The sequence below is a fragment of the Pleurodeles waltl genome, chromosome 7, assembly GCF_031143425.1.
Source record: "Pleurodeles waltl isolate 20211129_DDA chromosome 7, aPleWal1.hap1.20221129, whole genome shotgun sequence".
Taxonomy (NCBI): domain Eukaryota; kingdom Metazoa; phylum Chordata; class Amphibia; order Caudata; family Salamandridae; genus Pleurodeles; species Pleurodeles waltl.
Window position 1 is genome coordinate 175089802 of NC_090446.1, and position 144179 is coordinate 175233980.

A 144179-nucleotide genomic window follows, 5' to 3' on the forward strand; every position below is an offset into this window, starting at 1 on the left:
ATGATTTACAAAGATGGTGAATCCAATCAGTCAGGAGGTATGACTTAGGATTTTCATAAGCATTTTGGTTGACACAGGGGTTTATTTCTGCATGGACTGAAGGGTTCTTTTTGGTCAGCACATGCTATTAGTTGTCTGTCCTTCCAACATGGAGATTGGTTTTCTGTGTGGCTTAATGGATTGCTTTGGTGTCTATGGGATACATTAGTTTAACAACTTTACACAATTCATTTCTGTCCTATTCCACGTTTGGGTGACTCAAGTATTTGTAGGGACACTGCTTGAATAGTGCTGGAGTTATTTGCACTTTAGATTTAGGCCTTTGGCTCTCTACTTATTTTTTATTTCACCAAAAACTTAAACGACTTAGTTTAAGTATTTTGGTTTCTAACTCAATGAATACATTTATAATTTTTTAGCCCTGAAGAAGTCGTTCGGGATTTGAACAAGAATTTCCCATGACGAAACACGTGTTGGCTTAAGTTGTACTTTCATGGAGGTGTTTTGAAACAATTGAAGAAATTATTTGGATCTGTGAATTGGACTGGACGTTTCAAACGTGTATTAAAAATTGACATTTTGATTTCCTCAAAATTACTTATGTAGTTCTTATATGTACAATATTTGTGTTGTTAGGTGTGCCGCACATTGTATCAATGTATGTGTGGTTTTACTTAAACCTGTAAGGGATGGGTGTGTTCCCTTGTGCTGGCACCCTTTTCTTCTTTTTCTCTTTTTGTATCCCTTTTTTTTTTATGTTTGAATCAATTTTGTGCCATTTATGATCCTGAGCGCCTGCACAACCCTAACTTCTCACCCCATTAGTATATTCTAAGTGTACACTACTGTTTGAGTTCAGACCACTATGTGACCACATACTACTTGTTTGGTGATCTTCGATTTTTCCTCTTTGGGACTCTTTTTATTCTACTTCCATGATTTTGCTGATCCCTTGACTGATTCTTTTTACTTCATTGGGAACTTATTTTCTGCCTTTGGAACTTTGCACTTGTGACCATCATGTCTCAGTCTGGAGATGCAACAGCTGGAGCTGTGTTTGAAATAGAGAAACTGAAGGAGTACTCAGTTGCTCAATTGAAACAGTTCCTTAAAGATCTTGACTGTCCCACTGAGAGCTCCACCAGGGAGGGGGAGCTGCAAAAGGCACAGAGGGCCTGGGAGACAATCAAGGAGGCTGAGGTCACACAGAGGAGGAGAATGTGGCTGGGGAAGTGCAGAGGATACACAGTGGTGTAGTGGAGGTACCTGTTACGCCTGGGGGGAGGGTCCCCAGGAGGAGTAGCAGGGTGCCACCCAAGTGTCTGACTCCTGAAGAGTTACAGGACAGACAGGCAGAGAGGGCTCGCCGGTTGAAGTTCAAGGAGTTGAGGATGCAAAGGGAGAAGGAGTTGGAAGAAAGGACGAGGGACTTAGAGATCAAAAAGAGGATTTGGGCTTATGAGCTCGAAATGAAGGAGCTGGAAGTCATAAGGGCTGAGTCCAGCTGGAATGGTGGCAGCAACAATTTTATATCTAGTGCTGCTGAAGAAGTGCACATGCCCAGAGATGTGGTGCCCTACTTGAAGGAGGGAGTTAACACACACCAGGAGGTTCAGGGGTATGAGGTAGCTCCAGTGATGCACAGGGTCCCTGAGGTGGATTCGGGAACTGGCATGGGGAGTCATATTCCTACTGGTGGGAGGGACACTCTACTGACTCTAGGTGAGAGTGACAGGGAGAGGGGTTCCCCCCAGGTAGAAGTCCTGGTTATGGAGTGTGAAGACATCCCAGAAGAGTGTGGGTTGAGTGTCAGGGACAGTCAGGTACTGTCTCACCAGTCTCAGGAGGGTGATGTGGGGTGCTTTTTCAAAGCAGAGTCACTGGATGGTTGGGTGAAGGGTACTTTGGTTAATTCATGTGAGGGGCTGAGTGATGTAATTGCTGGAGAGCATATGTCTAGTCCTTATTTTCCAGAGCTACGCCAACACCAGATGGAGTGTGAGTTCTCTGACCCCATGGAGCTTACAATGGAGGCAGACTTCTGGGTGAGTACCAGAGAGTCTGAAGAGGCATTTGGGGGTGCTCCTGAGAGGAGTGCTCTAGGTAGTTCCCAACCAGGTGAGGTAGGGTAGGGTTGTAGTGTCCCAGGTAGGTCCCAGTGTAGTGGGATGGGTGAGGGACCCCATGTCCAGTCTCAGAGGAGAGGGAATGGGGATGGGTTGAGGCCCAAGGTGAACGAGATCCGGTCCCAGATCCTGGAGGGTTCCATGAGGGAACACCAGGAGGGGAGCCTAGCCTGTACCATAGGGCCATCTGTTGAGGGAGACCCCACAGGGTCAGGAGAACTTGGGGGGGCGGCTGTTGCCAGCGTCCCACCAGTTCTGGTGTCTGGCAGTACCACTCCTAGTGAGGGGGTGAAGAAGTCCAGACAGAGGGTTGAGAGGGGGTTGCGGACCCCAGTGGAGAACCTGGAGGGTCAGGGGTCAGCTCTGAGAGCAGAGCCCCCCAAGAATGACCTTGGTGAGACCATTTCTGGGTTGGGGGGAATCCAGACTCTGTTAGATGGGCACAGGTCAGGAGACCTGCGCCAGCCAGACTCTTGTGTGGCCCTTTGGGACAGTGTGTCCCTTGAGGGGGGTAAGTGTGCCCCCCTGGAAGTCCTGGTGTGCCAGGCAATGGTTCAGCCGCAGGGTGGTGACTCTGGGTTGAATGATCAGGTTCAGGGGGTAAACTCTGACCTGATAGGGGGTAAGTGTGCTGCCAAGGAAGTCCTGGTGCGCCAGGCAGTGAATCAACCGCAGGGTGGTGACTCTGGGTTGGATGACCAGGTTCAGAGGGTAAACTCTGACCTGGTGGGGGGTAGGTATGCCCCCCAGGAAGTCCTGGGTTGCCAGGCAGTGGTCCAGTCTGTGGGTACAGACCCTGGACTGGAGGATCAGGTGCAGGGGGTAAACCCTGACCTGAAGGGGTGGGCGGTTTGCCCAATCACCCCCCCGGTGTGATTTCAAGGGGTACTCTCCCTGAGGGGGGGGGGGGTTGCAGAACCCTTAGAGTAGGGGCAGGGGAGAAAGAGCCTCACCCCTGGCCCCAGTGCAATCTAAGGGTACAGACCCTGGATTGGATGGCCAGGTTCAGGGTGTCCCCCCTGACCTGGAGGAAGGGGCTACTGCTAACAGTGCCCCTCCCATGTTGTCTTCTGAGGGGGCCATACCTAGTTGGGGGGTGCAGGACCCCAGAAGGGAGGGCAGGGGGAGGGAAGCCTCACCCCTGGCCCTGGTCCAACCTGAAGGTACAGACCCCAGGTTGGCGGACCAGTTGCAGGTTAACAGCCCTGCACTGGTGGAAGAATTGTGCAGGACTGCTTCTACAAGCACACTGACAGTTTTTGACTCTGGGGGTGCCGCTTCTGCAGGGAGGGTACAGAGCCCCAGAGGGGAGGACCAGGGTCAGGTTGTCATCCCTGATCTGGTGGAAGAGAGAGTGGTCAAAGGGTGCCAGACATCTGGGGCTACTGCCCCCCACTCTCCACAGTCACAGTGGTTAGAGAGGCCTGAGGTCGGGCTCTCATCCCTGACAGTTGTCAGGGGTCACTGTGGCTTGCTGTCCTAGTGGACAGAGTTGCCCCGGGAGGGGGGGGGACGAGAGTCACACCCCGGGGGTGGAGTGGGCAACACCACTGTGTTGGCCCTGGTGGTGCTATCTGCCCATTGGGATACATCTGTGAGCAAAGTAAAGTTAGGTGCTGCACAGATGGTGTCTAGAGAAGGGTTCCCCATGGGTTAGCTTAGTGGGCCCTGAGAGTATGGACAGAGGGATCCAACTGGAGTCAGGAAGGCGTAGAACTGGAACATGCCCCTGCTGTTGTGGGCCTCGGTCCTTGTTCTATCGCCCCAATCAGGGAAGTACATCAAGGTATTGATTGTTCTCCCCTGGCTTTAGGCTGGTAGGGGGTCGTGTTGGACTTTTTTGCTTATGCAATTCGTTTTTCACTGTTGCAAGGCCTGTCCCTCTCATAGGTTAACATGGGGGCTACCTTTAAATCTGATTAAAGTGTAGATTCCCTTTGGGATCGGATGGACATGTGGAGTTTGGGGTCTCTGAGATCACAATTTAAAAATACATCTTTTAGTAAAGTTGATTTTGAGATTGTGTGTTTGAAAATGCCACTTTTAGAAAGTGAGCATTTTCTTGCTTATACCATTTCTGTGACTCTGCCTGTTTGTGGATTCCCTGTCTGGGTCAGTTGGACAGTTGGGCTGGTTGCATCTCACACTAGACAGTGACACAAAGGGAGCTGGGGTGTAGCCTGCATATCCTGATGAGCCATCTGTGCTAGGAGGGAGGGGAGGAGTGGTCATTCACACCTGAAAGGGCTGTGCCTGCCCTCACACAATGCAGTCTCCAACCCCCTGGTGAGTGTCTGGGGCCTGGCCTGGGCAAGGCAGGATTTCACATTCCAAAGAGACTTTACTTTGAAGTAGGCCTACTTCAAAGGAGAAATTGGGTATAAGAAGGGCACCCAAAACCACAGACTTTAGAAACACTTCTGGAACCAAGAGGAACCTCTGCCTGGAGAAGAGCTGATAGCTGAGGAAGAAGTGCTGCCCTGCCTGTGACTGTGCTTTGTGGAGCTTTCCTGCAATGCTGCTTCTGCCAGAGTAAGAGGGCAAAGACTGGACTTTGTGTGCCTTCCATCTTGTGAAGAAATCTCCAAGGGCTTGATTTAGAGCTTGCCTCCTGTTGTTTGAAGTCTCAGGGACAGCAAAGACTTCTCTCTGCCAGCACCTGGAGTCTCTGGAGAGACTCCTGCTCTGACAAGTGGTGCCCTATCCAGTCCCTGGGCCCTTGAAAGGAAAGCTGGTGGAAATCCAAGGAATTTGACTTCGGACGACTCTGGACCGACGCCGCTGCTGAATCCGGTGACGCCGCCTGCACCTGAAGCCGTAACCTTCGCTGGAACGTGACGCTCTTCGCAGGCCCGACGCCGCTGCAGCCCTGCTGAAGTCCGCGACTCCGTGGAAATCGCCGCACCACGTCGTGACCGACGCCGCTCGAAGTGCACGGATTCAACGTTTCGCAAAGACGCCGCGATTCCCGACTTCACGCATCGGCTTGTTTGCACTCTTCACCAAAGGTACTGTACTTGGGGGTCTACACGACTCCGTGTCCAGCGCCGCTGGTGTTGGCTTGTTGGGAACGACTCCGTCACGACGCCGTGTTAACATCTCATCAAAGCATTTTTGTTTCTAAGCGCTATTTTTGAGTTTAATCTTTAAAAATTCATAACTTGACTTGTGTATGTCGGATTTTTGTCGTTTTGGTCTTGTTTTGTTTAGATAAATATTTCCTATTTTTCTAAACTGGTGTTGTGTCATTTTGTGGTGTTTTCCTTAAGTTACTGTGTGTGTGGGTACAAATACTTTACACCTAGCACTCTGAAGTTAAGCCTACTGCTCTGCCAAGCTACCAAGGGGGTAAGCAGGGGTTAGCTGAGGGTGATTCTCTTTTACCCTGACTAGAGTGAGGGTCCTTGCTTGAACAGGGGGTAACCTGACTGTCAACCAAAGACCCCATTTCTAACAGTCAGTATTAGGAAAGGGTGTATCATGGATGTCCTTTCCTAATAGCGAGTCACAGTGGGATGTATGAATATTTTGCGACTGGAATGTGGTTTCAAAACATTTGCAGTTTACCACCAGCTTCAAGTTGGTGGTAAGCCATGCGCAAATGGGAAAAGGTCCCCAAGGGACCCTTTCCCTTTCGTGAATGTAGGACCACTGCCTACTCTTCAAAAATGAAATGAAAACTTTTCATTTTTGTTTTTGTGATGCATCCCGTTTTCCTTTAAGTCAAAGGGCTTCATTACAAAAATATAGCTTTATTGAAAAAGCAATCACACGCATGGTGGTCTGCTGACCTGAGAAGGCCACCATACCTGTGATTGTAGCCATTCACAATAAGATACAAATTGCGACCGGTCTCATGAATATTGATTAGGCAGGTCCATTTGTGACCCACTGTGAATCATTAAATATGTCTGAGACACATTACATCGCAGTTTGCGATTTCCTAATTGTGAATCATAAAGATTTGCAATTAAGAAATGGCAAACCGGAATCTTTGTCTATCTAGTCCATAGAGTTGCTTATGCATTCTATGACCTGCAGCATCTCCCTCTTGAGTGGAGAGAGGCCCATGATAAACCACCTGCATTTAATAAGACTGTCTTTCTATAAAAGTTAGACCTTTATTTAGAATTTGGCAGATGGGTAGTCTGTCACAAACGTAAAAGGTATCCTGTTTGCATTATTGCAAGTGACATAGAATGTAATGACCTTGTAATTAGGACGATGAGCTTTTCATCATGTTTGTGATGGAGTAACTCTGACCCCCAACAAGCTCTATTATATAATATTTTCACAGTCTGAAAAAAGACTTTCTGTGGTAAACAATATGTTTCAACATCTACTCTCAAATGACGAAATATTCTTTAGTACAAAGATTACTCATATTTTCACAGACAGGCTCAGATTATTTTATTTGCACATATTTGTAAAGATCGAGAATAGAGCACTTCGCACAATATTTCGTGTTGTGGCGTTTCTAATAATTGAATGTAAGAGTGTCATATCCAAGTCTTCATGTAAAGACATCATTTATGCTCTGGAAGAGATGCTGTGGCTTCGCAGACAGTGACAAGCAACAGAGAAGATTCAACTGGTTTAATCGATCCCTGGATCCTGTTGGTCTGTGCACAAGCAGACTGGCTGTCATTGTGAGTTCCCCGCTTGTTAGTTCCACCTACCTGAGATAAAAAAAAAAGCAGCACGACATATATTCAATATTATTTAACAAAATCAAATGTTGTATGAAGTATATAAAATATAATAATTTTTTGCATTAACATTTACCAAATCCTCAAACAAAGGTAACTGGTAAGTCACATTTCCTGACTTAAAAGGACATCCAATTAACGTTTTCAAAATTCATCTCAAAACTCCAGTTGAAATCAACAGACAAAGTAACATTTGGGAATATCTATTATTGGTGATTGTTAGAGATGCGTGATCAGGAGAAGATGATATTTCTTTCTGTATATTGTATGGCCCCCTTCAACCCAGTCATTTACCATACTTGATACACCTTTTTATTCAAACGTTAAGGTAATTCTTATACTTTCGCTTGTACTTGAAGCTTTGTCTGCTCTTTCCTGGAGATTTCGACTCAACCTGATGCATCTGCTTAAAAGATTCACAAGAAGGGTGAGGAGAGTTTCTCACACTCATTTAAAATTTGACTGGAGGCAAGGCTCTGCCATCGGGAATTTTTGACTGACCGTCTACCACAAGGTCATCGGTCAATGTACGTCAGAAAGACAGCCCTATGCTGGTGGTCCTTCTGACTTGCAAAACGAAAAGCATGAAGGTCCAGAACAAGCAACAATGCAGATGAACTCTCACCACACCGGGGCCATTTGTTATTTATTTTTGTTTTTCAGAAAAAACAGTCACTTTAGGATTTTCCGTGAAGAATAACGAAGTTTGCAGACCTTGCCCAACACTACCTGGTGCTCCTGCTTGGCCTACTTCCAGGACTCTGTGCAACTGGCAGATTGGCTGGGATTCTTATTTTTTTGACACACGAATGCTATGATTCCTCATGTTTCCTATAGGACGGCTTCAACATCACAAAGTTCTCGCCTCCCCTCAAAGCAAAATGTAAGCTATATGGGCCTGTTGCCAGTTGCCTTCCTACCAGGTATGCCCAGGATCCCAGTAGAGAGCACCTCCTCTGGTAACAGCAACTGTTTCTGTTGCTAGATTCTTCAATGCATTCTCCTTAAAACATGGGAAGGTTGCATCCATTTTTGGGAGGAGTCAAGAGTATGGCAGCAAGTAATGAAAACGTGGTTTTAAAGCACATTTTTGTGTTTTTGATTATTGGTGTCAGTCAACGTCAGGGAATAGGTTGGACATTTGCGAAATAAGGTACATTGTAAAGCATCCCCAACTAATAATGATCATAATATAATGGGATTTAAAGATACATTTGTGGGGGATTTCGAAAATATCCTCAAAGAGCTTTGGTGGATTGTTGATAGCAAACAGTGTATTTCAAGCACATTTGATTTGTAATGATGAAAACTGTGGGCAAGATTTATCAACAATTTGCTCCGGTGCCAAGCCACCAATAGTGAAGCAGTGTCTGCACCTTCCATCTTTTTCTATCTTTTTCTAGAACCATCTCTTTTTTCATTGCTCTACTTCTTACTTTCTCCTCCTGTCTCTCTCTCTCGTTGTTTTGCTCTCCCTGTTCCCAGTATTTCCCACGCACTTGCCAATGTATCCTCACTGCTTTGTACCAGTAATTCTGCCTTCATATTTAGTCTACCTAAACAGTAATTTAGCTGTACCAGGCTCAAATGATTGATCTAGAATAGAATAAAAGAGAAATGTTGCAAAAGGGCATGGCAGGTAGAAACACCATCAGACATGGCCGTATCATGAAACTATTGGCTGCAGTCCATTTCACAGCAGATTAGGCTGTGCCCTTCTCATAAACTCTTCTGCCCACTGGTTTGCAGTGTGGTAGTCTTATGAAAATCCAAGTTGGAGGTAGTGGACCTCTTCATTACTAATACTTCAATGTTTAAAATGTACTTTAAAATGCTAGCTGAAGAAAACTATATTGCACTATTTATCCTGTGATTTAGGAGAACCTTGGCCCATATTTATATTTTTTGACGCAAACCAGCGCCGGCACTGGTTTGCGTCAAAAAATGTACCGCCGGCTAACACCATTCCTACGCACCAGGCGGGCGCCTTATTTAAGGATTGACATTAGCCGGAGCTGCGGGCTGCCAGAGTAAAAAAAAAAATGACTCCAACCAGGCAGCGCCGGTGTAGGGAAAAATGGGGCTTGACTGTCAAAAAATGGTGCAGGTCAGGTTAGAGTACAAAATCATGGCTCTAACCGAACTTGCACCATTTTTTGATGCACAACCCCCATTGAAATGACTCCTGTCTTAGCAAAGACAGGAGTCATGTCCCCTTGCCCAATGGCCATGCCCAGGGGACTTCTGCCCCTCGACATGGCCATTGGGCACAGTGGCATGTAGGTGGGCCCAAGATAGCCCCCCTATGCCACTTTAAAAAAATAAAAAAATTATACTTACCTCTACTTTCCTGGGATGCATCCCCCAATCCATGGGTGTCCTCCAGGGGTGGGCGAGGGTGGCAGGGGGTGTCCCTGGGGGGCACCTCTGGACTGCTTCCAAGGTCAGAGACTAAGGAAGTGAGCCCACAGGCCTCTTAATGCCTACCCTCACCCAGGCGTTAAAAAACGGCACACATCGGGCTGTGTGCCGTTTTTTAAGGCCTGCCCCCTCCTGTGTGTCAAAATGACGCGGGAGTATAAATAAGGCACACATTTTTTAGACAGGAACGCCTACCTTGCATGTCATTACCGCAAGGCAGTTTCCCGCATCCAGAAAATGACGCACAAGGAGGAATTTTGACGTTTGCAGGGTTGGGCGTCATAGTATAAATATGGTGTTAGGTTTGCACTCAATTTGCATAAAAAAAAATTAAGCAAATCCGGCGCAAACAGAGTATAAATATGCCCCGAGTGTCTTTTCCTGTTTGAGGGCAGCTAGATAAAGCCACAAAGAAGTTGCTGGAATGGACACATCTAACTATGAAACCCTCGTAAATGCAGAAGAGATGTTTGACACAGCAGTAGCTGGCTAGGTGTAGGAAAGTCCTCCTTTTTGCCCTGGTCACCCCCAAACGTTTTGGACAGGTACGGTGGTTACTGACTCTTGGCTGTGCCCTGGGTACTGCTTACCAGTTCCAGGGCCAGTGCTCTGTGTAAAGTGGATATGCAAATTAGGCTAATTATAATTGGCAAAATTAACCTACCTATAAGCCCATAGTATATGGCAGGGCATGGAGGTTTAGGGACCCCAGCATAGGTAGTGCCCCCATAGGTGCACTGCTGAGGTGCCCAGTGTCATTTTAAAGGCAGGCTTGTCTTGCTAGCTGCTTTTAAATTAAAGTTACATGCAAATTCGACTTTGGAATTAAAAGTAGTTACAAAGTCGTAAACTATCTTATTGTTACATATAAGTCACCCCTAAGGTGTGCCCTATGTGCCCCTAGGGCTGGGTGCCATGTAACTATAAGCAGGGACCTTATAAAAATAGTTTTATAAGCCCTGGTGAGGTAAAACAGCCAAATTCGTTTTTCCCTCATTGTAGTGACTGGCCTCCATAGGCTAGAATGGGGAGACTTTATTTCAATTTTAAAAGTCCCCTTAATTAACAGATACCAGAAGTTTGGTATCAAATGAATTGTTATAATAAATCACACAAGTTCCAGTTGTTGGATTTAATGTAACTTGTTCAGGTAAAGAGTTTTAAACTGATTGGAGAACCAGGACCCCCCTGTTTTTCACCCAGGAGCAGGGATAAAACTGTCAGACCTGCACCCACACCTCAGATCCCCATCAGATTCCAAAAAGGAAGAACTACAGGAGAAGAAGGACTGCCCTGCTGGACCCCTGGCCTGCACCTGGACCCTGCATTCTGAAGGACTGCAACAGCTGCACACTTGGGCTTTACCACAAACAGGAGTTTGCCTGGCTTTAACTGGTTCAAGGAGGGACTCCCTGTTTGCTACAGGTGAAAACTTGCTAACCAGAGTCCCCTGCACCAACTCCTGAAGAAACCAACCAGCTGACTACTGTCCAGTGGCCAAAAAGGAGTTTGGGCCGGGTGCATTCTGGGAGTTGTAGTCCATACCCCCAAGGAGCATCTCAGAGCTTCTGGAACCTTGGGGTGAGCTTTGGACCCCAAAAGAACCTTACAAGAACATCTGGAAGAAGATCCAGAAGTTTGGAGAACTTTTGGAAAAAAGCTCCATAGAGGGACCGACCTGCTGCGGCAACTCTAGGCGGCTTGCCTCAACCGTGACCCGGCCTGTCTTGCAGGTTCGTCCCGGTGAAGAAAATCTCCAAAAAAGAGACTATGGTGGTCATTACAACCCTGGCGGACGGTGATAAAGCGGCGGTAAGACTGCCAACAGGCCGGCGGAAAAAAATGTGCTACTATGACAGCCACTTTAACAATCCGACCGCCACGGCGATACAAACAAACAGCTTGGCGGTCACCGCCAACAGACAGGCGGAGGACAATGTACCGCCCACAGTATCACAACAGGCCAATCCGCCACCTTTTCCGGGGCGGATTCACCGCGGATAAAAACACAGCGGAAACAGGAATACCGAAGGAAAAACGCTCACCTCTACACACCCCACGAGGAACGAGGACGCCATGGATCCGGAACTCCAAATTCTACCTGCAATAGTCTTCCTGCTCCTCTACCAGGAGCACGAACGCCGGCGGCGAAGACCACGGTGAGTACTGCACCTACAACACAGGGGAGGGGGGAGGGAAAAAACAGGGACATACACACACAACACCCCCACCCTCACCCACTACAACACACACACTAATGCATATCAATACATCACAGTTACACCCCCGAAACCCTCTGGAAGAATGCAAAGACAATAGTAAATGAGTGTAACCATTGTAATATATTAAAAGCAAGTAGGCAGAAATATATATATATATACCATGTACAAAATATATACCAAGCATAGTAGTCCAGGTAGTGCTCTAATAAAGTCCATGGGACACTGGGACCACACAGTATGGGCGAGGCCCACACAAGATCCCCGAACATGACGGAGAGAACACTGCAGGGGCATCAGAGAGCAACTAAACAGGCACCTCAGGGGGAGGGAAAGGGGGGGCACCTCAGCCGGTTGAGTGCACAACGCCAAATCCACGAGGGGGCCACATGCCCACTGTTCCATCCTGGGGAGTGCAAAGCCACAGTCTCTCAAGTCTCTACAGTGGGTGGTTTGCCCACTGTTCAATCCTGGGGAGTGCAAAGCCACAGTCTCTCAAGTCTCTACAGTGGTGGTTTGCCCACTGTTCAATCCTGGGGAGTGCAAATCCACAGTCTCTCAAATCTCTACAGTGGGTGGGTTGCCCACTGTTCAATCCTGGGGAGTGCAAAGCCACAGTCTCTCAAGTGGATGACAGTCTCCACTGGTTCTGGAGGGGGCTCTGTGCCCAGAGTGCTTCATCCTGCTAAGGACAGAGGTAGTGGATGGCAATATCCACTGGTTCTGGAGGGGGCTCTGTGCCCAGAGTGCTTCATCCTGCTAAGGACAGAGGTAGTGGATGACAGTGTCCACTGGTTCTGGAGGGGGCTTTGTGCCCAGAGTGCTTCATCCTGCTAAGGACAGAGGTAGTGGATGCCTTTCTCCACTGGTTCTGGAGGGGGCTTTGTGCCCAGAGTGCTTCATCCTGCTAAGGACAGAGGTAGTGGATGCCTTTCTCCACTGGTTCTGGAGGGGGCTTTGTGCCCAGAGTGCATCATTCACCCCGTGACGGACTCAGTTGTGTCAGTGCCCTTGCCGCTCATGGGCCAGCGGTGCTTGAGACAGCGGTGCCCTGTTCTGCGGTGCTTGAGATGGCGGTGCCCTGTTCAGCGGTTCTTGAGACGGCGGTGCCCTGTTCAGCTGTGCTTGAGACAACGGTGCCCTGTGCAGCGGTGCTTGAGACGGCGGTGCCCTGTTCAGCGGTGCTTGAGACGGGCACTGCTTGAGACGGCGGTGCCCTGTTCAGCGGTGCTTGAGACGGCGGTGCCCTGTGCAGCGGTGCTTGAGACGGCGGTGCCCTGTTCAGCGGTGCTTGAGGCGGCGGTGCCCTGTGCAGTGGTGCTTGAGGCGGCGGTCTCCATTGCAGGGACTCAGCTGCTGCCGGTCCTTCATGGCCCAGAGGGGCTTGTGCTGGCAGTCCTTCATGGCCCAGCGGGGCTTGTGCTGGCGGTGGCCTCCTGGGCAGGTGGGCTGGTGCTGGTGGTCCTGTCCTGGGCAGGTGGGCTGGTGCTGGCGGTCCTGTCCTGGGCAGGTGTGCTGGTGCTGGCGATCCTCTCCTGGGCAGCTGGGCTGGTGCTGGTGGTCCTGTCCTGGGCAGCTGGGCTGGTGCTGGCGGTCCTGTCCTGGGCAGGTGGGCTGGTGCTGGCGGTCCTGTCCTGGGCAGGTGTGCTGGTGCTGGCGGTCCTGTCCTGGGCAGCTGGGCTGGTGCTGGAGGTAGCCTCCTGGGCAGCGGGGATGATGGCAGTCTTCTCCGCCGAGCTGCTCTTCCCAGACTTGCCGGGTTTCTTGAAGCCCTTCCCCACCTTGGAAGGTGTCACAGCTGACTCCACACTCCCACCGGGACCCCTGGGAGCGGCTTTGGTGGCTGGAGTCTTCCCCCTCTCCTGCCGGGCACTGGCCAACTTCTGATGCTTCACAGGTGGGGGACTGTTTGTGCTGTGGCTCCGTGCCACACTGGCTGCCCTGTTGGACGGTGCACTCCAGATTCCGGTAACTACAGGCACCACTGGTCCCGGAGATGTTGTGGCTGAGGTGCTAGTTCGGGACCTATGAGACGGACGAGGTGTGGGAGGTGTGGGAAAGAGGTCAAGGTTTGACAGGAAAAGTTTTTTTGACACACTGGGACGGGTAGCTGGTTTCGGAGTGGAGGAAGAGGTTGTGGTTGTAGGAGGTGTTCGTTTGCTGACTTTGGGTGAAGGTGCATGCGCTGGAGGCTGTCGTGAGGTGGATGGCTGTTGTGTTGGTGTGTGCCTGCGTTTGTGTATCTTCGGAGGGGGCGTCACAGACACACTGGGAGAGGACACAAGGGACGTGTGAATGGTAGTGGGGTGGTGACTGCACGTGAGCGGGGTGTGGTGGTGGGTGTGATGGAGAGGGACGTAGTGGCTGTAGAGGTAGTGCATGCAGGTGTGAGTGTAGACGAGACAGGGAGGGCGGAGGGAGACGAGGAGGAGGGGGACACAGTGGAGGCAGTGGATGTTGGTGTGTCTGCATGTGTGTGATGCTTGCGTGAGTGCCTGTGGGATGTGTGGTGCTTATGTTTGCCTGAGTTTCCCTTGTGTGTTGACGTGTGTGCATGCTGGTCTGTAGGTGTGCTTGGGATAGGCTGAGGTATAGGGGATCGGGTCGGGGTGGAGGAAGTTGGAGGGGGGAGGCTAGACACAGGGACAATGGCTGCCATCAGTGCTGAGGCCAGAGTCTAAAAAGCTCCCTGAAGGGCCGCCTGACCAGAATGAATGCCCTCCAGGAATGCATTTGTTTGTTGCACCATGGATGGCATTCAGAATGGTAGACTGCCCAACAGTGAGGGACCTGAGGAGGTCAATGGCCTCCTCACTGAGGGCAGCAGGGGTGACTGGGGCAGGGACTGAGGTGCCTGGGGCGAAGGTGATGCCCACCCTCCCGGGTGAGCGGGCACGGGGCGAAGGCTGAGGGGCTGCTGGGAGGGCGGTGCTGGAAGGGGTGGTGGCGGCTGTACCTGTAGATGGGGGTGGCACAGATGTTGCCGCCACCACAAGGGAGCTCCCATCAGAGTCCGAGTCCGTGTCACTGGTCTCAGCTCCTGTCCCCGCCGTGGAGCTCCCCTCGCACTCCGTCCCACTGGTGAAGTCCGATTCCGTAGTGTGGCCCTCCATGGCCATGTGGGATGCAGCTCCCTGGTGCTCCGGTGCCACTGCTCCTCCGCCTGATGATGCTAATGCACACAAGAACAGGGAGACCACAAAAAGGGGGGGGACGACAGAAGAAAGACATGTTGAGTGCATGCATTACCGCTACCGTTGGCAGACACGACAGACACACAAGCCCCCTGCACTATGCCGCGCTCTTGGGCTCCACTGTTCAATTCCTGGGAAATGGCCTACAAGGCTATGGACGACATCTGCACACATAGATGACACAGGGGCATGACTAGGTGTACTTGGCACTCTACAGAGGTGGGGTGGGGTTCCACATGGCCTGCCTTACGGAGGGACCTTGCCTACGGAACTCTCCCTGGCCTAGGGAAACCCACAGCCCACCTCCCCCACCCAGACCCCTCCACTGCGCGCAAAGTCAGCAGAATGAGAGTGTACTCACCCCCTTGTTGCTGCTGTGATGCCCTCAAGCGTCCATCAAACTCCGGGTAGGCCACCGCCAGGATCCTGAACATCAGGGGGTCATGGTGCGACGGGCACCCCTCCCGCTTTGGGAGGCCATCCCCAGCTGAGCCTCCGCCGTCTTCTTGCTCCAGGGGCAAATGTCCTCCCATCTTTTCCGGCAGTGGGTGCTCCGTCTGTGGTAGACCCCCAGGGTCCGGACGTCCTTGGTGATGGCACGCCGAATATGTTTTTTCTGGTGGGTGCTGACCTACATGAAATGTCAGGGGGAAGAGTAAGTTATTACCAACTGCACCATCAAAGTGATTGGCTCCCATCCCTACCCTTGCCATGTGGCACATGCATTCACCGTCGTTTCATGCACGCCGCACTCTCTCCCCTTCCTTCTTACATCCAGCCCTCTCCACACAGGCATAGCCCATACATCATGCTCCCTGTGTACTTACCAGTTTGTCTAGAGGACCGTAGAGTAGCGTGTACTGGGGGAGGACCCCATCCACGAGTTTCTCCAACTCCTCTGATGTGAAGGCAGGGGCCCTTAGCCCCAGACACTCGAGCCATTGTCTCTTCCAGACCGAGGTCACAGCAGCACTTGCAGTGTAGGTCCTCCCCTGTCGAAGATCAGGTATTGAGTGATTGAACAGATAGAAAATGGCGGTCACGTCCGCAGCAGTGCGTACCGTCACCGCCGGTGTACATCGTCATTGGCTCCTGGGACCCATAGGGTCCAATGTTGACCAATGCAGCATTGCACCGCGGTCTTCGACCGCCTACCGCGACGGTGTACAACGCCAGCGCAGTTACCTCACATCCCATTGTCCCACTTTAGAGGTCAGGCAGCTGCCATTTCAGAGGCCCACATGGCTTTATTTCCAACTGCGTCACACATACCTAGACCTAGACTCATCACACATACAGGCCACTTTTTGTGTATGAATGGTGTTCTGTGTAAACTGTGGGTACGTACCTCTGAGTAGTTTGACTCTGTGCTCGCTGTTGTCCTTCATAGGCACCGTCCGCTGGGACATGTGAGGAGATGGCGGCATCCTCCGGTGTACCGACTGTTGGTGGACCTGTCGACAATGGAGGAAAGACGTGATTATCACATACAGGCTTGACCGTGCCACAATCCAGGAACTGTGTACCCAGTTGGAGCCAGACCTGATGTCAGCAATCCGCCATCCCACAGGAATCCCCCCTCAAGTGCAGGTGCTGTCAGTGCTCCATTTCCTTGCAAGTGGGTCATTTCAAACAACAGTGGCCATAGCATCAGGGATGTCCCAGCCTATGTTTTCCAACGTGTTGTCCAGAGTGTTGTCTGTCCTTCTGAAACACATGCGAAGCTACATCGTTTTCCCTCAGGTGGAGGATTTGCCTACAGTGAAAGGCGATTTCTATGCCCTGGGACATATCCCCAACATCATAGGTGCCATTGATGGGACCCATGTGGCTTTGGTACCCCCCACAGGAGTGAACAGGTGTACAGAAACCGAAAGAGTTATCATTCAATGAATGTACAGATGGTATGTTTGGCAGACCAGTACATCTCCCATGTGAATGCCATGTTCCCTGGCTCAGTGCATGATGCCTACATCCTGCGGAATAGCAGCATCCCTTATGTGATGGGTCAACTCCAGAGGCACTGTGTGTGGCTATTAGGTGAGCACCTGGAAGCAAGACAGTGGGAATGGTTGTCTGGGTCTGGGGATATCCCTACAGGTTAGTGCGTGTCTAACAGTTGTCCCTCGCCATTTGCAGGTGACTCTGGTTACCCCAACCTGTCATGGCTACTGACCCCAGTGAGGAATACCAGGACAAGGGCAGAGGAACACTACAATGAGGCCCATGGACGAACTAGGAGGGTGATCGAGCGGACCTTCAGCCTCCTGAAGGCCAGGTTCCGGTGCCTCCATATGACAGGTGGATGCCTATTCTACTCACCAAAGAAGGTGTGCCAGATCATCGTGGTCTGCTGTATGCTTCACAACTTGGCTTTGCGATGACAGGTGCCTTTTCTGCAGGAGGATGGTCCAGATGGTGGTGTTGTGGCAGCTGTGGAGCCTGTGGACAGTGAAGACGAGGAAGCAGAGGAAGAAGACATGAACAACAGGGACTCAGTGATCCAGCAATATTTCCAGTGAGACACAGGTAAGAGTACAGACCTGCCTACTACATGTACTTATACACTACTGCCTCTCTACAGTCTGTCGTTTTCACCCAGTGTATGGTCACTGAGTTGTCACTTTCCCTTATGATTTCACAGATGTGGGTCCCACTGTGTGACATCTGCTTAGATTCCTCATGGACTGGAGCTGTGTGACATAGGTATGTTGACATTACAATTGAAAGAGCATTTTGTCACTGTAATTGTTAAATCACTATTAAATCACAGACAGACTCCAGATTTTTGTGTGCTTTAAGTGTGTTTATTTAAGTGCTCAATATTGGAGGGGGTAGTAAAATGGTGAGGGGTGATGGCGGAGGAATGTCCATGGCAGAGTCCAGTCTATTAGTCTCACAGGTGCATTGCCCATATGGGCATAGGAAGTGGAGCTGGGGCAGTTTAAGTATGGACAGGGTGACAAAGTGGGACAGTAGGATGACAATCTTGGTGGTCTCATTTCTTGGCGGGGGTCTTGGCATCGTGCTCTGTCTTGTTCTTGGATCTCAGGGACCGTTTGCGGGGTGGTTCTCCTCTTGCAGGGGGTGGGGTGCTGGTGTGGTGGTCCTGTGGCGGGGCGTCCTGTCCACTAGCGCCGGCGGAGGTGGTGGGCAGTTCATCATCCATGCTAGTGTCAGGGGCCCCTTGTAGTGCCACAGTGTCCCTCCTGGTGTTGAGTACATCCTTCAGCACCCCTACGATGGTGCCCAGGGTGGAGCTGATGGTTCAGAGTTCCTCCCTGAAGCCCATATACTGTTCCTCCTGCAGGCGCTGGGTCTCCTGAGACTTGGCCAGTACCGTTGCCATCGTCTCCTGGGAGTGGTGGTAGGCTCCCATGATGGAGGAGAGGGCCTCGTGGAGAGTGGGTTCCCTTGGCCTGTCCGCCCCCTGTCACACAGCAGCCCTCCCAGTTCCCCTGTGTTCCTGGGATTCCGTCCCCTGGACCGTATGCCCACTGCCACTGCCCCTGGGTTCCTGTTGTTGTTGGGGTGGTGGGTTAGCCTGGGTTCCCTGTAGTGGTGGACACACAGCTGATTGACGTGTCCTGGGGACGGAGGTATGGGCCCGCTGGGTGGGTGCTGTGCTGGTGTTTCCAGAGGGGGGAAGCTCTGTAGTGGCCTGTGACTGTGTGATGGGAACCGACTGTCCCGAGGTCCCTGATGGGCCGGGCTGGTCATCTAGATCCAGTTGGACAGAGGTGCTGTCATCACTGTGGGCCTCTTCTGTTGGTGGTGTGGACATGTGTGGACCCTCCTGTCCGGTGACGTTGGGTAGGGGTCCTGCAGGGGTATAAAAGGATGTTCATTACATCTGTGTGTGGCATGGTGTGCAATGGGTGGGTGACCGTGGACCCCAGTGCTAGCATTCCTGTGTGGGACCTTGTGTGATGATGGTTTAGGGGGGTGTGTGGGTATGTGCAGTGGGCATGCTTTAGTGATGGGTGTCCATGCTTTGTTGTTGCATGCAGGGCTTGGTGTTGGGATGGGTGGTTTGTGATGTTGGGACATATGTGAGGAGTTGGAGTGCTGGGGGTGAGGGTGAGGGTGAGGGTGGCGGTATGTGCTGGCATGCAGGTAGGGTGGGGGATGTAATAGTTAAGATTTGTCTTACCAGAGACCATTCCTCCACCTACTCCTGCAAGGCCCTCAGGATGCAGAATCGCCAGGACTTGCTCCTCCCATGTTGTTCGTTGTGGGGGAGGAGGTGGGGGTCCGCCACCAGTCCGCTGAACCGACAGGTGGTGTCTTGAGACCACAGAACGCACCTTCCCCCATAGGTCATTCCACCTCTTCCTGATGTCCTCCCGATTTCTTGGGTGCTGTCCCACTGCATTGACCCTGTCCACTATTCTTCGCCATAGCTCCATCTTCCTTGCAATTGAGGTGTGCTGCACCTGTGCTCCGAATAGCTGCGGCTCTACCCGGACAATTTCCTCCACCATGACCCTGAGCTCCTCCTCAGAGAACCTGGGGTGTCTTTGCCGTGCCATGGGGTGGTGTAGGTGATGTGTGGGGTGATAAGTGTGCTGATATGTAGTGTGGTGTTGTGTGAGGTGCGTGGAAGTTATGTGGGTGATGGTGTGTGCCTGTGGATGCTGTTATTCTTGCTGGTGCTGTCTCTCTCTGGCTTTCATTCGTGATTTGTTGTTGTAAGGGTTTGTGGGTGATGTGGGTGTGTGTTTTATATTGTATTGGGTGTGTGTGAGTGGTGTGTGTATGTTTATCAGGTGTGTGTATTTCGATTTGTCCAATGTGGCTGTGTTTTGTAAATGTGTATGTATTTTGAGCTCGGCGGTGTGTACTGCCAATGGAATACCGCGGTTGAAAGACCGCCGCGTGGATTCGTGGGTCGTGATAGTGTGGGCGTATTTCTGTTGGCGTGACGGTGGAGGTTTTGTTTTCGCCAGTTTATCGCTGACGTTTGGTGTGGCGGACTTGTCTGGGTGTCTAGATTTTGGCGGATTCAGAACTGTGGGTCATAATAGCTGTGGCGGAATTCCGCGGCCGCGGCGGTGTGTTGGCAGTCTTATGCACGGTGGTAAGCGGCTTTTACCGCCAATGTTGTAATGAGGGCCTAAGTCCGAACGTAGGAAGTTGACCGGGACCTCCCAGCCAGCGTATCCGAGGAGGGCTCCAAGGACGTCGGATCAAGATCCAGGTTTGCCCCGGTCGCAGGATTTTCACCTAAAAAAACCAACCAAGTCCAAAGGTAAAAATCTCCACCGAGGGCTCCCGCAACGCGTATCCGAGGCAGAGTTCCGGGAGGTCGGATTGGACTGGCAGGTTCGTCCCGCTGAAGAAAATCTTCGGAAAAACGACTAAGTCCTAAGGTAAACTTTTGACCGAGGCCTCCCGCGGGCTGTAGCCGAGCCGGGCTCCATCGGGGCTGGCCTTAAACTTTGACTTTGCCCCGGTCGAGGTGCGACCAGATGACCAGATTGGCGCTTTTTGATTCTATGCTTTAGAAAGAAATAATTCTTTAAAAATTCATATCTCCGGTTCCCCTTGTCCGATTATATTCATTGTGGTTTCATTTTAAAGCTAAAAATATTTCCTATTTTTATAAATTGATTTTAGATTTTTAAACTGTTTCCTGTGTTTTATTTGATTACTGTTTTGTGATATTTGAATGCTTTACACTCTGTCTCCTAAGTTAATCCTTGTTGCTCGTTGCCAAGCTACCAAGGGTTGAGCTGGGTTTAATTTACTGAGACCTAACTGGACCTAAGTGGAAGTAAGTGGCCTATTGTTAAGTGTAGGTACTTACCTGCCCTTACCAATAACCCATTTTCCAACACTAGGTAAGAGCCTACGGTGCAGCACAGCTTTTATCTGGTGAAGGTGCATCAGGTGAAGTTGCTGTCAGAAGGTGCTGTTGTAGACCTATTTAACCTTGCAGCCATTTTGAATTGCCGGGAAGAGCACACTGCAGAGCTATATCTAACTCTAAAGAATCTCTTCATCATGAAGAGGTGTTCTGTGCAAACGTCAATCCTCCCATAAAATACCTATTACTTCAGGAGAGTACTCTGTATAACAAGATACATAAACATAGCAGTTTTAAGAGGTGATGTTACTGCCCTATTCAAATTATTAAAACCCTGTTGAAAGGTGTGTACTTTTACACTATGATATTAGCTGCCCGTTAGTAGAGTCAGAACTCTTCCATTACAAACATAAGGCTTCTCTACTGAGAAATGCTGGTAAAGTGCCTTTAAAGGCACTACAAGTAAGGTACAAGGAAAGGTTCTCTGCTTTTAAAGTTATAGAAAGACTCATCTAGAGAAATCAATTTCAATTTTTCAATTTCAAAGAAGCTTTATTGCGGCTACAAGAGCCAAAAAAGCGCGAGCAGTAATAAATACAAATAAATGCACATAATAAAATAAAATTGCAGGTAAATATGGTGATAAAAGGGAGTAAAACATAAATAAAAATTAAAATGGAATAAAAATGAGATAGAATAAAATGGAATGAAATTAGATGAAATGAAATGAAATGAAATGCACTGTGCAGGATGTTGGGACAGTCTTATTTGGAGTCTTTGTCCAGGAGAGTTTTCCCTCTAATAAGCCAACTAGCTCCGAGGAATTTGGCGATAGCGATCACTAGCGTTGGCCTGGTGTCTGATCTAAGGATTCGCAGAGCTAGCGCAGAGCAGCGTGCTCCCAGTAGTCTGCATGTCGGGGCCAGCCATTTCCTATGGGGGCAGTATACGCGGGGCATGCAAAAAGGAGGTGAGGGAGATTCTCGACGGGGGCTTTGCAAGCAGGGCATGCGGTGGATTCGTTGTGTGACCAGCTGCTGGTGAAAAGTCTTAATGGGAGTGTTCCAATGCGGAGCTGGAAGTACAGTTTCCTTTCCCTTGGGGCCGTGATTAGGTCCCAAAAAGTTTCGTACTTGCATGACTCTTTTAGGTTGGCAAAGTCACAAGATAATGTAGTGTGGAGTGCAGCCCGAGTGTCTTCGTTGTTGGCCCTTTGCCAGTAAAGTTTCTTTAGTTCGCTTTTCGAGGGAAAGACTGACGTGGCTGGTGAGTTCCAGAGATCATCGAGCCCGATAGAGTGAAGTAAATCCTTGATGGATTGTAGCCAGGGGATTCTGTGCAGGTGGTCGGCTTTTAGGATGACCTGTAGAGCTTCGGTGAAGATGTCAAGTTCCGGAGTGGTCCAGAGATGCCGCCAGTACAGCAGAGGTCGCAGGCGGGCTTTGTGACCAATGCGTTTGATGCCGAGGTCCTTGAAAAGAGGGAACAGTGGGGTGCTTAGCGGAAGGGACACAAGGTTTCTTAAGAAGTTGTTTTCAGCGGTGGTTAGGTCTTGGGTTTTGGTATAACCCCAAAGTTCAGCCCCGTAGAGCGCTGAGGAAACTGCCTGGGCTTCGTATAACTGTAATGCTGGGCGAATTGGTTTTGTGTGTGAGAGGTGGAAATTTTTTAGTAGAGCCCCAGTTGTTTGTCTTAATTTAAGGGCTTGTTTTCCTATGTGTGGCTTCCAGGACATGTTGTCAGTGAGTGTTATGCCCAGGTAGCTGAAAATGCCCACCTTCTCGAGTGAGGAGCCCTCTAAAGTAAATTTCCCTTTGAAAGATCTGTGGGGATTAAGGGTCATTAGTTTGGTTTTCGTTGCGTTGATTTCGAGTCCCTGGGATGAACAGAAATGCTCGAAGCACGCAAGGAGTTTCCTTAGACCACTAGGGGTCTTAGATATCAAAAGAGTGTCATCGGCAAAGAGTAAGACTGGGATTTTTTGTGTGCCAAGTAAAGGTGCGTCAGCCTGCAGTCTGAGGAGGGAGGGGACAATTTCGTTGATGTACAGGGAAAAGAGGGTCGGGGCAAGTACGCAACCTTGCCGCACACCCCTAGAGACGTGGATTCTATCGGTAAGTTGGCCCTTGTTGCCCCACCTGACTTGTGCGTAGTTGTCCTCGTGGAGTCGTATCAAAATGGCAAGGATGGGTTCCGGGATTCCCATCCGAGAGAGAGTGACCCACAGTTTGTTGCGAGGTACTAGGTCAAAAGCAGATTTGAGGTCCACGAAAGCTACATAAAGGCTGCCTTTACCAATGAACACTGTTTTCCAATATAATAATAGGAATCTGAGGGCTTGATCAGTGGTGGAAATCTTCTTTCGGAAACCGGCTTGGAGGGGGCTAAGGATATCGTGGTCAATTATCCATTCTTCTATCTTCCCTAGGAGGCAGTGGCAGAAGACTTTTTGGACACAGTCAATTAGACTAATGGGTCTATAGTTACAGGGAAGAGATCTGTCGCCCTTTTTAAAGATTGGAATAACAATGGCCGCTTTCCAAGAGTCGGGAATTGGCGCCCCAGATGCTATTGCGTTAGCTAGAATGGTGAGATATCTTGACCAGGATGCTAGGTCTGTTGAGAATAGGTCTGCTGGGACGCAGTCTGAACCAGGGGCCCTGCCGCGTTTTAGAGTGCTTAGAGAATAAGTTATATCACTTTGGGAGAACAACAGGGGTGCTGCGGTGGTTGGTGCTAATGAGTGAAGTAGGAGGGGGCCCGTACAAACAGAGGTGGGGCTATCATGATCAGGGGAGTACAGACTACTAAAGTGGGCTATCCAGTCTCTTGGGGCAATATTGGTTGTGATGTCCAAACCACTGGTTTCTGGGCCTCGCGCTGCCAGGGACCAGAACAGACTATAATTTCTCTCGCGCACAGCGTCGCTGAGTGATGTCCACCATTTGCTATCTTGATCACGCTTGGCTATGCATATTGCAGATTTATAGGACTTCCTAGCTACGCGGATGGCGATGGGGTCCTTGGATTTAATGGCTTGAACTAGGCGCTTTTTTAGGGACCGGCACGTTTTGTTGAACCAGCGGTGCCTGGCTTTGGGTCGTTTGTCGTCGTGGGCTGGGGGTGCTGAGAAGTGGGTTGCGATATCCCTAAAGCAGGAGGTGTGGATTGAGCTAATTTCCTGGTGGGGTGTTGCAGAACCTGCCTCTAGGTCCCTTAGTGTGGATTTTAGGGTGTTGTTGGCAGCATTGATGAGTGCGGGCCGGGCCACAATATTGTCCCATTTTAGGTGTCTTTTGTTGTTGGCCAGGTTAATACCCTCGGGTGCTACTGCTGCGGGGTTAGACGTGGCTGGGAGGTTACCTAGGGCTAATGTGTGGACAGAGAGAGGGTTGTGATCACTTTCGGTCCTTTCGATGATTGTCATATCGATGACTAGAGGCCATAATCTTATATCGAATAGGCAATAATCGATTCTGCTGGTGTGGTTCGTTTTGTTGTATGTGTGACTACCATTGGTGTCTGAATTAGTTCTGCCATTTAGCGCCCTGAGTCCAAACTCCATGGTCAATGATTTTACCTGAATGGCAACCGACGTCCACCTTTTGATGGGTGGAATGGACAGGGCGGGGATAGACCAGGCTTGATCTTCCTCGCGGGTGGACCTGAGATCGTCCCAGTCAAGGGGTTCGAATGTGACGTTGAAGTCCCCAGCCACAATGGTTTTATGATGGCGGGGATAATTTTGTAAGAGGGCTACGAGGGCGCAGAGGGTTTTGGAGACTTGACCCCCCCTGACCCCTCGAGTGTAGATATTAAAGATGTTCACCACAGAGTCAGGCCCAAAGGATAGATGAAGGCCTAACAGGTCGGGAGAGGCGGTAGGTAGCTGTGATATATGGCAGCTAAGCGATGTTTTGATCCAGATGGTCAGACCCCCTGAGGGCCTGCCTCTCGTGCTGGCCACAGCGGGGATGTGGAAATTTGAGTAGCCTGTTCGGAAGAGTGGGTCGAGTGACCATGTTTCCTGTAGTAGACATATGTCATGTTCGTCAATAAATGAGGAGAAGGATGGAAGGGGAAGAATAGATTTCAGACCTGCCACGTTCCATGAGACAAGTCGTACCCCAGATTGTGACTGAGTTGTCCTGCCTAAATGCCCGGGGTTTGTGAAGTTGGCTGTCGGGGGTTGGTTTGGCAGATGTGGCTGGGGGAGCAGGGATGGGTTGATGCCAATGTTTGCCCGTGAGGCTTGTGGTGGTTGGTGATGTTCCTCTGTTGGAACAGGCCTGGTCCTGATCAAGGAGATGCTTGCGGGCCTAGACAGCAGCTCTAGGTTTGGTGGGCAATGTGCCTGCAAGATGGGTGGAGCATCGTTGTCATGATTGCTCGGTGAGCCGGAAATGGTCGCGGTGTCATGGGTAGGGGGGTGAATACATGGACAGACAGTGGTGGGGTAAAAGGAGGATCTGGGGGTGATAGATGTTGGAAGGTTGCAAGGTTTGCCTGCATAGATTTTAGGTGGGGCTGTGAGTCAATCATGTTTACCAACAGGGGATAGGTTTTCTGCCGGGTGGTAACTCGGGCGTTCCTCGTGGAGCGTAGGTGACCTGGGCTGTTTAAACTGGACGCGTGAGTGTGCAGGTGGGCTTGTTCTTGCATCTAGGGCCACCAGATTGTTCACCATGGTCCTGTTCTTGAGTGTCAGTTTTAGGATATCAAAGTGAGTTCCCGGGTCTGGCCGTCGTACTACGGTAATTAGGTCCTCACGTATTATGGATCGGCAGCCTCTAACCTGGCGAATCCAGTGGATTGCCTTGTTTTTGATAGAGTCTACCCCTTCCTTGCGCGCCAATGTGGTTAACTTGGGAACGTTAACCATTAGAACTATATTACCTAAATGGGACTGGTCAGTGGCAGGTTGCGTAGAGTATTTTGAGGCGGTGTTGCTCATGGGTTTGAGGGTATTATGATAGATGTCTAGTGAATTTCCTATGCCTAAATTGTGGAAGAGGGGAGTCTGGTGGGAGTTCATGGTCTTTTCTTTGGTAGGGTGAGGGCCAGCGTGGCTAGAAGCAGAGGAGTTGGGCGAGTTTGTTGTGATGCCTGATAGGATTGGATTTTGGGCAAGGTTACTGGTGGTCGTGTTATTTGCGTGGGTTAGCTGTTTTACTATTGCAAGTAATGAGTTAACCATATGCTTGAGTTCTGTGACTTCCTTCCTTAGAGCTTGTATGTATTCGATATGCTGTGGGGTTACATGAGGAGAGTGTGTGTTGGTTGCTGCTGGCCCATCTGCCAGGGTGTCTGGGTTGATGTCGTCGCGTGATTCAGGGAGGTTGGTTAGGGGATTGAAGCGGTTACTGAGCTGGATGGAATCGTTGGTGGCAAGTGGTAGGTCTTCTGCTAGGGAGGGGGCCGCATGGGTGATAACGTTCCTACTTTCACCCACCCCTGTAGTGTCAGTAACTTGTTGCCCACGTTTCACGAAAATCTCAGCGATTTTCATGGAACCTTCCTTCCTGCTAGTTGAAGTGGGCCCCTCCCCAGTTGCAATAGAAATGTTTCCCTGGGGGCTAGTTAGTATTCCGTTGCATTCGCCCAGGAGAGAGTCGATTCTATCCATAACGCAGTTGCTAGCTGCATGCTTATGCCTTTTTCGCTTGGCTTTTAGTACTGCCGCGGCCCTTGCCTCTATTGCTTTCCTTTTGCCCATCTGGTGTTAGTGTAGGTGCAAGGTTAAATGATAAGGTGTCAGATTAAATGGAGCAGCTGACTGGGGAGACAGAGTAGGAAATAACAAAAGGGACTGAGTACAATATGGCCTTCTTGGGAGATAGATGTTAGGGGGGTGGCCCAGCCCAGCCTCTGTCAGCCGCTGACGGGCGCAGGACGGGCCCGCCCTTGGCCCGGGCTTTGCCCGGGCGCCGCCCGCGCGCGTCCCGCGCTGCGGGAGCGCGAACGAGTTTTAAAGGGCTCCGGCCCCGCCTCCAAAGAACACACAGCGCTTCCCGCGACGGCGGGAGCGCGAATGAGTTTTAAAGGGCTCCGGCCCCGCCTCCAAAGAACACACAGCGCTTCCCGCGACGGCGGGAGCGCGAACGAGTTTTAAAGGGCTCCGGCCCCGCCTCCAAAGAACACACAGCGCTTTCTAGAGAAATCATGATACTGCCCCTGGGGGAAGTGCTGATATTGTCCCACAAAAAGTGCAGACACTGCACATTTAAAATGATAACAGTGTAAATTAGAGGAAGTGGTAATGATGTATGTTGAAATCTTTGCACCAATCATTCTCACCAGTTGTGTTAGTTTCCCTAACATCCTTCAGTGTGCTTCATACCCATACCAGGGCAATGGAAGGGTATGAGGGTGAGAGGCATCCCACATACGTGCAATTTTACAGATGCAGAAGTGTATTAATGACAATGGAAAATTTGCCTTCAGACTAGATTTTCCATATGCATAAACGGTAAAAAGGGATACTATGTGGACTCTGAGCCTGATTCACAAAGGTAAACTTACATTTTTATGCAAGTTTACTGCTTTCTTGGATTAAGAAACTAAGTGTAGAGTTTCATGGCTCTGTACTACCTATACATAAGGGATGCGGAGTTCCCTGCCCAGATTCCGGAGTCTCTTGGTGTAGAGAACACTGCACACATAAGTATAGGGAGCCTGAAGTCATAAAACTCTGCACTTAGTTTGTGACTACTGAAAGGTAGTTTTTGAGTGGAGTGTCATTATGTGGAGTGTTGTACTGTACAGTGGAGGAGAGTGCTGTAAAGTCTGTTGTTATAGAGTGGATTGTTGCATAGTGGAATAGAATGTGGTGGGGAGAGTGGAGTGGAGTGGCGTAGCGTACAGTGTAGTAAAGTGTTATAGAGTGCATTGGCATGGTGCCTCACATAGTGCAGTCAAGTATGTATAATGGAGGAGCCAGTTGTACAGTGAACTGGCATTTCGTGCAGTAGATTAGAGTGTCATATACTTTCATAGAGTGAAAAGGAGTGTTTTAGAGTGCAGTAGAGTGAAGTAGAGAGTTGTAGAGTGCAGTATCAATGAGTGGGGTGTCATGGAGTACAGTGGAGGAGAGTCATGGAAAAGAGCGCCTTGCCATATAGTGGACTGGCATGTTGTTGAGTGTCAGACAGTCTAGTACAGTGGTGTAGAAAGGATGGGCATAGAGTGGGGTAGAGTGTCATAATGGGGCAGAGAGTATAGAGTTATAGAGTGGAACCGTATACAAAGGAGTAGAATGTCAGCCAGTTGAGTGTCATAGTGTAGGATAAAGTGGAGTGGAGTGGAGTATAGTGGAATGGAGTACACTGCAGTGGGATAGTGTAGAGTGAAGTAAAGTGTCATAGAGTGGATAGCATGTTGTAGACTATAGTGGCATGGAGTGCAGTAAAGTGGAGCGGCATTGCAGTCAGTTAAGTAAAGTGTCATAAACTGGAGTTCTGTGTTGCACATTAGAGTGTAGTGGTGTGTTGTACAGTATTGGAATGTGTTGTAGATGACAGTAGGTTAGAGCGCAATACAGTGTAGTAGAGTTTTGGAAGGTGGAGTTGTGTACAGTATTGTAGATATTGGTAGATCAGTAGGTATGCAATGTTATAGAGTACAATGGAATGGTGTGGCATAGAGTGGAGCAGTGGAACAGTCTGGAGTACTGTGTCATTGATTTGTGGAGTAAAGTGGTGTGCAGTGGCATAAAAGAGTTGCATACTGTGTCGTACAGTGGACTAGAGTATTGCAGCATAGAGTGAAGCAGAGTGTTGTATAGTGGCACAAAATATAGTACAGTGTTGTTCTGTGGAGTGTAGCTGTACAGACTTAGCAAAGCATTGGAAAGTAACATATAGGGGGTCATTCTGACCCCGGCGGTCTCAGACCGCCGGGGCCAGGGTCGGTGGGAGCACCGCCGACAGACCGGCGGTGCCCCGCAGGGCATTCTGACCGCGGCGGTTCGGCCGCGGTCAGACTAGGAAAACCGGCGGTCTCCCGCCGGTTTTCCGCTGCCCTACAGAATCCTCCATGGCGGCGGAGCGCGCTCCGCCGCCATGGGGATTCTGACACCCCCTACCGCCATCCTGTTCCTGGCGGGTCTCCCGCCAGGAACAGGATGGCGGTAGGGGGTGCCGCGGGGCCCCTGGGGGCCCCTGCAGTGCCCATGACAATGGCATGGGCACTGCAGGGGCCCCTGTAAGAGGGCCCCAAAAAGAATTTCAGTGTCTGCCTAGCAGACACTGAAATTCGCGACGGGTGCTACTGCACCCGTCGCACTCCAGCAACTCCGCCGGCTCCATTCAGAGCCGGCCTCATCATTGCTGGGTCTTTCCCGCTGTGCTGGCGGGCGGCCTTTTGGTGGTCACCCGCCAGCACAGCGGGAAAGCCAGAATGGCCGCCGCGGTCTTGTGACCGCGGTGCGGTCATTTGGCGGTAACCGCATGGCGGGCGGCGACCGCCGCCCGCCGCGGTTTGAATCACCGCCATAGTGTTGTTGAGTGGAGTTGCATAATGTACAGTAGTGTTGAGTGGATTGTTGTACAGACAATTAGAGTGAGGTAAAGTCTCGCAGAATGGAGTAAAGTTAAGAGGAGTGGTGTAATGTAGTATGGAGTAAAGTATAGGAGAGTGTATTGGTGTGTCATAGAGTAGAGTGGTGTGGCGTAGGCTGTAAACTGTCATACAGTAGAGGGGAGTGCTACGTTGTGCAGTATAGAAAAGAGTTGAATAGTGGAATAGAGTTTTGTACCGTAGAGTGTACGGGCATAGAGTACAGAGAAGAGCTGGACAGTGGCGTGTTTGGAGTTAGAGTGGAGTAGAGTATCATAGAGTGCTATAAAGTGCAGCAGACTTTATAGACTGGAGGAGAGTGTCCTACAGTGTGGCGGCATAGATTGGAGTGGCATGCACTGTAGTTGCTTAGGGCCTGATGTAGCAAGAAATGCTTTTGCGACACAGAAATTGTGAATCGGTGCGACTCGCAATTTCCGAGTCGCAAAAGCATATGCAGAATGGTGTCTCAGACACCTTCTGCGAGTCGCTATGGGGTAGCAAAGACCCACCTCATTAATATTAATGAGGTGGGTCGCATTTTGCGACCCCATAGAGAGTCCCTGCACTCACAGGGATGGTGGCCTGCTGAAGACAGCAGACCTCCATGTCTGTGACTGCTTTTTAAATAAAGCTGTTTTTATTTTTATTTTGCAGCCTGTTTTCTCTAAAGGAAAACGAGTTGCAAAATGAAAAAACTTCCGAAACCATTTGATTTCGTTTTTTCAGAGTAGGCATTGGTCCATAGGACCACTGCCTGTTCTGAAAAAATATTTTTGGTGACATTCACAAAGGGGAAGGTGTCCCATGGGGACCCCTTCCCTTTTGCGAATGAGTTACCACCAGTGTGACACTGGTGGTAACTGCGAGTTGCTTTGCGACCGCATTCGCGGTCACAAAGCAATTCTGAATTGCGATGCGAGTCGCAAATAGGAAGGGAACACCCCTTCCTATTTGCGAGTCGCATTCATAAATTGCGAGTCGGTACTGACTCACAATTTGTGAATGAGCATCACGTTAGGCCGTTTGAATGGCGCAAACTGCGATTTTCGCAGTTTGCACCATGCAAACGGCTACCTACATCTGGCCCTAAGAGTGGATTACTATATAGTGTTGTAGCATACAATGGAATAGCATACAGTGGAATACCGTAAAGTGGGGTATAGAAGAATAATGTGGCATAGAGTGAAATAGCATAAAGTGACGTACAGTGGAGTAGGGTTTTGTGGATTAGCGTACGTGGAGTAGGGCAGTTTGCAGTGGCATGGTGTAGAGTTGAGTATACTGGAATGATGTGTCGTACAGTGATAGAAACATTTGTAGAGTGGAGTAGAGTGTTGTACAGTAGAGTGTACGGGCATAGTGTTCAGTACATATTTGAACAGTGGAATGTGTGACGATAGAGTGGAGTAAATTATAGTAAAGGAACATAGAGTGTGCAGAGTGCAGTAGCATACAATGGAGTAGAAAACAGTGGACTAGCATACACTGGAGTGTTGTAGCATGGAGTGGCATAAAGTGGAATAACACAGAGGGGAGTAGCATAGAGTGGAATAGCACATTGTGGTATAGTGTACAGTGGAGTGGCGTACAGTGGAGTAGCATACTCTGGAGTGGTGTTCAGTGGAGTGGCAAAGAGTGGAGTGTTGTACAGTGGATTGGCATAGAGTGTAATACTGTATAGTGTAGTAGTGTAGAGTGGAGTGGTGTACTGGGGAGTAGTGTAGAGTGGAGTGGCATACAGTGGAGTGGATGTAGAGTGAAGTACTCTATAGTTGAGGGGCATACAGTGGAGTAATGTCAAATGGAATAGCGTAGAATGGAGTGGCGTACATTGAAGTGGGGTAGAGTAGAATACTATTGAGTAGAGTGGTAAAGATTGAAGATGCGTACAGTGTAATAAAGTAGAGTGGAGTGACATACAGTGGAATAGTGTGAAGTGGAGTACAGTAGAGTTGCATAGGATGGAATTGCATAGAGTGGAGTGATGTACACTGGAGACACATAGGGGGGTCATTCTGACCGCGGCGGTCGCCGCCCGCCAAGCGGTTCCCGCCGAAAGACCGCTCCGCGGTCAAAAGACCGCGGCGGCCAATCCGGCTTTCCCGCTGGGCCTGCGGGCGACCGCCAGAAGACCGCCGGCCGGCCCAGCGGGACAGCCCCTTCAACAATGAAGCCGGCTTGGAATGGAGCCGGCGGAGTTGAAGGGGTGCGATGGGTGCAGTGGCACCCGTCGCGATTTTCACTGTCTGCACAGCAGACAGTGAAAATCTTTGTTGGGCCCTGGTATGGGGCCTTTGCACTGCCCATGCCAGTGGCATGGGCAGTGCAGGGGCCCCCAGGGGCCCCACGGCACCCGTTCCCGCCATCCTGGTTCTGGCGGTAGACACCGCCAGAAACAGGCTGGCGGGAAGGCGGTCGGAATCCCCATGGCGGATTCCCTGGGCCAGCGGGAAACCGGCGGGAAACCGGCGGGAAACCGCCGGCTCCCCTTTTCTGACCGCGGCTTTAGCGCCGCGGTCAGAATCGCCCAGGAAGCACCGCCAGCCTGTTGGCGGTGCTTCCGCCGCCCTCCGCCATGGCGGTCATGGACGGCCAAGGTCAGAATGACCCCCATAGTTTGGAGTGGAGTACAGTGGAGTGAGGTAAAGTATAGTAGCATACAGTGGCATGGCATCCAATAGAATGGCTTCCAATGGACTACTGTAGAATGAAGTAGCCTAGGGTGGAGTGGCATACAGTAGAGTGGGTGTAGATTGAAGCAGTATATAGTGGAGTAGCAAAAGCATTTAGTGTTATACAGTGGAGTGGCATTGACTGGAATAGCGTGTAGTGGAGTAGCGTACAGTACAGAGGAGTACAGTGGAGTGGTGTAGACTGGAGTGGCATACACTGGAGTGGGGAGAGAGATATAGCATACTGTGAAGAGGAATACAGTGGAGTGGCGTACAATGGAATAGCTAGAATGCAGTGGCGTACAGTAGAGTAGCACACAGTGTAGTAGCATACAGTGAAATAGCATACAGTAGAGTGTTCTAGATTGGATTGGCATACAATAGCATACAGTAGAGTGACGTAGAGTGGAGGGGCATAGAGAGGAGTGGGTTAGAGTGTGATAACATACAGTGGAGCGACTAAAATGGAATAGTATAGAATGGATTGCATAGAGTGAAGTAGCATAAAGTGGACTGATATACAGTGGGGTAACTTACAGTGTAGAGGCATATAGTGGAATAGCATACAGAGGAGTGTTGAACAGTGGAGTGCCCTCCACTGGAGCGGTGTAGAGTTGAGAAGCGTACAGTGGAGTGGTATACAGCGGCATAGTTTACAGTGGAGTGTTGTAGAATGGAGTGGCATATAGAGGAATAGCGTAGAGTGGAGTGGTATAGAGAGGAATGACGTAGAGTAGAGTAGCGTATAATGGAGTAGCGTCCAGTGGAGTGGCAAACAGTGAAGTGGCACAGACTGGAGTGACATAGAGTAGATGTGAGTGCTGTGCAAGAGTGCAGGGTGAATTGGCATACAGTGTAATAGCATAAATTAGAGTATTGTACAGTGGAGTGGTGTACAGTGGAGTGACGTTGAATGGAGTGGTGTACACAGGAGTGGCCTACACTGGAATGCCATAGAGTGGAGTGGTGTATACTGTAGTGGCATACAGTGGAGTGGCATAAGTGAAATTTAGCAGCAAGAATTATTATGGTGTGCAGAGTAACACAAAACAGCGAATTGCACTGCCTTGCATTTTTCCAGATTTTCCAGTCATTGCAGGGCCATGCATGGTGGCCTTGGGTTGCTTTGTAAATATGACAAAACTATTGCTTTGCTCGGGGGCGTGGCAACAAGATGGCCAAAAGGTAGTATTAAATGCATGCTCCGGCCTAACAGAGAGATCTTGACACATCCTGCCGCCCCCTCCCCAATGGCACCGAGAAGTGTGAGGAGATGCTTGGGTGAGTGTGGAAAGTTGGAGACCGGGGCTCCCAGTATTAATAAGGAACACACTGACAACCACGACCGTGAAGCCTGCCTCAGGCTGGTTGTGGACCAGAAGGATTGAGTGAGCCTGCAGTGTGTCTCCGGAGCATTAGAGATGCCAGTTCCCAAGGCGGGGGCAGTGAGTGGAGTGGCTAGTGTGGGCCCCTCGCCGAGTGTGAGAGGAGACAGCGAGAAGCAAGACTGGGGGTCCCCCGCATGGTGCCTCACCTCAGGAGGCTGACTATGATGGTTCCTAGAGCCCACCCATCTGCTGACAGAAGTTGCTAGTGCTGACCGGGGTACATGACGTGGATGCTGCAAGGGGCATGGTAGCAGGTTGAACCCCCGGACCGCTCTTCTCCCTCCTGCAGCCGACCAGTGGTGAGGCCGGAGCAGTGCCTACACTCCCCTTGGGTAAAGCAAAGCATGCCTCCTGCAGACAGAGCCTGAGAGGGAGGTGGTATATAGGCATACGCCCGGAGTACCTGTGGGGAGATCGGCCTCCTCCTGCATCAATGGCAGGTGGGGGTCGGTGGATGGACACTGCAAGGGGTTACCCCTTCATTGCTGAAGAGGTCTACAGAGAACGCTGACCCTCGTGTTTGAATAAGGTAATGGACCTGAGTAGCCTATAGGGAACGGTGGCCTAGAAGTATTGGAGATCCGGACTGGCATGCAGGCCACGCAGAGGGGCTGAGATGCCGCTCACCCCACAGGAGCGCAATGCAGGAGGTTGGTGCTAAGCTACCTGACAATGGTCATTTGCTGTGGACACTGAGACTAACTGCTCCCTAGTGGCAGGTGAAGCACATGGTATAGAAGGGGCTACATGAGGGGCCTAAGATAATGACTAGATTAAGCGTACCCCTATGCTGCTGTCCATGTTGCTAGTAAGCTGGGGGTGGACTACTTGCCCCACCGGCCCAAGCTGGATTATTTAGTATACACACTTTAACACCTGGGGACCCACCTGCGTTGAGAGTTGCTCTGGATGACCATTGAGAGACTGATGAAAGGGATGCAGACGGCTTGTCACAACCTGTAGCGGAGTCTGTGTTGCAATTGGAGGTGACATACTCCCTCCAGGTAGTGCGGTGGGCTGGACTGTGCTCCTATGACTGCCTGCACACTGTTGCATGGGCGAACCCCTGGCAGCAAGAGCAGAGAGGACTCAGGGATAGATAGGGGTCCCTGGTGGTAGGTGTCTGTACCGAAGATCATTATCACCTTTCATTGAACCCAACAGCCTGGTTGTTCCACGAAACTGGTAAAACAGTTGACATGGACTAAGGGGCCGGACGGGCCTAGGATAACAGAGGCGGTGACAAGAGGAGCAGGGAGTTGAAAAATGTGGAGCAAGGTACCTTGCAGTACCTGCTGTAGTAGACCAGGGCTGTGGTATCCATTATTGATGCATCCCCAACCACATCATGGCCAAGGACAAATTGGCCAGAGGCTCCCAAGAAACAAAAATGGACTGCCTCATTGCACTGGGCACAAGCGGAAGGCTGCAGTCCACGGAGACTGATGCCAGGCAGATCCCCAGCGAGCCGACGGGAACTCAGACCCTAGTGGCTACTGTTGCTTCGGGCTAAAGGTGCAAGCAAAAATTGACACCATAGCACTGGATGTGAACCCACTCAGAGCAGACTTGCACACGGTGGCAGAAAGGGCTGTAGAAACAGAGGACCAAATAGCTGAAATGCATGAAGAGATCTCCCGGTTAGGGGGCCACAGTGACAGCGCTCGAAGCACGCTCAAGAAAAATGGAGGCCCAAATCAAGGATGCGGAAGGGTGCTCCTGAAGGTGTAACCTCAGATTCATGGGTTTCTCAGAAGATGGGGAGGGCACTCAGCCACAAGTCTTCCAGGAGGAATGGATCAGAATGGCAATTATATCCAGGTACTTGGCAGTAGAATACGCTCATAGATCCTTGGCCCCTCCGCAACAGCCGGGGGGCTCCTCCCAGAACTGTCATAGGTAAGATACTCAATTATAGGGACATAGATTAAGGGGGTCATTATGAACACAGCGGTTTTCACAGCCGTGTTCATGCTGGCGGTCTTTCCAATGACCGCCAGCCCCCCTGGAACCCTGCCGGCCATATAATGGACATTCTGCTGGGCCGGCGGGTGGGAACATTGTTTCCACCTGCCGCAGAGCAGAATGCCTGGCCGGGACATTGCTGGTGGAGGTGCAGCTGCACCCGTTGTGCAGATCACTGCCCGTAGATCGGGCAGTGACCTGCGCGATGGGGCACTGCACAGAGGCCCCTGCACTGCCCATGCCAAGTGCATGGGCAGTGCAGGCGCCCCCAGGGGGGCACTGGAGAACCTCTTGCCAGCCTTTCCCTGGCAGGGAAACCTGTCAGGGAAAGGCTGGTGGAAATGGGATCATTATCCGAGGGGCACTGGGCTCTGTCTGATAATGATGCCGTCCACTGCCAGGCTGCCTGTCGGAGGGTGAGGGCTGCCTATGGCGGCCCTCTCTGTCATCATTATGAGGCGGTGTGGGCTGCTATGCCAGATGGCTGGATTTCCCACCACCCCCGGTATGGCGGCCCACACCGCCAACTACATAATGAGAGCCTAAGTCCTACAATTGGTCAGAAGGCAATGAGATCCGAAGTATGAGAACCACACCGGATGCATCTTCTCCAATTACACCAGGGCAGTCCAATTACAAAGACAGTCCAATAGCAGCGTGAAACAGAAACTGAAGGTGGTGGCATTGAAGTACATGTTATTATAGCCCACCAAACTGAAAATGATCCACAATGGCCTCTCTCATTTCTTTACGTCACCAGAGGAAACCTGGGACTTGTTAGAGATCAGAAGCAGTGACTGAATTCCAGCTCAGAACCTTGTCAATATTGTGCTGTGATGTGCTGTAGGAATATACCTGGATCTGTGTCCTGCAAGGGAAGTAGACGCAGGAAACATTTGCCTTCTGGTGACGGAGTAGTGGTGAGGCCAAATGGCACCCTGAATCTGGAGTCACGGCGGCAGGAATGGGAGGTGGCCAGACCACAGGTTGAATCTGTCACTTCTTCTGCGTCATCCAGCGTGGGCTCAGATCAGCAGGATATCCCCAGCCGACTCAGAGGAGACACAGCGGGGACCTGAGATGCATGCCAGCAGGGTTCTAGGAGCCCACGGAGGGAGGTTTTTGGCCACAGCCTGTCAGAGGTGACACGAAGACTTCGGCCATGGGGGCAGAGGCTTGACAAGGAACTGTGTAAGGACAGGGGCACTTGCCACTCCGGCACAAGTCTACTAGTTGAAATATATTCCAGAAGACATTGGGGTCACTGATGTATTGCTGGGCCCTGCTGATGGAGGCCAATGTAGCACTGTGCATTGGGCCCAGAGGCATAACCTTCTCCCTTGTACTCTCTTTCTTGGTCTTTTTTTCTTTGTTTCTAACTCTAGTGTTCTCCCTCTCCTGTACTTTCTCATTTTTCCCTGCTTCCCCATAGTGTGTGCATCCCTTATCAGAGGGTTATAGTGGCCAATGGGCACTCAGGAGACGAGGGCTACCGGGGCACCAGGTAAGAGGCCCTTATTTGGCTTTCCCCCACTCCGTAGTGTTAACACGAGTTATACACCCAGCACTAACAGCAAACTCACACTGAAGTGTTACCAAGGCTTTTAATTCAGGTGGCTGGGGGAGTCACAATGAATGGGAAGACACTAGTTATGTTCAGGGGTGTTTACCCGGGGTGGGTGAGTAGAAGTTACTTAGGGGTTATGATTAAAGTTTGTGCAGAGGTAGCAACATGTTGTGATGGGCGGAAGACAGGAGGAGTGGGGATGGACGGAAGAGGTTGCACATGAGTGATTTCTCATAGATATGGCTGATCCGGTGCACATGCTCACATGGAATGTGAGGGGACTGAATACATTTGTTAAAAGATACAGGACCCACACATATCTCAGATGGTCAAGGGCACATGTTGTGTTCCTTCAGGAAGCACACCTCTTAAAGGCTGAGGGTCAGAAACTCCATAAGAAATGGTGGGGGCAACTACACCCCTCCACTTATTCATCCTTCGCTCAAGGTGAATAAGTGGAGGAGGGGAGGGGACCCCGTTCGAATTGCTGGGGCAAGTGGATGATGTGGCTGGAAGATACGTGCTACTGCATGGAATGCAGGATGGACGGGAACTGTGCATGCTCACTGTGTGTGCCCCTAATACTGATGACAAAGAGTGCTGGAGCTGTAGAAACTGTGTTACTACTATATGCAGGAATGCCTACTATCTGGGCAGGGGACTTTACTTGTATCTTAGAAGGTCAATTGGATCATCACCTGGACCGATTGGGCATGAAAAATCACATGGTGGCTTGGTTATGTGAAACCATGAATAGACTACAGTTGGTTGATGTTTGGAGGGAGCTCCATCCCGCAGTCAAGGAATATTCCTGCTATACTTCCACCTACAGGGCACATAGCAGGCCCAATCATTGCTTACTTGCTAATAAAGGCATCCTTAATATTGTGAAGGTGAGCTACCAGGTACGATTTCTCTCCAATCATGCCCTCTTGATGATGGAGTGTGGAGTGAGAGGTCAGAGGCCCTGTGTCCCTAAAGCAATAGGCGACCCAGATTGTAACACTGATATGAGAGAAACCCTCCAAGGCATCTTTACTACAAATTGGAACATTGCTCAAACATGCAGTGTAGCGTGGGGACGATAAACTTTTCATTAGAGGTATCAGCCTGGGTAAGACATATGGCATTAGTAGGAATCTGGAGTGTGCTTTGGGAAAGAAGGAGTGGAGGCTTGCAGAGGTGCAGAGACGACGTGTGGTTCGGGAGGGGGCAATGAGTCATTGGCAGAGGCACACAGGAAGGTGGCAACCATCTGGGACACACTGGACTGCCATGTACAGAAGGACTATAGACAGCGCCTCCACAGGGAAGGCAAAAGGTCAGGTTGCATGTTAGCCTGGCTGCTCAAGAGCAAATGTCCTCTACCACTTTTGCCCTCCACAGGCCTGATAGCATGACCGATGTGGGTCAGGCGGCTATAACTCAGCTGTTGCGAGACCACCTAGCTAAAGAGTATACGGCTCCAGTACATGAAGAGGCCCCAGGAATAGTGGAGTTCCTGACCCAGCCGACCTTTCCCCAGCTGACGGAGGCTCAGACAGAAGGACTTGGAGATGCCATCACAATGGAGGAAGTGGGAGAAGCCCTCTGTGACATGGCCTAGGGGAAATGTCCTGGTACACATGCTCTCCAGTCGAATATTATCAGGTAAACTCTGCTAGTATGCTTCCTGTGCTGCTTGAAACGTTTCTTGAGGCAACCAAAGCAGGCAAACTCCTGTTACATATGAGGGAAACCATTATAATGATGCTTCCTAAACAGGGTAGGGACCCTGCGGATCCGGGATCGAATAGGCCGCTATCCATGATAAATGTGGATGTTAACCTGCTTGCAAAAGTTCTGGCACTTCAACTGCGCAGGGTTATTATGTACTTAGGGGTATATTTACAAGCCCCAAGCGCCATCTTGTGCCATTCTAGTGTCAATTTTTTTATGCTAAGGCGGCATTAAAGAGACCTTTCTCAGATGCAATATTTACAAAGTGATGCAATGCTTGCAAACCCTTGCGCCACTCATACCTGCGCCAGGCATTATGTATACAAGGAGGGCGTTCCAACGCAGGGAGGTCAGAAAAAATGGCGTAGTGAAATTTACAACATTTCACTACGCCATTTTGTTCGTCAATTTTAACTCCTGCTCAGGGCTGGTGTTAAAATGACGCACCCATTTTAATCAATGAGCCTCCCTGTGCTTTGCGGCACTAGCCTCAAAAAGTTTGATGCCAGTGCAGCAAAGCTCCACAATAGCATCAAACATTTTGACGCCATTGTTCTAATGACCATAATGGTGCACCGTACTGTAATTATGGTGCAACCATGGTGTCGTTAGAAGGGGCGACACAAGAAAAGTGGCGTATTGCGACCGATGAGCCATGTTCTTGTAAATATGGCCCTTAGTTCAAAATGATCAAAATGGTTTCATGCCGGGGAGAGATACACATATGAATTTGCAACGCCTATCCCACATGATGCATAAAACACCGAACACCAAGCAGCACTGATAGCCTTGGATATAGAGAAGGCATTTGATATCCTGTCCTGGAAGTACTAATGGGAGGCTCTCTGATAGATCGGGCTTAGGGTCGGGTTCCTAAAGTGGGAGCAACTACTATACACGGCACCTACAATGAGAGTATGCATTGGTGCAGAGATATCTGAAGCCTTTAACATTGAGAGGGCACATGGCAGGGCTGCCCACTGTCCCCACTTGAGTTTGCCTTGGCAATGGAGCCACTAGGGGCGTATCTTAGGGAACAGATGTGGGAGTGGGGCATGCAGGTGGGGGATAAGACCCATATTGTGTCCATGTATGTGGGTGATATGTTGACTACGTGAAAGATTCAGAGTGCTCTGTATCCCTCCTCCTGCAGATGATGACAAATTTTGGCAAGGTGTCAAGACTCAATGTTAACCACCACAAGACAGTTTTGTACCCACTGGCAGTGCTGGCTGGCAGAGCTGCCTCTAATCTCCAATAGGATGGATAACTGTGAGAAACAAGGAACTTTCATTATTTAGGCCTACAGATACCACATGACCACTGCCTCTAGTACAAGCTGAACATGGCAAAATGCTAGAGGGCTTAAGCACTCAGTGCGCTTTTGGATCACATTGCCACTATCTGCTATCTGTAAGGTAGCATGGGACAAAATGATCTGCATATTACCGCCCTCAAAGTTTCGGCAAATTGATGTGCTACTGGTGAACCTGGTCTAGGTGGGTAGGAGAAGCAGAGGCCACCTAGAGATACTGAAACTGGACCTCGATCGAGGTGGTCTTTGTTTCCCAGATCTCCACCTTTATTACATTGCAGGTCTATTATAAAATGCCGCAATGTGGTGTAATGAGGGACCCATGAGAAAAGGAACTGCTTGCTGGGTCCACTGACACACTAGAGCTCCCACAGCTCCCGATGTGCAGAAGTAACCTCTGGCGGAGGATCCTGAAATCGTTCGCAAGGTGGCCCAAGCGTGGGAGAAGATTGTCCGGTGGGTCCTGAGATGGGATCTTTATGCTAGGCTCCTCCCAATCTGGTAACTACGCCCCTTCCTGCATATTCATTAATTCATGGATGTTACCAAATGGTAAGAGGGTGTCTGCTGCACTGCGGGAGACCTATTCCTAAACTGCACCTTTATGCCAATGGGTGAGATTGAAGTTCATTATGGAGTGCACCCGCAATGGCAATTTAAACAGTATACATGCGTGAGATCTGGAGCACCTTCCCTGAGGAGCTGGAACTGTTTCGGGTCCTTCAATTAATTTGGACCCCAGCTCCTTTAAAAGAATCATATTCCAGTTAAACACGGTTGAAAAGCGACAGGCAGATAAACATTGCGTTGAAACGTGCCACCTGAGATGACATATTGGAGACCCCACTTACAGATGGGGAATGGAACAGAGCTCTCGCACAGGTGCGGGAAGTAGCCAGCAATGCCTGATTTAAATTGGTACAGTTTTACTTTCTTGACAGGGCATATCTGACCCCACAATGTCTGCGTAGGGCCTATCCGATGCACCTGGCGGGCTGCACTCAGTACGGAATGATCTCAGCAGATTTTGGGCATGCTCATGGGACTGTCCGCAGCTCCAGACCTTCTGGGATAAGGTGCGACTGGAAGTGCGCAGAGTAACATAGATGCCAGTGGAACCTACTATCCAGCATTGTTTATTGGGATTGTTGCCCCTCCACAAAAGGGGACAAAATGGGATTTAGATTTGCCCAGTTGGGCTTTGTACTAGCAAAATGGCACAGAGCCATACACTGGGCTAGCTCCATGTCCCTGAAGTGAAATAAGTGGGGGGTCGACTTTCTTGAGTGAGCAGCAGTCGAGGAATGTCATCTGCAAAAGGTTTGCAATGATGATCATGTGGAGGGAGACGCTGAAGTTTAGGGTAATACACTAGACAGATGGAGTAGTCATGATGAAGCCTCAGAAAATTAATCAGACCTGGCCACATCGGGAGGAAGCAACATAGTCACTGATGTGACACCCGAATCTGCCCTTGACCCTACAGAGCGGGACTCTTTGTTATATACAGGTTTGCCTACTCCCTCTATGAAGTAAGGGTCCACACCAGATGAATAGATAGCTTAGGCACTTATACACCTCCACAAGAAACCAAGTTCTGCGTGAGGGTGCCTGTTTCTGATTGTGTCTACGCAGCGACAGGAGAAAGAGGAGCGGCATAGCGGTGGATCAGTTTTTTCGGAGTCGCATTGCTGAGAGGAGGAGAACGCTGATCTGCCGATGCTCCGCTGACGCCGGTGCCGGGTGGCTCACGTCTTGGTTCCTGGTCGTGGAGGTGTGCCACGGAGGTGTGCCGCTGCGGCGCTTTGGGGGTGTTTTGCTGGTCGGGTGGGCTGCTCTTGATACGGGTTTTTGTTTTACCGGGCTGAGGCAGTCCCCTACAACTGCAGCTGCGCCACTTTGATGAGCCCTGCTGGCCGGAGTGAGCCGCTCCTGCTGCCAGCTATTGTTGTGCCCTGAGGCAGTCCCCGGTTCCTGCGCTGGTTCCTGCCGTGTTGGTCCTGCTGTGCAGCACTGTGCTGTGCTGCTTTGAGGCACTTGGCTGCTCCCTGCTCCCTGCTCTGCTCATGCTCCAGACCTGGTTGGTCTCCAGCTACTGGTGTGTGGCCGCCCTTGCCTCGCCCTAGCCCCAGTCCTCAGCCCCCAGCTACAGCTTCAGTCCTGGTTGTGGCTGGTGGTCCGGTTGTTGCTTGGTCCATGCGTTCCCTGAGCTTTGGGAGGTGCAAGGCGCTGTGAGGCACATCCTGAGGCAACGAGAGACAGGAGAAGTAAAGAAGTGGAGAGGGGTGGTGACGCCAGACCCCGGTGGACGCGAGTGGATGCACAAAACATATTACTAATATCCCCCTACAATGTGCCCGAGCAGAACTTATAGTATTCCAAAATACAAAGGGGCCTGAAACAGAACAATTACTAATAAAGCAGACCCGTAAGCTTTCAGTGTCACAGCTTCATCGCGAAAGCCAAACAGGAAAAACTAATTCAATACTGTGTAGACACGAAAGTAGTTCATTTAGTCTGGAGCTTTCCTCGCTTGACAACTCCATAATTGGCAATATAGAGCCCCAATTAAACAGTATAACATTGGAAGATTTAAATTTCCTGGAAGGCAGTCCAATACAAGGCCATAGGGGAGAGGACGATAAGATCTTAGAAGGCCAAACAATTAATGAGCAAAATGGACAAGCTTGGGGAAATAGAGATGATTTCTCAAAAGACCAACCAATTCTTAGTATTATGAAAGTTATATATACAACATTGGACTCAATTGCAACAACGATCATGGCCCAGTCTAAAAAATGTGATGATCAACTTGAGCTGACTAAACAATTTACAACTTCAATACAGACCATAGATTACAGGATGGCCCTAGTAGAGGGCGTAATAAGGGAAAATCTGTTGCACTAGGCAGTGGCCGACAAGATGGATAGGCAAGCTTGTGGCCCACTGCTGGAAGAACTACCGGAAGTCCCGAAAGTAATCAAAGACATAATCGAAGATTGTAAATACAGCCTCAAAAGCCCACAGGTGTGCAACCATGAGTCAACAGAAACAGAGTCCAGATTAATGGGAAAGCCAATAGACAGAGAAGATAGAGAAGGGCCCTTTGGGCCAGGACGAGAGGATTGCCCAGATGTGAACATCTGCATAGATAAGACAGAGGGAAAGAACGGAAGTCCTGTACCTGGAATCAAAGCTTTAAGTATAGCAGAAAAGAAGGTCGCAAGCAAAAGGCCTCAATCAATAGGTAAATGGAAAAATAAGTGGAAAAAAGCTAGAGGAAATAAAAAAGTACAAGGTAAAAAAGGCACTAAATTTGTCACGACAGGCAAGCCCAGCAGGACAAATTAGGAACATAGGTGATCAGTCTGCCCAACAGCAGTATAGAGATCAAAACATTAAGCCAGAGACTCTCGAGAAGTCAACTGACAAAGACAGTAATTTTACAAATAAAAACCCCGGATTATTGTGCGACAAAAGCTGCACTCACCATTCCCACATAAATCGTATACCCACTGGCCTCAGGGGAAACCAAGCGTCTGGGCATGACACAGATAATGGAAGGAGGTCAGAAAAAGATCCAGGTGCAAATCTAGGGACAAGCGAGGCAAGCAACGCCCTAGTCAATGGAATATCCAAATGGAGCCTAGAGACATCAAAATTAAGCACTGGCATGAACAAGTACCTCCCAGTCACAAAAATAGAATACCTAGCTCTGGTACATTACTCAAATGCAGTGAGAAACCACAACGGAAAATGTCAGCAGCTTCCGAACTCTATTACTGAGGGGGCACCACAAGAAAACACTAAAAGTGAAAGCAGGAGGGCAAAGAGCCCCGAGCTCACAGGAAGTGAACAAAGTATAAGAACACCTATGTGTGTGGACAATTTAATAGCTCCGGTTCCTTCACCTCGGACAAAAGCAAAATACTGCTCTCAGGCTAGCCCAGGAAATCATAATTTCAGTAGCCAGTCCGGGTGGGTTACTGATTCGACTGCCCTTTCGCGCCCAGTGCTTGACCTGGAAACTAAAGAAAAAACAGAAAATCGGCCTCCAAAAAGACAACCACATGAAGGATATAGGAACAAAGAGTCGCAACCTGCAGGGATAAAAGGCCAGGAAGAACTAGCATCGACCGGATGGGCAGTTACCACTTACAGTAAAGAAAAGGAAGATAATCAAATTCAAGAAAGATGGTCGCAGGGAGTTGGCGGGCATACCGAGATCCGCACTGAAATAAGCAAAGAGCTTGAAGACACAATTATGTTTACCCCTGAGTACTCATCAAGAGGAAGCCAAGACATCCTAAATAGGTCCAATATTTTACATCTGGTCAACTCTCTGCCAGCCCTGCAGAACGTAACAACTACAGACCTGCTCTCAATAAGATTTATACAAAGAAAAGGATTAGAGACCGGGGAATCAACAGAAACAGTCTGGGCTTCACCTTGGATAGTAAAACAGATCCTAAAATGTTCTAATTCGTTGAAGATCTGGGTAATATCTACTGCTATTCCGCAAAAGGAACCGTATCCAACAATATTTCTTGAAAAAGCTCAAAAGCAAAATGTGTCAGGTAGGCATGAGGTAAAAGGCAATTCTGGCTCGATACTGCAGGGAGCAATTAGCTCCAAACAACAACTACCTGAACGAACAAATCTGAGCAACATGAGGTTCAGCCTGTTGGTTAATCCCCCAAGAAACAGCATGGGTAACCCCCCACAGTCGCAGATATATGAAGATCAGCCATTTAGAAGCCTGTAGCAAAAAATTGACTGTTTGAAAACAAAAGATAGAACCAGTCCAACATTAAAAATCTTAAGCTGGAACATTGCAGGCTTAAAAAGCAAAATGGAGGATAAGGATTGGGTAGAATTCATTAAACAACAAGATATCAGCTGCTTCCAGGAAACTTGGTCTACTAATGCCATCGATCTAGATGGGTTTTCTACTTTCCATCTACCTGAAACCAAACAAAAAAAAGGAAGACCATCAGGAGGCTTGATCATTTGGATCAGAACTTCACTGCTGGGAAACTCAGCAGTAACTCATGTTGTATTAAGCAAGGAAATCCATACGCTTGTAGTAAAATACGAGGAGTGGTCACTCAAAATAGTAAATGTGTATTTCCCTCCTATTAGCTGGGTCCAAGTCAAGCCAGGTGTGCGGCTCCACAAGGAACCTATCTTAAACAAAAGATCCAAAGGTTGAAGGAACCCAGCACTTGGTCACACGAACGACCGTTCCCCCCAGCTTTGTAAAACCTTTTTACTGATATGCGGTGATTTCAATATTAAACCCCATTCTATTCTCGGGGATGAACAAGTAGTAGAGGAAGATTACGTTTGGAACATTCCGACACCCCTCATCCAACGTTGTCAAGACTCCAAGAAAGGAGAATTAATTTTTGAAGCTCTAATAGGAGGAGGAATTCGTACATTAAATGGAGGAACACATTCAGATAGAACCTTCAAACCCACCTTTCGAACTGGAAAAATGCAAAGCATAATTGATTACATGGCAATAAACATCGAAGCCTGGCACTATGTCATTGACATGGAAATAAGGGACAGGATTGAGAGTGACCATGACCCTTTGCTAATGGAGATGGCCCATCCGGACATGAGTTCAGGGAAAACTGAGTCTCCATATAACGGAAATAGCTTAACAATAACTATGAGACCAAATAGGAAAAACATACTATGGTCAAATGTGGACAAATCCTTTATGAGTGTACCTAGTCAAACCTGGTTGTTATAATGAGGCCTTACCCCTCCTGCATAATTTTAACAATCTGCTATTACAAACAACAAAGGAAAGAACCAAGCATCTCCAAACTAATCCAAAAATGATGGAGGGCTGGTTTGAGGATGAGTGTTTAAAATTAAAAAGGGCGCTATCACAAGCATTAAAGAACCGACATCTGAATGACTTTAATGAGCAACATTTTTACGAGTGCAGGCAACAGTACAAGAAATTACTGAGATACAAGAGGAAGACTTTCCCACGCAAGCTCTGGAAAATTCTCCTGCATGCAATTTCGGCAGGAAACTGTAAAAAGTTCTGGGAGGTAATTAGGTGGGGATGCGAAGGCCCTCTGAAAAATCTAGAGCTGAATATCAACCTGCAACTCTGGGTAAAGCACTTCACCGCCCTGTATCAGAAAGAGGTCAAGATGGTATCCGGGAGTACCAATAACTCAAATAGTCTCAGTAAAGGGTTGGAAGGCAGTAACCAAAGATCAAGTAAGGCATTTTTATTTCAAGAGACTTATTTGGCATCATTAAAATGGCCCGTTGTGTCGAAATATGTAACACAGGACGAATTAGTCCCTAACAAATTCCCTAGCACAAATTCTATGCAAGCAATCCATGCCATTCCATGTGCAACGGAGTTAACACTGGAATTTAGTGAAAAAGAGATTAAACATGCTATTCTCCTCCAAAAGCCGCACAAGGCTGCAGGCCCAGATGGCATTCCTTCAGACGTTAATCGTAACCAACTAACGTTATGGCTACCTGCCTTAGCTCGTCTATTCAATAGTGTTTGGCACCACGAGGTAATCCCCACTTCTTGGAAGAAATCAATAATTGTTCCAGTACACAAAAAAGGGCCACGGGATATGGTGTGTAATTACAGGCCAATCTCATTGCTTGATAGTGTTGGAAAACTTTTCACCAAATTGATTCAGTCGCGCTTAGATCAATGGATGGAGGATGGAGATTTATTATCGACACATCAAGCAGGTTTTAGGAGAGGCCAAAGTACAACAGATCAACTTTTTAAGTTGAACATGATTTGCGCTAAATACGTCACCCTAAAAGATTGTCCTTTATATCTGGTCTTTGTGGATCTTCAAACAGCTTTTGACAGCGTGAATCGCCAAACATTATGGCAGTTATTGTCGGAAATGGGAATACAGGGAAAAATCCTAAGGCTGTTAATCCTACTGCATACAGGAAACACCGCCAGGGTCAGATACAGCATGAGAAATGATTACACGGCAGAGATCCCAATACAGCGAGGTGTAAAACAGGGCTGTGTTTTGGCTCCAACCTTATTTAATTGCTACATAAACGAAGTAAGTCAAGACCTGAGGAAATTAAATCTGGATGTGCCAAAACTAACCAATGAAAGTATACCCATCCTGCTTTTTGCAGATGACGCTGTATTACTGGCAAGAACGGAGATAGCAATGCATCGACTACTTGGGGGTTTTGAATCATTTTGTACCTCGAGGAGTATGGTAATTAATGAGGGGAAAACCAAGTTTATGATTCTTAACCAAAAACAGAAGATGCGATCGACTTTTAGGGTAAATAATAAGCCTTTGGCCCAAGTGGCTACTTATGACTACCTGGGCTGTAGGCTGGACGAAAAACTGACATGGAAACCGCAAATTTATAAAAGCAACATCTCCTTGGCCCAACAAGCTGGAGCTGTACTCAGATGTGCAAAAGCTACAGGCAATCACTCTGTGAGTTCTGCACTGCTTGCATATAAAACAAAAGCAAGGGCTGCAGCACTATATGGCGCAGAGATCTGGGGATTTAGAAAGACTCCATCAATACAAGTAACCGAGAATACATTTTTACGTCGATTACTTTGCTTAGGCAATGCTACACCAATGAACGCAATAAGAATAGATCTACAAATGAGGAAGATTGAGGACTACATTGCACTGGCTCCAATAAGATACTGGATCCGTATTTGGGCAAAAGAGGAACTCAAACCATATAGAGATGCATTGATGGACATTATGGAGCTACAAAGTCATCAGAAATTGCCCTGGTTTAAACACATCTCAACCATCCTGGCTGCTGTAGGCCAGGAAGGTCTCTGGCTCCATCCATAAAAAATCAAAAGGCCTAGTCCATCTGTTATAAAAAAGGCATACTGGGACCAAAAGACACAGAGCATGTGTGAGACACTTAGGGGGTCATTACGACCCTGGCGGCCGGCGGTAAGGTGGCAGTAACACCGGCAACAGGCTGGCGGTGTTCCGCCAGCAATTATGACCGTGGCGGAATTGCCATGGCCATACCGCCGGCCCCTCCAATATCCCGCCAGGATTCCGCCTGGCAGTCATAATCCCCAGGGCAGCGGTGCAAGCACCGCTGCCCTGGGGATTATGAGTCCCCGACCGCCAGCCTGTCCGTGGCGGTAAACACCACCATTGAAAGGCTGGCGGTAAGGGGACTTGGGGTGCCCCTGGGGCCCCTGCACTGCCCATGCACTTGGCATGGGCAGTGCAGGAGCCCCCAGGCATAGCCCCGTAGCGCATTTCACTGCCCGAATTTCGGGCAGTGAAATGCGCGACGGGTGCTACTGCACCCGCTGCACATCAACATTGCCGCCGGCTCTATTACGAGCCGGCAGCAATGTTGATGTGACATTTCCGCTGGGCCAGCGGACGGTAACACTGTTACCATCCGCTGGCCCAGCGGAAATGTCATAATAGGGAGCCAGGAATACCGCCGGCAATGGCGGTATTCTGTCTCCCACAGCCTCAGCGGTCTTTTTGCAAGACCGCCGAGGTCGTAATGACCCCCAAAGTCCTTTATTTAAGCGTTACATTTTGTTTAATCAAGAGCTCAAACCAGCTTTTTTTATAGATAGTATTTATCCGGAAGAAAAAAGCGCTCTCTATTTTAAATTTCGTATGGGCACACTACCAGTGATAGCGGTGACCAATAGATGGCAACCCATCCCTTCGGGTAGACTAGAATGCTGTCCATGTCTTCATGGTGGCCAAGAAACATTATCCCACTTCCTTTTATTATGTCACTTTACGCTTAAACTCCGCAAATTTTACTTACGCCCACTCTTTAGATCATATGGAGTTAGGAAGTGCAAAGAAGCGGAAGTGTTATGTATGCGATCAGATGAAAAGCATATTGTGACAAAGGTCTCAACTTACATACTGGAAGCTTGGAAGTTACGTTTATCAATGCACCTGCAGCTGGCACAAGTATAACTGTTCGCGTCGTCCCATAGCTGCTACTAGCTTGGGAAGCTGGTGCAGGTTGCTGTAAAATGGGGCTAGGTCCTGGGTTGCTATCAAATTGGTGGTTGGCACCGTAAGGCCCCAAATGACTAGTGCCAGAATAAGTTATCTAAATTTTAGATTTATAACGTCTTTTTAGAATAAGTTAAGAGTGCTATGTAAATCATTGTTATAGTTCACGTTTTATGACAATGCAGGGTAAATTGGGTGCACTTTGGCACACGTCAAACCAAAGACTCCAAGTGTAGTTTTTATTGAGATGTTTTATCTAATGTGATTTTTACAGTGTTATGATGCATTGGTATTTATTGTGCGTAATTGTTATGGCTGGATTGGCTGACAACAACAAATAAATGGAATGGAATGGATTGTGTCTACGCCACGTGAGTGCCTCTCCTTGAGGAAACCCCCTGCCCTTCGTTTCCCACACAAATACAATGTGAATGATTTGACATACCTAGGCTTCACAATTGTTATTTGGTATATACCATAGTGAAAGTTCACTCATGTGACACCATTTGTGACGCAAAGGTACTTCAATATAATAATATAGATAGGCCTTAATTATAGTTTGTGGTATGCCGTGGTACATGGCAATGATAAGCTAGTATATTATTGGGTAATGGCTTTTTTTAGAATATGAAAACACAGCTACATTGTTTTTCTATAGTTTTGGTGTGTTTTGTGTTGGGGCCTTAAATATAGATACGAAGTAGGTTTTATTGTAGTTCCCTACCAATTTCAACTTTATGAATGAGGTAATACGTAGGGAAATTAATTTATATTTTTACATATTTCTCAATAAGTTTACACAATACTGTGCTAATACCTTGCGAGAACAGTGGTTTTTCGGGATATGCTTCATTTGTTTTTCAGTTGTGTGGTATTTGGACAGTATTTTTTAGGTATTTCTGCTGTACTATGTACACTTTTGTTTTACAGAATTAAATACATTAAAAATTGTAAATACACTGTACTACACTATATTTGTGAAATATAGTGACCGACGGTGCTTTTTCAAATTTTGGAGATATTTATTTATTTATGGGCGCTGATGTCCTTGGGGGTTGACCGGACCTTGGTCTTGTTTCTGGGAGATTTACACTGGGACATGTCGGGATCTGTCAGGTTTGGCACTGACGGCCTCTGACAAAGTCCTTTCCTATTACCAGGGGTGTTAAGCAGGTACTTTAGATTTATAACGTCTTTTTAGAATAAGTTAAGAGTGCTATGTAAATTATTGTTATAGATCACGTTTTATGACAATGCAGGGTAAAATGGGTGCACTTTGGCACACGTCAAACCAAAGGCTTCAAGTGTAGTTTTTATTGAGATGTTTTATCTAATGTGATTTTTACAGTGTTATGATGCATTGGTATTTATTGTGTGTAATTGTTATGGCCGGATAGGCTGACAACAACAAATAAATGGAATGGAATGGATTGTGTCTACGCCACCACGTGAGTGCCTCTCCTTGAGGAAACCCCCTGCCCTTCGTTTCCCACACAAATACAATGTGAATGATTTGACATACCTAGGCTTCACAATTGTTATTTGTTATATACCGTAGTGAAAGTTCAATACAAATAATATATTTTTTTTTTAGTGTTGCATCACTCATGTGACACCATTCGTGACGCAAAGGTAATTCAATATAATAATACAGATAGGCCTTAATTATAGTTCGTGGTATGCCGTGGTACATGGCAATGATAAGACAGTATATTATTGGGTAATGGCTTTTTTTAGAATATGAAAACACAGCTACATTGTTTTTCTATAGTTTTGGTGTGTTTTGTGTTGGGGCCTTAAATATAGATACAAAGTAGGTTTTATTGTAGTTCCCTACCAATTTCAACTTTATGAATGAGGTAATACGTAGGGAAATTAATTTATATTTTTACATATTTCTCAATAAGTTTACACAGTACTGTGCTAATACCTTGCGAGAACAGTGGTTTTTCGGGATATGCTTCATTTTTTTTTTCAGTTGTGTGGTATTTGGACAGTATTTTTAGGTATTTCTGCTGTACTATGTACACTTTTGTTTTACAGAATTAAATACATTAAAAATTGTAAATACACTATACTACACTATATTTGTGAAATATAGTGACCGGCGGTGCTTTTTCAAATTTTGGAGATATTTATTTATTTATGGGCGCTGATGTCCTTGGGGGTTGACCGGACCTTGGTCTTGTTTCTGGTAGATTTGCACTGGGACATGTCGGGATCTGTCAGGTTTGCCACTGACGGCCTCTGACAAAGTCCTTTCCTATTACCAGGGGTGTTAAGCAGGTATGTATATTGGCCCCTTTTTTGTTTACCATGTATATCAACCGCCTTGAGGAGGTGATAACAAGGAAGTGTTGCGATGCCCTCCGGGCAGTTCAGAGAGAGACCCCAGGCCTGCTTTTCGCACACAACGGCATCCTCAAGTTGAGGACAGCGGTAGGGTTACAAATATTTCTGGGAGTTTACGACTAATCTTGACCTTTTCATAAATCATACAAAATCTTACATCATGGTCACTGGTTGCAAACCCTCCAAACACAAAAACTTTTATTGTAATGAGCGCAAAATTATCCAGGTATCTACTTTTAATTATCCAAGTATCTTGTTGACAGTAAAACCACCCGGGGTCCTCTTCTCACATCTAAAAGATCTGTGTTAGCTCCTACGTGGGGAGCGGAACTCTACTTTGGTGTTAGAGTAGGGGGAAGCTGATTAAACCCCTTCTTAACATTTACAGAGCCAAGTGTTGTAGGCCTATAAGGATTGTCAATTGATCCAGGTTTCAAAACTTATACACAAAGCAAATGAATCATTTCTATGATTTGGTGGGGGGAGGGATCGGAGCACGGCAGAGTCAGTCATGGAGAGGGATATAACGCAGTGGGGTACCAGGGGGGCTGCGTGTATTGAGTGCTGCTGGTTAGTCAGAGTAACTTTCGACGATTTCCGGTGGTAGTTATCAAGCAGTGTTTGGTGGATGGTCAGGAGATTCTTGTGTCGAAGTGTTAGGGGGCAATGTCTATCCCATCTAAGGAGGACAGATGCAGTTTAAGTGATAGTTTCATAGGATATGTGTCCCATAGCATCACTATTCTGCCTTGCCCATGCAGGTTGCGGTCATAGGTGAGGCATCGGCTTACCCTAAGGCATGGGTACTCGCAAACATTATCTCAGGGGCCACAAAGTTAGGTCTGTGGTGCGACCGAGGGCCGCATTGATGCTAGCAGAGTGCTGATCAAAGGGAGGAGGGGGCTCTGGGTGGGGAGGGTTGTGGTGTTATGGTGGCGATAGGGGGCAGCAAAGCATATAGATCTAGTGGCTGAATCGCACAAAGTGAAACCAGAAAACCTTGCATTAATCCCTGCTTCCCAACTTTACCAAACTGTGTGATCCTAGGCAATTGTTTTATTTCACGTTCCCTTCTTTTTCTTCATTATTTTATGTAGGAGGACCTCACAATGCATGACTTTGGTATGTGCGCTGTGCAAACCCTTCTCCTGTGTTTGATTTAATAAACTATAAAGTTGTTCATGTACAATAGCAAATCAGGCCAATCAAAGAATGCAGATAACAACTGAATTGCCTCTTAGTTCACTATTGGCATTGTTATCAAGGTGGGGGTAAGAATGAATGTTGGGGGTGGGGGAAGAATGAAAGTTTCTGAATTTATGTTTGTAACCTTCATTTAAAAAAAATACTTCTCCATGGACTGTTAGATTAAATGGTTCTGTGTGTAAATGAAATACACTTTTTGAATTTTTAAGAACACTCATAGTTATAGACATTTGCTGTAAGATTTCTTAAAGAATGAAAGTGTTCCTGCAGGTAAAGCGGTGCAGGACAAATTCCTTAATTCCTTTCCTTATCTTCTATCATGTTTAAATGAAGTGTCCCTCGTTAAATGGAGTAAACAGCTGGAGTAAACAGCAGCCTAGTGCTACTGCTGCTCTGGGGGCCCCATGTAAAGGTCAGAAGGGCCGCATACGGCCCCCGGGCCGTACTTTGAGTATCACTGCCCTAAGGCGATAGTTTGTCCGCAGCCAGCAATCAATCGGAGGAGGTGTAAGGGCTTTCCATGACATGGCAATTAATTGTTTAAACAACGTCTGTGCCAAATCTACAAATTTAAGATAATGCTTGGTCTGTCTGTTTTATTCATTTTAGGCAAAACAGTGGCTTTTGAGACAATGGGGTATCTGTGATATCTGAGACTCGGTGTCCCACTGTGCCTGCATTTTCTGTAAAGTATGTAAAGATATGGGTGCCTATTGTTTCCCTGTATGCTATGTCCTGTAGGGCCTCCGCTCATGGTCTCCACGTAGGTATCGGCGCCTTCTCACCACCCCAGTAAAATAGGAGTTTAAGAGGATTATGATCAGACAAGGTCCTACCTAAATATTCTGAACTCCGAATGCGGGGCCAGCAGTCTGTAGTGCAGAAGAAGTAATCAAGTTGTGTGTGGACTTGGTGTCCCGGTGCTTAATAGGAGTATTCCCTTTCCCCAAGATGGCCCAGGCGCCAGACATCGTGGAGATCTAACGCTTCAGCCCAATTCTGGAACTGTTTGGTAATGTGAATGCCAGGTGTGTTTGGGAGAGGCGGCACCCATCTGTCAAGGTCTGTATACTGTATGCAGTTAAAATCTCCTCTCCAAAGTCCCAAGGCTTGCAGATTATGGAGCAGAGTGGGGGAAAGAGAGTTCAGCAACATGCCTTGCGCGATGTTGGGGGCATATAATGATATTATCTTAAAGGGGTGGCCATCTAGCGTGTCCTCTTGCAGGACAGAGTGACCCTCTTTGTCAATCTGGAATTGTAGTTTAGTGAAGGGAACCTCTGGGGCAACCACAATCAAGACTCCTCTAGCATAGGCTGAAAACCCTATTCCATAGATATGCCCACGCCATTGTTTGTTCGATTTACAGAGTTCCCCTGATGTAAGATGGGTTTCCTGTAGGCAAGCAATATGCACATTATGGGGGTCATTATGACATCGGCGGTATTCTTTGAATACCACCGATGCCATGGGTGCCAACATACCGCCGCAGAGGCGACCATCCGTCTGCCAGATTATGGACACTGCCCAACTTCCGCCACACTCAGGGTGAAAATCCAGCAGTAGCCATGCTGGCGGACGGTGGTGCCTGGCGGTGCTACCACCTGCACCCCCCTACCAATAGGACGTCGTCAGCCATATTAAGACCTTTAATATTGCCTGGTGGTGTCCTGCTTGTGGGACGCTGCTGGCGGGAGTAGCGCCCCTTCCCTTTCCCTGCTGGACGACCTTCTCCCTGGAACAGGTAAGGTGATCGTCTGACAGGGGAGGGGGTGGAATGGTGGGTGGTGTGGTGTGTGAGTGTGTGGTGTCTGCATTTGTATGAATGTGTGTGTTCATATCTGAATGTGAGTGTTGTGGTGTATGCATGGTTGTATGCGAGTGAGTCAATGCATGTATGAATGTTGAAGTGAGTGCGTGTCTGCCTGTCAGTGTGTATGTGTGTGAGTATGCATGTTTGGAAGTCTGTGTATATGCATGCCTGAATGCGTGTGAGTATGTATGAGTGAATGCGTGTATGGATGAGTGTGAGTGTATGAGTGCATACATGAAAGGGGTGCAGGGTTGTGTGTGAATGGTTCAGAGGGGGTGGGGGGCGTGAATAGATCGGATGGGGGTGTGTTTGCATTGGGGGATGGGGAGTTTGGATGTAGGATGGTGGGGGGTTAGGTGCTTGCTGGGGGGGAGCCATTTACCAGTGACAGGGAAGGAATTCCCTGTCACCAGTAGGCCGTACCGTCATGGTTTTCATGGCATTGCTACTGCCACTGAAACAATGGCTGTAGGCCGGCTCATAATGCCGCCGGCGGTACTCTGTGGGCCACTGGGTCAGAAATGAACATCTCCGGCCGGCGGTTCATACCGCCATGGAGGTATGAGTGGTGATGTGGTGTGTTGGCAGTTGCCAACCCGCCACTCTCATAATGTGGTGGTATACACTGCCAGTCCGTTGGCATTGATACCCCCACATTAACCTCAGTGGTCAAAAGACCGCCAGGGTCAAAATGAGGGCCTACATCTTCTGAGATATGCATATACACTATGCCTCTTGACTGGGGTTGCCATACTCTTAATGTTCCAGGTTAAAGCAGTATATAAGGATGCCACAGTGGAAATTAGAAAACTGTCTGGGACTGCCGTCTCCCCCTTTCCTCCTATCAATCCCTCCCACCCCCATGATCACGGTTAGGTCATGTCTGCCAGCCATGTAAACTAAAACAACAAGGTAAACACATATAACAACTCCCTGAACCCAGGCATGGTGACCATTCAGCATCATACCACTACCCTCTCAACCATTCAAAGGGTGTGAATAAGGCGCTTAACAATTAGTAGTGTCCTTGCAGTGGAGAAGGAGCCCAGAGGCATTCTATGTTGTGGGGAGATCAACAAGGTAAGCCCTTCAAGGAGAAATAAAAAGTACCTTCTGGAGCATTACTGGCAAACGTTTAGGTCTTTGGAGTGTTCTGGTAGAGATAAATGTATCAGCCTCGACTAGGGCGGCAATGATGACACACTCATTCAGATTGGATGCCCAAGGGTTCATAAATCATCTGCCAGGCGTGGAGTGAGAGTTGGACCAGTGGGAAGTGAGACCCTGGAGGATTCAGAGACGTCAGTGTCCGAGTCGAAATCTGAAAGATGGAACCTTATTGTCTGAGAAGAGGACTGCAGAATCAACTGTGATGTCTTGGCCACTGCCTTAGCCTGTTCAGCAGCAGCCTGGCCCCGCAAAGGCCGGGTTCCGGGGGTTCTGGACCAGCACCGATTTTAACAGGCGGTCAACCATGTGTCCTCCGGTGATAGTTTGGCAGAGACTGTACTGCGCCCTTTGTTTATAGCTGTGTCCACACATCTTCTGGACCAGGAAATGCATGGACCTGTTTACCATCAATTACACTAAGTTTAGCCGGAAATAAGAGCACATATTTATAGTTTAAGTCTCTGAGGCACATTTTAACTATGCCGTAGGAACTTTGTAACTTCTGTACTTCTGCTGTGAAGTCCAGGTAGGCAGTAATCACGGTGTCCTCCTAATGCCACGGACCTTTCTTGCAAAATAACTGAAGTACCAGATCTCGGTCCCTAAAATTGAGCAGCCGAGCATTGATGGGCCACAGCGGAGTGCCTGGAATGGGTTGTTTCCCAGGGATCCTGGGAGCAAGCTCCACAGAAAATAATTTGGTGGGTTTGCAGTATTCATCAGTCAGTTTTCAATAAAAAGTTCCATTCTAGGGCCCTTCACTCGCTCAGGGAAGCCAGGGAGTCTGATGTTGTTGTGTCTGGATCTTCCTTTGGCATCTTCCGCTCTCTTGTGCAGGAAGTCTACATCTGTTTGAAGCTGTAGCATCTGCAATTGAAGTTCCTGTACCTTTGGGCAGAGGAAGGTTAGGGAGAATTCTGTTGCATCCACCTGCTCTGTGAGGTTATGATGATCTGTGCACAATTAATTGACTGCTATTGAAATGGAGTCTATCCTGGATTCCAAAGATGATTTAGTTTCTGAAATCGCTTGAAGGTTCTTGTCTAACTGAGCAGAGTGCGTTAGAAGGGTATATTGGAGATGGATTAAACCTTCGGCAGTTCGATCTGGTTTTTCATACTGTGTAAAGTCCTGCGGTGAAGCCTTAAGTGATTTGGGTTTTCCATCATGGTGGAGAGGAAGGAGATATATGCCACTGGCTATGAGCATCAGTATTTGAGTTGTCTCCATAGGGGAGTACAGAGGAAACAGGCAGACATACCCTGTATTATTCCTAATGGCATCATTAACAAACAGAGGGAGTTTGCGGTCTCACTTACACTATCTAGTAGAGGAAGGAGGGTGGACTGACACTGTAATCAATAATCCAAAGGTCTCAGGGGGTATGGCCCCATACCCCAACAGCGAGGCATCTGTCGGAGCATGCGGGCATTTGGTGTCGTCCAAATACATATGAGTTTTCTTGAGAAGGCAGGAAGTTCTCACCCGAATCGGGTGGGATATAGAATGCTGGGGGCCCATGTGTCCTTTAATGGCACATCCTAACGCTGACTCTGTACAGTGAGAGAGCTAGACGTCACTGCAAGCCAAGGAAGCAACTGTTGGGTTATGTGGGTTCCTCACCGGGGGGGGGGTAAAAGTACCAAAATGGTATTTTGAGTTATTAGTGGCTCATCAGTAAGCATCAGGGGTAGGTGACTCCCTTAAGTACCGCCACCTATCTGGTAGATCTCTCCACTGTAGGCTATGGATGCCACACAAACCACCTGTAGAGGCTTTCATGCTAAGAGTCCTTTGTGTGTCCCAACCCTTCCTCGTGTAGACCTTGTTCTGCCAGAGGTGTGCCACAGGAGGGCTCTTACCTCCTGCTTCGCCACGCTGTAGGCACCAACGTGGTGCGGTGTCACCTCTCCAATACAACCTCAGGCCTCACACAGGGCCACAGTCTCAGGGAATGACCCGCAGCCCAGTCTCTTGCGCTGTCACTCCTCGCCTTCACTGCCGCTGTTACTCTGGGCAGGAAGCCCACTCCCTCATGGCAAAGCCACTGATGACCACCGCCGCAGTCACGGGCCAGTCTCGCCTCCATCTCCAATCCACTGAGGGCGTTCCACTGTGCTGCCTCCCCTCTGTGGTTTGGGCCCCGCTGAAGGACGCAGCCCCAGGAGGCGGTCCACAACCCATTCTACTGTGCAGGCACTGCCTCCACCTCTGCTGACATGGGTGAGGAGCCCACTTCCCCAGCGCCATGGCCACTGGGTGCTCCTGCCGTAGCCACAGGCCGATCCTGCCTCCGTCGTAGGCCCTGCCGTGCACTTCTTCAGATTGGAGGCACCCCAGTCTCACCCGGAGCAGTCCCACGGCCCAGCCTTTCAGGGCGCAAAAGCTTTCGGTTGGTGGGTGCGTCACTGGAGGTCAAGGTCCCCTCTACTGGGTTGGATGTAGGTCGAGGTGTTGTTGCTAGGGCCCCTGATGAGTGTGTCACGCTGGTAAAGTCACCCAGTGCTCGCAGGGCCCCTCACCGTCTGCGAAATGCCTCAAAAGCAGCAGTTGCATCTCAAATCATGCAGTCTATGGGCAGGGGGTGCATCGCAGAGCTCATACAACTCCTCAAGGATCCGGGGTGTGTAATTTTCAAAGATAATTTGTGGGCCTACACAGAGCTCTCCCCTAAGCGTCAGCTCTGGTCCCCATCTTGGCTCCACCCTCTCCACCTTTGTTGTTCATGAAGAACTAGGCCTCAGATATATTTTGGATGTTATTCTTCAAGGCCTTTGCTAAGGTGGATTTTAGTGTGGCACAAGAGTGGGCCACCTTTGAACCACATGATTATTAGGGATTGTCTTTCCTTAGACAATGCAGAGACAATACCATGGTTTGGGTATTTAAAGGAGAAATTAACCAGTAGAGCCCACCGACTTGTTTTCCACCCCAGACAATATCTCAAAAGCTGATTACGTATGGTTTAAATGACCTTTTAGTGCCTAAATTGAATCCTTTAATGAGAGTGATGCTCTGCTTAAACCAGCTGCCTGTGCACACTGTATAATAAAAACATAACTCATTACAGAACATTGTTTGACCTGGGTGCCTAATGTCTTCCACCGGCAGCAGTTGACAAGGTTTAGATTTAACTGTTTTGTACACATGGTCTGTTTTCCAAAGGGTTGGTTCCCCTCGGGTACACGAGGTCTCTGTACATGTGATAATCTGTGGGATCAAATTATCGAGCATTTTGTCTTGTTTTACTTTTTTTTTATTTTACCTAGAATTGATTTTTAATAGCTCCTTTTTTTAAATTAAAGTTTTACATCCATTAGACCTGCCATGTTACACCTTGCAAAACGTAGGGATGTTTATACTTCCAAGGTTGTCTCTAATTTCCTAAAATGTGTAATAAAGCTATGAGAGTCATGGCAGTAATCTGGATTGTCCCGCTTTACAAAAGCGTCCCCATTTTTATTTCCAAGGTATGCCTTTTTATGGTTGATGTTTTGATACCTAGCAGTGAGGGTTGACTGTTTTGGAGTCTACCAAAATATTGCATGGTATTGGTCTTTGGCCCACCTAATATTTAAGCCATATGTATTAGATTAAAATGATGGTTTGATCTTGGCTGATTTACTGTAATTTTATATAACACATTTCTTATTATGTAGGGTTTTATGATACATTTTGAATGCTTTTTGGTCTTTGTGTACTATTTATGGTTATATTTCTTAACCATATAAAGGAAAATGTACTTACTATTTTAAGCACTACAGTACTTCATAGGTAGTGCTGAGGTACTCTGTAATTTTTAAAAAATATATGAAAACTTTGGGGCTGCTTATGAGTTTGCTGGTCTGAGGACCGCCATGTTAGTGGTGGCAGGGCAGACTGCCGTATTATGGGTTTGGTGGTCGAGCAAACAGAAGACCGTCAGTGGTCTGCCACCACCACCAGGCAGCACAGACCGCCATGGTCTCCTGAAAGCACAAACAGGCCGGTGGAGACCATGTTTTCACCGAACCTATTAGGAAGTTGCACACCGCCAATGTGACAGTGGTGGTTCAACCACCACGCATCAGGAGGTGGATACAGATAGTACTAAGGCAGACACTCACCTGCAGACAGCCATACATGTCCAGAGCCACCATGGAGCCACTCCTAAACGTTATGCCGCTGCTCGCCGAAAGACAACTAAATCAACGCCAAAATAGACAACAGCAACCATAAGTACACACGCACCTACCTATATTATTGATATTACAAAAATACTTGTACTGCTGGCACACACATCATGGGGGTTGGGAACGCTACGGGCAGCAGGTACAACTAATATTCGACACACACACACTCACATATGGCAACACGCTCACCCACACATTTACAACACACACACTTCAGCCAGCACACACACACTGCGCGGAAGTACTACACATTTACGCACGGCTACACAGCACAGGCTCAGGGACACAGAAAGTCATACAACATTCACACACACAGCAACAACAACACAACTACTGCACATACAGATACAGTCCACACACTCACACCCAACACTGGCCAGGAACTGGCCACACATACAACACACCTATATATTTAAGTGCCATGGCGCACACACACCGCCACCATCAAACAACACTGCAATCGGCACACACATCACACACACACAATCAATCAATCAATCAATTTATAAAGCGCGCTATGTACCCGTCAGGGTTTCGAGGCGCTAGGGGGGGGGGGGTAGCTGCTATCGTTCGAAGAGCCATGTCTTGAGGAGTCTCCTGAAGGTGAGGAGGTCCTGGGTCTGGCGTAGTGAGGTCGGGAGTGAGTTCCAGGTCTTGGCGGCGAGGTAGGAGAAGGATCTGCCGCCAGAGGTCTTGTGCTGGATTCGGGGGATGATGGCGAGGGCAAGGTTGGCAGAGCGTAGTTGACGTGAGGGAACGTAGAAGTTGAGTCTGGAGTTCAGGTAGGTGGGTCCGGTGTTGTGTAGTGCCTTGTGTGCGTGGGTGAGGAGTTTAAAGGTGATCCTCTTGTCCACGGGGAGCCAGTGGAGGTCCTTCAGGTGGGGGGAGATATGACATCAGCGGGGTATGTCGAGGATCAGGCGGGCGGATGCGTTCTGGATGCGCTGGAGTCGTTTGATGTCTTTTGTTGGGATGCCTGTGTAGAGTGCGTTGCCGTAGTTGAGTTTGCTACTGACGAGGGCCTGGGTCACCGTCTTTCTGGTTCCTGTTGGAATCCACTTGAAGATCCTGCGGAGCATGCGGAGGGTGTTAAAACAGGAAGAGGAGACAGCGTTGACCTGTTTGGACATGGTGAGAGCGGAGTCGAGGATGAAGCCGAGGTTTCGTGCATGGCTGGCTGGGGTGGGTGGGGGGCCCAGGGCGGTGGGCCACCAAGAGTCGTTCCAGGCCGAGGGGGTGCGCCCGAGGATGAGGACTTCCGTCTTGTCGGAGTTAAGTTTCAGGCGGCTGTTGCTCATCCACTCGGTGATGGATTTCAGTCCCTCGTGGAGGTTGGCTTTGGCAGTGAGAGGGTCTTTGGTCAGGGAGAGGACGAGCTGGGTGTCGTCGGCGTAGGAGATGATGCTGAGGTTGTGCTGGCGGGCCAGTTGTGCGAGGGGGGCCATGTAGACGTTGAACAGCGTGGGCTAAGTGAGGAGCCTTGGGGGACGCCGCAGATGAGGTTGGTGGCTTTGGAGCGGAAGGGTGCGAGTCGGACTCTCTGGGTTCTGCCGGAGAGAAAGGAGGAGATCCAGCTGAGGGCTTTGTCTTGGATGCCGGCTTCGTGGTGACGGGTTAGTAGGGTGTGGTGGCAGACGGTATCGAAAGCGGCTGATAGGTCTAGGAGGATCAGGGCTGAGGTTTCGCCGTTGTCCATTTGTTGTCTGATGTCATCTGTGGCGGCGAGGAGTGCAGTCTCAGTGCTGTGGTTTCGTCTGAAACCAGATTGAGAGGGGTCTAGGATGGAGTTGTCTTCTAGGTAGTGGGCGAGTACAATGGAAGCACAATGCAATGCACAATACACACAGGCACAAAGCACACCACAACAACAATACCTGCACAGCTGGGATGGGCGCATCAGGACCATATATGGAAAGAGGCAGCACTGGGACACATATTACACTGAACAGGGCCACAATTGGATTTCAGGCAGGGACAAGTAATACCTATACCAAATGTCATGCACAGTCACACAGTGGGGAAAGGAAAGTCAACAAAGCACACACAACTCACAATCTATGGGACATACCCTTACACCAACCAACTGCAAGGGACACACACCTAAATGGACACATGCACACACAAATGCAAAACAAACTAGCGCAACTCAACACACTCCATGTTTGCAGTGACAAAACTCAAGAACACACACACCACATGTAGACAGTAGTGATATCAGAGGGACAAGTCCTACACCATAGATGCCACATCCCACAACACAAAAAGAAACATATACCACAACACAACACAATGCCATGACACCAACATTCAATCTACATACACATTCCCATCACACAACACACACCCTACCCTTGGGGGGCAACAGCACTGCACATGAACTCACATACTACAAAAAAAACCACACAGAACAGAAAGCAGCACAAACACACAAACTACAGACACATAACCAGTGTCACTCAGGAACAACAGAAAGCTAGGGAAGTAAATGCAGGACAAACGTATATCCAACAAACTAACAACTGGTTGGCTTTATTATAATTTCATGTTTTGTAACTTAAGTCCAAGGCCATAGGCCAGTTCAAATTTTTTTGGTCAAAAGCCACATTGTTGGGCACCTATGTAACTCCTGACTGCCAAGTAACCTCCACAAGTAGGGGCATCAAAGTGGCAGTCAGACACCACGGATGATCTGTGTGGGTGGGGGAAAGGGGCTTTGGGTTTGGGCTTGCGAGGGTGAGCCTTCTGGGGTGGGCTTCTTCTTGGTGAGGGGAGGAGCATGGGTGCTTGAAGGGGGCGGCAGGGGAGGCCTTGGAGGTGGAAGGGATGGCCTATGGGAGGGAAACAGTCCTTTTGGAGTTGATACAGGGGTGGGCAGGGTAAAGTAAAGGTCACAAAGGAAAACCTTCTTAGACACACAGGGAAGGGACTGAGAAGGGGGTTGGGATTTGGAGATTGAGGGAGTGGTTGTCTGACATGTAGGTGTGGATGTCTTGGGTGCATGTTTGTGGGAGGTGTGCTTGTGTGTGGTGGGTGTCTGTTGGGTGGATGAGGGAGGGAGTTTATGTGTTTTGGGCTGAGGGGTGTGGTGCAGTGGGGTGTCTGTTGGGGTGGTGACTGCAGGTATGATGGATGTGCTGCATGTAGGTTTGTCTGTGGTTGTGGTGTCTGTGGGTGTGGTGACTAGGGTGCATGTCTGAGGGTCTGCTGGGGTGGTGTCTGCGGGTAGGATGGTTAGGATGGGCGTGTTGGCTGTATCAGTGACTGGTGATGTGGTGTCTGTAGGTGTGCCAGATGTTGTGTGTGTGTGTGATGTTGGGGGTGGGGATGTGTCTGGCAAGTCGTGACTGTTCCTGTGTCTGCTGGTGGATGCTCTTTGTGTGCATGCTGGTGTGTTTTGTGGTGCTTGTATTTGGGTGCGCTACCCTTGTCCACTGAGGTGTGTAGGAAAGTACCCTCTTCTTGCAATGGTTACCCCCATTTTCTGCCTGATGTCAGTATGCTTGACTGCGTTCACTGGATCCTGCTAACTAGGACCCCCGTGATCATGCTCTCTCTCCTCTAAAGTTGGTTGTTGCATACTAGTAACTCAGTATTTCACCCACAATTGGCTTACTCGTGCCCTTTATAAGTCCCTAGTATATGGTACTTAGATACCCAGGGCATTAGGGTTCTAGGGGATCCCTATGGGCTGCAGCGTATTTTTGCCACCCATAGGGAGCCCATGCAAAGGCTTATGCAGGACTGCCATTGCAGCCTGCATGAAAGGGCACAGACACCCTTTTACTGCCATTTACACTGCACCAGGTCACTTATAGGTCACCCCTATAGCAGGCCCTCCAGCCCTGAGGATAGGGTGTAAGGTACCTGTGAATGAGAGCACCCCTGCACTAGCAGAGGTGCCCCCATGACCTCCAGGACCATTTTTCCTGGTCTTTGTGAGTGGGGGGAACGCCATTCTACTTGTGTACTTGACATAGGTCACTAGCTATGTCCAGCTATATAATAGTAACTCTGTACATAGTCATGTTTGGTATCAAACATGTAGAAATCACACTCCCATGCTTTTGCAAGCACTGGTTGTATAATCCCATGCACTCTGGAGGCTCCTTAGAGGATACCCAGTTCTGCCATTACAGCCTTCTGAGGTTTTCCAGGCAGCCCCCGCTGCTGCCACCTCACAGACAGGTTTCTGCCCTCCTGTTGCTTGTAAAGATTGAGCCCAGGAAGGCAGAATAAAGGATTTACTTTTGGAGAGGGGTATTACACCCTCATCCTTTGGAAATAGGTGTTACAGGCTTGGGAGGGTTAGCCTCTCCAAGTCACTGGAAATGCATTGAAGGGCACATTTGGTGCCCTCCTTGTATAATCCAGTCTACACCAGTTCCGGGGCCCCCAGTCCCTGCTCTGGTGTGAAACTGGACAAAGAAAAGGGGAGTGACCAGGGGTGGTGCTTGGAGCTCCTCCAGAGGGCCCCTTGGGTTTGCCATCTTCGATTCCAAGTTGTCAGGGAACTCTGGGAGCATTTGAGTGGCCACTGCCAGCAGGTGACATTAGAGCCCTCCCCTTATAGGTGCTTACCTTGTTAGCTGACCAATCCCCCTCTCAGGGCTATTTAGGGTTTCTCCGTTGGGTGGTTCTTCAGATTTGGATTGCAAGACTCCAGCAGGAATCCTCTGCATCCTCCACTTGAACTTCTCACTGAAGAAACTGCATCCGGACCCTCCCTACAAACTGCAACAAAGAAGCAAGACGCCTTTTGCAACATTTTATCTTCAGCTCCTGACAGCAACTACGACTGTTTCCTGGTCGTGCATCCTCTGAGGAGAGCTCATCTTCAGCCTGCACCCGAAGAGTGAACAAATATCCCTTGGGGTGAAGGAGTCACTTCCCTGCTTCAGCAGGCACCTCCTGCAACGATGACCAGCTGCTTGGATCCCCTCTCCTGCTGAGCTGCATGGATCCTGCATCACGGGTGGTAGACTGAAGTGGTCCTAATGGTCCTGACATCCTTGTGTCCAACTTTGGTGGAGGTAAGAGCTTGCCTCCCCACGCAAGACAGTACCCCCATGCACTGCGTATTTTGCAGTTGGCAAGGCTTGTTGGCATCCTACATGAAGTTCTTTGTGCATCTTGCAGCTCCAGCCTCTCTGGCCACCAGCACTCTATCCTGTGATGTACAGCTTCCCGAGTGGCTCTCATGGCATGGGAGCCTTTATCATTGTGCTGCACCTTCTTTGTCTCCAATGCTGTGGGACTCCTGTGCAAGCTGCCTGGTCTTCTGTGGGCTCTCTGAGCTGCTGAGAGCCCCTTGTGAATCCCCCTCCTGGATAGAGTCCACATGGTCCTTCCTTGTCCCGGGTAGCACCATTTTCTACTAACCACAAGCTTTGCATGTGCCAAGGCTTGTTGGCGGACTCCAGTGATGCAAACCAGACTGCAATCCTCCATCCGGCGTGGGACATCACTTGCACAAACCAGGAACCTGACTCCATCTTCGTGGATACAATACTGACTGTTCTTCTTCACCGGAGGTTCTCCTTGTGCACCTTCATCCAGGTTAGCATGGGCTCCTGTTCTCCCTGGACTCCTCTGTGCTTCTTGGACTTGGTCCCCTTCTTCCACAGGTCTTCAGGTCCAGGAATCCACTGCTGGTGTCTAACAGTCTCTTTTGGTTCTTGCAAAATCTTCTTTCTCGTATCTGCGTGTGTTCTGGGAAAGTTACTGTGTTTTACTCCTGCTTTCCTGGCCACTGGGGTGGGTCCTAGTACTTACCTTTTGGGTTTTCTAGTACTCCCAGCTCCCCTCTACACACTACACTTGCCTAGGTGGGAAACCAACATTCACATTCCACTTCCTTAGTATATGGTTTGTGTTCCACCAGGCCCATTTCCAACTATTGTGATTTTCACTAATTGCACTGTTGTCTAACTGGTTTTACACCTGGTTTTGCATAGTAGTGTATATCATTTGTGAATTACTTAGCTCCTATGGTATTTTTGGCATTTGTGTCACCAAAATAAAGTACCTTTGTAACACTGAGTATTTTCTTTCATTTTTGTGAGTACTGTGAGACTACAGTGGTATTGCGTGAGCTTTGCATGTCTCCTAGATAAGTCTTGGCTGCTCATCCACTGCTACTTCTAGAGAGCCTGGCTTCTAGCCACTGCCTACATTCACTAATAAGGGATAACTGGACCTGGTATAAGGTGTAATACCATAGGTACCCACTACAAACCAGGCCAGCCTCCTAGAAGGTGGATGCACACAGGTCTGTCTGTGTGCTTTGGGTGTGTCGGGGAAGGGGGATTTGAACTTGAAAGAGTAAGGTCGAGGGGGGACAGAAGACAAGGGGTGACTGGCTGCTGTCATTGTGAGCTAGACCCTGAAAAAATCTCTGTAGGCCAGCCATTGCACCATGAATGCCCTCCAGTAACGCATTGTTCTGCTGGCCTTGGCTTGACAGTCCCTGGACTTTGGATGTCATTAACCTTCTTACTTAGGGCAGCAGGGCTAACAGGGGCTGGGGCCGCAGTGCCTGCGGCAAAGGAGATCCCCATTCTCTTTGGTAAGTGGACATGGCCAACTGGGTGGGGAGCAAAAGGGAGGGTGGTGATAGAATGGAGGGTGGTGGACAAAGATGGTACTGGAGGGATCCCTAATGGGTCCTCCACCACTAGGGAGTGGCCACTGGGGGAGGAATCCAAGAATGTAGATGCAGATGTGTTCTCTCCCGTGGCACTCCTCTCACCCTCCATGCCACTGGGCCCCTCTGTGTCAGTGGTATCTTGACCCGAGGTCCCGAAACCAGATGCTTCCCCACTCTGCACAGCCTCGTCTCCTTCACCTGCCAGGGCTAATGCTGCCAAAAGAAAGTGAAATAGAGTTATAACATGGACATGAAAACACTTCAATCACAACTCTGACAGACGCAACATACCATCATGTCAAGTGCCCCCCCCCTTATGAAGTGCCAGGAAAGTGGCACCATCGTGTGCCAATACAAAACCCTGCATGCCATCTGCAATTACAAAGGCAACACATGAGCAAATCTTGGTCTCAGACAACTACAATACCATGGATGAAATCTAGCTACCACACAAACCATACCACAATTAGGTGACCACTCCATGCCAAACCTGTTCCACATGCAGCCCAACCCAGTGAAGCAGTAGCTAACAGTAGTATCCCATTGTAAGATACCCTATCAATTACACAGACACAAGCCTATGCACACATCTAACTTGCACTGATATAATGTATCAACAATAACAAATGTTGCTAAGGAAATGCAGACAACACTGGTACAAACATGTCATACCTTGATTAGGTTAAATGGAAACATCCATGTCAATATGGGCACATCCCAACAATGTACAGTTCTACAAGTAACATCTGCCCAAATTGAGTAAAGGAGGTAGTAGCAAGGTCACTCAGTTGTGCCCCATGTGTGGTGTTGCAAGGAAAAACAACGAAGTCAGGTTCTAAACATCATGGAGAGATATCTCCTCTGTATACACAAGAATGGTCCTGTAAGGCCCAGGATAGCCCCCACCAATGTCTCACACCTATTTACATGTTTACTTTTGAGTGTGTTTTTAGTAGACAACTGTACAGTGCAGGAAGGAGGGACACAGACCTTGAAATCACTAACAGGACACCAAATTGTTGTACAGTGAGAAGCAACATCAGTACCCACATCTCAGACATGGCAAGCATGGCATCTGTCTGTGGATGAAGCCCTGACACCAAACACACATGATGCAAATATCACCACAAGTCAGTCCAAGATGCATCCCAACAGTCAGGGCACAATTCCCAATCAACACACAGATGTTGTGCACCTTCAACCAACATTCCACATCAAGGGTACAAATGATCATGAAGTGGATCCACACCCTGGTCTTACCTGTCATGTCCATCATAGTTACTTCATTTACACATGACTAATGACATACTGTGAGGCATGAATGTACCTGTCTGACAACATATGATGGTGACACAGTCCTGTCTGGGGCATCATGGTAAATGGATAACCATTGCAGATGTACCATGATGACAGCAATCAATCAATCAATCAATGACACTTATAGAGCGCGCTACATACCCGTAGGGTCTCAAGGCGCTGGGGGGGGGGGTGCCGCTACTGCTCGAATAGCCAGGTCTTCAGCTTCTTCCTGAAGGAGAGGTGGTCTTGGGTCAGGCGCAGGTCGGTCGGGAGGGAGTTCCAGTTCTTGGCGGCCAGGTAGGAGAAGGACCTTCCTCCTGTAGTCGCTCTTCGGATGCGGGGGACGGCGGCGAGGGCGTGGTTGGCTTATCGGAGGTGGCGCGTGGGAGCGTAGAAGTTGACTCGGCTGTTGAGGTAGCTCGGGCCTTGGTCGTGTAGGGCTTTGTGTGCGTGGGTGAGGAGGCGGAAGGTGATTCTCTTGTTGACGGGGAGCCAGTGCAGGTCTCTCAGATGTCCGGAGATGTGGCTGGATCGTGGGATGTCGAGGATGAGTCTGGCTGAGGCGTTCTGGATCCGCTGGAGTCTCTTCTGGAGCTTGGCGGTGGTACCGGCGTAGAGGGCGTTACCGTAGTCCAGTCGGCTGGTGACGAGGGCCTGGGTGACGGTCCTCCTGGTCTCGGTGGGGATCCACCAGAAGATCTTCCGAAGTGTGCGTAGGATGTTGAAGCACGCCGAGGAAACGTTGTTGACCTGCCTGGTCATGGAGAGGGAGGAGTCCAGGATGAAGCCCAGGTTGCGTGCATGGTCTGTCGGTTTGGGTGCGGTGCCCAGGGCGGGAGGCCACCAGGAGTCGTCCCAGGCGGAGGGTGAAGAGCCCAGGATGAGAACCTCCGTCTTGTCCGAGTTCAGTTTCAGGCGGCTGGTCGTCATCCACTCGGCTACCTCTTTCATCCCTTCGTGCAGGTTGGCTCTGGCGGCGGCGGGGTCGTTGGTCAGGGAGAGGATCAGCTGGGTGTCGTCGGCGTAGGAGATTATGCTGAGGTTGTGTTTGCGTACGATGGCCGCGAGGGGGCTCATGTAGACGTTGAAGAGGGTGGGGCTCAGAGATGATCCTTGTGGGACGCCGCAGATGACTTCGGAGGCCTCTGACTTGTACGGTGGTAGGCGGACTCTCTGTGTTCTTCCGTCGAGGAAGGAGATGATCCATTCCAGCGCCTTGTCCTTGATTCCGATGTTGCTGAGGCGCCGTACTAGGGTGCGGTGGCAGACCGTGTCGAATGCCGCGGAGAGGTCTAGGAGGATGAGGGCCGCTGTTTCTCCATTGTCCATCAGGGCTCGGATGTCATCGGTGGCGGCGATGAGGGCGGTCTCGGTGCTGTGGTTGGCTCGGAAGCCGGACTGTGAGGGGTCGAGGGATCCGTTCGTCTCGAGGAAGGCGGCCATCTGCTTGTTGACGGTCTTCTCGATGACTTTGGCTGGAAACGGGAGAAGCGAGATGGGGCGGTGATTCTTGAGGTCGGTGGGGTCCGCTGTTGGTTTCTTGAGTAGAGCGCTGAGTTCGGCGTGTTTCCAGCTCTCGGGGAAGATGGTGGTGTCGAAGGATGTGTTGATGATGTCTCGCAGGTGGGGTGCGATGACAGCGTCGGCCTTGTTGAAGACGTGGTGAGGGCAGGGGTCGGTCGGTGATCCGGAGTGGATGGAGTTCATCGTGCGGATGGTGTCTTCGGTGCTGATCGGGGTCCAGGCGTGGAGGGTGGTGGTGGGGGGTGGTTGTTCGGTCATGGTGTGCGTTGGTTGGTTGTTGAAGCTGTTGTGTATGTCCGCGATCTTGTTGTGGAAGTATGAAGCGAGGGAGTTGCAGAGGTCTTGTGATGGGGTGATTTCGTTGTTTCCTGCGCTGGGGTTGGAGAGCTCATTCACGATGTTGAAGAGTTCCTTGCTGTTGTGTGCGTTGTTGTCCAACCGGTCCTTGAATGCTGTTTTCTTGGCGGCGCGGATCAGCTGGTGGTGTTTCCGGGTGGCAAGTTTGTAGGAGGTCCTGTTGTCCGGTGTTGGTTCCCTTTTCCAGACTTTCTCGAGGGCTCGGAGGTTCTTCTTGGAGCACTTGAGTTCGTCGGTGAACCATGGGGCCTTCTTGCTGCCGGGTCTGCTAGGCGGGGTCCTCAGCGGGGCGAGCTCGTCCGCGCAGTTGCTGATCCACTTCGTGAGGTTGTCGGCGGCCTGGCTGGGGTTCGCTGAGCTGGCAGGAGGGTGCTGGCTCAGGGAGGTGGCGAGCTGGTCTGCTGTGATCTTGTTCCAGCTTCTGTGGGCGGCTTGTTGCTGGTGTTGGTGGGTCGTCGTTCTCTTGAAGGTGAAGTGGACGCAGCTGTGGTCCGTCCATTGAAGCTCTGTGGCGTGGCTGAAGAGGATGTCTGTGCTGGATGAGAAGACGGCGTCGAGTGTGTGTCCGGCGAGGTGGGTGGGGGTGGACACCAGTTGCTTGAGTCCCAGGTTGGCGAGGTTGTCGAGCAGGGTGCTGGTGTTGTGGTCGTTGTTGTTCTCCAGATGGTAGTTGAGGTCTCCCAGGAGGATGTAGTCAGCGGAGGGGAGGGCATGCGGGCTGACGAAGTCGGCGATGTCCTCGCTGAATTGCGTGCGTGGACCAGGGGGTCGGTAGATCAGGGTGCCTCTGAGGGTGGTGTTCGGGTTGGTGTGGATCTGGAAGTGCAGGTGTTCGGCGCTGGTCAGGGTGATGTCGGTGCTGGTCGTGATCCGGATGGTGTTTCTGTGGATGATGGCGATGCCTCCTCCCATCTGGTTGGCGTTTCGGTCCCTCCGGACGATCTTGTAGCCCTCTGGGATAGCGATGGCGATGTCGGGAGCTGAAGAGGCGTTCATCCAGGTCTCCGTGAGGAAGGCAACGTCCGGGGCGGTGGCGTCTAGGAGGTTCCAGAGTTCGATGGCGTGTCTGTGGACGGAGCGGGTGTTGAGCAGGATGCACTTGAGGTGGGTGCTGCTGGTGTTCGACTTGGCGGGTGCTGGTGTGCGTCTGGTCTGGGTGCGGGAGAACTTGCAGGCGTGGCAGCTGAAGGGTCCGTGGGTGCGTCGTGGTGTGGCTTGGTGGCAGTCTGGGAGTCGGCCGGTGTTGAGAGCGATGAGGGTGGCGGCGGAGTACGTCAGGCGGGTCGGTCTGGATCTTCTTTGGCCAGGGGTCCTGGCGCTGGACGCGATCCGGTCGCGGACGGGCGCAGACGGGCTTACCTTTGGCGCGCCTTCGGCGCACAATCGGCGCGCCCGCTGCGCGTGACCGCTGCGCGTTCGCACGGTCGCCATATAAGGCGAAGTGCGCGGGTGGGCGGGGCAGCTGGGAGGCGGGAGCGGGGAGGGAACAGAAAGGAAAAAGGGGCGTGGTCAGCGGTGGTGGCGGGAAGCGGGGAGCGGGGAGGGAGGTGGGCAGACAGGCAGGAGAACGCAAAGGGCTGAAACTGACTAGAAAAAATACAGGCACAAAAGTCAGACAAACGCTGGTAACACGGGAGGAAAATGAAGAAACTGATTAGAAAAAAATACAGGCACAAAAGTCAGGCAAAAGCTGCTAACACGGGAGGAAAATGCAGTTCAAACAAGCACAAATGCTAGACAAAACAAGCAAAACCGACGCCAGCGGCGTCAGCCGGCAGCGAGGCAGGCAGCGAGGCAGGGGCAAGGCGAGGGGGCACACACAGCAGCTGGTGGGCGTGCGGCGCGGGGGTGTCCCACAGCAGGACCCCATGGGCATATATGTGAGAGATTCCAGACATCATCTCATCTGCATGGCTAGCACATGCCTACATCTAATGCATAGATATGTATTCTAGTGGGAGTGGAGCACATGTAGACACATAGGCACAAGGAATGTTGGCTACACTGATGACACATCACCCATGACAATGCATATTCCCCACTTATCAAGGGAAAGTAGTTTGCTACAGCTGCCAAGATTTTGCCATGTAAGTCATGTCACGTGTATGATGGACACCCATGCATCACAGACGGCTGTGAGGCATCAGCACACAACATACAATGGAGAAAACATGCCCATAGGTTGCAGACACCAACCTACACATACACCCAGACACATGGCAGAGGACAGAGATCCACATTCTACCTGTCGAGATGGGGCCACTCACCTGAAAAGCAGGATGTCTGCAGGGGCGATGGTATGCCCCCGACCTCCTAGAACACCTCTCAGCACTTCCTGGTGCACACAGAAACCCTGGCAGGTGTCGCATAAGGAAAGGGGGAGTGGAAGAGAAAGAGACAAAACACTGCCACGTCTTGCCGGTCCAGCCAGGCACCCTGTATCTTCGGGGGGGGGCAGGTCGTTGTTGACAGAGTGATAGTAGAGTTAGTGCACTCAATTTCCTTGAAAATGAATCTCTCTTTCTGATATGGGCACGGGAGCGGTAGAAGAACACCAGGATGCTCCAGCACTTTTCTTGGATAATCATAACTGTTGGTACAATTACTAACACTGCATTACCAAAAACCCAAACTGAGTACCATAACAATAAGTTCTGCGACACTAGGGCAGGCTTCACAGAGATTCACTGTTGCACACTACAATTAGAACTGTGGTTGCACTTATCATGCACAAGAAAGACAAACAAGGGCATTAATTATATCACATATAACGTTCCTACCTGCATAGGGTTAAACTAAAAGGAACAAAAACAATCCAAGAAATACAAATGTCCACTCTGGGTTCAAACAGTTAGGGTGGCACAGTTTGGTTTGGTTTCACTCTGTATGTGAAAAACCCTTCAAAAAGCAAATTCCTCAAACCTGAAACACAGGCATGAATGACACAATTTAAATCCAAGAGTTATGCTATTAGAGAAAGAAAAGTCACGTAAATGCTCTTTTCAAATTGCACTGTCACTTTTTGTAGTACTTGAGCTCAAACAGATTTCCTGACGCACATTTAGGCAAGTAACTACAATAATAATGTAGAATGTTCAGAAATTCATTTGTCTTTTCAAGATAAGCACTCTGCCAAAATACGAGGTCTGAAATACACCAGCTGTTCTACAAAAGCGCGGTGCTCAAAGAACAAAATCCCTGGAGAATCCTAGTCACTTAGCTGCAGTCTTTTCCAGAGTGCTGGAGGAATGTCTGGTGTCAGCTGGTACAGGAATGAAGAAAAGAATTGCCTCAAAAGTCCTGAATATGAGGATGACAGCAGGGGCTGGACTGCCAAATCAGATGCTGAGATCAGGAAGCAAAACAAAGCCAAGCAGGGAGGCATGCTTCACTGTGCTATTTATAGCCAATCAGGAAAGCAGTTGAGTTTCCACATGTGGATGAGCCACCACACCCAATTAGAAGCACATGTCTACACCACACCCAATTAGAAGCACATGTCTACCCCGGCTCACATTAGCAAACAAGCATTGGTAAAAACAAGCATCGATAAAACCAATTGTGTAACACAGCACATTATGTTTACTTAGAAACATGAAGGTTTCACCAAGAACAGAGATATGATTTAACCCTAATCCCTGGGGATGCTGAGAGATAACGCAGGAGGCACCTTGGGGATTCCTGACAGTCCTCCCCACCAAGGACCCGCTCAAAAGGCGGGGCTTGGAAGGGTGCAGGAGATAGAATTTCTTAGTAAGACATGGAGCATGAAGTGTGGAGGTGGGTTCCCAGGAATTATCCTCAGGCCCATAGCCTTTCCAAGCCAATAAATAGTGTAGAAAACCACGGACGCGCCTGGAGTCAAGAATTTTGGCCACTTCAAATTCCCATTGCTGTGTACTTTTACCGGGGGAGGTGGTGGGGCATTGTGGGTATCAGGCGATAGGGACAGAGTAATGACACATGAAACACGGGGTATACCTTGAAATCATCTGGCAATGTCAGTTCTACTACCACAGGAGTGATGATTTTGACAATAGGAAAGGGGTCTAGAAATCGGGGGTTTAATTATCTGGATCCTGCAAGATGGAGATTTTTTGATGAGAGCCACACATGATCTCCTATCTGATAAGAGGGAGCAGGTCTCCTTCTTTTGTCGGCTTCTTTTTTTACTTGAGCTCAGTAGAGTGTTAAGTGTTAGAGTACTTGTTTTTGAATCTCCTGTAACTCTTTATGGTGTGTCTGTACTGATGGGACTCTTGTGGATGTTTGGGACCCAGTTATAGGGAGCATTCCTGGGTGCAGACCAAACAAACAGTAAAATGGGGATACTCCTGTAGCCATGTGGACACTGTTGTTATATACAAATTCAACAAGAGGTAAAGCCTTATCCCACTCAGTAGACCATGTGTCAATGTAACATCTCAGGATTTGCTCCAGCGATTGGTTGGCACGTTCCGTCTGCCCGTCCATTTGTGGATGATATGCAGAGGACAAGCAAACGTCCATACTGACAGAGGAACAGAAGCTACGCCAAAATCGTGATATAGACTGGGGGCCAGGATCGGAAACAATTGTGGTGGACAACCCATGAAGCCGTAAAATGTGTTGGACAAACAAGTCAGAGAGCTTGGAAGCCGTGGGGAGGCAATTTAATGGAACAAAATGAGCCATTTTAGTTAGGTAATCTACAACCACCCATATGACAGTGTGTCCATTGGAAGCTGGGAGATCAGAAATAAAATCCATACTTATGGTATGCCATGGGGCCACCGGATTTGGCATGGGAAGTAACAATCCTGTGGCTGGAGTATGTGAGGTTTTAGCCTGAACACAGGTGGAACAAGCCTGGATGTAGCTTCTGACATCCTGCACTAGTGTGGGCCACCAAAACCGTCTTTGACAGAGATCTAACATCTTTTTCTCACCCGGGTGACCTGCGAGGACAGAATCATGTCCCCAATGTAACACTGTATCCTGTAATTCTTTGGTAGGGACGTACAACTGATCAGCATGGTATAGTTAACCCTCTTTTTCATACACATCAGTTGAACAGGGAACCTTGTGTTGGGCTACCCGTATTTTCTCAAGGAACTCTTGGGAAGTGCACATGGTCATGATTTTTTCTGGGGGATTTTTTCTGACCTGTTCTAGTGCAACATCAGAGGAGAAACCCATCCTAGACAACGTGTCTGCCTTTTGTTGTGTAGTACCGGGACTATAGGGGATTCCAAAGTCAAACTCGTTAAAGAATAGAAGCCAGCATAATTGACGAGGTGTCAGGGTCTTGGTCGCTTGAAAAAACTGTAAATTACGGAGATTTGTGTAAATAGTAACGGTGTGTCTAGCTCCTAGTAGGTGATGACACCATTCCTGGAAGGGAAGCTAGATGGCCAGAAGTTCCCGCTCCGCCACCGTGTAATTTTACTCTGCGGGTAGCAATTTATTTGAGATGTAAGCTACTGGATGGAAATGCCCAGACTCAGGATCTCGTTGGGACAAGACACCACCCACAGCCATTTCGGAAGCGTCTGCTTCCACGAAAAATGGCTGAGTGGGGCTGGATGATGGAGAATGGGTGCTTCAGTGAATGTGTTTTTAGGATGTTGTGAGGCTTTCTCAGCTTCTGCATTCCAGAGGAACTTAACTCCCTTTCATAGGAGACGAATCATGGGAGATACCACAGTAGAAAAGTGGGGAATAAATCTCCAATAAAAATGTGCGAAGCCTAAAAACTGTGGCACTTCCTTGATGGATCTTGGGGCTACCCAATCCAGGATGGCCTGTGCCTTGGACCTTTCCATGGAAATTCCATCGGGAGTGATAACATATCCCAGGAATTCTACAGTTGTAGCGTGAAAAACACATTTTTCCAGCTTGGCGAAGGGATGATGCTCACAAAGATGTTGTAAAACCGCTCTTACATGCCCTATATGTTCCTCAGTGGAAGACGAATAGCTCAAAATGTTGTTTATGTATACCATTACACAGATATCCAGAAACTCCTGCAGCACTTCATTGATGAAAAATTGAAACGCTGCAGGAGCGTTACACAACCCGAAGGGCATCACTGTATACTCGAAGAGTCCGAATTTAGTTCGGAACGCCGTCTTCCACTCATCCCCCTTCATCACTCGGATCAAGTGGTAGGCCCCCCAGAGGTCGAGTTTAGTATAAATGGTCGACTGACGTACCTGATCTAAAAGTACCGGGATCAAAGGAAGAGGATACCGATTTTTTATGGTCACTTTGTTCACTGCACGATAATCCATACAGGCGCACAGCCCGCAATTCTTCTTGGACACGAAGAATAAAGACGACGATACTGGTGACATTGAATGACGAATGAAATCCTTAGCCAATAGATCATCCAGGTAGTCTCGCAGGTATCGATTCTCAGGCTCAGAAAGAGCATACACCCTACTACATGGTAGCGTTGCCCCTGGAATCAAGTCTTTATGACAATTGTATGACCTATGTGGCGGCAGCTGGGTGGCCTTCTGTTCACTAAAGACATCATGGAAGTCTTTATACAGTGCAGGAATGGCCAGTGTGTCATCCGGCTTGATAGCCGTACTATGTGTGGACCCACAATGCATTGTTGTCACTAGTAATGGTTTGTCTTGGCAACAGGAGTGCCAGGAATGTTCAGAGTCTAATGTCACTGTCCTTGCTGCCCAGTCAATTTTGGGATTGTGTAAATGAATCCAGGGTATCCCCTAAATGGCTCCAAATACTGGGGTATCTATGAGGTCAAACTGAATTTGTTCTGTATGGTTGTTTGCACAAAGCATGGACAAGGGTGTTATTTGATAAACGATAAGCCCAGAGGACAATTCTGACTGGTTCAGGGACGTCTTTTCTGACAGTCGTAATATTTAGGGTTTTAGCCAAACCCAAGTCTAAAATGTTTCCAGTAGCCCCATAGTCAAGCAATATGGGAATGACCTTACGAACCTGAGGGGACAACACTAACGTCACAATAAGAGTTAGATGTCAAGGTACTGGACTGGTGGTATTAGCCAGAAGATGTGAGACCCTATTGAAAGAAGCACTCAATAAAATGTTCTCAGAAGTTATTGAGCCAGTTAGATTTCCCCCTGGTCAGGAAGAGAGAATTCAGGCCCTGTTACCGCTCCGATGGCTTTCTTTGGAGCAGTAGGCTTGTTAGGACATTCACGAGCGAAATGCCCTGCCTTACCGCAGTATAAACACAGTTTCAATTTTTTCCTACGTTCTTTCTCTTCCTTAGATAATGGGTCCCGCACACTGCCAATTTGCATGGGCTCAGGTGTATTATGAGTGGGAATGGTGGGCTCCATTTTCTAAGTTTTGAGCACCACTAAGCGTGTGTCACCCCAGAATTTTTCTCACTTATGCTCACTCAAGCGGTGATCCAATCGTACCACCAGGTAAATGAACTCGGAAAACTTTGTAGGAGGTTCCACAATTTGGGCTAGAACAACCTTGAGATTGTCCCGAAGGCCACGATAGAAGAGGGAGGTCCTCTTCTCCTCGGGCCACTCTGCCACCAACCGATTGAAAGAGATGATATAGGACAGTAGATTCTTGTTTCTCTGGCGCAAATTCAGCAACTCATTGTCACTGGCTTGCTCGAAGAGGTGTTTAGTGAACAGTTTCCGCAAGGCTTCCTTGAACCGGTTGAAATCATACAGTATAGGGTCATTGCACTCTACCAGAGGAACAGACCAATTAGCTGCATTGCCTCCCAAATAAGAGATAATAAAAGCTACCTTTGCAGCATCGTTGGGGGATGCAGCTGCCTGACACAAAAACTGTAGCTGGCACTGGTTAAGAAAAATGTTGAACTTGGCACTAGCTCCAAAAAACCTTTCTGGAGGAGCTAAGGGCACAGGTGTTGGTGTTGTGACCATTACCTGCATGGGTAGTGTGGTGGAAGTCGTTGGGCCTGAATCGGGTCTAGGAACATGATTAGACGGGTCAAACCGAGGGGTCTGTAGTCCTGAAAATCTTTATTTTAGTTTGACTCCTCCTCAGGGGGTGTCTTGTGGTTTATACTGCTGTAGTTCAGTGTGCAACTCCAGGTTCTCTTGCTTTAAGGAAAGAACTTCCTTCTGTAATCCCGCTAGGGCCCTAGTTAAATCTAATAAAGATGGAGCTTCCTGAGCAGCTGGTAAAGCCTGTGCTAAACCTTTGAAAGTACCCATTGAACAATCCATCGCCCAGGCAGCCCTGTATGCTGTGGCTTGGCTTTATGTCAAGATGGGGCCACTCACCTGAAAAGCAGGATGTATGCAGGGGCGATGGTATGCCTCCCGACCGCCTGGAACACCTCTCAGCACTTCCCGATGGACACAGAAACCCCGGCAGGTGTCTCAAAAGGAAAGGGGGAATGGAAGAGAAAGAGACAAAACACTGCCACGTCTTGACGGTCCAGCCAGGCACCCTGTATCTTCCGGGGGGGGGGGCAGGTCATTGTTGACAGAGTGATAGTAGAGTTGGTGCACTCAACTTCCTTGAAACCGAATCTCTCTTTCTGATATGGGCACAGGAACGGTAGAAGAACACCGGGATGCTCCAGCACTGTTCTTGGATAATAATAGCTGTTGGCACAATTACTAACACTGCATTACCAAAATCCCAAACTGAGTACCATAACAATAAGTTCTGTGACACTAGGGCTGGATTCACAGAGATTCACTGCTGCACACTATAATTAGAACTGTGGTTGCACTTATCATGCAGAAGAAAGACAAACAAGGGCATTTATTATATCACATGTTACTTTCCTGCATGCATTGGGTTAAACTAAAAGGAACAAAAATAATCCAAGAAATACAAATGTCCACTCTGGGTTCAAACAGGTAGGGTGGCACAGTTTGGTTTGGTTTCACTCTGTGTGCGAAAAATCCTTGAAAAAGCTAATTCCTCAAACCTGAAACACAGGCATAAATTACACAATTTAAATCCAAGAGTTATGCTTTTAGAGAAAGAAAAGTCACGTAAATGCTCAAACACTCCCAATAGGATACCCTACGCACCCCACAGCTCAGGCCCTGCAGTGACCAGATAAGCCAAGGGACATGAGCTAGCCACATGACATTGACCAGGAACACAATGGAACAAATCACACAAAGTGGCAAGTCACAGGTAAACCACCCAGCAAACAATGCACACAAACATCCACTACCTATGAATGTCACCCACTGCATACAAGACCTACAGCTCATAGCCAGCCTACAGACTGACCCATTGCCCTTGGACCACAAGGTGACATGTTGAGCACACAAAGAGTCAAGCCTGTCTGTGTGTACAAATGTGCAGACACAGATGCAGGCACCTGCTACTTCAAGGTGCAGGGGTCTGTGTGTCACATCAACATTATAAATCACACTTCCACACGTGTGTTCACTAAACCTAGAATACCTTAAGAGAAACCTGGCCATACTTTGTACATGTCCTGCTTAATGCCCAAACCACAGAGTCCAATATCATGACACATCAGTTAACAACACACCGCTTGCAGATGTACAATGTCCAAAATGCAAGGAGCCTGCACAGGACACATCAGAGCTGAATGAAAGAGACAACGGGCTGTGGGATCAAGGGACCTATCAAGGCTATGTGACACATATTGTCAGAGTTGATAAGAACACATCAGTCACAGATCACCACCTTACCATCAATGCAATTCCCATAGTAATCAGTGTACAGAGGCTCACAAAGCTGCATATTGGCAGTGAGGCACGATTTGGCAACATAACATGCTGAGGAGGGATACAGGGTGTGGGCACAGTGTCACACTTGCATTGCAAAAAGGGAATCAATACCAGCCCAGATTTCGACTTTTGATGTGAGTAACTATAGACTGGCCCCGGTCTCTGCAGGCTGAGCAGACAGACCTACACCAAACACCATATCCGATAAATCACATGCATCACAGTACATCACGTACCCTACAACCAATCGCTACTGGGTGTCTATGTTTAGAACTGAGGGTCCTAGTGAGTCATTACCTGGCTTCAGAAAACAGTCTATCAAGGCCAGATCAGGCCAGCGATCACTGTGCACTGTGCAAACACAGAAGAGCTCAAATAGTGATCAACCGAGGACACATACAACATGCATTGACCCCTTCTGCTGTCATGGAATCACATGTGACCACACATTAAAAACATCTTCTGGCAAGAGTTGCTGGGAATGGCTGTTATGACACCTCACCTAGTCATGTGCATCCAATACAATTTGGGTCAGGGAACACTCAATAAACATCACATTGTCTCAGGACTCCAAACCTGTCACTTGACATAGATACATGCCCATTGACACAATCATTAATGCACACTGATAGCACCTCAGGGCGGCTTTTAGGACCAATCTGCTAAACTGGGACTAAGCCTAGGCCAACTAAGGCTATGATAAGTAGAGTTACAGAGAAAAGTGTGCACATGGGGCACTTACCTGCTCCTGTGGTGCATCATAGAACTGTTCATACAGGGGAAGGACCACCTTCACACGCATATCCAGCTCTTCCGATAAGAAGGCAGGGGCCCTATTACCTGTTAGACCAGGCATGATTGCTCCCAGAGGTGGTACACAGCAGCACAGGTAGTGGAAGTCTTGTTGGCAGCAACTTACCTGCCAGCAGTGTCAGGAGATTTTCCCAAGTCTGTGCCCGGTACCAGGGTTCTGTCCATGATGCCTTCATCATGCAGAACAGTGCTATTCCACAGCTGATGACATGACTGTACCCAGAGAGGGTCTGGCTTGTAGGTAACATATGTCATGTGTGTTTGTATGTTATGTCTGCTACTGGTGAGACGATGCTTTGGACTCATAGTTGCACACATGTCACATTTCCTTACAGGGGACTCTGCATACCCAAATCATCCCTCGTTGTTGACATTGGTGAGGAAGTCAACTACGCCTTGAGAAGTCTGTGTCAACAAGGCACATGGAAGGACATGGCGTGTCATGGAGCGGGCTTTTGGGCTCAGAAGGCAAGATTCTGCAGCATTGACAAGACAGGTGGAGCCCTCCTCTACACCTGGTGGAAATGCCAAGTGAAGATGACATTGATGAGGATGAAGGGGGAGGCTGATCTCATCAATCAGTACTTCACTTGAGTGTAAGTGTGTAATGTTCTGTGTTGCAGTGACAGCATGGGGTACTGTAGGGGTCAGGAGTTGTTGAGAAGGATATATCTGTCACCATAGGACAGGGCATCTTATGCTATGAATCATACAGTGAAGGTTTGCTGGCTACATCAGACTTGAAGATTTGACTCTCTTAAGGATCTCCTTTGATTGGGGCAGTCACATTACCCTGTCACTGAAACAACTGAAGTTTGAAATGAAGTTTGTGTGTTATGCATGCCTTTACCTGCCTAAACTCCTTGTATGTCACTTATTCCTTTGAGGTCTCTTCACCATGCCATACTGATGTGGGCATTTCAGAGTTGTGTCATTGGCAGGTGACTGTTGCTGATCTGACATGTGAAATGGACATGGATTGACCCAGGTACTGTTTGTCCCAGTTTGGGTGTATGAGTCCTATGCAAAGGCTGCCTGGACAGTGACCAGGCACTTGTGACATTCTGTTGCTAGTCATCCTCAGCATGACACTACCTGAGACATCTCCCTCCATCCATTGGCTTCTAATGTTTTAAGCATGTAAATTACATGTGATTGATTCAACATTCCAGACAGATAAAAAGAGAGGTAGTAGACAGAGTTTTAGTGATGGGAGTGCTTATTCACATTACAACAAACATCAATAGTGATACTATATAAAAAATAAAACATATGGCGAAGGGATCTGTCATGGTGGATGCAATCAATAAATTAGAGGCCACAACATTTGGGGTCTAGAATCCAGTGTCCTGCTACCATGGAAATGGAAAGTGGTTAACGGACAGTCACCAGAGTGAGTCCATGGCACACAAAGGAGTGACATTAGGAAGTGGTCACTTGCTGGCAGTGGTTGGTGTCTTGCCACCTGCAGTTCCTGGATGCTTGGCTTGATGTCCCGCTTGTGGGGGGGGCTCAGCAAATACTGAGGCAGGGGTGTCTGAGATGGGTGCTTCCCCTGACAGTGCCTCCCTTCCAATGGCTGGAAATGATGAAGGGCCTGGTGTGGATGTGCCAAATGAAGGGGTGTGATGTTGTTGCCTACCCCTGATCAGGGAACTGTTAATGTCCCTCAGCACCCCTGTTAGGGAGGTCATGTTAGAATTTTGGGCCTCCCACTGTTCCTGCATCTCACAATGGAAATCCCTTTGTAGCTCTGTGATTTCCTTGTATTAACTCTGTACCTGCCCCCCACACCTTGGGAAAGTTGGTAGACAACCAAGAACTGGCTGATGGTATATTGACCAGGAGCCTCACCAGCAGCCTCTTGCTGCTGGGCCAGACCCTCCCACGCACCTTACCAGCACATGCCTGTACCCTCTTGTGATGAGTAATCAGTCCGCCAGTATCTAAAAATGGCCGAAGTTTTTGGCCCTTGTAACTTTAATACCCACTTCATTGCATTGCTTGTAATAGGAAAAAATTGACATAGTTTACATTACTGTGAAATTTCATTCCGATTAGTTCAATCATTATACCACTATGCCATTATGCTGCCACATCCAATCTGTGTAAATTACATTGGTATCAAAACCTGTTTTGGGACCACCCTTTTTATTTTGCCCCCCCAGACCAGTCACCACAAGATCCATCCGCTGAACTTCTGATGGGCAGGTTGCCACCACCCTGGCTACCTCCCCACCAGATCCATTATAAGTTTCCTGCTAGGCTGACAGGCAGAAACTAAGGTTTCCGCCAGCTAGCCTAGCAGAAACTGGCAGCAGCATTGTCTCCGGCTCGAAATCGAGTCAGTGGCAATGCTGTCACCTGCAGGGTGCACCAGCACCCTTGCAATGTTCACTGTCTGCACATCAGACAGTAAACACTGCGAGGGTGCTGGGCAGGGGGACCCCTGTACTGCCCATGCCCACTTGGCATGGGCATTGCGGGGCCCCCCTGTGACTCCCTGCACCTATTCTTCGTCAGCCTTTTAATGGTGATAAAACTGCCTTGAAAAGGCTGGCCATGAATGAGGTCGTAATCAGCAGGGTGGCACTGCATGCAGCACAGCCCTGGATGATTGCAACCTCCACCCATTGTCAACCTGTTGGGATCTCAGATTCCAGTAGAGACTCGGAACCCTGGTGGTTTGACTGCCAGGGTCTTAATGTGGTGGTCAGACCGTCACAGCAGCGGCAGTCCTGACTGTCTCTGTGAGGCTAGCAATCTCAAGACCGCCAGCCTTGTAATGAGGCCCTATGTGTGTTTGGGCAGGAATTTGGGGGGCTGCAAATTTAACTCCATTCTAATAAACATTGAAGACAGTGCAAACGTTGGAGGGTTCAGATACCCATTGAAAATAATGCCATGCATTTTCAAACAATCTCTATAAATCTTAAATCTGTAAACACTGAAATAAACACTAACATATTTTTAAATATAAACATATATGTCAGAATTGCACAAACATTTATTTGAATGTATTAAATAAATACATCTAAAACAAACAGTATCTGTCAACACCTTTTAAAACACACAAACATAAAAGAAAAATAGCAAAAACTGTCATGATAAAAGCACATTTTAAAATTTAGGTAATCAGAATTTATTTTGTTGAGGAATTCCGTGTTGGACTTTTTTGCTTATGCAGGGTCATCCCCAATCTTTTTGCCTCCTGCCTCCTATTTGTTCTGACCTGTTGCTGTTGGCTTTTGAACTCTGAGCACTTTACCACTGCTAACCAGTGCTAAAGTGCATATGCTCTCTGTGTAAATTGTATTATTGTTTGGTTTATCCATGATTGGCAAATTTGATTTACTAATAAGTCCCTAGTAAAGTGCACTAGAGGTGCCAGGGCCTGTAAATTAAATGCTCCTAGTGAGCCGGCAGCACTGGTTGTTGCTACCCACACAAGTAGCTCTGTAATCATGTCTCAGACCTGCCATTGCAGTGTCTGTGTGTGCAGTTTTAACTGTAAATTCTACTTGGCAAGTGGACCCACTTGCCAGGCCAAAACCTACCCTTTCTTTACATGTAAGGCACCCCTAAGGTAGGCCCTAGGTAGCCCCAAGGGCAGGGTGCACTGTATGTTTAAGGTAGGACAAATAGGCCCTCATTACAACCCTGGCGGTCAAAGACCGCCAGGGCTGTTTCGTCAGATTGCACCGCCAACAGGCTGGTGGTGCAATCCTGTGTATTATGACCGAGCCGGAAGCGCCGCGGTCGCACCGCCGGGACCGGCGGTTTATCCCCATGTTGGTCCCGGCGGTTTACCCCCATGTCGGTCCCGGCGGTTGTAATCCCCCAGGGCAGCGCTGCCCAGGGGATTACGAGTCCCCCTCCCGCCAGCCTTTTCATGGCGGTAGGAACCGCCATGAAAAGGCTGGCGGAAAAGGGAGTCGCGGGCCCCCTACCACGGCCCCCTGGAGCCTTTCACTGTCTGTATAGCATAGCAGACAGTGAAAAGCGCGACGGGTGCAACTGCACCCGTCGCACCGCCGCAACACCGCCAGCTCCATTTGGAGCCGGCTCCCGTGTTGTGGCCGACATCCCCGCTGGGCCGGCGGACGGAAACTCGGTTTCCACCCGCCGGCCCAGCGGGGATGTTGTGATGGCCACCGCGGAAGTGCGGCCGCATTGGCGGCGGTTACAACTTGGCGGGCAGCGGTTGCCGCCCGCCAAAGTTGTAATGAGGGCCATAGTAATGTGGTTTATATGTCCTGACAGTGAAATATTGCTAAATTTGTTTTTCACTGTTGCAAAGCCTGTCCCTCTCATAGGTTAACATGGGGGCTACCTTTAAATCTGATTAAAGTGTAGATTCCCTTTGGGAGCGGATGGACATCTGGAGTTTGGGGTCTCTGAGCTTACAATTTAAAAATACATCTTTTAGTAAATTTGATTTCAAGATTGTGTCTGAAAATGCCACTTTTAGAAAGTGAGCATTTTCTTGCTTATACCATTTCTGTGACTCTGCCTGTTTGTGGATTCCCTGTCTGGGTCAGTTTGACAGTTGGGCTGGTTGCACCTCACACTAGACAGTGACACAAAGGGAGCTGGGGTGTAGTCTGCATTTCCTGATGAGCCATCTGTGCTAGGAGGGAGGGGAGGAGTGATCACTTACACCTGAAAGGGCTGTGCCTGTCCTTACACAATGCCGTCATCGACCCCCTGGTGACTGTCTGGGGCCTGGCCTGGGCAAGGCAGGATTTCACATTCAAAAGAGACTTTACTTTGAAGTAGGCCTACTTCAAATGATTAATTGGGTATAAGAAGGGCACCCAAAACCACAGACTTTAGAACACTTTTGGAACCAAGAGGAGCCTCTGCCTGGAGAACAGCTGAAGAGCTGAGGAAGAAGAGCTCCTCTGCCTGTGACTGTGATTTGTGGAGCTATCCTGCAGTTGCTGCTTCTGCCAGAGTAAGAGGGCAAAGACTGGACTTTGTGTGCCTTCCATCTTGTGAAGAAATCTCCAAGAGCTTGATTTAGAGCTTGCCTCCTGTTGTTTGAAGTCTATGGGACAGCAAAGACTTCTCTCTGCCAGCACCTGGAGCCTCTGGAGAGACTCCTGCTCTGACAAGTGGTGCCCTATCCAGTCCTTGGGCCCTTGAAAGCAAAGGTGGTGGAAATCCAAGGACATTGACTTCGGACCGATGCCGCTGCTGAATCCGGTGACGCCACCTGCAACCGACTCCGTGATCTTCGCTGGAACGCGAGGACCTTTGCAGGCCCGACGCCGCTGGAGCCCCGCTGAAGTTCACGACTCCGTGGAAGTCGCCACACCACTTCGTGACTGACACCGCTCGAAGTGCGCGGATTCAACGCTTTGCACTGACGCCGCGATCCCAGACTTCGCGCATCGACTTGTTTTCACTCTTCACCAAAGGTACTGAACTTGGGGGTCTACGCGACTCCATGTCCGGCAGCGCTGGAGTCGGGTTGTTGGGAACGACTCTGTCGCAACGCCGTGTTAACACCTCATCGAAACATTTTGTGTTTCTAAGCGCAATTTTTGAGTTTAATCTTTAAAAATTCATAACTTGACTTATGTCGGATTGTGGTCGTTTTGGTCTTGTTTTGTTTAGATAAATATTTCCTACTCTTCTCAACTGGTGTTGTGTCATTTTGTAGTGTTTTCATTAAGTTTCTGTGTGTGTTGGTACAAATAATTTACACCTAGCACTCTGAAGTTTAGCCTACTGCTCTGCCAAGCTACCAAGGGGGTAAGCAGGGGTTAGCTGAGGGTGATTCTCTTTTACCCTGACTAGAGTGAGGGTCCTTGCTTGAACAGGGGATAACCGGACTGTCAACCAAAAACCCAATTTCTAACACATATTAAGGGGTTTAATCTTATTACAATATGCTGAAGATGCGTTTTGCAGCAAACAGTTGTCTAACTGGAAAGACACATTGGGCCCTATTATGAGTTTGGCAGACAAGAACACCTGTCTGGCAAACTCCAGATGGGGTGGTCGCCACCATACTGGCGACCTCCCTGCCAGCCCCACTAAGGCTTTACCTCTGAGCTAACTGGCAGAAACCAAGGTTTCTGTCGATCAGAAACGTGTGAAAGTTGCGGCATGGATGCAGAGGGCACCAGCACCCTCCAAATACACCCTGTCTGCATAGCGAGGGTGCTGGGAAGGTGCTGATGTATTGTTATCCTGTCTTCATGCACGCTGCACCTGTTGTGTCAGAGGACTGTCTGTCCCCATTGGAAACTATCTAGGCCTTCACATTTACTTAAAACGTGAATCAGTGATTTTACCCCACGATAGCAGATACGACATCTTACCTGTCCCCGTTTCATTCCAACCTGATCTAACTTCTTGTAATGAGAATAAAAATAATTTAGGTCATATAAATCTCAGTTTGTTTCAATGGTTGGAGGAAGACCTAGGTATTTAATTATGATATGATAACATGGCTCAAGAGTCAACCAAACATTTTTTTGTATCTGCCTATGCAGGTTATGCTGCAATTCCATCCTGAAATGATTCTGTCCAGTTTCACTGCAGTGAAAAGGCTGGTGGAGAACAAGTGCAGGAAGCCACAGGGGGGCCTTCACCTGCCCGTGCCTGTGGGAAGGACAGTGCAGGGGTCCCTCTTCCTAGGTTTAGCTTTATCCAGACACAAGGGAGCACCCAGTATAAGTCAAAACAAATCCCTTTCAGGGTTAGAGTGACGGATAAATTATGCAAAAAAGAAAAGAGAACTCTGGGTAGTTCCCAAGTTTAGGTGGAGAGCAGCTCCAATACGAGCACCCTGCAACACCGGCGACACCCTAGATGTGCTCACCTCAAATGTCTGTTTATCTAGCAAAGTTTTTAAGCATAGGATCAGCACAGTTCTATCCACGCCGAGCTAGATAGTGACGAAGTCTTTTGCCATTTGTACAGCAAAGTCTTTAAGTAGAGGTGTGACACAGTGTCAACCTTGCCAAGCTGTAAAATGACAAAACCATTTACCACTCCAGGCACAGTATTACAGTTTTGGACTGGTAAAATACCATCCAAGCCAACCTGGAATGAGTAAAAGCAACCCCTGAGACGTGTTTCGCTCACATTAGAACTCTTCAGAGAGGTTTAGCTTCATCCAGGTACAAGACAGCACCCAGTATAAGTCAAAACAAATGCCTTTCAGGGTTAGAGTGACACATAAATTATGCAAAAAAGAAAAGAGAACTGTGGGTAGTTCCCAGGTTTAGGTGGAGAGCAGCTCCAATACGGAGCACCCTGCAAAACCAGCGGGACTCTAGATTTGCTCACCTCAAATGTCTGTATCTGCAAACTATTTATAAAAATCCATGTGACATGCAAAGAACACCAGTGAGAGCAAGTCGTAAAACATTTGTGACTTTTGCAGTTTGTCATGTGAATTTTTGAATGCCTGCCAATTTGCGCAGCTCAGGGTATGTCATTACAAAAAGCCTTTGCACATCATTGTCTGATCTCTACATCCCAGCTCCACTCCACATCTCAGCCATGTACAGCTCTGGAGTTTAACTCAGTGTGGAGGGATTGAAGTACAATGCATTGTCAACAAATACAGACTAAGAAAAAAACGTAGCAGCATGCATACATACTTTGGTTTTCAGGGTAGCATCTTTTGCAGTAGCTGCGTGCGCAACAGACGTGACCTGCCTCTGTACAGTCCTTGTCCTTTTCACATGAAGTGTATCTTTTATCTCGACAGAAATGCATTGCACTGTCATTAGCGGGGCACTTTTTATCTGTCCCTGCAAATGACAAAACACAGCGAGATAAAAGCGTTAGAAATACGAGGTGTAGGTTATTCAACTAAGGCGACTAGTTATTCTGTCACTCTTCAACAGTTGGCAGCATTCAGGTTAATGAAACCTTGCATAATTAACCTGTTTCACCAGACACTGACATCTTACTTGATTGGGATCACAGTTCTCATTCTCTCTACACCCGAGGTCTTCAAACATTTTTGTTCAGCGCACTCCAAGCAGATTGTTTTGAAATAGGATCCCCTGTCAAAAATGTATGGCAAGTACTGCTGGAGAGTCAAGGCTCAGCGTAGTTGACGTGGGCTTATGAGATCATTTCAGGGATACTTTTTCTGAAGCTCATAGTTCACACTAACTTTATAAGAGCCAATAGATCAAACAAAAACATAAATTGATAAACAAACACTACTCCCATAATTAGGGTATTTTTATCCTTTACACTCGTGGGTCCCAATTCAACTGCACCTGCACCAATTCAGTGGCACCTGGAAACCTAGCCTGCCCCTTGCCTGTGGCTTCCAGTTCCTGCTATTCCAGACTGATCCATTGACACCCCAGCTGCTTGGGTTTTCCTGACCGTTCTTCCCGCCAACAGAAGCCCAACCCACCCCAGGACCTACTTAATGCAGGCTGAAGCACGACCGCACAGTGGGCATGCTGATGCCATGCCAAAGGCAAGCCTGTCTGAACCAGTCCACTCTTGGACCATGCCCAGCACCATGACCCCTGGTCCTCCCTCCCACTGAAGATACACCATTGCCAAGTTCTACATCCTTGAATCTGGACGCTGCAACAAATACTGCCACCGTGCTGACCCACACTCCACATTATGACCCTTTACCTGCACCCACTGGTATTTCACCTGCCACAGGACACTTACCAGCCCACTAAATTGCCCCACCTCGAACACACCACAAACACCACCTGAACAAAAACATCAACTTGCATGCGCCCTTCTCAACACATGCTCACTATTCAATCATTCCACCAAATTATGGGACCTCATCGTCACCCTTGCACTCAACATTGTTTTCCTCACCAAAACCTGTCTCAACCCCAAATCCGCCCCAAACATTGCCACAGCAAGTCTGGATGGATATAAAATACTCACCAGAACTGCACCAACAGGCCAGGAGGAAGAACAGCCATCATTCACAAAGAGACCATACAGTGCACGACCACCTCTGACAACACAACCACCCCATGGAACCTCTCAACTTCAAGCTCCACATGGATGACAAAACAACCTTCAAAGGCACCTTTGCATACCGACCTCCCAGGCCTGCGCTCCAGCTTCTGCAACACCTTTGCAGACTTCATTGTGCCCTCAGCCTTAGACCCCAAGAACTACATTTTCATGGTGACCTAAATTTCCAGATTGATGACCTTAACGACAACAACACTGCACACCTCCTCAACAGTATGAGCAGCTTCAAATTGACCCAGATCATCCACCACCCTACACACACCGTAGGACATACGCTGGACTTCATTTTCACATTCAGCAACTGTGTCAAATACACCTATGTTACAAAACTCACATGGACAGATAACTCTAGAGTCCACTTCAGCATCTCCGTCCCCTGCACCTACGGCCCCAAGATGACCAGCATCTCCCACTGGAAGTGGACCAAAATCTCAGAGACTAGTTGGGCAGATGTCATCAACAACTTCAACTCTTCTGCTGCTACCAACCTAGATCAGGGAGTTCAAAACTTCAACACCAGGATCACCAATTGAACCAACAGCCTTGTCCCCATCAAGAGCAACATCCAGAGAAAATCCTCCATAAAACTCCAGCTTGTACACCCAAGAACTCAGAACAGCGAAATGAGACAGCAAACAGCTGGAGAGAACATGGCGCACCAGCAAGGACATCTCTGACAGAGCATCGTTCAATACCTTCCTCCTGTATTTCCTCCTGCTGAGAACAACGAAGAAGACAGCCCTTGCCACACGCATCATAACCAGTGCGAACAACACCAAGGAACTTTTCAACATTGATAAGGAATTCTCCAACCTGGCTGCCAGTGAAAACAACATCCCACTCTCACAGGAGCAGTGTGGAAACCTTGCCCACTTCTTCCACAACAAGATCGCAACCATATACAGAAATCTCAAACCCCAACCCACTCCTACTGACTTCCTCAACAGATACGCCACCACTGTAATCAACATGAACCCCATACTGCCTACCTGGAACATCTTCTCCACCCAGGACATCTCTTCAACCATGAAATCCATCCACATGGGAGCTCCCACAGACCCATTCCTGCACTACATCTTCAACCTTCGAAACCAAAAGATCAGCCAGGAACTCACCACCCTGATTAACACCCCTACCAACACTGCAACATTATCTGATGCCTGGAAACACTTCGAAGTCAGACCACTACTCAAAAAAACGGCCACCGACTCCAGCAACCTCAAAAAATACTGGCCAATCTACATGCTTGCATTCACAGAGAAGGTACTGGAAAAGGTCATCAACAAGCAACTCCTGACATACCTGGAGCAGAACAAATTACTCGATGCCTCCCAATCCAGCTTCCACAGCAATCACTGCACCGAAACTGCCACGATCGAAGCCACCAACAATATCCAAACCCTCCTCGACAGAGGACAAACAGCAGCTTTGATCCTCTTCCACCTCTCAGCAGCCTCCACCACACTGGCATCCAAGGGGATGCGTTCAGATGCATAACCTCCTTCCTCACCGGAAGAACCCAGAAGATTCACCTCCCACCTTTCATCCCCGAACCCAAGGAGATCACCTGCAGTATCCCCCAGGGCTCATTCCTTAGCCCTACACTCCTCAATTCATTTATGACCCAGCTGGCCAACATCATCAGATCCCACGGTTTCAACATAATTTCTTACGCAGACGACACCCAACTCATCCTCTCACTCACCGAAGGTTCCTCCATCACCAGCACCAGCTTCCACAGATGCATAACAAGCATCACTGATTCGATGAGGAACATCTGCCTGCAGCTGAACACAGACAAGACAAAAGTACTTGTCTTTGGCAACAGCAGTAACACATGGAATGACTCCTTGTGGCCATTACGTCTAGGACCCATTCCCACTCTCTCTGACCATGCCAGAAACCTCAGAATCATCATTGACAACAAGCTCACCATGAAATCACAGAAAAATGCCGTCTCCTCCGCCTGCTCCCCCACTTTGCACATGCCACTTAAGATCTTCAAGTGGCTACCTCTACACAAAAGATGCATCGTGACAAAGGCCATCATTACCAGCCAACTGGACTATGGCAACACCCTCTATGTAGGAGTCGCTGCACACCTCATACAGAGACTGCAGACCGTACAGAACACCGCAGCCAGACTCTTTCTAGGACTTCCTCGACAGAACCACATCACACCCCAACTCAGGCAACTCCACTGGCTCCCTGTATAGAAGAGTTGCCAATTAAAGCTGCTGACCCACTCACTCAAGGCTCTATACAACCAAGGACTTCTGTTCATTAACCACCAACTGAACTTCCACCAACCATTGAGAAGACTATTCTCTGCCTCCCTTTCACTCGCCCATACTCCCCACATTTAGCAAAGCAGAAGTAGAGGACGCTCCTTCTCTCAGGTTGCAGCAAAAACATGGAACAACCTTCCCACACACTTCCAGACCATCACCTCCCTTCTGGAATTCCAAAGGACCCTCAATACCTGGCTATTCAAATAAGCCTCCGGGACCTGCAAGCACCTGGATACCCTGATGATTAGCCGCACTTTATAAATCCTAATTGATTAATTGATTGATTGATGCAATGTTCTGGAATCTAAGGGGAGCCACAAACTCCCTTCCATAAAGCATTTGCCCAAGCCTCCTGATAAAAATGGTACCTCAATTGATGCATTTTTTGCAAAGTGCCTAGCTGTGGATTTTGGGCTTTAGCAAAGCTGTCACCTAGGGAGACCTGGCAAACCTGTACATTTTTACAAAGTAGACCCATAGGGGAATCAAGGGTGGGGTGACATGTGGGACTCTCATCAGGCCCTGTCACCCCCAATCCTTTGCCAATCTCATAATTTGTCTAAAAGAACACATTTTTCGGTGATACAAAGTTCTGGAATCTAAGGGGAGCCACAAACTTCCTTCCACTCAGGATTTCTCCAAGTCTCCCGAGAAAAATGGTACCTCACTTGTGAGGGTATGCCTAATGCCCTTGACACAAAATGCCCCAAAATGCAACATGAATGAATCACATTTTCCATTGAAAACTGATGTGTTTTGTGCAAAGTGCCTTGCTGTGGATTTTGGGTTCTAGCTCAGCAAGTACCTGGGGAAACCTAGCAGACCTGTACATTTTTAAAAACTAGACACCTAGGGGAATCAAGGATGAGGTGACTTGTGGGACTCTCACCAGGTTCTGTCACCCAGAATTCTTTGCAAACCTCACATTTTTTCTATAAGAACACATTTTGGTGATACAAAGTTCTGGAATCTAAGGGTAGCCACAAACGTACTTCCATCCAGCATTTCCCCGAGTCTCCAGAGAAAAATCATACCTAACTTGTGAGGATATACCTACTGCCACTGACATGAAATGCCCCAAAATGCAACATAACCGCATTACATTTTTCCATTTAAAACTGACGCATTTTGTGCAAAGTGCCTTGCTATGGATTTTGGGTTAGAGCTCAGCAAGTACCTGGAGAAACCTAGCAAACCTGTACATTTTTAAAAACTAGACACCTAGGGGAATCAAGGATGGGATGACTTGTGGGGCTCTCACCAGGTTCTGTCACCCAGAATCCTTTGCAAACCTCAACATTTGTCTAAAAGAACACACTTTCCTAACATTTTGGTGATACAAAGCTCTGGAATCTAAGGGGAGACACTAAGGGCCATATTTATACTTTTTGTGTCAAAAATAATACCGGCGGCTAACGCCATTTTGGTGCGCCGTGTGGGCGTCAAATTTATACTTTGACGCACAGCGGCGCAAACCACAGGTGGGAGTCATTTATTTTGATGCACACCGCAGCGTCAAGTCGTAAAGCAAAACGACGTTAACGCGGCGGAAATGACTGTGGGTCGATTTACGACCCCGCAAACCGGATATGCCCCGTTTTTTGACACAATAGCATCAAAAAAAACCGTGAACACTGCCATTTCACCAGAGGAGAGCCAAAATGGATCCCAGATGCCACAAAAGACCCCAGGAAGATGACAACAGATCCGGAACCAGCCAGGAGGACCCACACAAGAATCAGGACACTTATAAGAAGAAAAGAAAGTGTTGCTTCAGTGCAGAGGAGCAGGAAATTCTGGTTAAAAAGGTGACGGAACATCAGCACCAACTGTTTGTCACCTCAAAATTGCCAATTAGTAGGAGAGAGGCTATATGGCAACAAATTGTTGACAAGATCAACAGTGTGGCAGAAGTACGCAGAACAGTCATCGAGTGCAAGAAATGCTGGCATGACTGCAAGCGCAGGACCAAGGAAAAGATGGCCAGGAACAGGAAAGCAGCACTGCAATGGAGTTGGGAGTCCAGCACACCGGGAGGCCCTGGACCACATGGAGGAGATGGTCGCAGCTGTCATCCCTGAGGAGATGGTCACAGGGATTCAAGGACAGGACAGCGCAGACTACCAGGAGACAACGCACATGCAAGGTAAGTCGCATGGGGAATTAAAATGCACTAATGTCAACTGCAACCGGGGGAGGGGGAATACCTACCACACATTGCATGCAAGTCATCATATACATGGAGTGGCATGGGTAAAGGGGCATGGCATGGGGGCATGGCCTGCGCAGACAGAAGCTGGGGCACATCATTACACTACACCAACAACAGTCCCATGGGGGCATGCTGCCATGCCAACGATGGAGCAAAGGGAAAGCCACGCCAGGAGGGAAGGGCACAATGTCAAACTGACATCCCGGCACACGTCAGCCACCATACCCCCCACATTAACTAGGGCCCTATTAACAACCTCTAGCTATACCGACAACTGGAATGTAACTGCAACACTACCACCTCCGCTCTGTATGCAGCTCAAGTAGCCAATGGCAGTAACCTCCCCATGGATCATACACACCTAAATTAGAGGGTTGAGGATGACAACTTCAACAATCACCTGAAAAAAGACAAAGGCCCCAGTACTGTCAAATGTCAATGCCCATAGTTGTTGCAAACATCAGCCAATGTCAACAACAATAGGAGCTACACAGCATTAAGGACATACCCATGCTGCATATGTCAGGGTCCATCCTGTGCCGGGTCACAATGTAACATCCCAAATGTCATACTGCTCAGACAACAGCATTGAGGGGGTACACATGTAACTGGTCACTGACATACACCTGCACAGTCAGAGGAGGAAATAGGACACTGATACGATTATCAGGGCAATCCAATGTACCACACATTCCCAACATCAGCTGTACACATTACCAGTGCCAACATCCATATCATGCCCTTACATTGCTATGCATAGGATATGCTACGTGTCAACTACATTTAAGTGGATGTGAAAGATCAGAGACTGGGGCAGGTCCAGATTGTTAAGTGTGCTGCCAGTGCCATCAGAACACCCACAGCCAGTGAAAAGTCTCACCCTGAGAATGGATGTAGATGGAGTGTTGAGTAGGACAAGAAAGTGGCAATTCACTATTTGGCCAAACCAACACCTAGAAGAGAAGACCCCCACAAGTCTAATAACTTAATAACATACATGTGACATGCAGGTGGGCCATAGGCCTGGGAGAATGCCCATCTGAAAGATTGGAGCAATAAACATGAAACAAGATCACAATGTGAATTCATCACAGGGCAGGCATGTCACATCACTAATGCCATAACACAGACACACTAATTGTACCCTGTTTCATTGCAGAGGACAATGGATCTCCTGCGGATATGCCTGTCCCAGATTACCCTGATGACATGGATGACGAGCTGATAAACATTACCCAGGAGACCATCCAAAAGGTCCTTGAAACCCTCCAGACCCCACCTTCAGTCACAAAGAGGAGCACAGAACAAGCAGTCATCGCAGAGGATCCACCCACCACCCCAATTGTAAGACCTGCCAGCTCCAATACAGCTGAGGACTCAGACGACACAGGCACCAGCTTTGAGAGAACTGTAGTTGGGGTACAGCGGGAGCTGGCCAAGGAGGTGCGGGTGGGAATGCAAACTATGGCAGGCAGCCTAGAGGGGGTGCGTTCGTGCATGATGTCATCTGCAGATCAGGCAGCAGCTATGCAAGCCCTAACATCTATCTTGCAGGAACAGCAAAAAAGCCAGAAGGAAATCAGCACAGCTGTAATACAGTTGACCCAACACCTACAACAGCAATCCTGTCAACGCGTGCACAAATGCAACATTGAACCCCTCAGGGCCGAACTGGCTGCCTACCATCGTGATGTAGCTGCTATTCTTAAGAATCAGCAGATCCTCCTTGCTGCAGTACTGCCCTTAAGACCTTCACAGGTAGCAGCGACCGGGATGTCTGACTCTACGTCTTCTAACACTGAGGTGTGAGTTGCCCCTTCACAACCACCACCACCAAGAACAGAGGAGGCAACACACACATCAGAAGAAGAAGAAGACATGGAACAGATCACCTTCACACAGAAAAGTACCCGGAAGCACTAGTCCCTTCCACATGGCCAACAATTACCAAGGTCCTGCGCTTTGTAACATGCCAGTCTCACAACAACTCTACTTAATGACTGTTCTGCTCACCACTGTATATCTTGTCAGCCTGCCCAGTGATTGTCTCTCTCTTACTCATTGGCAAATCCTGTCCCTCTGCACTGTCTGTAACATCACCCCAGCATGTTAAAAGCATTTCCGTAACCCCTTGTGTAGGATCACCATGTAAGATGTCACTCTAATGGACTCACAATCATGGACAATGTACAGATAGCACTACAGCACATTTCAATAAATAGCACTTACACAACAAATCTGTCACTGGGTAATGTGACATATCAACTGTGCAGTAGATAACTGAAATGTGCCTACTGTCAAATTACGTAGCTTGTCAATACAACTGTCCTGATATTATGTAGTCAGATAATTCTGCACAGTGCCCATGATTGCATCATACCCTGCCCATCCTGAGGGACACATCTGATGAAGTGAGACACCATACACTATCATGCTGTGTTGGACAGAATAATGCTTCCTCAAGGGATATCTAAGTCATCAAATAGTGGCAGCAAAATGTTGTCATCATGCAATACTAACACATATAACAGTGCACACAAATCTAAGCAAACACTACAAAAACTGCATGAATGAAGCTGTCTGAGTTTACAGACAAATAGGTACTCATGCTGAACTGTGTCACAAATGACGTATGTGAGTCATGAAGACAAGAATACAAGAGTGTCTACGAGAACTCATCTTATAAGGGTGTCCTTGATCATCACACTGCAGTCAGACCTAAAACTGTTCCCCCAATACCAAGTCTGGAAGCACTGTTTGTGACGTAGAAAACAAACTTATCAACAGAAACACATTGTGATCCATATTAACTGTGATTGGTGGTTGCAACGAAGGGTGGAAACTTTGCAAGGTAGCTCTGGGGTAGCTGCCAATCTCACAGCTCAGTTGGGATTTGTTTGTAGCATAGGACACAAATGTAATAGAACAACATTCAGGTACACTGATTCCAAGCCCAGGATCAAGTAGCATTTAACACATACTGTTAAGGGTTAACTATATATTCATTAAATGCTAATCACAGAAGAGGAAACTGAGGGAAAAGTCTTACCTACCCTAATCTACCCTGACTACTCATTACCCACAACTGTCCCTAACTAACCTAAGCTATATGTACTTATCACATGTAATGAAACATTCTAAACAACCACCCCCCACCCCCCTTATGAGACGGGACACATGGAGGACAACACATACTCACCACACACATATATCCCATACTAAACAAATATCGATTTTTTTGTAATTTTTATTTTTTTAATATATATATATATTTTTTCTTTTAAACGCACAAGAACCCCAACATAGCCAACACACACGTAATAAGTAAAAATAGAAAGAATCAGGACCCCCCACGCACCAACACTAACTAAACTAACAGCCTATACTAACCTAACACTAAGCCCCCTAAGCCCACTAAGTATAAGAACAAGGAAAGAGGAGGGAGGGGAGGGAATCATGTCCATATCAAAAAAGTCTAGAGGTTGGCCCTGCGGAGGGTCCTCTTGATGGACTTCACACGCTGGTTAATGTGGTGAACATCCCGGCTCAGATGGCTTAACTTGCGCAACACACGGTCCATCTTCCGTTCCATGTTGTGGAATGCTGCAGGGTCAACAGATGGAGCTGGGGCAGTCTGGGTACCAGTGGAGGAGGTCTGTGTGTGTGGAGCCAAGGCCAGTGGGCTGTCCTGCACCTGTAGCAATGCTGGGGCCTGGAAGTCCGGCAGATGTAGGGACAACAGTCCCAGCTGTGGGTGGGGCCACCTGGCTTGAAGTGGTGGTTGTGCTGGTGGTGGCTGTGATGGGCAAAGTAGGGCCACCCTGTGGGAAGGCCCTCCATGCCCCGGAGGCCCGTTCATGGCGATATCGACGGGCCATACTCCTGAACCCCGACTCCACCAGCAGGATGTGCTGGTATCTCATGGCCCGCCGCTGGAACTCACGGACCTGGTCTGGAGTCATGTTTGCAGCTGTGAAGACAAATGCAAATAATCTACATTAGGAACTGCATTGTGTGAAATGGCACAAGAAGTCAATCAGACAATACATCTACTATACTTGTAACAGCTCATATCACAATACAGATTATTGAATGTCCCTGAGGAAGTACATGGCAGGCCAGCCTACAAATGTCACATCACACATAGCACATCTAAAACCTACAAGATGGGTAACAACTGGCATTGACTTGCCATCTGAGTTCTGCCAGTTATCAGCTAACAATCATGCTGCATATCCTCGGCCAATACCTGGGCTACAAATGCCAGTGTACAGAATGCAAAATTAAAGCCACATGGTCTGCAAGTTGTAACAGGACTTGCCAGTATAGTACCCATGTGCCAAACCTGAGTGTGTATACTAGGTTCCAACCAAACAGTCACTTTTTCACATGTATGTGTAACATACTGGTAGCATCAGTCCTAGGTTCCCTATTCACAAACCCATGCCTGTGTTTGAGGTGGGGGGGTGGATAAACAACTATCAATTCCAAACAACATGGACACCGAGGAGTGTATAGAAAACTCCACACGTGTTTGGCTCTACAAACACACCACAGGTAAGGTCTATCAACAATTAGGAGTCTGCAAACCCTTGACCAATCATAGCGCCACACATGTCAATAAATGCAGAGCTTGGTACACAACAAATACTTCCAGTAAGGCATGACTTACATCAGACACAGAGTTGCTAGAACACCCATGATCATGATTAGCATGCACACCTAGGCCATTGCACTCAATTACCACATACTTGTAGCACTACATGTGGAAGTACATGCTGCTAGGAAGTTCTACCTACAATTTAATAAGTACCTTGGTAAATAGGGAAGCAGAAGTCTTTTGGAAAGCAATTTGCTGTACCAATCTTGGAGAATGTGGGTCTGACAGGCCGACTAAATCTGAGCTGACTTCCAGTGTGACTCTTGTTGATACAAGTGTCATCCACATGACTCACCCCAGTACTCACTGTGGTGCCTACAGGAATGGCCTACAATCCTTAGATAATACAATAGGATACGCATTGGCCAACTCAAAACATTTGAGAAACTGAAATCCCACTCATGGAACAAGACAAATGATTGCCCAACGCATCACACCTTGCTATGCGTTCAACACACAGGAGTCAATAACCAGCAAACACAACACATAACAGACATATCAACACTTACTGGAGTGGTCGGGGTCCTCAAATGTAGCCACCTCTCCCACAGTGTAGGGTGCCGGTCCACCTGTAAGGCATGGAAGGAAGAAATGTGCTCAAAATCTGTGCACTGACCAACAATTTCATAAACATATACAATGTGTAGGCTGAATAAGGAAATGGCAGCCATTCAGACATGATGATACTGCATCTGATATATCACGGCCAACTTGTACATAGCATGGGTCTCCTGTGACAGTTACACACATATCTGCACACATGCACTGGCCCTAACTATCATGTGGAGGCAAACATGCCCCGTCATTAGTGACCAGAAAAAAATATGGAGTGTAATCGTCTCATCATGTGCATCCAAGAGAGACATCCAAAGCCTGGTTACTTGAGGACTGCATTACCAGTCAAACAGCCTATGTGGCCATGACACATTTATTACACATAGGTACAATGTACAGAGGGACAGGGACTTTTGTAAGCCCTCATGTTGTTACAGTTTCTTCATTTGATGTGGCCCAGCAATGGTGATTTGCACCAACCATGGAGATATGAACCCATGTGCATACCTTTGGACTGCCATCCCTAATTGGAATGCGGCACAACCAACTCCAACAAACATTCTAAGATGTTAGCTGAGGGCACCTTACACCTTTTCACAATGTTTTCAAATCCAGATCTGACATGTATCCAAAAAGATAAAGGACCACAATAATCCCTAACATTCATAGAACTTCCGTGAACGCTTTCCTTACACACTAACCAGACTCACATGAGACATATATCTGAGCCACTTTGCTATCATCAATTGACGTGAAGCCAGCACTCATTTTCTGCATCATGTAGTGATTCTAAAGTCAGTCTAGCTATTGCGTCAACAAAGTTAGCCAATATGTTGGTACATCTTTACTTCTCTGGCAAATGTGCCATGTATAGACATGATTGGCTAGTATTTTGTTTGGTTGTCTGACACAAAGGCAGCACCAATTTACTTCACGGAAAAGTATCCTGTAAGTTTGCTCAGCACGTGCTACCTGACAGCTAGCAACTGTGATCCTTCCCATAGTGCATCAATTATCCCAGTATGTTTCACCAGCATTACACACAGTCAGCAACTTAGCTGGCAGACATTGTACAAATCATCTGATGTCACTACAGAGCATTTAATCGTGCACATTTACATGATTAATACTCACCAACAGGGCCACCAATCACGATTCCCAGGTGGTCCAAGAGATCCTGCTCCCTGGTGATGAGGTCAGCCCAACGGTGCTTCAGCTGGTGGTCACTCCTCTGGCTGGCATACACACGCTGCAGGTGATGCAGCACCTTTCCCCACCGGATTCTGCGTGCCTCTGTGTGATACCCCTATGTCACCCTGCCTCGATCATCAGTGGCAAGAAATGGCACACAAGCCATATGAAGCCCCCCAACTCCTCTTCACCCATCCTGCCAAGACGTGGTCTACCAGACATTGTAGAAATGTGAAAGGGAATAGGGGTTAAAGAAATAGAAAGGGGAAAAGGGGGAAAGTAGGGGTACAAATACAGAAGAAAAGTAAACTTAACCACTAAAAGAGCCCAACTATCCCCAAACTACCACTACCCACAACAGACTCCCACAAACAACAAAAACACTAGATAAATGGACAAATGGACACAAAACACAGTAGGACAGTATACACCAACAATATTTATTCCACAAATTGACAATAGAGACAGCACACAGGACACAAAAGCACAAAATCTATGGACACCACTCTCTACAGAGCCACACAGTCCAGAAGAATCATAGACTGCAAAGTGAAAGTGAAAGTACACCCACTGTACATGATCTGTAAACAGGATATCCTATTACATCACTTCCTGAATAAAATGTCCACCCTTTTTCGCGTTATGCATCATAATTTTTTCACGCATACAGTTAGTGCGTCATTTTTTTTTACGCACAGGAGTGAAAATTAGCCCGCATCCAAATAACAGTAAATATCCTGTACAATTATCTGGATGCGGCCTAATGTTCACACCTGTGCGTCAAAAAAAATGACGCAAATTATGTATTGGTGTACAAAAAATGACGCATAACGCTTGCAACGTCAAAATTTCAGTGCATGAACTGGTTTTGGGCTTTTTTTCTGTTTTTCTGTTATGTTACATTTGGGACACATCAGAGATAGCCTGATGGCACCCACTATGTTGTTGATGATGTATGTTCACATGTGACATCATACTGCAGCGGACCATGATCCGCTACTTCCTTCACAGTATTTTGACGGTTGGCTGACGCACTAGATGGCCATATGTGTGGCCTACATATATGTATTACACAAATTGGGCATGTTTGGCATCAGGAGAGGATAGCAATGTGACGCACATATGTACAATACCTAAATGCCTTTGGCTCAATGTGTGTGCTGTGGCAACTAATGTATTTGTTGACCAAGTGTGTGTGTATCACATGATGCATTATTGCACATATGCTTGTATGAATGTGACGTCCATGTGTACAAACCTTAGATGCATGTCATTGTGGAAATGAGAGAGGACATGTGTTAGTCATACATGTAGCAACATCCGTAATGTGGACTTCCAAGATTTAGGGTAACGTAGACACCACATATGACAAAGCATGCACCAGATAGATGGCAGATGCTTGTTCATGTTAATGGTCCACATTTTCAACATCCTTTGTCCTAGAGTTTTGGTAACAGCTTTCTTGCCACTGGTTGGTGAATCCCACAGTGAGTCATACACATGCTTTGAGGAAGTGGGTACCATGTTATTTGCCCAGACAGACAAAGGTGAATCACAAATGTATGATGACACCACAGTTGAGGTCATATAACTGAGCCACAACTCTCAAGTGGCTGTGGTGAACCAGCAGACGAGGCAGCACGTGTCCACATATTTCCAGTGATCAGTTGCACATAGGTGTCTTGTTCATGTGTGTGGTCCAATGTTGATCCTGTATATTTTTTGGGGTGTAATTTGTCACAGTTCGGTCCAGGACTCATCATGAGAACAACATGAGAACCTACATGGGGATGGTCCTACCCTGTCACTAAAGACGTGTAATGAGACAGTCAACAGGGCAACCTTGGTGTGCTGAGTGAGATAATGTCTCAGGTGTCATGTCCTGGCAGGTGTCATTACAACATTTGTACACAGGTTAGCCTCTGCAATTCCCAATGCATCTGGGAACATCATAGCCTCTGTGCTGATTATTCTCGCAGCTATTCACCACACACGGCCCATCAATATGTTGTGAGGAATGTAATTCTGTGTGTGAACTGTCAGGGTCCTGACATGTGTGGATTTTTCAAGAACATTATCAGAGGTTGCTGGTTCCGCTGAAGGCCCCGTACCCAATCCTTGCATACGGCCCTGGGACACTGTCACACTTTGTCATTCATGCATAAATGAGACCGAGACAAGGGGTGGGCCATGAAATTTTGGTTTTCACAGAGGATTTAACTCATATGGTACAGTTAAAAGGCAGATGATGCCATACAATGTATTTGGTTATGCATTGAAGAAGCACATGCCCAAATACCCCCTGATGAATGAGAGGTTTGCTAATGCAAGTGTGGTACATATGTAGACACAGGGATACTTCAGTGTGACGCACAGACAGATGGCAGTCAGGCTGACAGAATGCAGGGTGAATCAGGATCCAGCAATTTGACAAGTTACATAATCAGTGGTCTGACTAAGACTGTTTGGAGGACGAACTAGACAGTTGACATGTAAAACTGTGTATGTCCTGTGTTTTTGAAGGTGACAAATGAACCCAAGGGCTGTGTTACACGGCTTAATTAGTATCAATGCTTAACGGTGTATTTGACAAAATGGCAACTCCTATGCTGTTCCAGGAATCAGCAGGGGCAGTGGTTGTTGAAATGGGGGGTGTGCATGGAGGTGATCACAGGTGTGGGCTGCATCTGTTTCTCACAAGTCCTGTAGGTGAGATTTGCATTCTAATGGCCAACAGACATTTTCACACGGGAAGCAATCTACAGGTGCTAACAGGGCTTGGAAACTAGAAGCCAGTGTATTAATTGACCTGACATCCATGCAGTCAGATGTTCTATGACAATGGCATACCATAGGAAAGGGTGTAGCACACTGGATTGCTATTGACAAGCTGTGTGTGTAGAGGAGGGAATATCAGGGTACACATCTTAGTATTCCAGGGACCTCTTCAAACAGGTGGGTTGTGACCAGGTGCATGGGTGTGTCAGGAGTTAGGAAATGGGCTGACATGTACATGGAATGTCATGTGCGCAATGCTGCTCATATGTGTGGCACTTGTGCTGTCTATCCACTGCTTCTATGGAACTCTGGTCACAGATAGTCCTTGCAAATATTGGATGCAGTTGGACTTACTGATGTCAAGGGTCTGGTCAGACATTCCTGTTACTGATGAAAAAGCACATCAACTGCCTCATGTATGAGGCTTGTTTTCCCCTTATTGAGTGATGGTGTCTTAGTTGTGTGCCATATGCTGCGTTGTACCTTGATTTCAACATGTATGTGTGAAATAGGTGTGGTCCTCTGCTATTAGCCTTCAAAGGAGAAATGTACAAGATATATGTCATTTACAGTGTGTGTGTATGTGACCATTGTATGTTACACATCACATTAGCTCTGGGATTTTCAGTGTCCTAATCATTATATCAGCAATGCTCTATGAGGCAACACTCTTATTCTGATAGTTAGAGATGAAGGTGTGCAAAAATGAATAGCCAAACGATGATATGGTGATTATTATAGGTGTTTATTTAAATTAGTTCATAAAGTGGTGATGGTGATTATATTTTAAAGAAATTGTTCACGATATGTTGCCGCCTGCATATACCAGCGGCCGTGTTCTGTAGTTCCCCCTCATGTTGCAGGCCACCATCCTCCTCTTCCTCCTCTTCAGGCATGTGTGGCTCGGGTTCCAGGAGGGGAATGTTCCTTTTTATGCAAATGTTGTGCAGAATAGTACACGTTAGGATGATCTTATAGACCATCTCCGGGGAATATAGGAGGCTACCACCAGTGATGTCGAGGCACCAGAACCTTGACTTGAGGATGCCGAAGGTCCTCTCGACTATGGTGCGTGTCCTCCTATGTGCGTCATTGTAGGCACGCTCTGCTGCAGTACTTGGGTTGCCAATAGGTGTCATTATCCATGGCTGGATGCCATACCCCTGATCTGCTGCAACAGAAAATGAAGGGGATCATGTTAATGTAGCTAGCCCTATTGAAATTACCTTTCATGGCAGTAGTTGTCTTGTGTTGTCTGTGACTCTTTTGTGTTATTATGTTGCATCCTAGGCTTGTAGGATGTACCATCTGCATCGTGTTGTTTCCTTGGCTGAACGAGTGTTTGGCTGCTGACCGTTTGTCAGCAGTATGTTTTGGGATTTGCAGTACAGTGTGCCCTCCCTAGCATTGTGACTTGTGATACAGGTGTCCATGTGTCTTCACTGGGGGTGAGATGATAGTTCCATACACAGATTCATTTTGACAGTGTTGTTAACACGTTCATATCAATGTACCCTGAACATCCCATACCTTTAGACTTATGCAATGGATTAATGTAAACGTCATTGGGACACTTACAATTTGCAAGGTGACATTTAGGCAACCCACTCACATGTTGTGATCTTTCACGTCTTAACATTAGACTGTACACTAATTTCCGATGTGTGACAGGTTCAATGGTGACCTAAGAAACATGCCTAGTGGTGTCACGACCTCAGTGTGTTCCTGTCGACATGTTGCTGTTGTGGAGAATGTGTTGTGTGTCCTAGAGGGTTGCTGTGCAGTGTGTATATAAGTAGGTTTTTGTACTTACCAACAAGTAGTCCATTGCCATACCGTCCATCCTGGAAGTATTCATTGATGGTGCAGTGACGGAAGATGATTGAGCCATGGACACTCCCAGGATATTTAGCCACAATGTTGGTGATCAATCCTTGGTGATCAACAACGGCCTGCACATTGATGGAATGTAGGTGCTTCCTGTTGCGGTAGAGGTGTTCAGTTGCAACAGGTGGCAAAAAGGCGTACATGTGTGCAGTCGATTGCACCAAGGACATGTGGGAAGCCACTAATGAGGTAGAATCCCTGTTTTGTTTCCTGCTGCTTCTGCAGTGTGTTAGGGAAGCAGATGTGGCGGGGTGTAAGTCCAATGATGGCATCCAGTACTTTGGGCAAAAAGGCAGAGAATGATGGTTGTGATATTCCGGCAACCAGGGCACCAGTTGTTTGAAAAGAGCCACTTGCCAACATGTGAAGTACGGCAAGCAGCTTGGTTTCTGTTGGGATGGTGCGGGGTGTCAGCAAAGTGGGTGCCAACTGCGGCTCAATGTTTCACAGCAGCTGCTGAATGGCCTGCCAGTTCAACCTGTACCTCTGGATGATGTTGTGTTCCCTGAGGCCATGAAGGGTTGTTCTGGGGCGGAATATCCTCTCCTGCCTTCGGCGCTGCCTTTGGGGTCCCTGCTGGTGTTGTGGTAGCTGCTGTTGTAGCTGCTGGGCTCTGCGTCTGCGTGCACGCTGGATAAGAATCACCTCCAAGTCTCCCTTTTGCTACTCTGCTGCTCTGCTGTTGCTTCTGTGTGTTCTGATTAAATACAGGTGTGTTTACCCCATTTTAACGCCTGCCCTGACCCAGGCACTAAATTTGGATGCAAATCGGGCTGTGCGTCATTTTCAGGCTCCGCCTCCCAGCCGTGCGTCATTTTTGCCTGAAAGCATAAATACTACGCACGGTCGTTTAAGTCATTTTTGGGACGGGAACGCCTACCTTGCATATAATTAACGCAAGGCGGGTTGCTGCATCCAAAAAATGACGCACACGGCAGACTTTTGACATCCGCGGGCTCAGGCGTCAAAGTTTAAATACGGGCAACGTTTGCGCTGAATGTGCGTCAAACTTTTTGACGCACATTCGGCGCAGACGGGGTATAAATATGCCCCTAACTTCTTTCCACCCAGCATTCCCCCGAGTCTTCTGATAAAAATGGTACTTCACTTGTGTGGGTAGGCTTAGTACTCACAACAGGGAAGGCCCCAAAACATGTAGAAATTGTGGGGGAAACAAAGCGGATCCAATATGGCAGATTCTTTCATACATTTTTAGGCTGACTCTGCTTTGGACACGCACAGAAGTGTGGCATATTTTTATCTGTACAGATGGGTCAATGCTATGTAGTAGGAATTTTGTGGCTTCAAGCGGATTCCGGAAGTTTCCATAACAGAAATGTAGGGAAAACTAATGATTTCAGGCAAGGTTGGAGGTTTGCAGGGCATTGTGGGTGAGAAAATCGTATGGGGTGCACATGAAGCACACCACCCTCAGTTTCCCCAGATGTTTAGTTTTCAGAAGTATCTGGGTCTGGAAGGTTTTTCCAAGTGGCAGTTTACCCAAGTCCAAAAAGTGCAGCCGCTCACCATTGCAAGTGGAATGATATTGTGAGTTGGCTAAACTCTCCTCCCATATGCAAAATCAGAGTTCAAAAGAGTCAAATGTCCTCTTGCTTGCAATTGAGATGAGATGCTTTAGTCGAGGGGCAGAAAGACTGTTGTTCCCTTCAGTTGGGGTGGGGGGCATAACCATGCCCATTGTGGTGGGAAGCCCTCTCCGCTCTATTTTTTTATAATTCCCTGCTGTCTAGTGGGCTGTCTGCCCCCTGGGGGAATTACCTCATCAGCCCCTGGGGGGGGCAGAAATACTTTGTCCCCATTTGTTTCAGTTGGGGGCATGGCCATGCTCCCACCCTCTTTAAAAAAAAAAAAAATCTTCCCTGGTGTCTAGTGAGCTTTCTGCTCCCCGGGGGGTACATATCAGTGGTAATAATCCCCATCGGTGTCCCAGGGGGCAGAAAGACTAGGCCCACCTGTGTTTAGGAAGGGTGGGGGGCACTGTCATGCCCATTTTGAGCAGCCCTCTACACCTACAAACAAAAACAAAAAAACTGGTGCCTAGTGGCTTTCTGCACCCCTGGGGGTGCAGATTAGGGCTACTACCTCAGTCTACCCCCACAGAGGGGCAGAAAGACTTTGGTCACCATTTATGTAGGGTGGGGGCATGGCCATGCCCATGGTGGGCAGCCCTCACCCCTCTTTTATGAAAAAAAAACCTGGGTGTCTTGTGGATGTTTTGCCCCACTGTGTCAACTTTTGGGAGGGGCTGTGATATTACAGTGCCCATTAAAGGCAGACCCCACCTCCACATACATATAAAAATGATTCCCTAGCTCATAATGGGTTTTCTGCCCCCCAGGGACAGAAAGACTGAATATTGCCAAAAAATAATGGGAGGGGGCAAAAGCCTTTGCCCAAGGGGCTGCTTACCCTCCCAGGTGTCTAGTGGAGTAGATCTCTGTTTGGGGATCTCCCTCCTTCCCGGCCATCCTCCACATGGAAGGGGTACAAAGTTTTAAAATGACGATTCTATTTGCGTGGAATAGCGGGCTGCTACTGTAACTATCAGGATTATGGCTTCCCAGCCAAAGCCCCCACATCGGGCCCTACTCCCAATATTTTGCTTAAACTCTAGTTTATGACCATTGACCTAACAGTATTCTGATGTTACTCCTACACGACGATCTAAAAAAAATGAGGTTGACTGATTTCATGTTAGTGAAGAGTTCAAGACAACATCTTTGAAGAAATAGCCTATCGCTCTTTACAAAAGCCCAGGAAATCAAACCTAGAATCACTCTGATTTTTTTCTCTGCCTTACACTCTGTACAGCGCTCCTCTTTAGGCAATGTTCGAACTATACAAATACTGCAAACACTTCTGCAGGAGATTCACACTAGGATTTGCTTACTCAGTTCTGTCGGGGATGATTAAACAATTGAAGAATATGCTGTAGGAGATTGAGTGTGTGTGTTGAGAGGACGTAGGGATGAACAAGGGTGAGTCCAGATTGTCTTCTCCTCTTCAGGCTTTGCGAGCAAACACATTCACAATGCTGCTGAGTGATGGTAATGTGTGGAATCGTAAAAAAAGAGGTAGAGTACCACGTTGTGTTAAGCAGCGAGATTCAACAAGTCACAGGGAAAGTTTGGGAGGAATTTGTGGGGAAGAAAAAATGCTTTGTGATCACATAGTGGTGAAACATCCAATGGAATATGATGAGTTCATATTGCATTACTGGTGGGACACTGATGTATTGTTTCTTTCATTACTGGGTTATCCCCAGAACACGTATGTACGGTGATGTCTACCTGCTAAGTTCTATTATTTTTGTGTTCTGTGAAGGGGGTGGAATGTCTTGCATTCCTATACACGGGGTTCCTTGCATTTAGGGTTACCTGCGTGCGGGGTGTAGTTCTAGAACGGAGGTAGCTGGCTCGCTCCCTGTCGGGTGGAAGGACTTAGCATAAAACTACGTTTTTCCACTGACCCGCCTCCCTGCTTTGCTTCAAAATCTTACTAGGTTTTTCAATAAATATGAACGAGTTTGAAGGGGCCAACCAGTCCCACCTTCACTTATTTCTAAAGGCACACTGGGTGGTCCTGCAGACAGACAGTTGTTGGCAGGAGGTACTGCCACTGATTGTTAAAACCATGACTTGAAATGGTGCATCAGTCCTACAGTGCGATAAGAATGAAAAGAGACTTCAGACCTCTGGTGTGCCAGTAGATGACTAACTCCTCAGAGCCATTAATCACGTTACTCAAACACACTGTAAGGAGCCATAGTGCAGAGGGGCTTCTCACATCAAGAGCAGAGACTGATGCATCCTCCTAGAGGAAGCATCAGCACTTGCATTGATGTAGCCTTGTATGCAGCATATCACTTAAAACACTGTTCTCTTTTCTGAGACTATAAAACAACTTTCAGGTTTCTCTATGAAAATATAACATCCCGGCTAACAAATTCAGGTACAATCAGGTAAAGCCAAAATAAAAAAAGAATAGTGCTGCAGGGGTGTTCTGGGACTGCCACATTAAAGTACAATCTATTATCTAATAAAAGACAGTACAACTCAGTGCTCCATGTAGAATGTAGTTATACAGAAAAAAACAATGTCACGCATAGAGATAAAAAAGTGGAGTTTGGAAATTGATTCAAACAATAGCCATTCACTGTATAATAATATCAGTCTTTAGTAAGCAAATAGTCAACATACATTCTTAAAATCCTAGTAAGCTTATATTATTGATAAATGCTCGTCTGAGTATAGAAGACCTCCCAATAAATAAAAACCCCTGTGACAAACAACTTTGAGGTGCTGGTGGCGCACTAGTTGGTGTTACAGAGAGTGAAAGAATGATGATAAAAGCAACAAACGTGTTACTCTAGGACTGTCAGTCATGAGACGCACATACTTATGAACATTGTTTGAATAATCTGATGGTATAGAGACGCGGTGACATTTCAACAACATTGTTCATCGTCAGGATAAAGAAATTGATCCAGATTTGTCTGCCGCTGTTCATGAAAAGATCTGCGTGAAAGCTGTAAACGAGATCGGCGGACCAGGGGATTGTACTGAATACAGGTCTGTGAGGAAGCAGAGGTTAATTAATCATATATATTTCTGGGGGGTGGGGACAGAAACAACTTTGTGGACTTTCCAGTGACCTTATACAACTCACCTGCTGTGTGAGAAACACATGCTTTGTTAAATTAATACGATCGCATAGTTAAAAATGAAATTTTGAGGCAGGAAGGTAGTCATATTATGCGAGTATGCTTTATTGTAATTTACATTCCCAAAGTAATTAGACCAAGTGTGAAAAAAACATGTTTATCAATCTTGCATCTTCGTGCACCAAGCAAACAAAGGTATGGCGAAAAAAAAGAAGAATAAACAAAATACTGTAAGTGACATTCCTAAACCTCAAAACGTAATTGGACTAATTAGAAATGATTTATTTCTTGCTGCAGGCAGCTTTAATACAATTTTGAACTTTAATTTGAAAAGCTAAATAATTTCTTGCTCCGTTCATAGCGAGGACAAATTCTTTCTCTATTGTCTGTAGGTCAACTGAGTCCACCATCTCTTTATATATGTTGCACATGGCAACATGATTTGGTCTTTTTTAGGACACATTTGATCTTTGCCAAGTTTTCAGTCGGTGGAGACCACTGAAGCTTCTCTCACCCTCACAAGAAGATACTGGAATAACCAAAAGAAGCTGCAGTAGCTTCTCAACCTTATGAATAAAAACTGTCTCTCTTGTATGCATTTTTCAGAGTATGTATACTAGTTCTGGGACTGAATAGAAATTGAACATACTTGATAATGTACTTAATTGAACTGAGAGCAACAAAGGGTCAATTCATTTGTGCTGAGTAATAGAGCCAGTGCTATTGCCTTTTAAAAGCACCTGCTCACGTTTTTCATAGGTTTGGATGCCTTCCTGGTCAAAACGCTGAGAAAGACGATGAGAAACTGTATCTAAAAGTTCAAAATACTGATGACGATAGTAGTCCCTGATGGTGATGCACTCATGAATACATGGATTGTTAGCATGTTTATGGATATTGTCAAAGAGACGATAAATATTGAAAAATCTAGTTCTGCTTTGTTAGCAGTGCCCAGGAAAATGCTGAAGTTAGAGAAAGTTTAATTAAACTTGCACTTAAAATGCATTCATCAGTTGAAGCCACCAGGAGTGTTTTTAGTTGCCTTGAAATCAGTTTATTATGTGTCTGAAGTTAATTGGTCTCCCTCAGAAATTTGTTATGTGCCTCCTTTATTGCAGCCTAATTTGCATGGAGATATTGTGAGCTCTGACACTTGATCTCCTTACTATGGAATAAAATGTATTTCTAGGAAGTTATCGCATAGAGCTAATTAGAAACTGCGTGTTGGAGTGCACCCCTGCCACCATGGCTCCTCCCTTTCCTGCTTCCTCTACTTAGCTTGTTTGATGTTGGAACATAATAAAATCAAGCATCATTGGGAGCCAGACATTACACCATTGTTGATTCACCTCAGTAGATCTAATGGACTTAAGAAAACACTTCTGTTGTCTGCGACAGGTACTTCCTAGGTGCAGTATAGGAGCAGAAACATCCATCCAAAACTAAATGAAAAACGTGGACAATGGAATGTACGTATTGTATAGTTATACAAAATTTCATAAAGAGCCTCTTTTTAACTTATATTTTAAAAAAACAAAGTAAGTAGGTTCCCCGTAGGATTGCAACATTGGATGCTTGAATTAGGGCAGTGAGTCCAGCAGCCAGAGGCTGAAGTGGGGGTACCCGCATTCTATTTCCCATAAAATAGACCGCAGATAAGGAGTGCTGAGCCCTACCACCTATGGTTCGGGGTGGGGAATCCTCATGGGGCGAGCATACCTAACATGCACAGTTTATCATTATCCAGACATCAAGAATAGGGTTGTAAATTCCTTCCCTCTACTCACTGCCCCCTGTAGTGGGTGTTTGTGGCTTGGTTGAACTGAGAGGGGCATGGGTAGAGCCCACTTATCCTATTTCCGCCAACTCACCCATACTATATTCTTGAGCCAAGCTTAATCCATTGATCTCTCATACCTTTATAAGTCATTTTTGCTTTTGATGCATCAATGAAGTTAGACAACTCAATATTTTTTAGATATTTTTACATTGTATTTGAATTACAAAGTAAGAACAGACAGATGTTATTGTACCTGTCTGATCTTAGGATGTTTTGTCAGGCTCGTTACCAGGAAAAAATCTCTATAAACCGAGACAAGCGTTTGTTACATGGAATGTCACATATGTCCACATATGTCAGAAGCACTCCCTTAGTTTAAAGTCTTGTACAGCTACATGTTAAACGAACTACACCTAGGCTCATATTACATATCATCCAGAAGAGGGGTGTGTGTGTACCACACCTGGGAAGTAACAGCACCCCGGGGTGAGATATTTGCCCGTGAATTTTCTCTTAAATAAATGTAGTCTGGTTTGATTTCTTGAAATTTACCTGGGAACAATTGGGGTGGGGTGTGGCCATTATCACACACTTCATAGCTCTCATACACATAAGAGGGGGATGTGTATACCACACATAAACAGTGGCTTGCACAGAGATCGATAATCATTTTAAAAGCCCACTCATAACCACTGCCTGAGGACAGCTTCTAAATTAGCTAAGGGAAAAATAATGGTAAGAATTAATTAAACTATTGGCATGTCATCATTTGACTACTACAGGACTTTTCTTTATTGAATGTCTATTGATGGTTGTATTGATTTTATTTTCATTTCTTTCTAAAGCCATGAATGAATTTGAGTATGATTTCCCAAATTAATATGAACTCATGTTAATTGAAATGTCTGATAATATGAGTATTTCAGCTCGGTTTGTGCTATAGCTTAAGTAAATAGCCATAGTTTACTGAACTGCAAATTAACTCACATTAGAAATAATGTACAGAGTTATGGCTATGTTAGAAAGGAAATCCTGAGGCTTTCTCTGCAACTCTGTGCAGAACGATGCTTACTGTGTCATTCAATTTATAAATGTAAATCTTAATAGCTGAATTGGTTGGGTTTTAACTCTTATTTATGCCTTTTCAAAACTGTCATGGCAGAATTTTTTGTTTGGTTTCCTGACAAATGAGCACTGCTTTGACTGACTAACTTACTTGGTAATTGACATGACAAACATTATTTTTGTGTTGATGCATATTTTCGGTATAATAAAAACTTTGCATTTTAACTATTGGACAAGTGAAATATATCACCTTCGGTCGCAAGCCTTTTTGCAAATGAAAAAGCAAAGGAGATCTAGTTACTCATCAATGATACATGAATACACTTCTGTGTAAATTGAGCTATTCTATAACTACATTTTCAGGAACAGGGAAAAGAGTCAAATACCATGATGTCTGACCGGGATGATAATTGGGGCAATTTCCGACAAATTCAGGAATCATAAGTAGGAAAACCAGGAGAGCCAAATGGAGCACCCGTGGTAATAGGAAAAGAAAGAATCAATGAGAATCAGCATTGAAGTCACCACACTTTATGTGCTCTAGTGGTCATGTGGTCACTGTTATTTTGAAATGTCGGTGGTCCAGTTGCTAAATGTCGGGCACAAGGCATCCGAGCCTAACCAAATGGCTGGATTACTTTCTGAATCTTCTTAAGCTTTCGCTACGCCACTTCTGGAAAGTCAGGAGGGCAGGCTGTATGCTACTGTGAGCCTAATCATGAGTTCAGATTTAAGAAAGGACTGTGTGGGTCTGTAGTGGAGCACACAAGCTCCATCAACCTTGAATCTGATCCTTATGTAAGTGTGTGGCTCGAGTTTGCTGAAAAGCCATCATAGACCATTCTGTATTAACCATATGGTCACATACCACCATTGCCCAACCATCCTGAAGTGACTTCTGCCCTGACCAAAACGCTGCTCATTGCACCAAAGCTTCAATTGTGAAAAAAAAAACTCTAATTGCTTTTCTCAATGCTTGTTAAGGAATGGACCTGCATACTCAAAGTATTTAAGCACATATTTATTTCAAATCACGTTCGTGATTTTTTTTCAATAACAGATGAGCAGCACTGGAAACAATGATCAGTGAGATAAACTGTGATTGATGTGCATTGCTCATAGTGACCATCAGACGAACCTTCAGCTTTCCTTCGGTGACATAAAGGGATATTTTACTAATTCAAGAAGAAGGATCTTTGGAGAAATGCGGCTTAGAAAGCTCTAGGCTTGTGTATATAAAAGGGTGGCAGGTTTTTATTACCTCCATGTCAATTGTGGATCAAAGACCATCCCCGCCTCGGGTACAAAATTGCCAAGTCATCTCGCTAAATATGAAAGGAGAGCCTTACTCACTCAGAGGTTCTGATGGACGTCGTTTGGGACCGTGAGGTTTACCACGGGTTCGATCTTGCTCTGTGGTACCACACAGTGAAAGAATGAGGAAAGCTCCTATGAGGATCACAATGCTCCACTCTTTCTTCATGATGGCGCTGGGATCCGTTTGATTACAACCCTCACAGAGTTTGCATTTTATTGTCTCACAAATGGGGTGCTGGGTGGTTACTGCTAATGATAGACACCACGTGGGCTGTACTTCTTCACCTGTGTGTTTCTTAATCCATCTCTTTCCAGTGAAACTGCCATTGCCAGCAGCGGTTTCATTTGGACGTGCACAACAAAGGTGTTTGTTCAATGGCTCATTGTGCAATTTAACTCTGGCCGTTGTTTCTGTTGCCAGATTTCTCTTGTGATGTAGGAAAATCGCCATGGTGTGGAGGAGCAGAATTGTCCTTTGTTTAAAGTCTTGCATGCTGATAGGAAAAAAAAAATGTAGATATCAGTCCTCGGGCCAGGTGAGCTCCATGAGGTGAAGGGCATGTCGTAGCTCGGTAGATGTATGGTAGGTTGGTGGGCTGAAAGCTCTGGGTGTTGGTGTGGCTTGCTTGAACTCTTCTTGGTTGTTAAAGTCCATGCCTCTGTGCACAAGAGCTGGTTCGCTAGTTTTTAAAGGGGGGTCCCCATTTCGGTCCTGCTCAGTCGGCCTAAGTGCTCGACTTGTGTCATGAACAGCAGTTACTTACGATACTTAGGGCCTGATTATCAGAGCACTGGAGGACTTGGAGGTAATTATTTTACGCGAAAAAATCCGATACCTCGAGGATTGTAATTTACCTGCCTTGATAATTATTGCCTCTTATAAATTTCATCCCTCAAATTTGGGGAATTCTTTGCGAAATATCGTCCTTTCCACACCAGAATCTGCATGTCCACACATTCACCAAGATGCGTACGGGTAAATATTGGCAGGATTGACCTGGTATGAACCTCGGGACTATTTTAAAGGTGATCACCCTCGTAATTATCACACCTGGTAATTAACAGCTGCAGTAAACACACGCGATCATTATTCTGAACGCGGCATAAAAAGGTATGTGAAGGGATTGGAACTGTCATTCCACTTAAAATGAGGGCTTTAAAGTTCACTAAGAAGTGAGCAGGGTTGGAAGAGTTCATCATTGTATTCATCACCGTTCCACACCTGGATATAATTGTATCCTAATTTGACTAAAAAAAATACATAAAAAATGTGCATACATTTAAACAGCTTTTTAGCAGTGCTTTGGTTTATTTTATTTTTGTTATTCTGCCATTTCTAACTTGGGGGTATAGGAAAATGAAACGAAAAGTGAACAAATAAAACGTTGCATCATTTATGGGGGCAGCCTTCTTTAATCACCCAACATTCATGTGTATGGTGAAGGGGCAGGTGCCAGTAGTGGGCCTTCTACAGAGATCTGTGTGAAACCTGCAGGACACTGGTTTGAATCTCAACAAAGGCATCTTTACTTTCAGGTTTCTGCTATTGATAAAATACCCATAAGTGTCAATTGATAGGTGCACTTACTATCTACAGTGTGACAAATGGGCAAAGTATTCTTTGACACGTGCAGCATAAAACACAATGGCCAAGATTTGTGAAAATGTGGCGCCGGGCAGTGCACAAGTCACCTTCTTTAGCTGCCCTGCATCAGAGGGAAAGAGCAGGAATGCACCATATTAAACCAATACAGCACATTCCTGTCCTTCCCTCCTATACTGTTCTCCTTTTGGCAGCCTAGCGCCAAAGCAGGTACCATTGCACGGGTGCCTGCGTTGCATTCCAGGATTGTTTTTGTGCAGAATGGGGCACAAAAACAATCATCCTGCACAAAAACATTCCTGAGAGGGTTTTTCCTCTTTCTATTTGTGCTACAGAATACAGCACACTCAAAAAGAGACAAAAACGAGGAGAAATGAAGATATTTCTCCTCGTTGCGCCTCTCCTAGGAAGGCATAGGATTTTTGCACATTCCCAGATTTACCAGTGTTTTTAAATTTGGGGATGTGTTAAAAAACATGGGAGTTGTGTGGTGTTAGACCTCGCATCCTTGACATCGTCTCCCCTGTCTTCTTTTGCCTCTGCTTCCCATGTTTGACTGTGTGCTGGACTCAGTTTTTGCTGTTTTTGGTACTCTGGGCACTTTACCACTGCTGACCAGTGTTAAAGTGCAAGTGATCCTGTGTAATTGTATGTGTAATTGGCTTATTCCTGATTGGCATATTTGATTTGCTAGTAAGTCCCTAGTAAAGTGCACTAGACGTGCATAGGGCCTGTAAATTACGTGCTACTAGTGGGCCTACAGCACTGGTTGTGCCACCCAACTGAGTTGCCCTGTGAACATGGCTCAGACCTGCCACTGCAGTGTCTGTGTGGGCAGTTTTAACTGCCAATTCGACCTGGGAAGTGTACCCACTTGCCAAACCTAAACCTTCCCTTTTTCCACATGTAAGGCACCCCTAAGGTAGGCGCAAGGTAGCCCTATGGGCAGGGTACAGTGTATGTTTAAAGTAAGACACATACTTGTGTGTTTTATGTGTCCTAACAGGGAAATACTGCTAAACTCAGCTTTCGCCTCTGCAAAGCCTATCTCTTCCTTAGTTTAACATCGGGGCTGCCTTTAAATAATATTTAATTGCAGATTCCCTTTGGGAACAGATAGAAATTTGGAGTTTGGTGTCTCGGAACGCACAATTTAAAAATACATTTTTTGGTGAAGTTGGTTTTTAAATTGCCAGTTTAAAAATGCCACTTTTAGAAAGTGGGCATTTTCTTGCTTAAACCATTCTGTGACTCTCCCTGTTTGTGGATTCGCTGTCTGGGTCAGACTGACACTTGGGCTGTTGTGAATTCCCTCTAGACAGTGAGACAAAGGGAGCTGGGGAGTAGCCTGCATATCCTAATCAGCCATCTGAGCTAGGGTGAAGGGAGGAGTGGTCACTTATACCTGAATGGGCTGTGCCTGCCCTCTCACAATGCAGTCTCCAACCCCCAGGTGTGAGTCTGGAGCCTGGCCTGGACAAAGCAGGATCTTGTGAACAACAGAGACTTTCCTTTGAAGTTTTGTCAACTTCAAAGGCAGAAACGGGTACAAGTAATGGACCCAAAACCCAACATTTTTAGATTTCTTCAAGGATTCAGGAGGAACCTCTGCCAAGGAGAAGAGCTGAAGAGCTGCGTAGAAGTGCTGCAACTGCCTGTGACTGTGCTTTGTTGGGCTATCCTTCAGTTGCTGATTTTTCCTGTGAAAGGGAACAAAGAATGGACTTTGTTGTGCATTCGTGCCAGAGATGAATCTCCAAGGGCTTGAATTGAGCTTACCTCCTGTTGTTGAGTCTCAGGTCCATCAAAGACTTCCTCTGCCAGCACCTGAACTCTCTGGTGAGACTCCTGCCCTGCCAAGTGGCGCCCCATCCAGTCCCTGGGCCCTTGAAAGGTGAAGCTTGTAGAAAAGGACTGAAATCCATGCAAAGACTGCAATGTAGGAAAATTTTCGATGCACCATCCTCAATGCGGCTGATAAATGACACACCGCCAGCCCAGCGGCTGAAATCAATGCTCCGGGTGCTTCGCGGATGGACGATCGACACATTGTGGCTGGAGAAACGACATGCAATACCCGCTAGTGGCTGCTACTAACAACCCAAGCCCCATGCAGTATGGTTTCCTGACATTGTGCAACCAGATTTCAAACGAGACATCGCTGGGCGTGAAAAATCGATGCCCAGACCCAAGGTGCCGATCCGGAAATCAACACATCTCTCACTTGTGAGGGAGAAAAATGATGTATCGCCGACCCGACTGGTGAAGGAAACGACGCACGGCCTCACTTGCGAGTAAGAAATCAACGCATCGCTGACTTTTCCGACACACGCGTGCCCGTCCAGCTTCTTTTTTTACACAAACCAGGTACTTTGGGTAACAACAGTGTTCTCACCGTTTTCTATGGATTATGGGGGTCATTACAACATTGGTGGTAAAAGCCGCTTACCGCCGTGCAGAAGACCGCCAACACACTGCCGCGGCTGCGGAATACCGCCACGGCCATTACGACCCACAGCTCGGAATTCGCCAAAATTCAGACACCCACACAAGTCCGCCACACCAAAGGTCAGTGATAAACTGGTGAAAACAAAACCTCCACCGTCACGCCAACAGGAATAAGCCCACACTATCATGATCCATGAATCCATGTGGCGGTATTTCAACCGCAGTAATCCATTGGCGGTACACACTGCTGCGCTCAAAATACACACACACTTTCAAAACACTTCCACATTGGACAAATCAAAATACACACACCTGATACACATACACACACCACACCCACATACCCAATACAATATAAAACACACACCCACATCACCCACAAACTCCTACGACCAAAATCCAGAAAGAAGGCCAGAAAGAGACACTACAATCTACAACCAAGCAGCCACAGGCACACAACACCATCACCCCACACAAAACACCACTAAATATCATCCCACACATCACAACACACTTTCCCCGCACATCACCCACACCACACCGTGGCACGGCAAAGACATCCCAGGTTGTCTTAGGAGGAGCTCAGGGTCATGGTGGAGGAAATCATCCGGGTAGAGCCACAGCTATTCTGATCACAGGTGCAGCACACCTCCATAGCTAGGAAGATGGAGCTATGGTGCAGAATAGTGGACAGGGTCAACGCAGTGGGACAGCACCCAAGAAATAGGGATGACATCAGGAAGAGGTGGAACGACCTACGGGGGAAGGTGCGTTCTGTGGTCTCCAGACACCACCTTGCGGTTCAGAGGACTGGCGGCGGACCCCCACCTCCTCCCCCACAACTAACAACATGGGAGGAGCAAGTCTTGGTGAGTCTGCATCCTGAGGGCCTCGAAGGAGTAGCTGGAGGAATGGACTCTGGTAAGTCAAACCTTAACTACCTTATCCCCCACCCTACCTGCATCCTATCACATACCCCCACCCTCGCCCTCACCCCATCACTCCAACTCCTCACAGATGTCCCACTATCACAAACCACACATCCCAACACCAAGCCCTACATGCAACATCAAAGCATGGACACCCATCACCAATGCATGGCCACGGCACATACCCATACACCCCCATAAACCATCGTCACACAAGGTCCCACACAGGAATGCAAGCACTGGGGTACACGGTCACCCACCCATTGCACACCATGGTACACACAGATGCAATAATAATGCTTTTACACCCCTGAAGGACCCCTACCCAACGTCACCACACAGGAGGGTCCACACATGTCCACACCACCAACAGAAGAGGCCCACAGCGATGACAGCAGCTCTGTCCAATTGGATCTAGATGACCAGCCCGGCCCATCTGGGACCTCAGGACAGTCGGTTCCCCTTCACACAGTCACAGACCACCACAGAGCTTCCCCCCTCTGGAAACACCAGCACAGCACCCACCCAGCAGGCCCATACCTCTGTCCCCAGGACACGTCAATCAGCAGTGTGTCCACCACTACAGGGAACCTAGGCTAACCCACCACCCCAACAACAACAGGGACCTGGGGGCAGTGGTAGTGGGCACACCATTCAGGGGAAAGAGGCCCAGGAACACAGGGGAACTGGGAGGGCTGCTGTGCGACAGGGGGAGGACAGGCCCAGGGAACCCACTCTCCACGAGGCCCTCTCCAACATCATGGGAGCATTCCATAATTCCCAGGAGACGATGGCAACGGTACTGGCCAAGTTTCAGGAGACCCAGCGGCTGCAGGAGGAACAGTATTTGGGCTTCAGGGAGGAACTCAGATCCATCATTTCCACCCTGGGCACCATCGTAGGGGTGCTGAAGGAAGTCCTCAACACCAGGAGGGACACTGTGGCACAACAAGGGGCCCCTGACACTAGCCTGGACGAGGAACTGCCCACCACCTCCGCCGGCGCTAGTGGACAGGAGGCACCGCCACAGGACCACCACACCAGCACCCCACCCCCTGCAGAGGGAGAACCACCCGCAAACGGTCCCTGAGATCCAGGACAAAGACAGAGAACAATGGCAAGACCTCCGCCAAGAAATGAGACCGCCCTGAATGTCATCCTTTCGTCCCACCTTGTCACCCTGTCCATCCTCAAACTGCCCCAGCTCCATGTCCTATGCCCCTTTGGACAATGGACCTGTGAAACAAATAGACTGGACTCTGCCATGGACATTCCTCCACCATCACCCCTCACCATTTTACAGCATTCTCTAATACTGAGCACTAAAATAAACACCCTTAAAGCAAAAAACAATCTGGAGTCTGTCTGTGATTTCGAAATAGTGTATTAGCAATTACTGTGACAAAATGCTCTTTCAATTGTACTTTCAACATACCTATGTCACACAGCTCTAGTCCATGAGGAAACAAAGCAGATGTCACACAGTGGGACCCACATCTGTGAAATCGTAAGGGAAAGTGAAAACTCAGTGACCATACACTGGGTGAAAAGGACAGACAGTAGAGAGGTAGTAGTGTTAAATTACATGTAGTAGGCAGGTTTGTCTTCTTACCTGTGTCTCACTGGAAGTATTGCAGGATCACAGAGTTCCTGTTGTCGATGTCCTCTTCTTCTGCTTCCTCGTCTTCACTGTACACAGGGTCCACAGCTGCCACAACACCTCCATTTGGACCATCCTCCTACAGAAAAGGCACCTGTCATCGCAAAGCTAAGTTGTGAAGCATGCAGCAGGCCACGATGATCTGGCATACCTTCTTTGGTGAGTAGAATAGGGAACCACTTGTCATATGGAAGCACCTGAACCTGGCCTTCAGGAGGCTGAAGTTGCGCTGTATAATCCTCCTAGTTCGCCCATGGGCCTCATTGTAGCGTTCCTCTGCCCTTGCCCTGGGATTCCTCACTGGGGTCAGTAGCCATGACAGGATGGGGTAACCAGAGTCACCTGAAAAAGGTGAGGGACAACTGTTAGACACACACTAACCTGTAGGGATATCCCCAGACCCAGACAACTATTCCCACTGATTTGGTTCCAGGTGCTCACCTAATAGCCACACACAGTGCCTCTGGAGTTGCCCCATCACATAAGGGATGCTGCTATTCCGCAGGATGTAAGCGTCATGCACTGAGCATGGGAATTTGGCATTGACATGGGAGATGTAATGGTCTGCCAAACACACCATCTGCACATTCATCGAATGATAACTCTTCCGGTTTCTGTACACCTGTTCACTCCTGCAGGGGGGACCAAGACCACATGTGTCCCATCAATGGCACCTGTGATGTTGGGGATATGTCCCAGGGCATAGAAGTCACCTTTCACTGTAGGCAAGTCCTTCACCTGAGGGAAAACGATGTAGCTCCGCATGTGTTTCAGCAGGGCAGACAACACTCTGGACAACACGTTGGAAAACATAGGCTGGGACATCCCTGATGCTATGGCCACTGTTGTTTGAAAAGACCCACTTGCAAGGAAATGGAGTACTGACAGCACCTGCACTTGAGGGGAAATTCCTGTGGGATGGCGGATAGCTGACATCAGGTCTGGCTCCAACTGGGCACACAGTTCCAGGATTGAGGCACGATCAAGCCTGTAGGTGATGATTACATGTCTTTCCTCCATTGTCGACAGGTCCACCAGCGGTCTGTACACCGGAGGATGCCACCATCTCCTCACATGTCCCAGCAGACGGTGCCTATGAAGGACAACAGCGAGCAGAGTCAACCAACTCAGTGGTACGTACACACAGTTTACACAGAACACGATTCATAATCCGAAATTAGCATGTATGAGTGTTGACGCAGTTAAAAATAGAGCCATGTGGGCCCCTGAATTGGCAGCTGCCTGACCTGTAAAGTGGGACAATGGGATATGAGGTAACTGCGCTGGCGTTGTACACCGTTGCGGTAGGCGGTCGAAGACCGCGGCGCAATCCTGCATTGGTTAACATTGGACCCTATGGGTCGCAGGAGCCAATGACGATGTACGCCGGCAGTGACGGTACGCACCACCGCAGACGTGACCGCCATTTTCTATCTGTTCAATCACTCGATATCTGATCTTCGACAGAAGAGGACCTACACTGCAAGTGCTGCTGTGACCTCAGGCTGGAAGAGACAATGGCTTGTGCGTCTGGGGAAAGGGCCCCTGCCTTCACATCGGAGGAGTTGGAGAAACTTGTGGATGGGGTCCTCCCCCAGTACACGCTACTCTACGGTCCTCCAGACAAACAGGTAAGTACACTGGGAGCATGCTGTATGGGCTATGCCTGTGTGGAGTGGGGTGGGTGAAAGATAGGGGGGAGAATGAGGTGTGCATGAAACGACGGTGAGTGCATGGGCCACATGGCAAGGGTAGGGATGCGGGCCAATGACTGTGACGGTCCAGTTGGTAATAACGTCTCCTTTTCCCCTGTACAATTCCTGTAGGTCAGCACCCACCAGAAGAAGGATATTTGGCGTGCCATCGCCAAGGACGTCCGGATGTCGGCCATAGCATTGTAGGCCATGTCCCAGGGATTGCATAGTGACCCCAAGTGCGCGGCATAGTGCAGGGGGCTTCTGTGTCCGTTGTGTCCGCCAATGGTAGCGGTAATGCATGCACTCAACATGTCTTTCTTCTGTCGCCCCCCCCCCCTTTTTGTGGTCTCCCTGTCCTTGTGTGCATTAGCATCATCAGGCGGAGGAGCAGTGGCACCGGAGCAGGAAGGTGCTGCATCCCACATGGTCCTGGAGGGCGACACTATGGAGTCTGATTTCACCAGTGGGACGGAAGGCGAGGGGAGCTCCAAGGCGGGGACAGGAGCTGACACCAGTGATATGGACTCGTCCTCTGATGGGAGCTCTCTTGTGGTGGAGGGTCCATCTGTGCCCTCTACATCTACAGGTACAGCCGCCATCCCCCCTTCCAGCACCGCCATCCCAGCAGCCCCTCAGCTTTTGCCCCGTGCCCGCTCACCCAGGAAGGTGGGCATCTCCTTCGCCCCAGGCACCTCAGGTCCTGCCCCAGTCACCCCTGCTGCCCTCAGTGAGGAGGCCATTGACCTCCTCAGTCTACCATTTTGAATGCCATCCAGGGTGTAGAGAGACAGCTGCAACAAACCAATGCATTCCTGGAGGGTATTCATTCTGGTCAGAGAGCCCTTCAGCGAGCTTTTCAGACTCAGGCCTCAGCACTGATGGCAGCCATTGTCCCTGTCTCTAGCCTCCCCCCTCCAACTTCCTCCACCCAGACACACACCCCTGTACCTCAGCCTACCCCAAGCACACCATCAGACCAGCGTGCACACACCCCAACACACAAAGGAAGCTCAGGCAAACATAAGCACCACACATCCCACAGCACTCACGCAAACATCACACACATGCAGACATAGCAACATCCACTGCCTCCACTGTGTCCCCCTCCTCCTCGTCTCCACTCACACCTGCATGGACTACATCTACAGCCACTACTTCTATCACCAGCACACACACCACCACACCCCGCTCACGTGCAGTCACCACCCCCACTACCATTCACACATCCCCTGTGTCCTCTCCCAGTGTGTCTGTGACGCCACCTCCCAAGGTACACAAACGCAGGCACACACCCACCCAACAGCCATCCACCTCACGACAGCCTCCAGCGAATGCACCTTGACCCAAAGTCACCAAACGTACATCTCCTACAACCACAACCTCTTTCTCTACTCCCAAACCCCCTCCAGCTACCCGTCCCAGTGTTCCCAAGAAACATTTCCTGTCCACCCTTGACCTCTTTCCCTCACCTCCCCCACCCCGTCAGTCTCCTAGGGCCCGACTCTCCAGGTCCCAACCTAGCACCTCAGCCACGACATCAGCAGGATCTGTGGTGCCAGTAGTCACTGGATTCTGGAGTGCACCAGGCAGCAGGGCAGCCAGTGTGGCAAGGAGCCACAGCACGGACAATCCCCCACCTGTCAAGCATAAAAAGTTGGACAGTGCCCGGCGGGAGAGGGGGAAGACACCAGCCACCAAAGCTGCTCCCAGGGGTACAGGTGGGAGTGTGGAGTCAGCTGCAACACCTTCCAAGGTGGGGAAGGGGCACAAGAAACCCGGCAAGTCTGGGAAGATCGGCACGGCGGAGAAGACCGCCATCAGCCCCGCTGCCCAGGAGGCGACCGCCATCAGCCCCGCTGCCTCAGAGGCGACTGCCATCAGCCCTGCTGCCCAGGAGGCGACTGCCATCAGCCCCGCTGCCCAGGAGGCGACCGCCAGCACCAGCCCCGCTGGCCAGGAGGCGACTGCCAGCACCAGCCCCGCTGGCCAGGAGGCGACCGCCAGCAGCAGCCCCGCAGGCCCAGACAGGACCGCCAGCAGCAGCCCTGCTGGCCCAGAAAGGACCACCAACACCTGCCCCGCTGGCCCAGACAGGACCGCCAGCAGCAGCCCCACTGGCCCAGACAGGACCGCCAGCACCAGCCCCGCTGGGCCAGACAGGACCGCCAGCAGCTGAGTCGCTGCCAAGGACACCGCCGCCACAAGCACCGTTGGCAAGGACACCGCCGCCACAAGCACCGCTGCAAAGGACACCGCCGCCACAAGCACCGCTGGCCCATGAGCGCCAAGAGCACTGATGCTACTGAGTCCGCCACGAGCAGGATGAAGCACTCTGGGCACAAAGCCCTCTCCAGAACCAGTGGAGATTTACATCCACTACCTCAGTCCTTGGCAGGATGAAGCACTCTGGGCACAAAGCCCCCTCCAGAACCAGTGGAGACTGTTATCCAGTTGAGAGACTGTGGGTTTGCACTCCCCAGGATTGAACAGTGGGCAACCCACCCACTGTAGAGACTTAAGAGACTGTGGCTTTGCACTCCACAGGATTGAACAGTGGGCATGTGGCCCCCTCGTGGATTTGGCATCGTGCACTGAACTAGCTGAGGTGCCCCCCTTTCCCTTCCTCCTGAGGTGCCTGTTTTATTTCTATCTGATGCCCCTGCAGTGTCCTCTCCATCATGTTCGGGTACCTTGTGTGGGCCTCGACCATGCAGTGTGGGCCCAGTGTTCCACGGACTTAAATGGAGCAATACCTGGACTTCTATTATTCGTGTATATATTTGTTAATAGTGTATATATATTTTTGTGTACTGGATTTTAATAGATTACAATGGTTACACTAATTTCCTTTTGTGTTTGCATCCTTCCGGGGGGGTTGGGAGGTGTAACTGTAATGTATCAACATGTACTTGTGTGTGTGTTGTAGTGGGTGAGGGTGGGGGTGGGGGTGTTGCATGTGTGTGGCCCTATTTTTTCCCTCCCCCCTCCGTTGTGTCGTAGGTGCAGTACTCACCGTGGCCTTCGCCGCTGGCATTCGTGCTCCTGGTAGAGAAGCAAGAAGATAAAGGCTGGGTAAATGTGAAGCTCTGGCTTCATGGCGTCCTGGTTCCTCGTGGGGTGTGTAGAGGTGAGCGTTTTCCCTTCGAAGTCCAGTTTCTGGCGTGTTTATGTTCGCGGTGAATCCGCCCCGGAAAAGGTGGTGGATTGGTAGGTTGTGATACTGTGGGCGGTACATTGTCCTCCGCCTGTCTGTTGGCGGTGACCGCCGTGCTGTTTGTTTGTACCGCCGTGGTGGTCGGAGTGTTAAAGTGGCTGTCTTTGTTGGCGGTTTCCGCCACGGTCGTAATACCAATTTTTTTACCGCCGGCCTGTTGGCGGTCTTACCGCCACTATAACACAGACTGCCAGGTTGTAATGACCACCATTGTCCCCTCAAAGGGGGAGCAACCCTTGCCCAAGGGGCCGCTCCCCCATACTGAAATTAAAAAAAAATCCCTTTTGCTTTAGTGGTTTGGGGCAGATCGGCCTAAAAAAAATAGGCCGATCTGCCCACAAGGAGGGCAGAAATGGCCTTCAGTGCTGTGCCCCCTTTGGGGGGCAACCCTTACTCAAGGTGCCACCCCCCACTCAAAAAATTCAAAAGTAAATAATCCCTTGCGTTCATGTGGTTTCTGCTCCCCTTGGGGTCAGATTGGCCTTAGAACAACAAGACCATCTAACCACAAGGGGGGCAGAAATGCCGATAAATAATGTGCCCCCCTTAGGGGGCGACCCTTGCCTAAGGGGCCGCTGTCCCATAATGAAATATACAAAAAAATAAAATCCCTTGTGTCTAGTGAGCATTTCTGCTGCCGCCCGATTGCTGTGCGATCGGGCAGCAGGAATGCTGAAAGAGACATCAAGGGAAAGGAAAACCCTTTCCTTTACCCCGATGCCTCTTTATTTGCAATCCCCCCCACCATTGGGCTGGAGAAGAAACATACCTGTTTCTCCAAGGTCGCTCTGGAAGCAAATGGCTTCCAGCACGACCAGCACCCTCTAATGAAGTCAGCACGCGATTGTGCAATGACATCATTAGATGGGGGCTCGGGGTCATGGGTGGAAGGGGAAGCGATTCTTAATCAGGAATGGGTTTGAGGTGGATGCAAGGATGTTATTTGAGATCTGTGCATAGATTGATAAGGGTGTTTGCTTGTTTTTTCCATATCTTTGTCTCTAGTCGAAAGGATCCTGACTGTGAGTGCACTATGAGCTACTGGAAATTGTCAACTTGGTAGCCTAATAAGAAAGGCTGCCCATCACAATGGATCTGAAGGACATGCAACTGGTTTTGAAGATGGTGTGTAGTGACAAGTGGAGCAAGTAGAATTCCATCAGAGTAGGGTGATGTTGGCATATTTCTTCAAGCCATTATTGAGGTGTGCTGCAATGTCATTCATGCCTTTAAGGGTGGTCTGTGTGGAGACTCAAAGGCTGTGAAGAAAGACCTTCTCACCATATAGAAGTGCTACAGTTTTGAATTTGCTTTCCAGAAGGATTGGTTTCATTTGCTTTATCAGATAGTGTTTTCACTTCACTGATTTGGTTTTTATGGTGATTGTCTTGCTTGAACTTGAAGTTGGTGTCCGGGTAAATTTGAATGACCTGGTATTGGATGAAACTTGTGATTCGTAGATATCTAGGTTCATGTGGTAGGGCCAGGTTTGATTGACTTATTGGTTACTGTTCTTAGCAAATAGTAGGACTTCTGCTTCTGTGGCTTTGCTCTTCAGATAGATGCTAGACATTTAGATCTGAATATGGAGTAGCACCATTTGAAGGTGAGGATGACTGGGGTGGAAGAGACTTGAAACTCGATTTGTCTGCTTTGGAGAGTTGCTCTTCAGATCAGGTGTCAGACAACATAATTGTTTCTGATCTCACCCCTCTAGGGGACCCAGAGTTGGTTTCTGACCTTACTGGAGCTGTCTTACCATTGCCCTCTCCTCCTCCCTTGGTTACTGAGTCACTTCCTCTTGGATGTCAACATCCTTTGGTCATGACCAAGCAACTGAGGTTAACAGCACGGAGACTTTCGAGAGATGCGGGCAAGTGCTGGTACTTTCAAAACAGGCACTTGAACTCATTGACAAGGCCTGGCTGCATTCCACAAATAAACGCCATCAAAAAGCATGGAATCAATGGTCTGGCTTGTGCGTGGAAGGGAGTCTGGATCCTGTGACAGCAAATGTGATCCACATTACAGTGTTTTTGGCCTCTTTAGTTTCGGAAGGCCTTGTCTTCCATGCCAAACAAATTCTTACAGAACAGCAATTTTGGGGGGCCATGTCCCTGTTGCCAATAAACATCCACTGGTTTCTAAACATCTCAGTGGGGTATGTTTTTCTGTTTCACTTTGATTTCCCCAGAAGCAGAAGATAACTCCTCAGTCCCGACCCGAGCTACTCACAACGAATATTAATCCTTCGTGCTGAGTACCCCGGAGGGGGAAAGGGGAATGGGATGGTAGAGAGACTGCCACAGAGATGATGAACGCCAGTCCTCAGTCTGCCTCTTCACATCTAAGATTGGATACAGCACCTGCAAGAATCACAGTCGCAATTACTAGGGACATACAACATCAGTTTTTCACTTTCTACTCTCAACACTTAATTCTCTTTAATTCTATTATTTCTTCACTCACCCTGAGTTCTCTGTAGCCTTGCTTCTCTCTATAAATGATAGCTTTTCTTAAAAAAATGCTTATTACTGATTCTGGAAGAACTTCTCAACCTTTGTTAGAGATTGGTTTTATGTTGCTATATACATATATATATATAGTTGGTGATAATGCGTTCTTCAAATCAGCTGATGTTATTTAATTTCTCCTGTCTTATTGTGACTTCTGTCAATACTTGTATTTGTAAATGCTTGTTTATTAAAGTTCGTTCCTCCTTTCTTACTTCGACATTTGTTGATAACTTGTATTTGTAAATGCTTGTTTATTACAGTTAGTTTCTCCTTCCTTACTTCGACATCTGTCGATAACTTGTAGTTGTAAATGCTTGTTTATTTGTTCGTTTCTCTTTTAAACTCTATTTTGGTTTATTACCATTGAATTTGTAAATGCTTATTTGTTAACAGTTCTTTTCTCCTTTAAACTTGGCCTTCGTTTATCACCTTGACATTTGTAAATACTTGCTCTTTTAAAGTTCGTTTTTTCTTTGACTTTAATATCTTAAACAAGATCCTTGTAAACATAAGGTTAATTCATACATTAACTCTGTAGCCTTGCCGACTCCCACGGGAACGGTCTACTATCAAACTCTTCGAATAAACCTTGACAATATTTATCTGTTGTCTGTAATATAATCTTCAAATGTAATTTTACCTCACAGGAGTTTCTGTTCTGAAGCGCGCTCTCTCTCCACACAGCTGATTCCTGTCAGACCTCAGTTGAAGTGCAAGGCTTCCAGCTGGAGAGCTTGTAACCTAGCAACCAACCGATTGCAAGACTAGAACTGTAACTAACCTTCAGGACTCACAGTGGCCATCTTGGATCTTCTCTTCTTGATTCTTCCTTTGAATTAAGCGCAAGATTACTCTGCAAACCTTCTTCCAGTTTGGGCTTTGCTGTCTCCACTGAGGATATCTCTTTGCTTTTCTCATGCACTTCTTTGATTTGACTTGGCAAGTTTGTGTGGTCATGACACACTTCGACCGCGGCGGTATTCCGCTATGGGTATTATGACCCACCCTAAGAAATCCGCCACAATACAGACACCCACACAAGTCCGCCAGACCAAAGGTCAGTGATAAATTGGTGGTACTAAAACCTACACCGTTACGCCAAGTGGAAGAGGCCCAAAGTATCAGCACCTACAAATCACTGCAGCAGTCTTTCAACCGCGGTAAATCATTGGACGTACACACCGCCAAACTCAAGATACACACACGCTAACAAAACTACACCACATTGGACAATTCAAAACACACACACCTGACACACATACACACACCACACCCACACACTCAGACCACTATAAAACACACACTCACATTACCCACAACCCGTTCAATGAAAAAAAAGATTGCCAACAGAGAGAGACACAAGCCAGGAGCAGCCACTCAATCTGAGCCACAGAACACCATCACCCATACACCATCCATGCACCTCACAGCACACACCAGAACACATCACCCCACACATCACCCCACACATCCTCACACATATCACTCACACCACATCCATGGCACCCCAAAGACACCCCAGGTTTTCAGTGGAGGAGCTAAGGGTCATGGTGGAGGAAATCACCTGGGTAGAGCCACAGCTATTCAGATTACAGGTGCAGCAGACGTCCATTGCTTGTAAGATAAAGCTATGGCGGAAAGTCGTGGACAGGGTCAACGCTGTGGGACAACATCCAAGAACAAGGGATGACATCAGGAAGAGGTGTAACGACCTACGGGGGAAGGTGCGTTCCGTGGTTGCAAGACAACAGATAGCTGTACAGGGGACTGGCCGTGGACCCCGACCTCCTCCCCCACAACTAACAACATGGGAGGAGCAAGTCTTGGCAATAATGCATCCTGAGGGCCTCGCAGGAGTAGCAGGAGGACTGGACTCTGGTAAGTCATATCTTTACTACTACATCCCCCACCCTACCTGCATGCCATCACAAACTCCTACCCCTACCCTCACCCCCATCAATCCACCACCTCACATATACCCCGCTATCACAACCCCCCACCCATCCCAAAACCAAACCCTGCATGTAACACCAATCCATGGACCCCCCATCACAGACCTGCATGGACACCCATCAGCACAGCATGCCCATTAGAGAAAATCACCTAGCCCACAAAATCACCACGCACACATCGCAAAGCTGACAGGGCTTTCCCACCCATGCACAAGATGGCACACGCATATATAATAACACTGCATTTACATACCCACAGGACCCCTACACAGCGTCACCGTAGAGGAGTCAACAGCATTATCCAGTCCCCCCCCCAGAGGAGGCCCACAGTAATGACAGAAGCTCTACACACCTGGATCACGATGACCAACCTGGCCCATCAGGGACCTCTGGAGAGTCGGTTACCCTGCCACAGTCCCAACCCACCACAGACCCCCCCCCCCCTCAGGAAACTCCACCACAGCACCCACCCAACGGGCCCATGTCACTGTCCCCAGGACACGTCAATCAGCAGTGTGTCCACCACTACAGGGACCCCAGGTAATCCCACAAACACAGGACGATCAGGGACCTTGGGTCAGTGGCAGTGGGCACACGGTTCAGGAGACAGAGGCACAGGACAACACGGATAATGGGAGGTCTGGTGTATGACAGGGGAGGACAGACCCAGGGAACCGACTCTCCAGGAGGCACTCACCAACATCCTGGGAGCATACCACCATTCCCAGGAGACCATGGGCCAGATACTGTACAAGTTGCAGGAGACCCAGCGGCTGCAGGAGGGACAGTGCCTGGGGACCAGGGAGGACCTCAAAAACATCTACCATCCTGGTCACCATTGCAGGGGTGCTGGCTGACATGGGCAAGACCATGAGGGAGGCAGTGGCACAACAACGGGCCCCTGACACTAGCCATACTGAAGAATAGCCCTCCACCTCCATTGGCGCTAGTGGACAGGGGGCTCCACCACAGGACCAACAGGCCACCAGCACCCCACCCCTTGCAGAAGGAGAACCACCCACAAACGGTCCCTGCGATCCAGGCAAAAGCCAGAGAACATTGCCAAGACCCCCGTCAGGAAATAGGACTCTCCTGATTGTCACCCTTCTGTCACACTCTGTCACCCTGTCCACCTTGAATTGCCATTACTCCCCTTCCTATGCCCCATTGGACAATGCACCTGTAATACCAAGAGACTGGACTCTAACTGGACATTCCTTCATCATCACCCCAGCCCATGGCGTATCCCCCTCTACGTATGAGCACTTAAATAAACACCCTTGGAACAAATACAAATCTGAAGTCTGTCAAATTATTGAAATATGTATTAGTACAACATTCTGAAAACATTGCAAGTCATATGTACATTTATATATACATTGGTATGACCTTTAGTGGGCAGCAGTAAACATACCAGGAGCCAGAGTGGGCCATAGAGATGCCAAAGGGTACAGTAAGTGGCCATAGACATAGGGAAATCAGGCTGCCATGTACAATGTCCAACACAAAACTGAAAAGTAAAGTGAAGTTACATTGTCTTACCTGTGTGTTATTGGAAGTACTGCTGTATAATATTACTTCTGTTGTCCACATCTTCTTCCTCTGCCTCCTCTTCCTCACTGCCCACAGGCTCCACTGCTGCCACAAGACCATCTCCAGGCTTATCCTCCTGCAGAAAAGGCACCTGGGGTCTCAAGGCCAGGTTGTGCAACATGCAACATGCAACGATGATCTGGCACACCTTCTTGGGTGAGTAGTACAAGGATCCACCTGTCAGATGGAGGCACCAGAACCTGGCCTTAAAGAGGCTAAAGGTTCTTTCAATTTTCCTACTTGTTCACCCATGTGCCTCATTGTAACGTTCCTCTGCCCTTGTCCTGGCATTCCTCACTGGGGTCAGTAGCCATGAGAGGTTGGGGTAACCAGAGTCACCTGCAAATATCAAGGGATACCTGTTAGACACACACTAACCCTTAGGGACAACCCCATACCCAGACACCAACTTATACTGGGTGGGGACCTTGGGCTCACCTATTAGCCATACCCGGTGCCTCTGGAGTTGGCCTATCCCATATGGGATACTGCTATTCCTCAATATAAAGGCGTCATGCACAGAGCCAGGATACTTGGCATTCACATGGGAGATGTACTGGTCCGCCAAACACACCATTTGCACATTCATAGAGTGATAGCTTTTTCTATTCCTGAACACTTGTTCATTTCTCCGGGGGGGGGGAGGGCAAATGCTACATGTGTACCATCAATGGTACCAATGATATTGGGGATATGTCCCAGGGCATAAAAGTCAGATTTCACTGTGGCCAAATCCTCCACCTGGGGGAATACGATGTAGCTGCGCATGTGTTTCAGCAGGGCTGACAACACTCTGCTCAAGACGTTGGAGAACATTGGCTGACATGTGAGGAGGGCCAAGTGGAAATAAGGTAATTCCGCTGGCGTTGTGCGCCGTTGCGGTAGGCGGTCGACGACAGCCACGCAACTTTGCATTTGTTATCATTGCGCCCTATGGGTTCCAGGAACCAATGGTGATGTACGCTGGAGGTGACGGTAGGCACCGCCGCGGACGTGATCATCATTTTCTATCTATTCACTCACTTGCTATATGACCTTCAACAGGATTGGACCTACACTGCAAGTGCTGCTGTTATCTGTGTCTGGAAACGACAATGGCTGAAGTGTCTGGGGAAAGGGCCCCTGCCTTCACTGCGGAGGAGTTGGAGAAACTGGTGGATGAGGTCCTACCCCAGTACTCGTTACTCTACGGTCCTCCAGGCAAACAGGTGAGTACACTGTGAGCATGATGCGTGGGCCATAAATGTATGGATTGCTGTGTGTGTAAGCCACATGCAGGGGGGCGCAGGGGGGGCAGAGGCGTCCTGGCCAGAGTGCTACATGTATGGTGGTCAATGTATGTGCGTCAGGGGGTGAGAGGGACCTGGTGGGCCATGAGTGTGATGGTTTGGACGGTTAACTAATTCCCTTTTCTGCTGTCTTTTCCATGCAGGTGAGCGCCCATCAGAAAAAGGGTATTTGGCGTGCCACGCCAAGGAGGTGTGGACCCTGGGGGTCTTTGACAGGCGGAGCACCCACTGCCGCAAACAGTGGGAGGACCTACATGGCTGGGCAAGGAATACGGCGGAGGCCCAGCTGGGGCTGGCCTCCCAACCAGGAAGGGGTGCCCGTCATACCCTGACCCCCCTGATGTTCTGCATCCTGGCCTATCAGGAGTTGGATGGGCGCTTGAAGGCATCACAGCAGCCACAAGGGGGTGAGTACAGAATCAGATTCATTACTTTGCACGTGTTAAGGTTGTACCTGGGTGGGGGATGTGGAATGTGGGTGCCCCAGGCCAGGGCGAACATGGCAGGGTAGGTCCCTTGTTGGGCAGGATCTGAAGCACTCCAACCCCAACAGTGTTAGTGGGCATCTACTACTGGGCAGGGTCCTGTGGGTTTCAGGTGTGCAGCTAATGGCGTTAGCCATTGTACCCCATGGGCTGGTGACTATCTTTGTAACTGGTAGTGCATGGCCTAGTGCATGGGGCTGCTCCCTGTATGTTGTGTACGCCAATGGTATTGGTGTTGCTGGCATTGACCAAGTGTATCCTCTGTCTCTCCCCCCCTTTTTGTTTTGTCACCCTGTCCTTGTGTGCATTAGCATCATCTGGCAGAGGAGCAGAGGCACCGGCAATGGAGGGACCTGCATCCCACATGGGCCTGGAGGCCAAATCCACCGACGGTGAGGGCACCAGTGGGACGGAGGGTGAGGGGAGCACCACGACGGGGACAGGAGGGGACACCACAGACAGCGACTCCTCCTCTGATGGAAGCTCCCTGGTGGTGGCGGTCCCCTCTGTGCCCACCCCAATAACAGGTACAGCTGCCACACCCCCTACCAGCACCGCCCTCCCAGCAGCCCCTCAGAGTGTTTCCCGTGCTCGCTCACCCAGGAGGATGGGCATCTCCTTCGCCCCAGGCACCTCAGACCCTGCCCCAGTCAACCCTGCTGCCCTCAGTGAGGAGGCTTTTGACCTCCTGAGATCCCTCACTGTTGGGCAGTCAAGCATTCTGAATGCCATGCAGGGCGTCGAGAGGCATTTGCAACAAACAAATGCAAACCTGGAGGGCATTCACTCTGGTGTGGTGGCCCAAAAGAGAGCATTTCCGGCTCTGGCGTCTGCACTGATGGCAGCCAATGTCCCTGTGTCCAGCTTTCGCCCTCCAACTTCCTGTACCCAGTCCCAATCCCCTCAACCCCAGCCCATCCCAAGCACACCTTCAGACCAGCATTCACCCAAATCAACATACAAAAGTGGCTCAGGCAAACACAAGCACAACACTTCATCTCACAGGCACTCACACAGGCACAATCCCCATGCAGACACACCAACATCCACTGCCTCCACTGTGTCCCCCTCCTCCTCGTTGTTCACCTCCCTCCCAGTAGCATCTCCACTCACACCTGCATGCACTGCATCCTCATCCACTACTTCCATCACCAGCACCCCCATCACAACACACCCCTCACTGGCAGTCACCACCCTCACATCCATGCACATGTCCCCTGTGCCCTATCCCAGTGTGCCTGTGACCCCTCCGCCTAAATACTCAAATGCAAGCACCCACCCACCCAACAGCCATCCACCTCACAGCAGCATCCAGCCCATATACCTTCACCCTAACTCAGTAGACATGACACCTCGTACAACTACTCCCTCTTCCTCCAATCCCAAACCCTCTCCCTCTTCCCGCCCCAGTGTCCCTAAGAGGATTTTCCTGGCAAACACTGACCTCTTCCTAACCCCTCCCCCCATCCTCCTCCTCGGGCCAAGGTGGCCAGAACCCAGGCCAGCACCTCAGCCACCAAGTCAACATCCGCTGTGGTTCCTGCAGCTATCAGAGGCTCAAAGGGGGCACCCCTCAGCCCAGCCAGTGTGCCACCAACCCCTGCCAAGACCAAAGCCAGTCCGCCACCTGGCAAGGTAAAGAGGGGGACAGCATTCAGCAAGGGGAAGGAGACACAACCACCCAGCAAGGCCACCTCAAAGACTCCGGCTGACAGACCCAAGGTTACACCATCTGCCAAGGTGAGGAAGGGGCAGAAAACACCAGGCAAGGCACTTAAGCCATCCGAAGCTTCAGGTGAAGGCCTGGTGGCTACCAGCACAACCGCCAGCACAGCCACCTGCACTGCGGCTAGCACTGCCAGCAGCCCTGCCGCTAGCACTTCCGCAAGCACTGCCACCTGCACCGCCACCTGCACCGCCACCTGCACCGCCGCAAGCACCACTACTGCCAGCAGCAGCAGCCCCAGTGGGCAGCCGCCCAAGGCTGCAGGAGAAGGGCTGGAGCATCCCTCCACCACTGCCAGCACCTGCACCATGGCAGCACCACCACCTGCACAGCTGCTAGCACCGCCACCTGCACCGCTGAAAGTAGCACCACTACCAGCAGCATCATCCCCAGCGGGCAGCCATCTGAGGCTGCAGGAGAAGGGCTGGAGCCTCCCTCCACCACTGGCAGCCCCCCCACCAGCACTGGCGATACCACCTGTTTGCAGCCGTAGCCGCCGCCAGATGGAGTCTAGCCCTGCCTCCATGGACTATCATGCAACCTGGTCCTTGAAATCTCGTGCCTCAGACACCCAGGTGAGGTACTGTGAACTGCCACCCCCTGAGTGTTGCATCACTGGGCACAAAGCCCCCTACAGAAACCAGTGGAGATATGCATCCACTCACCCTATCCTTGGCAGGGTGAAGCAGACTGGGCACAAAGCCCCCTCCAGAACCAGTGGAGAAAGACATCCACTCACCCTATCCTCTGCAGGATGAAGCAGATTGGGCACAAATCCCCCTCCAGAACCAGTGGAGATATGCATCCACTCACCCTATCCATGGCAGTATGAAGCAGATTGGGCACAAAGCCCCATCCAGAACCAGTGTAGAAAGGCATCCACTCACCCTATCCTTGGCAGGATGAAGCAGACTGGGCACAAAGCCCCCTCCAGAACCAGTGGAGAAAGGCATCCATTCACCCTATCCTTGGCAGGATGAAGCAGACTGGGCACAAAGCCCCCTCCAGGACCAGTGAAAGAAGCCATCCACTTAAGAGACTGTGGCCTTGCACTCCCCAGGACCAAGCAGTGGGCAAACCACCCACTTGAGAAACTGTGGTCTTGCACTCCCCAGGACCAAGTAGTGGGCAAATTACCCACTTGAGAGACTGTGGTCCCACCCACTTGAGAGACTGTAGCCTTGCACTCCCCAGGACATTGCTGTGGGCATGGAGCCCCCTCCAGAAGCAGTGGCTTTATTCCATCTTCCGACTGAGGTGCCCCCCCCCTTCCCCATCCCCCTGAGGTGCTTGTGTGTTTTTGACCTGATGCCCCTGCAGTGTTCTCTCCGTATTGAGGCAGGAGTCAAGTGTGGGCTTGGCCTCTAAGTTTTGGCCCAGTGGCCCACAGACATTTTGAGTGGACAATGTACTGCCTTATGTCCATATTGTATATTTTTGTAAATACTGTTTTAAAAAATATTACATATATCTGACTATTTCTAAAATATCACTGATTTGACTCTATTCCTTTCGTCCTTGCGTTCTTCCAGGGGGCTACGGGGTGTAAATGTAATGTTGATGCATGTGTTTGTGTGTATGGTGTTGTGGGTGATGGTGGGGGTAGGGGTGTTGTGTGTTGCATGTGTGTATCACTCTCTTTATCCTCCCCCCTCCCCTGTGTACTAGGTGCAGTACTCACTGTGGTCGTCGCCGCCGCCGTTCGTACTCCTGGTAGATGAGGAGGTATACCAGCATGGGTAGGAGGTGCAACTCAGGCTCCATGGCGTCCTGGTTCTTCGTTGAGTGTCGAGAGGTGAGTGGTTCCCTTTCTGGTTACTCTTTCCGCCGTACTTTTGATGGCGTTGGTACCACCCCGGAAAAGCTGGCGGATGTGCGTGTTGTGATGGGGTGGGAGGGACATTGTCTTCCACCTGGCTGTTGGTGGTTATAGCCACAGTGTTTGTTGCTACCGCCATGGCGGTCGGAGTGTTAAAGTGGCTGTATGTGTTGGCGGTTTCCGCTGTGGTCGTGATCCCATTTCTTTTACCGCTGGCCTGTTGGCAGTATTTACTGCCGCTTTAACACCAACCGCCAGGGTTGTAATGAGGGCCTCTGTGTTGCTCAGCATTTACAACAATGTGGGAATGTTACAGCTTCCTTATGAAATTCCCCCTCTGGTCCATTATTCATTTCTTTACCACAACTTCATGCCCCTATGTCTTGTTCCACTTTAGCATGTTGGATTAAATGGATTCTTTCAGAAGCAGGAATAGACACTTCTATTTTTGGAGCTCATTCAGCCTGAGGGGCCATAGGCTTTTAAACCTTTCACAGCATGACTTGAAGTGATTATCAGCATGGGGGACTGGTCTTGAGATTCCATGCTTCAGGAATTCTATCATAAGCCATTAAGTAGACCTTTTTCTATGGTAGTTGATAAGCCTTAAACTTGCATAAGCTGAAGCCTGTGGCCCTGTCATAAAATTGAAAACTTTATAGCATTTGTGAACAAGAATTTTCAATTCAATTGAGGACACAGAGGTGAAGATTATCCCACCTGCCATTTGTTTCTGAACAATTATTGTCCTGTCTATGCTAATGATGATGCTGACGCTGACACACGCTGTCTTCAAACTATGTAGGTATTTTAGACCCGCTCAAGTTATCTTACAGTTGTTTAGAATATCTTGCAGCAGAAGAGGTGGCATTTATAATGTTCATCCGGTTTATAGACTGATGTGGCTGCTGATTGGTCACTGGACATTCTAGTATGTCACATGTTATTTTTGGATCTTTGGGGTTTGTAGTTTTCTTCTATATCTTTGTGATTAGTAGGTTCACATGGCTCCTGTTTAAAATAAAGCAAAGTGGAGATGGCATAACCTTCCCCTCTGTTTACTTTACAGGATTGAAAAGTCTTATCCACCAATGCTATACAAATTTCAATCCTAGACCTAGGGACACTAGACTGCTGAAAATGGCATGTGCTATAATACCGCATGGTGTACCCATTCTGACTTGAATACTGCCCCTTGACAGCACAACAACAATTTAGGAACGAGTAGGATCTCATAGACAGTTTTTATAGATTCTGAGGATGGGTTTGGGCTCATGTTGGATCTCTGCACAGATATTTTTAGGATCCACAAAATGGCCATCATTTATTCTGAAGTGGAAAAATCAGTAAAAGTTGAGAAAAGGAGACAACAGCTCCTCAGTTTGAGTACTTCTCTTCTAGGTTTGGGTACAAATTATAGCAAAAGTTAATCACAGTAAATCTCGAGAGCAAGCCAAAAGCAGTCCTAAGGTGCAATAGATGTAAACACTGCAAAAAATGTAATTAGTGTGCCTGGCATCATTGCCAGTCACTGATAAAGTGAAAGTTTCATCCACAGGATCTCAAAAAGGAATATAATGCCAGCAATATCAAATGCCAGTTGGTCCAAAACTCCCTGAAGGTCATAGACATTTTAGCTGTTTCTGTAAGTTGGCAATCCTCTTATTTGGTACCTGAAAGCAAGACAAAAATGGTGCAGAACAATGATTCCTGAGCTTATAGGGTAAGTACACACTTCTGGTTCAGGGCTCTGTGATATGAAAGTGACAAGTGTTCTTCGTGGTTTGACCACAGTTTGGTACTATTACATAATTGTAGGACTCACAACATGTCTGAGGATTTTTTTTTATTATCTATGTCTATGGCCCTCATTATGACATTGGTGGTGAGTCCCGTTTACCGCCATGCCAACTGCCGCCAACATATCGTGACCGTGGTGGTATACCGCTACCCATATTATGACCCACACATAGAAATCCGTTACTATACAGACACACACACAAGTCTGCCAGCTCAAAGGTCAGTGATAAACTAGCGGTATTCAAATCCACACCGTTATGCCAACAGAACTACTCCCACAGCATTATGACCCACGAATCACCATGGCGGACATTCAACCATGGTAAACCATTGGTGGTACATACCCCCGTGCTCAAAATACACACACACTAACAAAACAACACCACATTGGACAATTCAAACTACACACACCTGACACTCTTACAAACACTACACCCACACACCCACATGATTATAAAACACCATCACCCATACACCATCTACGCACCTCACAGCACACACCCCAAAACATCACCCCATACATCCTCACACATACTACTTGCACTACACCCATGGATCCACAAAGACACCCCAGGTTCTCTGAGGAGGACCTAAGGGTCATGGTCGATGATCTCATCCGGGTAGAGCTATAGCTATTCGGATCACAGGTGCAGCAGACATCGATTGCAAAGAAGATGGAGCTATGGCGGAGAATCGCGGACAGGGTCAATGCCGTGGGACAGCACCCCAGAACGAGGGATGACATCAGGAAGAGTCGGAATGACTTACGGGGGAAGGTGCGTTCCATTGCAGTAAGGCACCAGATAGCTGTACAGAGGACTGGCCGTGGACCCCTACCTCCTCCCCCACAACCAACTACATAGGAGGAGCAAGTCTTGGCAATCATGCATCCTGAGGGCCTGGCAGGAGTAGCTGGAGGACTGGAATCTGGTAAGTCAAATATCTATTACTATTACCCCCCTACCTGCATGAGATCACAAACCCCCATCCTCACTCCCATCACTCCACCACCTCACATACACCCCACCATCACAACCCACTCATCCCAATGCCAAGCCCTGCATGATATTCCAATGCATGGACACCACTCACAGACCTGCATGGACAACCATCACCACTGCATGCACACTAGAGACAATCACCTGGTCCACCAAATAACAACTATCACTAAGGCCAATCTGTCATGGCAATATCAACCATAGAGGGCAAAATACGCATGCACAAGATGACACATGCAGAAACTATAACACAGCATTTACATCCACACAGGTCTCCCACACAACGTCACTGGAAAGGAGGTGCAAACAACATCCAGTCCCCCCACAGAAGAGGCCCACAGTGATGACAGCAGTTCTTCACGCCTGGATCAGGATGACCTACCTGGCCCATCAGGGAACTTCGGACAGTCAGTTACCCAGCCACAGTCCCATACCACCACAGAGCCTTCCACCTCAGGAAAGACCACCACAGCACCCACCCAGCGGGCTCATACCTCTGTCCCCAGGACACATCAATCAGCAGTGTGTCCACCACTACAGGGACCCCAGGACACCCCACAAACAGAGGATGATCAGGGACCTGGGGTCAGTGGGCACACGGTTCAGGGGACAGAGGCACAAGACAACAGGGAAGCTGGGAGGACTGCTCTGCGACAGGGAGAGGACAGACCCAGGAACCGACTCTCCAGGAGGCACTCACCAACATCCTGGGAGCATACCGCCATTCCCAGGAGACCATGGGCCAGATACTGTACAAGTTGCAGGAGACCCAGCAGCTGCAGGAGGGACAGTACCTGGGGATCAGGGAGGACCTGAGGGACATCCACACCACCCTGGTCACCATTGCAGGGGTGTTGGCTGACATGGCCAACACCATGAGGGAGGCAGTGGCACACCAACGGGCCCCTGACACTAGCCACAACGATGAACAGCCCTCCACCTCTGCCAATGCTAGTGGACAGGAGGCCCGCCACAGGAACAACAGGCCACCAGCACCCCAGCGCCTGCAGAAGTAGAAACACCATGCAAACGGTCTTTGCGATCCAGGCAGAAGCCAGAGAACATTGCCAAGACCCTGCCAGGAAATAAGACTCTACTGATTGTCACCCTTGTGTCCCACTCTGTTACCCTGTCCACCTTGAACTGCCATAGCTCCACTTCCTATGCCCACTTGGACAATGCACCTGTGATACAAACAGACTGAACTCTATCGTGGACTTTCCTCCATCATCACCCCAGCCCATTGCACATCCTCATTCACTTCTCAGCACTGAAAAAACCACCCTCTTAAAAAATACAAGTAAGGAGTATGTCAAATGATTTAAGGATGTATTTGTTTAACAATCTGTAGACATTACAATTAGACTGTACAGTTATGTATACATAGGTATGACCTGTAATGTGCTGCAGTCAATACACCATGAGCCAGAGAAGGGCAAAAAGATCTGTGAATAGACATGTCAAAGGGTACAGTAAGTGGCCAGAGCAGTGAGAACAGCAGCCTGCCTAGAGAAAATTACCTACACAAAACTGCAATAGAAGGTGAAGCTACAGTGTCTTACCTGCGTGTCACTGGAAGTATTGCTGTATGATAGTTATTCTGTTGTCCACATCCTCATCCTCCTGCAGAAAAGGCACCTGGCGTCTCAAGGCTAGGTTGTGGAACATGCAACATGCCACGATGATCTGGCACACCTTCTTGGGTGAGTAGCAGAGGGATCCACCTGTCAGATGGAGGCACCTGAACCTTGCCTTCAGGAGGTCAAAGGTGTGCTCAATAATTCTTTTTGTACACCCATGTGCCTCATTGTAACGTTCCTCTGCCCTTGTCCTAGCATTCCTCACTGGGGTAAGTAGCCATGAGAGGTTGGGGTAACCTGAGTCACCTGCAAATATCGAGGGATACCTGTTAGCCACACACTCACCCTTAAAGCCAATCCCACACCCATATACCAACAGACACTGTTTGGGGACCATGGGCACACCTACTAGCCATTCCTGGTGCCTCTGGAGTTGAGCCATCCCATATGGGATGCTGCTATTCCTCAGGATTAAGGCATCATGCACAGACGCAGGATACTTAGAATTCACATGGGAGATGTACTGGTCTGTAAGTCACACTATCTGCACATTCATAGAATGAAAGCGCTTTCGATGTCTGAACACCTGTTTATTTCTAGGGGGGACAAAGGCAATATGTGTACCATCAATTGCCCCAATGATGTTGGGGATATGTCCCATTGCTTAGAAGTCAGCCTTCACTGTGGCCAAATCCTCCACCTGGGGGAAAACGATGTAGCTGCGCATGTGCTTCATCAGGGCAGACAACACTGTGGTCAGCACGTTTGAGAACTTCGGCTGCGACATCCCTACTGCCATGGCCACTGTCGCTTGGAAGGAGCCACTTGCCAAAAAATGTAGAACTGATAGGACTTGCACAAGAGGGGGAATCCCAGTGGGATGACGGATAGCTGAGATCATGTCTAGATCCAATTGGGCACACAGCTCTTGGATTGTGACCCTATCAAGTCCATAAATGAGGATAATATGCCTGTCCTCTATTGTTGCCAAGTCCACCAGGGGCCTGTACACGGGGGGATGTCTCCATCTCCTAATCATCCTCAGCGGTTGTACTCTAGGGGTAAAAACAATGAGCATCCGGTCACTTTTCAACATTTCGTCATTGTACAATGCATTGCATGTTGTGACAGAAACAGTATGTTCATGTTTATTCCCAAAATGTACTTATGCTGGCTGTGACGCAGTTAGGTGCCATGGCCTGCCCCCTCCTGAAATGGTGGATGCCTGTCCTGTGTGGAGGGACATGTGGAAATGAGGTAATTCTGCTGACGTGCATCGAGAACCACGTGCAACTCCTCGTTGGTTTTCATTGGGCCCTATGGGTTCCAGTAGCCAATGGTGATATACGCTGGCGGTGATGGTACGCACTGCTGCGGATGTGACCGTCATTTTCTATCTGTTCACTCACTCGCTACCTGACCTTCAACAGGAGTGGACCTACACAGCAAGTGATGCTGTGACCTGTGTCTGAAAGCGACCATGGCTCGAGTCTCTGGGGAAAGGGCCCCAGCCTTCTCTTCGGAAGAGATGGAGAGACTGGTGGATGGGGTCTACCCCAGTACCGATTGCTATATGGGCCCCCACACCAACAGGTGAGTACACTGTTGCACAATGCATGGGGCATGAATGCATGGAGTGCTGTGAGGAAAGGCCTTGTGTAAGTGGGGGCTGGTTGAGGGGTCCTGGGCAGAGTGCTGCATGTATGGTGGGCAATGTATGTGCGTAAGGGGATGGGAGGGATATGGTGGGCCATGAGTGTATCAGGCCGGACGGTATTACTGATAGCATTATTCTATGTTTATTTCCCTGCAGGTCAGCGCTTATCAGAAAAAGGGTATATGGTGTGCCATCGCCAAGGATGTGCAGACCCTGGGGGTCTACGACAGGTGGAGCACCCACTGTCGCAAATGGTGGGAGGACCTGAGACTCTGGGCAAGGAAGATGGCAGAGGCTCAGCTGGGGATGGTCTCCTAACGAGGCAGGGGTGCCCGTTGAACCCTGACCCCCCTGATGTTCCGCATACTGGCGGTGGCCTACCCGGAGTTGGATGGGCACTTGAGGGCATCACAGCAGCCACAATGTGGTGAGTACAGTTTCCAATTCAGCAAATTGCGTGTGGTGGGGTGTAATCTGGGTAGGGGATGTGGGCCTGTGGGTGCCCCTAGGCCAGGTCAAACATTGCAGGGTAGGTTCCATGTTGGGCAGGGTCTGTTGCACTCCACCCCCACACATGCTAGTGGGCATCTACTACTGGGAGGGTTCTGTGGGTCTCAGGTATTCTGCTATTGGCGTTAGCCATTATTTTCCATGGCCTGGTGACTAGCATTGTGACTGGTAGTGCATCCCCTAGTGCATAGGGGTGTCCCCTGTGTCTTGTGTGTGCCAACGGTGGTGTTGTTGCTGGCATTGACCAAGTGTATCCTCTGTCTCTTCCCCCCCTTTTTGTTTTGTCACACTATCCTTCTGTGCATTAGCATCATCTAGCGGAGGAGCAGAGGCACCGGCGACGGAGGGAGCTGCATCCCACATGGGCCAGGAGGCCGAATCCACTGGCCTTGAGGGAACCAGGGGGACGGAGGGCTAGGGAAGCACCACGACGGAGTCTGGAGTGGACAGTTTGGACAGTGATACCTCCTCTGATGGAAGCTCCCTGGTGGTGGAGGACACCTCTGAGGCCACCCCAACTACAGGTACAGCCGCCACCCAAGTACTAGCACCACCCTCCCAGCAGCCCCTCAGCGTGTGCCCGCTCATCCAGGAGGGTGGGCATCTCCTTCGCCCCAGGCACCTCAGGCCCTGCCCCAGTCAGCCCTGCTGCCCTGAGTGAGTAGTCTATTGACCTCCTGCGATCCATCTCTGTTGGGCAGTCAACCATAGTGAAGGCCATCCAAGGACTGGCAGGGCATTTGCAAAAAGACAAATGCATTCCTGGAGGGCATTCACTCGGGTGTGGCGGCCCAACAGAGATCATTCCAGGCTCTGGCCTCCTCCCTGATGGCAGCCATTGTCCCTGTCTCTAGCCTCCCTCCTCCACCTTCCTCTACCCAGTTCCATTCTCCTCAATCCCAGCCTATCCCAAGCACACCATCAGACCAGCATGCACCCAAGACAACACACAGGAGTGGCTCAGGCAAATACAAGCACCACACATCATCCCACAGGCACTCACACAAACACCATCCAGAATCAGACATGCCAACATCCACTGCCTCCACTGTGTCCCCTCCTTATCGTTGTCGACCTCCCTCCTAGTAGCGTCTCCACTCACACCTGCATGCACTACAACCTCATCCACTATATCCATCACCATCGTGCCTATCACTACACACCCTTCACTGGCAGTCACCACCCCCACATCCATGAACACGTCCCCTGTGTCCTCTCCCACTGTGTCCGTGCCCCCTCCTCCCAAAGTACACAAACGCAAACACTGAGACACCCAACAGCCATCCACCTCAAAACAGCATCCAGCCCACGCACCTGCACCCAAACAAAGCAGACAGATACCTCCAACCACCACTCCCTCTTCCTCCACTCCCAAACCTTCACCCTCTTCCTGCCCCAGTGTCATTAAAAAGCTTTTCCTCTCCACCCTTGACCTCTTCCCTGCCCCTCCCCCCGTCCTTCACTACGGGCCAGGGAAGGATGAACCCAGGCCAGCACCTCAGCCACCCAGTCCACTGCCATTGTAGTTTCAGCAGGTGTGAGAGGCTCCA

The 144179-nt window shown here is 48.5% G+C and overlaps 1 long non-coding RNA gene across 1 annotated transcript; it reads right to left on the minus strand.

Annotated features, from left to right (window-relative positions):
- Positions 1-6511: 6511 nt before the first annotated feature.
- On the minus strand, positions 6512-113367 carry LOC138247218 (uncharacterized). The gene is made up of 3 exons (XR_011194370.1): positions 113190-113367; positions 87359-87511; positions 6512-6805 (listed from the first exon to the last, which is right to left on the minus strand). It is a non-coding gene; the product is annotated as an uncharacterized lncRNA (long non-coding RNA).
- Positions 113368-144179: the final 30812 nt, after the last annotated feature.